The 131,106-nt window shown below is 42.2% G+C and overlaps 1 protein-coding gene across 3 annotated transcripts; it reads left to right on the top strand.

Annotated features, from left to right (window-relative positions):
* The first annotated feature begins 28,508 nt into the window (after positions 1–28,508).
* Positions 28,509–130,868, top strand: COLEC12 (collectin subfamily member 12). 3 transcript variants are annotated; one of them, XM_030012168.2, is made up of 12 exons: positions 28,509–28,712; positions 40,669–40,719; positions 85,135–85,193; positions 85,517–85,544; positions 109,984–110,106; positions 116,937–117,035; positions 119,569–120,615; positions 122,057–122,545; positions 122,991–123,127; positions 123,913–124,022; positions 125,689–125,834; positions 127,052–130,868. In XM_030012168.2, the coding sequence occupies exons 1-12, from the start codon at positions 28,706–28,708 to the stop codon at positions 127,069–127,071; spliced, it is 2,316 nt and encodes a 771-aa protein (XP_029868028.1). In that variant the 5' UTR covers positions 28,509–28,705; the 3' UTR covers positions 127,072–130,868. The 3 variants fall into 3 exon arrangements, with proteins under 3 accessions (XP_029868028.1, XP_029868029.1, XP_029868027.1); XM_030012169.2 differs by lacking the exons at positions 85,135–85,193; positions 85,517–85,544; XM_030012167.2 differs by lacking the exons at positions 28,509–28,712; positions 40,669–40,719; positions 85,135–85,193; positions 85,517–85,544 and adding an exon at positions 54,581–54,873.
* The last annotated feature ends 238 nt before the right edge of the window (positions 130,869–131,106 follow it).

The raw sequence follows: 131,106 nt of genomic DNA, 5'->3' as shown, positions 1-131,106 counted from the left end.
CCTTTTCCTATCTGATAATGTACCAAGCCTAAACTCGAGAAATACACAGGCATTTGCTGGATTGTCTAGCTTCTTGTTAGATCCTCTTCAAGTTACCCAAAGTATTTGCAGAGCCCTGACCTGCTCCGCTTTGCCTGGAGTATTTGCCATAATACAGCAATAACTGCTTAGCATACCCAAGTTGTACTTAATTTTAGCTTCTTCCTGGTTAGTCAGGACAGGAAAACTTACAGTGCCAACTTGCCAGAAATAAAGGTATTTCTGTTCATTGTCTTGTTTTCCGTAACTACAAGTTTAAGGCCACCTGCTTCACTGCTTTTATCGTATTTTCTAAGTGTGCTTTCTTTCTATCTGTTTGGATCATGGAGGTAACATATTTTGGCTGAAAACTTTTGAGCTGCTTTTCCAAAAAGCAAAATCTCCTTTTCCATTTTTTTCAGTGTATACCTCTTTAACTAGAGCAACCTCTCAGGAAGTCATAAGGGACTTTAATCCTAATGTCTCTGTAACCCGTTGTACAGAAGGAATTATTTAGAAATGGAAAGTACCTATTCTCCAGGCTCAGGCTTGGGTTTCAATATATTGAGCAGATAACATTATCAGTCCACTGTATGGGGAATCTCCTGCTGGAGATTTCTGTGGAAATCATCTGAAACCATAGGGTTGCACAAAAGTAGCCCTGCTATAAAAGGGCTGGTGTTTGCAGAGGGGTGGCTCACTTGCTGACAGATAACCCCGTTTCTTAGGAGAAATAGTCCTCCTGCCCACTAAAAGATCCTTGAAAAATCAGAGGTGGTAAGTTCAGTCCTTGGATGGGTTGGGTGATATTTCCACTGAGGAAAGCAAAGGCAGTCCCACAGACAAGCCTTGGGGAGAAAACTTGGCCTGCAGAGTACATCCCATAGGAGCACCTAAGCCCAAGGACTGGCCTTCCAAAGAAACCTGAGATGCTGCTCTTTGGTTTGGTCACAAACTAAACAGTGTTATTTCTGGATAACTTTGCTTCCTTTTTTTTCAGTCTCTTTCTGAGAATTTTGTGAGATTTTGCTAGTTCCTTGTTATCCACTGAACATATGTCAAAACTGCTTGGTGTCTTATTAGCTTTTTATTCTGTACATGCGGACGGAAGCGAACAAGATTGCTTTGCTGCTGTCCCAAGCAGTCTTTGCAAAAACAGCCGCTGTGATGTCAAAAGAAACATTAAATCTCTGGCATAGCAAAAGAGAATCAAAATGACTTACAAAAAAATGTTAAAGCAGTGTTATTTTCCCAACACACACACTCAACAGTATTGTAGAAAATTCCTTAAGCAACAGAAACGGTAAGAGAAACAAAGTTTAACATTTCAGTGTCTTACTCAGCAAAGTTTTCTGAGGAAAACAGATCAGCTGAAATGGTACACTTTGTTAGTTTTTCCTTATTCTTTATTCAAATAAAGATATGTGAGCTACATAAGTTCCTGTTTAATTTGAAGATTTTATTCTAAATGTCTTTGATGTACATTAACTTGATATTTTTATTTAGTAGTTACTGAAAAGAGTGACACACAGGGATAATGTTGAATGTGCTCTAAGTCAGTGCAGTAATTAGTTTGTAGAGATTTAATCAGAAAAGCAAGATTTGTAGAGGGAGGAAATATCTTTTATTAGCCTAGCTGCCATAGTTGAAAAAACAGAAGGACACATATCTAAAAGCTTTGCTTATTTTTCCAATTTAGTCATTCAATCTAATAAAAAATAGTAACTTTCTTGTACCCTTAAACCACAAAAGCTACAACAACAGTATGATGATACCAAAGATTAATTTGTGCAGACATGGCCATGAAGCTATGTAACTTCATTTGCTGCATCTTCCCCTCTGCCCAGAATATAAAATACGGTTATTGCACTCACAGCTAATGATTTTGTTAGAAAAGGACAGGCTGCAGTTGATGCATTTCATGAGGGAAATGAGCTTCATCAGATAAGACTAGCCTGTCAGCCTCATGTAGCAGGCAGGAGGATGGTGCGTGCAGGACAGCTGAAGTATAGCACAGCACATATGACTAGGAGCGAACTCTCCATCTCAAACCCTGAGCACTCACAAAAAAAAAAAGCCCAGCTCAGTGATCCTTAGTTAAGTATTGCTGAGGCTCATGAAAAGATGCAGGATTGAGTTTGAGTGACAAGTTTAGCCTCCTCTTAGGGCAAAGGTTTGAAATTCCTTTACCGAATGAGTAATTGTATCATACCACCCCCACTGAGTTGCTAATAGCAAATGAGAGACCTTTTGGGACAGAAGGGAACTAGGAGTTCTTTCTAATTAAGTGTGCCCCTCTCCGAGTCTCTAGATAAATTCCACAATCTTTTTAGCCCATAATTGCATACCACACCTTTTTCTTCCTTCACTGCTTTTCCTGCATGCTCTATCCACTGCTCTTGCAGGCAGAGAATTCCACTTGAATTCCTTTTGTGTCTGGTCATTCCATAGATTAAGTCAGAGCCCCTTGGTTTATTATTAGGAATGCAATCATCTCTGCTATTGACATGTCTCTGGATCCTTGCTATTTCTATTTCCACCCTTAAGGTTCCTTTGAGTCTTTTATTTTACAAAGTCAAAAGCCCTATTTCTTTAATCTTCTTAAACTACAATCTGTGAATTTATGCATCACCTGGTTTCTGTCCAGTGCTTTGTCTATGCCAAGAAATACACAGAATGGCATGAAGTGTGCTCAGTTCTGCTCTCGATGTATCACACCTTCTCTCAGTCTTCAGCCAGACATGTAAGGTCACGCTAAGCCCAGCAGCCCTGCAATGGCTAAGGTGCTCTGTCAGGGCTGGAAGTGGCTTATCACAGACCTGCATCCCGTAGTCTCTATGCCTGTTGGTGAATCATCCCGTTTCTTCTTTTCATGAACATGCCATTCTGCCCCATGCCTTCAGTTCCTCTCATGTCCCCCATGCTTCTCACCATTGCAATACGGATAACCCCCTCAACTGTCCTTCAGTGGCCCTAAATCTTCTGGGCAGCACAAGCTGTGGCTGGCTGGGACGTGCCTGCATGCCAGCCGGCCAGCTAATGTGCATGAGGGGATGAGCCGGGTGGCCACTTTCAGACTGAACAAAGGCTGAGCTCTGCATTCCCTTGCGGAACAGATGCTCCTCTGGCTCTTGTTTCTCTGTGTGGACAAATGGTTCAATCAAATGTTTGAGAACTGAACAACTTTGAGCCCTGTGCCCTTCTGCAGAATCTGATTGAAACTGGTGAATTACATTGCAAAGTTCTTAAGAAAAGAGTGACAGAAGACACACAGATTGTTGTACAAACAGGCTGCAAAAATCATGTAGGAATCATTTTCTTAAGAAATAAGGCTAAAAACCTAATAGCCTGGGTGGAGAATGACATCAGGGAAGCTGGATTTGGCTTCCTGATTCTGAGACTCAGCCTGTGCCTTGCCATAAATAACGTTGCTGACAGGCAGTTTTAAATTGCACAACAAATGGACCAGGGCAGGGCTACTCAATGGAGCAGAGCAAAACACATCCCCTGTTCTTTCCTGCTTTTCTGCTCCTTGCTGCCAGATGCCTCCTCCTCCCCCTTCCTTTGCACAACCAAGTGTAAAGAAGAGTATCTGCACTAGCAGCCTTCTCCTGTCCTGAAGGGAAAATAAGTCCTGATGGTTATTGTACCCCCAGGTCTCCTTGTGCAAAATATAGCCGACTTGTACGAGTGAATCTCAGGCAGGTTGCAGCAGTGCTGACCCTACCTCGTCTACAGCCAGCTGTGGTGCTGGTCTGATTCTAGTTCTTGTGTGTGATTTAGTTCTGGTGCACCTAAAACTTCACATGCTCGAGGTGGTGTAAATCCCTGTGGTACACAACAGCTACTTGTGAATTTTTAAAGCACAGATACTAAAGTAGTGAAGGCACAAATTGAATGAATGGGTAAGACTAGCAAGAGAGTATGCTTTTGAAGCAAATTTCATAGTGTATGAGCCCTTTACAACAATTTGAACAGAAACTAGTAATTTTCTGGGGTCTTTGTTAGATTCCGTCTTCCTGGCACCTCCTCCATGATGTGAAATGGAGCTGTTTTGGCATTGCCATTTTGTCACTCTTCAGATATTCTAATTATCTGCCCTAACAGGAGCCTGGTTTCCTAGTTCACTGTTTCTTTTTCCTCCCTTGAGACTATTTCTGGCATCTGTTTCCACATCATTATGTGAACAGTGAGTGCAAAAATGTCTTTAATGTTTTAGCAAGACTCCGCCTAGCTTATCAAGTAAATATGAATCTGTAAATCTGTAAGAAAATCTACTGTCTTTTTCACTGACCCTGTTTCCCTTTAGGACAAGCTTGAAAAGTGGCTTGTAACATGTATGAAAAACTTCTGATTTCCTCTCCCTTTTTTACCTCCTTACCTGACATACCTGATGTGAAGCATTGCTGGCCGATACTTCATTTATCTGCTCTCGTCCATTTAAAGCCTAGTCCTCACTGATGGTTATGGGTGTAGTAAAGGAGGGATTGTGGTACCTCACAGAATTCATGTCTAAGAGGTAAACCAGAAATACTGAAGACATCTTGAAGTCAGATTTTAAGTCTCAGGCAAATTTTGAAAAGACCAAGTTAAACTCATTGGGATATTGTAAACAGGCTTCAGAGATTTCAAGGACTATTTTTAATTAAGCTGAAAAATAGTGGCAACTCCCAGAATATTGCTTATATTTGCAGCCTCTCATACAATGGGTACAGACTCTTTATTGGGCAGAGAAAATTAAAGAATGGTGGTATGGGTAGATAGGCAACATACTAGTTAAATGTAATTTAAAACATTTTCTTTCGTGACCTTCCCTTTCAAACTTTGCATCCCTGTAAGATTATCTATGTGTCACATCCCCCCCCCCCCCCGACTCATACAGACATTTACTACCTGCACCTTTAGCTGTTTCTTGCAAATACATGGTGCCAAGCAGAGGTGCTGAGGACTTTGCAAGGCTGCCACAAGAGAGGCCAGGGACAGTCCCAAAGAGAGGGCAGGAGGAGCAGGGCTGGCGTGGGGAGCAGGGGGATGGCAGAGCAGCTGCTCCTGTGCAACCAGAGGTGGGCAGGGGCAGGGGTCTCGCCGGGGCTCCCTGGGAGGACTGTCCCTGCCAAAACTGCCGCCTTAGAGGCTGTAGCAGAAGCAGCAGAGAGTCTGTTTGTCCTGAGCTGTGGCCCAGATGAGGGAGGCACCCAGGTCGCGGTCATTTTGCCGTGCAGATGCTCTGCCCCAGCAGCTCTCCACTTTGCCGCCTGCTGCTTTCCCTGGCACAGGCAAAGAGCTGCTCCACATCTGCTTTGCCCTCGCTCTGTCGAGTTGCGCTAAACCAAAAGCCAGCCCCTCAATGTGTGCATTAAAGATGCCCAAACACCCATTTTTGAACTCCCAAGTGGGCTTTGTAGCTTCTCTGCTGTCCCTGCCCTGCTTTAAAAGTATGTGCTGAACTACACTGTGTTCACAAAGAGAAGCATGCCAATTTAGTAAAGAAGATAAATTAAGAATTTACTGAAAACATACACCAGGAAGAATGTCTACTTAAACACTGCCTCCCTGCATGTAAGTACGGGCTCTACCTTTTGCTTTCAGCTCAGGAACGAGTGAACCACGCATCAAGGATTTACAAGGAATGCTTATTAAGAAACAGCAGTTTCAAAGAAGAGTCTGAACTGCAGCATGCAGAAATATGAATGGCATCATGAAGCGGATCGAAGCTGCAAACAGACTAACTGCCTTTTTGTGTTCAGAAATTTCACTCCTGGCAGCTGCTACTAGCTGATTCCCTGTTCTGCCCTGCCCAAGAGGTGTGTATGTGTATATGTATACATATGTCAAAGGAAAAAAAAAGAATGGAGAATACTTTGTTCTTAATGGAAAAATGTCCATCTCACAAGGTTTAAAATGGAGAAATCACTATTTGCTTTTTCCTTACAAAACAGAAACCCTTTAAAATGTAGAGACGTGTAAAACAGGCGCCCCCAAAAAACTTTAAAGAACAAATTAGTTAGTTCTGTGGCATCTCACCAGGCTGTGGAATTTATGAAAACCACATTCCTTGGATTCTAAAACACTGGCCATCCCGCTGCTCTTTCAAATAATGTTGATTTTGCTGACTAGTCTCTCTGAGAGCCAGCACAGTTGTCTAATTGTAAGTAAATAATCTTGGAACAAATCTATGTTTGACATACTGTCATACTAACATTTACTGTTTTGCAAAAGGGATTTACTTCAAGGATATTGAAAAATTCCATTGGTGTTTAAGAGGAGTAGCAACTGTGACCCTCTACAAATTAAAATGCTTGACCCTGCTATATGATATAGATGATCTGAAGTATTTCACATGTTCAGATCAGTAAAAGCAGAAAACAAACTTCCTTATGAAGGTGTGGTATTATGTTCACACAAACATCTGCAAGGGCTATGAAGGTTTACAACAGTTTTAAAGCTGAGACTCTTCAGCTCACATGTAGCCCTAATAGCTTCTTTGGGAATGTATAAGGTTGATTATAAAGGTTTACCCTTGCAGATCATATTGCTAGGAGAGGACATGTGGGCTACATTCAGAGCTGCTATTAAAATAGTGCTTAAGAAGGACACCAGTGCCACTATGATGTCAAAGTTCAAGAGCTTCATGAGCCCTTTGGACCACCTACAACCTGAGGCTGCCAAATCCTAGCATCCTATATATTCAAGGGAAGAAAGAATCATGAAACCTAGGCTAAAAGCCTGGTGTGGACAGCCTGAGTGTGGCCCACCACTCCCCTTCTGAGACCCTTGCAGGGCAGGCTGGGATCATATAGGGCCTCAAGGTCCAGCAGCCCCACTGCTCTTGAACATAATGCCATAGTAGTGGCGGTGCCTAAGGCAAGTGCCTGTAGCAAAGGGTTTGCTTAGCCGAGATGTCACAACTCTCTTTCTCTGTCAATGTAAACCAAGACCTGGCAATCTGGCATACCAGCAAGCTCTGAAGAGCTCATCATGCTCTTGAATGAGGACACCATGGTAGCAACATAGGCACAGCAGTCTACATGGCCCATGGTGCCTGGGACCCCTAACCCTGCAAACCTCTGAGCCTTGCAGAGGACCTGCTAACATCCAGGACAAGGCAGATGATGTGGTGTATCTGAAGTGCAGCTCACCTCCAAGGATTACAAACCCATGCACATACACTGAATATCATGGCCAGTAATAGGAATGGTGTTGAACTGGGGAATGAGGGTACCCAAATTCCCACCTCTCATTCTTTGAATGAATGTAAAAAGCTACCTTGTGTGTTGTTTTTTTCCATCACCAGCATGAAGATACAGATCCATACCTCCCTTTGTGAAACTCTTTAAGAGCTGACGTTTATGAAGTCATCATTGTAGTTGCTGTTTCATTTCCATCAGCACTGCTTACCATAACTCTTTTTTAACATAGCCAGGGAAAGAATACATCCTTTTCTAGCACAGCTGCTGTAATATCACGGTCACTGTATGACCTCCTTGAAAAGGGTTGCAGAGCTTATACAAGTTCCAGTGTTGCAAAAGGCAAACCTGTGAGCAGAGTTACCCCAGCAAGATGCTCCATTAAACCAGTTCACCTTATTCAGGCACAGACCAAATTCTGAGCATGACGCGAAATTCCCAAAGATGTGTGCTTTGGCTTGTTAGATGTAGGCTGAAGTTTCAGGGGGTTTAAGAAGAAAGCCTGCTAGTTTCTCTCAGCCTCAGTCCCAGTGCTGAATCCAATGTGCCTCATACCACTAAGTGCAAGGCTGCAAAAAGGTGACAGAATTTCGCTACTGACTTCAGACCAAGAACAATTTAGGATATAAGTTTTCACATCATATTTGTACATGGCTGAATACTTTTTTCTTTTTACTGTGCGTTTACTGTACATAGATGGGAGAGCTTTTGCCTGTGGCGTATTTTAGTTCTAATCCCTTTAATATTCCCATTGTAAAGAAGTGGCAAAAATGGCTTATTGTGAACAAATTTAATAGAAATACTGCAATAATTAAAAGAGTTCCTATATCAAATAACAAAGCCCTTTTTTTGACAGTGGAATGTGTAATGTTTGTAGATTTTCCTCTCCAGTAAGCTGTCAACATTTTCAAATGAAAACAGGAAGACGTCTAGTGGGGAGATCACAAGGTAGGGAGTCAGGAGGTCTAGGTCTATTCCTGGCCCTGTCACCATCGCACTACCTGATGCACGGCTCCTCTCTGCTTCGTTTTCATCATCTGCCACCCAACAGTGCTGTTCATTACGGACTTTGTCTGGGCTGTGCTCTGTGCTCATCGGGAAAGCGCTGACAGCAGGAGATATTCACAGTCATCCAGAGCTCCTGGGCACCTCCAGCAGTGTGAATTTTCAGAAAGCATCAACTGCCTCTGAAAAAAACTGTACAGTTTTTTGCATCTCTGAAAAGTTCAGCTGCTTTGCAGGGAATATTAACCACTTTCCCATGAATGCATGTACTAGCCACGAAGGTGCCATTATAATAGTTGTCATTTAATCCAATGTTTGTCTTAAGCAATAAATTTTCAGCAACAATCCAATAATATTTCCTTGGGTTCCCAAATGGCTTCTTTTTTTTTTCTTTTCTTTTTTGAGGGTGAATTAACAGTTACGTAATATAAGGAGGTTTTTTTCTTTTGCTTCATAAATGATTTTTTGTTAGGCACAGTGGAAAATGAACACCATATAACAATTCAAAATGAAGCCATCTGGCTTTGTGTCCATCTAACAATGTTAACAAATATCCCACATATAAAAGAAATATGAAGCACTATTTCTGTGGTGTGTTCATTTATTTTTCTTTGAAGGAGTGTAGGACATACATAGATATTTTAAATGAAGCACATATTTCTTCATTTTTTCCATGGCATTTCATTGCTGCTTTGCCTGTGTTTCAGCGATCTTGCCCTCTGCTGTGGTGAGCCTTAAAAAATCAGAAACAAATTCTAACAGCCACGACCTTACTGTTCAGTACCTTGGTATGGGCTCCTACCTTGCAGCCAGCAGAAGGCAGGTTACCCAGTCGTAACTGCAGGTAAACTTCACATGAAGGGAAGATGGAAGGGAACTGCAGTTATCACCAGGATGCAGCTATGCTGTAAGTTCATCCCCTTAGTTTATTTCAAAGTAACTTATTGGCTTGTCCTGTACCCTGATGGGTTTACGCTTCCAGCATGTGAGCACATTGGATGATTCAGGATAAATACGCTCCCATGCAAAAAAGGTCTGTCTGTTGGCATTTTAATACTGCTTGTGGGAAGAGAAAGAAAAGAGCAGAAGGGATTTCAAGCTTAAATTCATGCTACTAGGAAAGTCTTACAATTAGTCTACACCCACTGTTCCTTGATGTGTGGTCTCCAAGACATCAGAAGGGAGACTGTGAGACAATTGCGAAAAAATTAAAAAAAATAGGCATGCACACATATTCCCACAGATGCAAACAAGCAAGCAGGCTAAAGGGGAGAAAATAAAATTAATCAATGTGTTTTTGAAGCCTAGCCTTAGTATTTGGTTGTAGTGAAAACTGCGTTGGCAATACTGTGCAAGGTGATCCTTGGACTTCTTTTTTTCCCCCAACACATTAGGTGGTACTTCAGTAAGGAGGACCAATAAACAGCAGCAAACACCTTTAGTGGAGACACAACTTTCACCAATAAATGGAGGTTTGTGCTCACACAGTAAAAGGACTTCACAGAATAACATCCCAAATACACACAGAGTTTGTGGGGATAAATCTGTCAGTTTGGGAGTGCTTATTTTTATGCTCCTTTCTGATAAGACATGGACCAACAGAACTTCACAGAATGACTCTGGCCTTCCACCATGAGGAGGTAGGCCACCTTTGATGAAAAAGCTCTGCTAGGAAGTGAAGATGTGCATCTCTGTAGCTGCAACTGTATTTTGGTTTGGAGGGACTTGCATCCCTCTTGGATTCTCCTCCAGCAGTTAGTACCTGCCTGGTGTATTATGCAGTGAACAGCCCCTCATGTGAGCACAGAAGAGACAGGCAATGTCCAAGGACTTGTGCTGCTGCAGCTCCCTCCATCCCTTCTCTCCCACCTCTGAAGGAAACTGCAGGTGCTGGATAGTAGGAAATACAAAAGAGCTTCTGAAGGGCAGCTATCTTGCTCTCTGCACCTCTTCAGGCCCAGGACAGACACAGCTGAGCAAGCAGAAGTCGGTAGGACAGCCAAGCTTTAAGTCAAATAAATAAATTAATGAAATGTTTATATATCCAACTCCTAATTTATATATAGCACCTACTTACAGAAACACTTCTGAAAATTATCATTTGAGCCACTCAAAGGATGAGAACTGTTTGGCATATACATTAGCAATCACAATTTGTTGTCCCTGTTTATGAAAAAAGAAGAAAGAGTCCAAGGAGCCTCCTGCCTTCAAAGGTGGGGGCCAGGGGCAGCCACTGGCAGTGGTGGGACTCCAGCAGATGTGAATGGGCTCTTACCAGGCTACAGGCTCCTGTTCTGGGGATCCCGATGTTTGCATGCACACGCACACATGCTTAGCTGATGCAACTCTGCTGTTACTATCAACAGCTTTTCTTCTTCTTTTTCATGACCATTTGCAATTTTGACTCACTTATTCCAAAACTGTGCAGCTAACTCTGCCCAGCTATCCAAAATTAAAGATCTTAGCTGGCCTTTTCTTCTCTTTTTTTTTTTCTTTCTTTACTGTGGTTTCATTAAATTCTGTCCTCCTTTCTGCCCTTGTGACTGAAAGGAGCTCATGCAGGTGTCTTAAGACAGGGGAGAAGAGCCCAGAAATCCTGTATGGTGTCGTCTCCATGTAGGCTAATGTGTCTGAGAGGGCATTGAAATCTTCTGTGTCTCTGCCTGAGACTTACTCTTTTCTTCAATTGCAGTGACACAAGTGTTTTCTTTGCCATTAGCTCACCATGTGGGAATCAGTGGCTTAGCATGCATAACAGTGCAGCAAAAGTTTAGAATATGCTACGAAGCTTAATGACAAAAATATGTGTAGAATCAAATAAATCAAAATCTTACTTTTGGACTGGTTTTTGTGGGTGGAAGGTTGTTCTTGCATTTCATTTTAAAGCCTTCATTCATTCCTGCAATAGAAAGCTATACTTTTTGTTTCTGATTTGGTCAACTTCACACAGTTCTTAACATGCAACAGTCTATAAAGGCAAAAACTACACTAAACATTAGACAATAGATTTCAGATACCTCTTTGCTATCTTGTTGCTTTATCTGACATCTTTTTTAAAAGTATGTGATGTTTACAGTTTGACAGAAAGTAATGTCTTTTACTCATCTTAGAGGGTTTAGTACCAGGGGGCCCCATCAAATGCGTTTCTCTTAATCACACAGCCAAACAGTTAAGCTGAAAAAGATGATTCTTTTTAACATAAACTTACAAAAATATGTCTTGTTGAGGACTCCCAACATGATGTAATACAAAATATATATATAAACATAGGAATTATTTAGTGAAGTTTTGCAGTCTTGACAAACTACCCATTTTAAGATGGATCTTTTTCCTGAGAGGAAAAGTTAGTCTTAGCATCAGGACAGAGCCACTTTCAAAGTAAATTAAGTGAAAAGGGGACTGTATTTGTTCACAAGTAACTCAAATTTGTATAGACCTTGAAAAAGTTGCAAACAAAGTCTGTTGAATCTTGCATCCACATGCAGAAAACTGCAGCAGAAACACGAAGACTGGTATGAATGGAGCAGGAGTGGGAAGGTCGGGGTGGGCAACCACCTGAAGAAGCAGCAGGGGAAGGTTTATGAGTGCATCAGCTGCTGATGGTGCCTGGATTAGCAGCCCATGAAGACCCCAGCTGATCTGTGTGCGGCTTCCCAGAACACCCAGACTGGGAGACTCAGAGGTGGGCCAGGCTGAAGAAACTAACGACTCTCAACTTCTAGATGGTACGAAAGGAGCAGATACAAAATCAGGTCACTGTCACCAATCTAAGAAGAAACCAGGAGATGTGGGGAGGACTTCATATAGGTGGCATCCCTTGTCTTAACTGCAAAGGAGTCTTAATCAGACCGCCTGGGAACTCACATCTGGATGCCTGAATGCATTGATTTGGGTATATACCCTTCCTGGTGCTTGTCATCATCAGTGTATGCGCACAAGAGCGTGAGTATGAGTGAAATTTGTTCCGTTTTTTGAATAAAATCACTTTCCCCTCTATATAGCTTTGCCTTGATCTTTGCTAGATCATTGCTAGTGTTGCAACATTATTTCCTACAGAGGTATGGGAAATTCTGGCTTTCAAACAACTTTCTGTATTGTTATGAATCAGTGATCACTCTGCCGCCAGCTTGCAATGAGCACAGGCAGGTTCCAGCACAATTTGCCTCTAATACAAAGAGGAGTTACACATCCAAACCCATCATATGTTTGTTTAACTGTATTGGATTTGCACTGCTTTCCTTTCTGCCAATAAAATACAAAAAAAAGGTAATCCTTTGAACATGCAGTGAAATCCTGGCTCCGCTGAAACCAGTGGCGGATAACCCACTGACTTCAGAAGGGGCCAAGATTTCAGTGATGGCTTCTGGTCTTCCAGGCTGTTGCATGTGAAAGTTTAAAGCAAAGGATGTCTGTAAAGATGCTGCCTTACCAGGCTCTCTAGAGCTAGCACCATCAGAAAGAGCAAAAGCAGTAAAACTGCTCTAAAAAGAGCATCTTCAAAGAGTAGTTGAAGTTCAAGCAGATATTTAATAGCTTTTGAAGAACTAAACAATACCCACTCCTATAAGAGATGAAAAGTACATAGGATCTTTTCCGTTGACTTTAATGGTAGCTTGGTCCGCCTCTCAGGAAATAAGCAGCAATATCAACATCTACATCTGCATATGTCCTTGAAATGTGTTCATTTCCTTCATACACAGGTTTTAATAAACTGCCATCCTGTCTTAGAACAGTACCTAAAATACTGGCTAACTTTTCCATCAAAATACTTTCCAATGCAATAGTGCTCTTTTCATCAAAATTGAAACATTTTAAAATATGTTGATACCAATGAACTCCACCCCCAAAGGCTTTCAGCACAAACATTGACTATTTCAAGAAAATAAAATTCATCATACATTATGAAATGTTATTTCAGCATTCTGAAATTATGTTCCTATTTGTCTTAAAATCATTTCTATGACTTACAGCATGTTATACACTACTGCAGTTGGCATATGACAACATAGCATAATGTAATACAAATTAACATCATAGCTAAAATATTTTATTCCCTTCCTGGGTGGTACTATCTTTTAAAATAATTACTGTGCGCTGCTTTCTATCACTGAATGAAACCTCTTTCCTTGATCACAGTGCCTCCTGTTTTTTGCAAAGAACTGGTATGTCACTCTTGTCCAAGTATTTCCTGTTTGTATTGGAACTGAACAGTCTGATAAACTGTTTCAGCCCAAGAGAAACAGGGGACAGTTACATCTGGAAGATGAAATGCTTTCTTGAGTAGTACACAGAAGCCAACCTTAATGATTTTTTTAAGTAATAGAATAAAATATAGTCCCACTGAAGTCATAAACTAATTTCAAAATACTAAAACCAGCATAAAGTAATATCAATATAAAAATGGGAAAACATAAAACAAGAAATACAACAAACATTTAAAAATTTTAAACCAAAATTTCAAACTCCAAAACAAAATTTACAATTTTCTAAATAGATAGTCTTTTTTTAAATTTCTGTACCATGGGGCATAGGGAAAATGGGTTTCAAATATAATTTCTCTTTTGATTAAGAATAAAAACAGATTTTCAATGGCAAAATTTACTGAACACATAAATTCCATGTTTTAATCAGGACTGGTATTTACACAAACAAGTTAGAAGAAAACTTCTTTTTCCAAAATATGCTACATGGCTATAAAACAGCATGATTCCGAGCAAGCATTTAATCAAAATTGTTTAAATTCAGAATGGTATTAATAAACCATGAAGGAATTCAGCCATTGTTCCAATATCAGTTCATATATCATCACCATTTACAGTGTAAGATTATATATAGATGTCTTAATAGCCAAAAATGCTGCCCATCAGCATAATCAGGAAGCACAAGTCAAAGTAAAGCCGTATAATTATATACAAACAATTTCAGTTCACTGTTGCCAAGAAAAACATTAACAAAATTATTGGCTGCATGACCAATTAATTCCTGCAGAAGGCTTAGTGCATCGGACTGTGAACAAGGCTCTTCACCTGCGATCCCCAAGCTCCCCAGCCCTGCGCTGGCTGCACATCTGTCTAGGCTTGGGTGTAAATGAGATAAGACATCAGTTGCTGACAGTTTATAGGACAGTTAAAGATGTTCAGTTACCAGAAAACCCACAATGACAGACTATCAGCAAGCTCAGGAGGAAGGAGTATCTCTGAAGTCATTCAGCTGATTCTGTATCGCCAGGGTCTACAACTGAGGGAATACACCTGAATATATCAGTTGTAAGGGTGCTTTGCATGGCCAGCATAAAGTTGCCATAAAACTAGCAAGAACAGAGACTTTAATGTATAATTTAAAACGTCACAAAATGATCCACTCAATAGGGTTCACCTGAACACATACAGGTTATGAACTTTCAGCTTTCATGTTCATTCTTTGCAGTTATTGGTTGCAGTCTTGTTTTCACAAGACTCTTCAGATTCAGAGTCACCTTTTGGTAAGAGCAACCCATTACAAGAACTGCCACCACCTTGAAAAAAGCTTCCAGTGGTATAAAATGCTGCAGACTACTTGGTTAGCAGAGCAGATCATATCCTAGTGCTGTATTCTTCATATTTCGACCCCAGCATATAAGAAATCCATTTCAAGATTTCTTGTCTGGTGATTAGATGCCCACATAGCTATGTCAGTGGATGAATTCATCCCCTGCATTATCACCTCCTACAGCAGTTGTGTTTCTGGGGCAACTACCAAAGTCAGCAAAGATCCAAAGTACAGAAAATGCAGGGCTCACAGGAGCAGTCTGCTTCTAGTTCAATGGAAGAAGCTGGATCATGGCCATGCCACATAACACAGGACTATGTATTGCACCTGGTATCAGTGCAGAGAGGATTTTCATGTTTCATGGATTTAAAGTTGAATTGGGACTGGAATCCATTCTGGGAAGACATAAAAAGGATTACAGACTCCGTATTTTTCCAAATAACTTATGCAAAACTCATGTTTGTGATTTAGCTTAGCTCCAACAGTTCCTCACAGGCAACTAGTATGCACAGCAAATGCACTGCAATCAGTGGAAACTGGGCTGTCACTGACTTCAGTAGGACCAAGATGATATTAGTGCTCTCCCATCTTCCTAAATGCATAACTCTCCTCACCCAAATGGATACCTCAAACACTACAAGAAGATCATTTATTTTGAATAAATAGAAAAGTGGGGCTTTACTGTAATTATTTCCTTTTTTTTAAAGCTTGGAGCTAGGATATTAAGGAATTGGGTTCATGGCAAGCCCAGATAAGCACCCAACTGTACAGCTAAAAAGGCTGGCATTAGGGTCCCCTTGTCTTGGGACATTTGTCAAGTACCACTCTCTGAATGCTTATACATGTTTAGAGCCTGGCCGTCCATCAATTCATGACAGTTGTCACTTCTTCTGGAAGATGTTGAACAGTTTTTCTGAAATTGGAGGTTGCACTTCCATGTCCCTTTTCTCCACTCCAAGGCTGTGAAAAGGTCCAAGGCATCACTAAGGGTTACCAGAAAGCCTTGTTAGTCAGAAGGAGCTCACTCCCTGCAGGAGGGCGAAATGAGAGGTGGCTGCAGTTATGGCCAAGGCTCTGCTAGCTGACTCTATTTGCTGGCAGCAGCTCAGTTCCTCTCAGGCAAGGTAATGTTTATTCCTGTAGCCAGCAAATACAGCCAGTTCTCACCCTCGTCCCAGGGGGCACCAAGCTGCTGCTGAATCAGGGTTACACAAAGACGAAGGAGCCAAATGGGAAGGGGCAGGGAAGTGGAAACAGCTCACACTCATAAAATGAGAAATACAGAGTTAGAAGAATTACAGAAATGATAAAATCCATCTGCATTTTGGAAGGTCCTTCTATCAGCAGAGCCTGGGAAGTCCTTTCCCCCCAGTAATTCCTCTTCTATATCATCCAAACCTCAAATTCCTCTCTGGAAATGAATGTGAATGGGGCTGTATTTCCCTGGTTATTGCTGAGTGACCCAAAACTTCTCCCTCCCTTTTCCTGTGGGACCAAGGGGCTACATCAACCACCAGCAAAATTTTGCATTCTGTGTTTTAGTTCTGTGAAAGAAGTAGCATCTGGGCCAATAGGACATGAAAATGGCTTACAACTTTCAGCTTTCTTTAATTGCAAACACAAATACTATCAGTATGTAAAATACAGTACAATAACATAAATTTAAGGTCTTTGGCTGGGTTGAGGGAGGCTTGCAGGGGTAAACAGAAAGTGTATGGCTCCATAGCAGATTCACTCAGATGTCATGCCTTTACTACAATGTATACAATTGCTTCTATGAGCTGGGCCAAAGCAAACTGCCTGTCCTGGGTTCAGTTGGGATAGGGTTAATTTTCACTGCCTCAAAGCATCCTTGCTGTATTGCCACAAACACCCCACACCTAATGTACATTAACTTGGGCATCTATCCAGCAGGTTCTTCTCAGGACTTGTCTGGTAAGGTCAAGGGAGAGAAGACCACTGTCAGGAGCACCACGTAGTCTCCAACCTGGACCCACTGCTGAATGTAGCAGTGCCAGCAAATGCAGGGCTGAGCAAAGCTTCTTTGCCTTGGTCTTCACCAACAGGGTCTCTCAGGCCTTTGTGCCTAGCAGTAATGGTCAGGAAGAAGGGAAACTCAAAAAAGGGACAAAGAATTGAGTCAGTGGTTTCTTGGGAAACCTTGATGTATACAAGTCCATGGATCTAGATAGGGTTTGTCCAAGGGTCCCAAAAGAGCTAGTTTATTTCATTGTAATATGTCATTGCAAGTCACCTTTATCATCTCTGAAAGGTCATGGGGATTGGGGGAGGTTGCCAATGACTGGAGAAAGACAACTGTTGCACCTATCTTCAAAAAGGGCAAGAAGGACAATCCAGGAAACTACAGGCTAGTAAGCCTCATTTTGGTCTCTAGGAAAATCCTTGATCAAGTCTCATTGACTTCTGGGCAGATGAAGGAGAAGGTGGTGAGTGGGGACCAAGGGTAAATCGTGCCTGACCAACCTCAGTGCCTTGTGATGAAATGACTGGACCTAAGGATGAGGGAATAGCAGTGAATGCCACCTCAATTTTAGGAATGATTTTGATGCAGTCTCCCACAGCGTATTTGTATCCAAGATGGGGTGTTATGGTCGAGATGGGTGGACTGTTAGATGGATGAAAAACTGGCTGGATGATCAGGCTCAAAGGGTAGTGGTTAATGGTACCCCTTCCCTTGTCCAGACACTAGTTACAAGTGAGGTCTATCCTATTTTATCCTTTATTACTAATCCGAAGGAGGTGATGGGGTATGCTTTCATTAAGTCTGCAGATGAAACCAAACTTGGGAGTGTAGTCACTGTGCTTGAGGGCAGTGCTGGGACCTAGGCAGGCTGGAGGAGTAGGCCAACAGAAATGTTTTGAAATTCATGAACAAGTACAATTTTCTGCTCTTGGGATGGACTAACCTACTGCAAAGGGACAGGCTGGGTACTGGGTGCCTGGGGAGCAGCTCTGCAGGAAGGGCTGCGGGGGCTGTGGAGGCCAGCAAGATGAACAGGAGCCAGCAGTGCACCCCAGCGGTCTGGCAGGTGATAGCAGCTTCCTACTGGGAGGTTAGGGAGAACATGGAGCTGGGCTCTTCACAGTGGTCCATGGTGGGAGAATGAGAGACAACAGGCATGAGTTGAAGCAAGAGAAGTTCAGACAGGATATACGGAGAAACTTTTTCAGCCTGAGTACATCCAGGCAGGGACACAGGTTGCACAGGGAGGCTGCGCAGTCTCCCTTCTTGGAGGTTTTCAAGACCCAGCTGGGCAAAGCACTGAGCAACCTAGTCTGATCTCACAGCTGACCCTACTTGGAACAGGAGGCTAGACCAGAGGCCTCCTGAGGTTCCCTCCAACATAAATGACTCCTATAATTTTGCTATCCAAGTGATTTTTGTTCTCTGATACTTCTACATATATTTGGATATTTGTTTGACAACATCCATTTAACAAATAGAAAAATGGAACTTTATTACACAGGCAAGTATCTCAAGGGGAAAAAAAAGAACATTATGAGCAGACCAGCTGCCTGTTACCAATTTTAAAGTATACTTTTTAAGGTCTAATGCAATACAAAACTAATAACTCTCCTAAACTCAGAAAATTAAATGGCAACAGAAGAACCAAACCCCTCCTCATTTAAACCTATAAACAGTCCCCAGGAACAGTGGTCAGGTGGTGCCTCTGGTGCCTTGTCTTGTTTCCTTTCCCCTGGGAAATGTTTCTTGCTTGCATTGTGTATGGCACATGGGCTGAACACAGTGTCTACTGCTGCTCTGTGCTTCACACTCCTCCCTGCTCTTGTGGTTCTCCATTGCTCAAGAAGCCCCAGAAATCTCCAGATCATAAGGGAAAAGTTTGAATGAACAGGTGTTCACATACTTGTTCTGCAGTTCATGCTGATTTTGGCATGTTTTGACCAAAAATTGCTCTGTCAACAAGCATACCTGGTCTCTTTCCGTGAAGGAAACGGTATTACAAATGACAGCATGAAAACTTTGCACTTCAAAGTTTTACTTTATAAATACGTAGCAGAATCCTTACCTCTCCATCCCAACTGTCCCTGCAGCAACAACAGAGCCTGTGAGCAGTATGGAGCTTTGCTCTTGGTCTATGTGCTTTTGCCTCTCTGGAAGGCAGAGAGCTGGCAGTCTCGCTGAGCTCTGTTAGCAGCAGCAGATGTGTTGTTGCCAGAGCATGAGGGAGTTTTTCCAATCCCAATACTCCACTGTAGCACCTGCATTGAAATGGGCTAGTAACAGCGCTTGTTTGCTGAACTTTAAACTGAAATGCCTAGAATATCCTTTACACAAGACTTTGCAAGCCAGCTGCATGCTGAGCAGTCATCTTCCAAGTAGAGAAAAAGATTCTCTATGTTCTGCCTGGGGAGGTCTGAGTGGCTAATGCTGAGTCTGGAAGCACCAGCTGAAGACTGTAACTCATTGCTCAGGTAGACTTGTAGGTAATTTTATGTGGATCTCAGAAAGATATGGATGCACATACCTCATTTCTCATAAATTTCTCAGGTAGACAAAACTGACTTTTCTATTGGGAAGAAGCTTTGTGGGGCTTTTAGAAGACCTGACAGCCCAGAGTTACAAAAGAAAGGTCAAAATCAGCTTGTTCCCTTGTGTCCTCTCTGCAGATATCTCCAAACACATTTTGGGTTATATCTTCCCTTTACAGGGTTGCATGATAGATGTAAGATTAAAATCACTGGCCACCATGGTCATTCTTTCTTCATTCCTCAACTGGTTTTGGCTTTTTACTAAAGTTTCCCAATACTTTCCATTATAAGGACCTTACAGCTTTGCCAAAGTTCAGTCATTCTAGCTGTAATTTCTCCTGCTGGCTGGATGCCTCTGGCTGATTTTGTTTGGACTTCTTTTGACAATTTTTTTGGAAAATTTTCAGTCATTTCCAAGAAAGAACCTAGTGGAAAACGTATATATTGTTGTCTATGTCAAAACTTGTAGACTTTTTCTTTTAAAAACTCCCATTTCCCAGGCTTTGGAGCGCAGTCCTGAAATCTGGTGGGTAGATGAGCTTTGCGCCTGGAATAGCCTTTTCTCTTTCCCAGTGGAAATCTGCACAGTGTAGAAGCAAGATGTCAACCACAGATTTGTATAGTGAAGAACACTTTAAGTCTTTTAAGAGTTCTGCCTCACTTGTTGTAAAGGTCAGAGAAGAAGCAGGGGGGAAAAAAAATTCTTATTTTCAAAGCTGGTGGCTTCAGTGCTAGAGAATAAGACTCTGTCTCTGCCAGGCAGTGCCTATGTGATGTGAGCAACCACGCTGGGTCTGGTTGTGGTGGAGTTCATTTTCTTCACAGTGGCCCATACGGTACTATGTTTTAGATTTGTGACCAAAACAGTGTTGATAACACACCAATACTTTTGGTATCACTGAGCAATGCTTGCACAGCATCGTGACCTTCTCTGTTTCTCACTCTGCTGCCCCAGTGAGCAGGCTGGGAGTAGGCAAGAGATTGGGAGGGGACAGCTGACCCAAACCAACCAAAGAGATATTCCACACCATAACATCATACTCAGCAATAAAACGGGGACTTTTTTTCCAAAGTAGCTGCTGCTTGGAGACTGGCTGGGCATTGTTCTGCTGGTGGGAGGTGATGAGTGATTGCCTTTGCCTCAGTTGGGATTTTTTTTCTTTTTTTTCCCCCATTCACTTATTAAACGGCCTTCATCTCAAGCCATGAGTTTTTCTCACTTTTGCCCTTCCAATTCTCTCCCCGTCCGTCTGGGCGAAAGCGAGCAAGCAACTGGATGGGGGCTGAGCTGCCACCAGCTGGCCTCAACCCACCCCAGCAACTCACCAACATCCAGCTCATCCTCGTTTATCACTGCCCATGTTTTTCTCAACAGTCCCAACAGGAACCCTATGGTATCACTTGCAGAAGGGCTGAGTACTCACCCCTGCCATGGAAGTCAATGGGATCTAGCCTTCAAGTGTGCAAATTACTGTGCATGACTGTAGCTAGAACGCAGGGTTTGTGCTATGAATCAGCAGCACACCTAATGTCCTGATCTCTCAATCATCCACATGCGGGATTTGGCTCAGAGTATGCCAGGGTTGCTCTTTGCAGGTTTCACACAGGGGAAAGCAGGGAGAGGAGGGGCAGAGGCAGCATCATGAGTACCTCAATCTTGTGGGGCTGTGACTAGGACTTTTAGCCAGGCTTGCAAAGTGGAAAGTGGAAGGTGCCCTTGGGTGTGTAGTGTTAACATTGACTGTAACACTGGGTACCCTGAGAAATCACAGCACTTCAAGTGATTCACTTCTTATGAGAGGATAACATTTAACTTTAATCTTACTGTGGCTCAGTCCTATAAGATGGAGGTAATAATACTCCTTATCACTTGCAACATTTAATTAACATTTGTGAAATATATAAATGCTACCCTTATGACAGGCATAGAGGAAATCAATAATTCTATCTTCAGAGCAGAGCGTGAATGTTGCAGTGAATGGAACCCAGAGGAACAATGAAGAGAAGATAAAATATTGAATGGGTGCTCACTAAATGAGTCCAGTCCCTTCTCTGTACCAAATAAATGGAGTTACTGGAGAAAAGTTAATACATTATTATAAACTAACATCCATATCAATACTTTTTATCAGAAGGAATAAATATGTCTTGTCAATAATTCCAAACATATGCAGGTAAGTTAAGGTCCCATGGGAAATCTTTCTCTTGGCATTTCCTAGCTTGTAAGTGCTTGATTTCACCACCTCAGTAATGTTCTTTGACAACTATTTGTGTGTGGTATTTATGAAGTCTGACAAAATGAAAAAGACATGGGATGTCTCCAAAGCTTTCATTAATATTTTCAGTAAATATCTAATGCTCTGTAATCTACCTGACAGAAGACAGAAATACTTCATCAGAAGCAACTGCTCATAATAAGATCTCAGAAGCAATATAGAAGGGACTGTTTATCACTCCCTATTTTTTGTTCCATTTGTTCCTTTTGAAGTCCATTTACTCTAAAAAGCAAGACCAATTTAAACCTGGTAAATACAGCTAAAAATGCTTATTAAAGTCGCTTTCTTTTACTGTCATTATGCCCCAACAAGCAAAACTTCAAAGGTTCAACATTCTCCATAATAGTAATTTACATAAATTACAGATGTGTTCTACATAGAGAGCAAAATACTTTACAATTGCAATCATGATGCTCCCTGATTTTCAAAGGTTTTTTTCTGTACTTTTTGGGCCAAATTGAGAGCTGAGGAGTTGTAATTTGATATTCCCCTGGACCTACTTACACCCACTTGTTGAAGCGTCAGGGAGTCTTGGTGGGTGTAACTCACAGGCTGAAGAGCCAAAATACATTGCAATAATGTTTAACTTAATGTAGGGAGGATTCACTGTCTTTTTATTTGCTTTTCTTGCTCTGCTCCTCTCCTGTGGCCAAGCAGTATACAAGCCATACTCACTTAGCCTCTGTTTGACTCTGAGGTCTGCACTGCAAGGCAAGAGGCCAGGAAGACCATATATGATGCATTTGGACTTGTCATGTGGATCTATATGGACATAACCAGCAAATTTGGTGAGCAGACACACCTGAACCAAGCCGTGTCAGTGTCTGTAAGTAGATTACACTGGCTTTCACTCCCTCTACTGCCAGGTGGCCGTACGGAGACATCTTGGTGCATCACCTTACCTCTGGGAGAAATCGCGCAGCCAGACAGCAGCGTGCAGAGCACACCCAGCTGCCCCTGAACCCCAGATGAAATGTGTGGTATGTAATGACAGCAGAAGGATGCTTCTCTGGGCTGACAGAGACCAATTCTGGGTTCCTGCTTGCTGGCTCCCGCTGAAGATAATTAGAAACTGAATGTCATTGGCATTTGGACAGTCTCAAAACATGGCAAGATCTTTACCTCCTTCCATCAACATGAACCAAACCCTGGCCTGTATCATTTTGATATACTCCAGCCGAAGAGCTGACCCAGTTAGACCTCGAGCAATAGGAAACTGTTTCTGAGGAAACCAGAATTATTTTACTGTGTGTGTTGAAAGAAACACACACTATGAACAAACAAAATGTTATTATTAATGTATAAAAATCTACTTCTGCAAATATTGTGATAAAATTTGGCACTAATTATTTGGTCTTGGTTTTGCTGTCTTCAACATTTAAGCACTCTAGCAGTAATGGGATTACTTTTCATTGTGAAATTTTGGACCAGAAAAGTAAAATATTTTATTGATTTAAATTTTTAGCAGACACAACGGCTACAATTGTTTTCGGCAATTTTGACAAAATGCTGTGCAAGGAAATTGGTCTATAAATTGCCAGAATAAAATTTCCCAAACTTTCTGAACTGGAAATAATCACTCTTCATTCAAATTATGAATAAAACCCATAATGATGCATTTAATGAAATATCAAAAACATGCAACAGTGGTCCCTAAATATCATCTGCAGGTAATCGTAATAGCTCTACTTTTAATTGCATTCCAGCATTTTGCTTTTCTTTAAATTTAGGGCAATGTGACTGCCCAGCTTATTCTAGAGCTGTCTTGTGTTTTCCTTCCAAGAAATCCAGTTCCTAAAAGAAAAAGGTCACAGACAAGACAAGAGAACCGGCACATGGGCCTTTGCATGATCAACACCCAAACCATATCTAGAACAAGTCTGTATCTCTGAGTAACTCTGGCATACTGAAAAGATAGCCAGGTGATTTGCTGCTTTCAGGATCTCCTTCAGTTTCCCAGTTAATCAAAAAATAGGAAAGGAAAAACAAAAACCAACCTCACTTGTCAGAGGCAAGTCTACATAACTAAATACTTTCAAATTATGATGATAAGTACCCAGATTAAGAAAAGGCTCATCTGCAGATTTAACAAAATTATTAGTAAATAACTTCACCATTTGTTCAGGATCATTTACAAACTCATTACCCAGATGCAAGGATAATGTCTTGACTCTGGGCACAGGTCCAAAATGGTCATTAACAACAATATGAAATTGTTGTGGAGAAAAAGATTTATCATTAAAATATGTTATAATACTCAACTTTTACTTTTCAAATGCACATTCTGTATTGAACCCAAATGGTGCTTACTTCAGACAAATGATCTTCCACATATGGTTCCCGTGTCACATGCAGTTCTCCTCAATGACTCATGCAATTCTTTTTCAGATTTTTTTATTTAATTATTGCTCTTTGTATTGCATGTGGGCTCAGACAATGAGAAGGCTGCCAGTCAAAAGAGAATGCCACACATACCTCTATGTGCATGGACCAAGGCTTCCAGCATCTCCAAGACTCACCAAATAGCCAAAGGGCTTGTGGTTGGAGAAGAGAGAAGTGATGCTGAAAAAATTTTGTAGGTTTGGCTGTGGGAAAGAGCCAGGTTATGGTAATGGTCCATTGTGAAGTGGAATCAAAGTGAAGAGGAACTGAGCACATTTTCTCTGGTTATAGATCACTTCAGCAAAATCTGCACAATTTATTCTAAAGCACATACAGGGAGATTGAATTTGCATCTTTTTCTTTTGGATTACTGCAGAATTTGAACACATTGTGCAGAGTAAAAGCGAGTATGAACCATTATAAATGAACTTCCTTGATATTCAAGAGAAGACTGTAGCAAGGAAAAAATGAACAACACACATGTGGTTGGTAAGTGCTTAAAGTCATGCTATGCCACAGCAACTGCAAAGACCTCACTTGGGTACCTTATTTCAGTGTTTGATGAATAAATTGTAATAGTTCCATATAAACAAGCCACATTAGGCCAATATGTACACATTTCTAAACAGGGATGATTTGTTTAGAGCCTCTAGACCTTCTCTGAGTCTGGATCTGGCTGCAACATGGGATCACTTTGTAACAGGCAGCCTGTTGCAATAGTAAGCTGTTGTTATATTATTATTATTGGATGAAAAAACAGGCCTCATCATTTATGTCCTGAACTAGAGTAACAAAAAAGTCCCTAAAATGAAGTATTTCTGTGAAATTAGATTTCCCTAGAACACAGCCTAAAGTTTCCTAAAAAGAAAAGAATATGAAAAGATGCTTGAAACTTTTTCTGAGAAGATCAGTGGTTTTAACCGGAGAAGCAGTGTAATTGTGTTTGGCAAATTTCACCATAGCTTTAAATGAAACTTGAAAAACATAAAAGAGTGTATAAAAAGTTCAAGCTTGTGAAGGCCCAGGACCGACACTGTATTATGTACTGTATTACACCCTGTATCATATACTGTATTGCACCCTAAATATGTATGTATTCAGTGGTTTACCTAGCTAGTAGGAATATCTCTTGATCCCCATGTAATGAGAAATGGAGATAAAGTTTAAAGTCTGGGAGGTCCAACTTCATGGGGAGCTCACAACTAGGCAGAAATAAGAGGGAGAGTCTGAAAGTATCACCTGATTTGGTTGTTCAGGGTCAGCATCTGTCTGAAACCCAGGCAGCGGAGGGATGCTGGAGAGAGGCTGCTCTTGTTACCTGAAATCAAGTATGCTGGGGTATCTGCACGGTAGCTAGGGATGAAATCTGGGAGAACTGAGCTTAGTTTCTTTTCAGGCCACAGGTTGTGTCTCTGGGTGATTTCCAGTGTCCTTGTGCCTGAGTGTCCTTGTGGGCAGAGCTCACAGGGCACAGGAAGAGAAAGGGAGAGATGCTCAAACCACAGGACAGCCACACCTTCTAGCTCTGAGCAACCCCAGTAAAGTGATCCAGTTTCACCCAGAACAAGAAACAGTTTAAACTTTGGGACCTGTGATGCCACTTCCAGCAAAATATTCTCGGCAGGTTGGCTGGAAGAAGAGCCATGGGGACTGCCCTGTCTCTGTCAGCATTGCCTGCTGCCGCACCGTCCCTCCGTACCTTCACCATAGCCTGCCCCAAGGGGACACCAGCAGACCTACAAAAGGCTGCACCCCACAAAGCACCTCCTGCAGGTAGGATGGGGTGTTGGAAGCCAGGCTAAACATAAGGCAAGTCTCCTCTGGACATAGTGGCTCAGACCATCATTTTCAGAGTGGTCATTCAACATGACCTGGAAATTTGGGGAGCTGTTCATACAGGCAACTGAAACAGAGACAATGGAGGGGAGACTGGACAGCTGAATCCATTTATGGATGGAAAGGGACATGCTCTCACTGATTTTTAAAGCCAGTATTTCTAAACTATGCCACTCAGTGGTTGGGGTGGGGGTTTTGGGGATCTAGAATTCTCCCGTTTAATCAAACTTGTTTTGATGAAGACAGTATATGCTCCAGAATATCAATAATCTACTGATATTCAGCTCATTAAATACACTTGCTCAATTACCCCCTCCCCATGAACTGTCAACAATCTGCCTTCCTATTCATTAATCCCAGGGTTGATAAGGGTGGTGATAGTGTCTAACAGCTATACCTTCCTCTTGTGGACAGAGATGGGTCAGTTGGAAGAAAAAAGGAACGCTTACTTCAGAGCCCAAAACATAGAAAACTTGGTTTTAGAGGAAAGATTTGACACATGAAACAGTTCACGAGTTTCCTGAATGTCTTTACTAACACGAGATTTAAATATATAATGTATTGATAAGAAATCCAATGTGGAATACAACTTACACAATTAAAAGAGAATATAGAAGCTTACTTTAGAAATATGAAGTGTCCCACTATGTCCACAAATCAATAAATATTTTAAAGTCATAAGAATGGAGGTAGATCTCAGGCCTAATGAATCAACCATAAACTCTATATGAATTCAAAATACTTATTATTTTTCTTTCAATTAGGAAGGAAGATGTGTTCGTCAGACACAGCACTTCACTCAGCAGTCTGCAATTTTTGGTTGCTATCCTTCAGTTCACTAAGGTTACTGTGTGAAGAATTGGAAAAGTGTTATCAGTTACTGCTTTTGAGGAATTTTCTAAATTCCTGCACACTCCTGCTCCTTGCACATTCCCTGATGACACAGGTTTAAAGTCATGTTCTTCTTTCTTCTTCTTTTTCTAAAGCATTCCTTCAGTGCTGTGTTTTCAAACAGAAGTACTTTTTCTTTGGAGAAATGGAGTTTCACTATTGGTTCCATCCAGTCTATGAGAATTAATTGAAAGATTTCTTCTCGGAAACATGGGCTTTGGATCAGAGTCTAGATAGTTTTTAGTTTGGGAAACTGAATGACATTGATTCTTCAAAACAGAAACTGTGAGTTAATTTAGGATTCAAAATAAATCACACAACTGACCAAGCATTAATCAGTTTTATAAACACTGCAAGAGCTGTTGTCCTAATCCAACACAGCACTACAGGACATTCATAATTACCTGATTACTGTATTCAGATTTAAGCGTTTTACTCACGACTTGTACCAAAAATAGATATTCCAGTCAACTACCAGAGCATAAACTATCAACTACCAGAGCGTAAACTAAAATCTAAGTCAAGTCTCTTTGATATCCAAGCCCTGCTTTAAAGCAGCAAATGGCTACTGCAGCTGGTGTTCAAGTATTTTCGGCAATCCCAGACTGAAGGTACTGCCTCTGAGTTAGCAAAACGCACTCAAGCGGATGTCAACTCCAGTCATCAGACCAGCTGAAGGAATTAAAATTTCTGTTCTTTAATTTTTGCTCTATGATGATTACTTTTTGTGGATTTAATCCTTCATTTCTTGCTCAGGCAAGATCATACCTGACAGGTTTCCAATGCTTTTTGACCTGGTGTTAAACTAATGCTGTGATACTGCACCATGACCTCCCTGGTACGCTGTGATCCTTATGGGAGCCATGGGCCCCCTGAAAAGACCACGTAGCATTATCATTTCTTTGGGCATCCCCTCATTCAACAGACTGCAATACCAATAATTGCAAAGGCAAAATTGTGTGCATCTTCTCTCTGTGATGGGAAACACTCTCGGGAGCCTCTGCTACTCTGCCCCCAGAACAAACTGGTGGCTGTTGCAGTAGCTCTGCTTCATCAGCACTGATGTTAATAGTCAAAACTGGATCATCTTATCACCATCTTCAATAGCCTAAATATGGGTAGGTTTGCAGAAAATCAAAGCGCACCTTTCAGGAAAATGAGAGCCTGGAAATGATCCATTATTCCTGGCAACATCCAGAACCAGAGAAATAAAAGACAACTGGCCTGTATCTCCCTAATCCCACAAATATTTACACATGTTCTTTAGCGCGTGCACTGCGCGCAATCCCGTGGAATCCAACGGGACTATTCACGACGCTTCGTTCAGCACCAGGGTGAACTTCGCACGTCCTGCAGCCTCTTCCTGGCCGACGGATACACACCCACAGCTCCGGGATGTCTCTCTTGCTGGCGTGGCAAGCCAGGGTGGTGTGATGCTCGTGAAGACGGCTTTAGCCGAAAACCTCCGGGTGCCTGCCACGTGCGTGGGGAAGACAGGGAGAGGACCGTTCTCCCTCCCGGCGACACCACGTCCCACTCAAGCTCCCCGGTCACCGGTGGGTGCCCTGTGACTCCTGTCCCGGGCCGCTCCCCACAGGCAGACCCTCCTGCCCACGGCCCTGCACCTCAGGAACCCCACGGTCCCGCGGGGCGCGGCGGGGCGGCGTGCGACGCCCCCCCCCTTTTCCCCCCCAGCTCCACCGCTGGCGGGGCCCCGAGCCCGCCCCCGCCGTCCGGCCCCGGCCGCGGCCCCTTCCCCGGGGCGGAGGGAGGGAGGCGGGGCCGGGCCGCGGTTCCGCGGGGCCGGGCCGGGCCGCGCGGGGCTGGCGGCGAGAGCGCGGTGCCGCCGGCAGCCGAGGAGCGACGGCGAGCGGCGGCGGCAGCGGCGGCGGCGGCGGCGGCAGGGGCAGCGGCAGCGGCCGGGGGTGCGCAGCAGGGCCCGCGGCGGGGTTGCGCCCGGCCCCCGGCATGGCCGGGCAGTAGGCAGGGAGCGCCGCCCGCCCGCCGCTCCCGGCGGCAGCCCCCGCCGCGCCCCGTCCGTCCTATGTGACCCGCCCCGGCGCCAAGATGAAAGGTAGGGACGGGAGCGGGGCGCCCGCTCCGCCGCCCGCACACGTGCGCCGCCGGCACCGGGCACCGGACACCGGCAGGGCAGGGTGCGGGCGGGACGGGCAGGGTGCGGACAAGCAGCGTGCGGGATGGGTGTGCAGGCAGGGTGCAGGAAGGCAGCAGGCGGCGGACAGGGTGCAGGCAGGATCGGTAGGGTGCGGGCAGGGTGCAGGTAGGGGAGATTTCGGGCAGGGTGCGGGCAGGGCAGTATGCGGGTAGGGTGCAAGCGGGGTGCTGGCCGGGCACCGTGCAGGCAGTTTGCAGGCAGGGCAAGCCGGCTGCGGGCAGAACACTGGCAGGACGCGGGCAGCCGGTGCCGGCAGAGGCAGAGCGTGGGACTCCCCGCGACCCCGGGGCGCACACGGGGCAGCCCCGGCCCCGCGCATGGGGCTCTGCGCCGCCCCTTCGTTTTGGCTTATGTCGGTCAGTGCCGGTCCGGGGAGCGGGGTGTCCTTCTGTCCGTGTGTCCGTCCGTCCCGTCCCCCGTCCCCCCCCCCCCGTCATAGGTGCTCACCCCAGCACGTTTTCTCTCGGCACCCAACTTTTATCGCCCCCCTCCCCGGCGTCCCGAGGACAAGGCTTTTATTTCTCCCTAATTTAGTTTATTTTTTGCCAGCGTTTTGCGATGTTCTTGGTGTTGCTTCTAAACATCTGGCAGTGATTAGGTGCCAGTAGAGGCTTAACTGGCTTGTGAAATGTATTTGGCGTATTTCTCCTCAACATCCACCGACTGGAAAATATTTGGTCTTTGCTTTGCATCTGTTAAAGCTGAAACTTCGTTTCTTTTCCTTTTTTCTCCCTTTTTCCCCTTCCCTCTCCTTTTGTTTTAAATGGGTGAAACATGCCACTTCTACTGGTTGACTCCGTCCCACAAAGATGTGACTGAGAGGTATTAGATAATAGACTTTTAAAATCAAATAAAGCAGCAGATTGCCAAATTGCTACACTGTAACCCAGTAAAGATGTATTAGGGGGGTTGCAAGAAAGCCTTCTGTTTATGAAAATTGATAGCCTTACAGCAGAAGGCAGAGAATCTACATGCTGGGGAATAGTTACAATGAAAACATCAAAGGACATTATAGAAAGTTTAGGAAGTAGTTGGGAGTTTGTGAAAGTTGAATCTAGTTTTTCTTCAGAGGCAAAAATAAACTTGAAGGGTGGGAAGGAAAAAAAACATACACACAAGAAAATTGCTTTTGGGCACCAGTGTGCCTGTGCTTGGATTGCAGGGTTTGATTCCAGATGCCAGGAGGCCAGTAAACATCATGATAGTTACACTTAGTTTCCAGAGTCTGGGACACCAAACGATGTGATTATTTATTCACTTGCCAGAGTAGCTGCCCGAAGGGAGGAGAAGCTTTTGGGGGGGGGGGGTATTTTTGCAAGCCCACACATGCTATTTAAGTTACTTCTGGCACTGTGACATGGTGTCTCTACAGGGCTGTGCAACATATTAAAAATAATGTATTTACAATGTTCTTTATTTATAGGGTACTCATGCCAAAAGTTTTGTCATCAGCTTGTCATTATCAGCGTAAGTGTAATGGCAGGAACAAACCAAAACAAAGGGAATCCAGTAATATAAACCCATGTCCGTTATCACTGAAAGCCTTATGCTCTATTTTTGTTGGGGCTGAGACTGCGCCAGTTTTGGGGGGAGGCAGGATGCAAAGGACCGAGAACAGCAATAACATTTTTGGGTAGCCGCATACTGTGATGAGACTGGGAACCAGATTTTGAACGCACTGAAGCCAGCAAGCATTTTTGCTGTAGTTTGAAGTGGGTATAGGACGTGGCCTGGTATAATGCGACTTGCGTGTGCTTTGTTCTGCCTCTGTCACTCTTCTTTGCAAAGTGGAGCAGTGGCATTTGGAGGGAAGATGTTACTCCTGCTGGAAGCACATGTTGGTGCCCCACACTCCAGCAAGAGAGAGATGTTTCACTTTGGTTGCTAGTCCTTACCATTCGGTTTTGCTAAGAGCAATCACAGCCATCTTATTTCTTTCCCCCACAGAGTTAGGAAATCGGTAATAAAACATGCAAAGAAGAAACCTTAAATAACTGTGCTAATAACAGGAGAAAAGAGAGACTTCAAACAAATCATCACACCAAGTGCCATTGCCAGTGTTATGGAAGTCAGAGAGCCAAACCAAATTTTGACTCTGTGATTTCCTTTTCTGGGTACAGACTTGGTTTTTCATATTTTCTCTTCCAACTTGATGGTGGTGAGAATTGTAGGACTGTCGAACTTGGTGTAGTTACACATTTTTCTCAATAACAACAAAATGATCTGTTGATTGCAGCTGTCTCTGTATCTACCCTCTCTGGAGAATGGAGGAATATCTGAATAATTACATCACTAAATATCTGTAAGGAATAAATTATATTTTCCATTGCTGGTATTCGTAATGTGTTATGTTTTAAATCAGTAAAACAAATTGAAGTTTATGTTTAATATGCTGGCAGTTTTATTTCCAGCAAACTACACTGACCTCACAAACTTTTTGAGATGCTTTTTAGTAATAATTCATGTGATTTATAAAGGGACTTGACTGATTTAGGGTCAGATGTATCTTTATCAAATGATACGTCTAAGTTGTAGTTATTTATTGGGGTATGAAGGAGTATTTGTTGCCTGGGAAACAAATGAAAACAGCTTCATCATAGTCAAGCACCACCACATGTTCAAAAACATTGGCCCTAATTTAAGACAGGGACAAGCGTTGTTAAAACTGAGAACTTCTTCCTATATATCTGTGATATATTTTGTAATTATTACTTTAAACTGTATCTGTAATCACTACCGTCATGGTGGTTCTGGTGGTAAGTATTTTCGTCTGAAATGTGAATAGTGTTTGGATAACAACTTAATACTAATGCCAAAAGTCGGGCAATGACAAAGTCAAGGTGGTCATTTTGGGACTCTTGCTCCAGGATGACAGAGGAGCTCTTCATTACAAAACCCAAGATAGCTCAGCTGCTTCTTTCTTCACTGGTCCTCCTCCTCCTCCTCCTTCCTTTCTGCCATCACAGGCACCTCGCCATGTACCGCTTGTATAGCGATGGTGCTGGAGGATGAAACGGCTGTTGTCTTGTGCTTGCGAACTGGAATGTGACCAAATACCCTGTCCTGTGCAATTTCTCTCATTTAAAAAAAAAAAGATGCATGGAGTGAAACGACAGGACAGGTTCATCCTTGGTTGTGCTCCACTGAAATCAGTGAAGCCAGCACTGCCTCAGGAATGGTATAGTCTGAACGCCCAGCTTTCTTGGTGTCGACCAGTTTGCCTCAAAGGCAGCTCTATGTGCTTCATGCACAGAGTTTTCAGTACGTAGATTACATTGAGCTTTCATGGGATATGCCAGCTCAGTTTACCTTAAGTTTCCCTTATACGGTGCACACTTTAACAGACAATTAATGACGTATCAGCCCATATTGCTAAAATCATCCCTTCTATGTTTTAACTTGGAGCCTGGGTGTAATCTGCAGGTAAAGCCTCCATTTGCAAAAGCTTAGTGTGCGTGCAAATTCAGTTGCTCTTTCTTGGCTGCCTTGAAAACTCTTAAGTAATCTATTTATATGAGCTCTACCTTCTTGACAGGTTTCATCTTTCTCTCTAACTATTTTGAGGCCACCACTATTTTTAAAGAATAAAGGAATAAAGCTAATTTTCTAATACTGGAGAAGAGTATATCTCTCTCTCTCTCTCTAATCTCCTTGTGCACAAAATCAAATGAGCAGTCATCTACAAATAGGTCTTTCCTGGCTAGAAACTTCAAACTGCGCATTTAAAAAAAAATCCAGTCCAGAGCATTTTGCAGAAGCCAGAAAGCATCTGAAAACCAAGGATTAGAAGTGGAGTGATCCAGTAACCTTTACTTAGTCCAGTTATAACAACGCTTATATGAATATAGTGACATAAACATGAAACATATGCAGGAGCTCTGAGTAGTGTGTGTTGGACATGTCACAGGACCCTACTGCAGAAGTTCAAAGGCATAAGCAGTTATAATAAACGTGTGACACAATGCAGAACAAATCCCGAGCAATGCTACTATACAGTCAGCATGTATCCTGAATGGGTTGGTAGCACAGAGGATTTTAAACATATCGATCAGAAGGATGATCATGCATGCATGTGTCAAAGGATATTCTTATTAATGATATAGAGGAAAGCAGAGTGTTAGAAGCTGTGAAAATACAAGAGAAATCTGTTATTGCACAGGTAGAAATATTACTGTACAGCTGTAGTGGATATTGAGCAGAATTAGCATATAAGCTATTTATGATAGGAGTATTTTTGTAAGAAATTGTAATTATTCATCTTCGCTTTCAATCTTCGACTTTTCCCAGCCACGTAGGACTAAGAATAGCACCGGCGAGCCCATCCCTGTGAAGAAGTGAGTTGTTTAAAATCTCTTGTGGCTCTTTCTTCTCCTACTTTGGATAACATAAATTTATTCTAGACTGATTTTTCTACAGCTGAGAGCTGAACAGAGCCCTTTTTTGTCACAACCGCTGAACAGTTTGCTTAGACCCACATCAAAGACCATTGTGCCCAGAGGTTCAAACACCTTTGCCTGCTAGGATAAGGAGGGAAGGGTAATCTTGCAGAGAGAGCGAGCTGATCAGGCCTTGCAGAGCAAAACCAGAGTAAAATAAAGAAAGAGAGCTGGAAGAAATGTCAAGGATGAAAGCGATTCAGTGCTGCAAAGGATGCGTGCCCAGTTATCTTCAGCTTCACAAAACATTCCTTATCCTGAGGTTCTGTGTGTCAGAACAGAGATTCCCCCCTTCCAGCCCTCCCCCTTGGAAAGCAGAATAAAGATGCTTTTTACCAGGCACTGAAAGTGAACCTGATCCTCCTAATAATGTGAGCATGGTCTGTATGAATGAGGGATCTACCTAAGATGAATTGTCTTTGGAGTTTGACTGCTTCCACCTAAAACTGCAATGCCTTTCGGTGCATAAATTTGAAGTGAAGACTGGGACATCACTGGGGAGCAAAGTGGATGAGTTATGGGAGGTAATAGAAATGTGTTGTTAGGAATGTATATGCCATTTTAATGGTGGTGTTAATTGCCTCCTCTAACATACAGACAGGGAGGCACGATTTTTCAGTGCACTAATGAGAACAGATCTGTTTGCTGTTAAATCATTACACTGAAATACGATATGATTTAAACTTTTAACTTGTAAGGTTGACCCCTCTGCACCATGCAGCTGGTCCAGACCCCCGTACTGTAGCAATGCTCTGCGGCACTTATGGGCTAACAAGTTTTGTCCAAGAAACACCCCTATTTACTGTCTTCATTTTGTGACTAAAAAGCAAAACTAGAGCCATCATTCTTATGCCTCTGAACTTCTTAATCATCTGTCTTTTCTTTGCATTCTTAGTGTGAGTGTTCACATTTTTCGGGCATAGCAGTGGGGGAGTAGATTGAGACCAGAATATTAAAATGCACCCATTTGCCATGATTCTTTGTTTTGTTTGTTTTATGCATGTGTTAGGTGATGAGAGACACAACCCGAGTCTTAGGTTATGTGTCAAGAGAGGATCTCTGGTCTGGGACCTTGCCTCTTGCTTTCTTGTGATACTGAAAGCCAATAAATTCCCAGATCAGCAGCCTGAAGGACAGAGGTGGGGAAAAGCCTCAGTCTCATTGTCAGAATCCAGGCTCAAACAACATCCCAAAGGATGGGGCTCTCGTCTAGGACTGCCTCAGCTGAACCTCTGCCACAGCTCCCCTGAGGTAGTCTGCAAATGAAGAATCCAGGTAATCCCGTCCGAAGGAGCTTACTGCATGAGAGTTGGACAAAGGACCGGGTGGAAAACATGGGCATAACACACACAGCCAACAACAGTAACATTGTCAGCTTGGGAGCTCGTCAATAGGGAAGAGTTTTAAGTGTGGGGTAGGTTTTTTTGAGGGAGGGCATATCAAAATAGAAGCAGAGAGAAAGACCTGAATATGAAAAGGGGCTATAAGGAAAAAGTAGTGGAGAAACGCAGAAGAGGGCAAGTGAAATGAAGCATCTGTGAAGAGAGAGGGGAATGAGCAGCCTGTTAGCACAAGCAGGAGACTGTCCAGAATAAAAGCTATGAAAACCAGTGGAAACCAATTAGACTGATGAAGTCATCAACATCTGAAGGCCGCAGCTGCTTGCTGTGCTTCTGCTGGCTCCATTTCACCTCTAGGTCAGCACTTTGAATGTAGACCCAGTTAATAGTGACCAGAAATGCATATAAATCTGGTGGCAGCTCAAAAAGCTTTTGAAATGTGATATGAGAAACATATTGGTGTTCACTGTTCTCATCTGTCTGAACAGTTGTTAATATTACAGAAACCTCACAAGTGGACAAGTTTTGCCTTTCCATGAGAGGGCTGAGCTGGAGAGAGCAGGCAGAAGTAGCTTTTTGACACTGCAAGCAGTCCCTCGTGAAGGAGATGCACTTGTTACACAGTTCTGAGCAGAGTTCTGCATCCACACTGGTTTATGGGTTAAAGAGAGGAATATCATCATTTTCAACTAATGGGCACAGTGTCTTTCCAAAGGGTACAAAAAAAATCTGGTCTTGATAACATTAAAATGAATTTTACGGAGTTGCACTGGGATGTAACTATATTGTTCCCATTAAGTCAGTGGGAAAGGCAGGGCCCTAACTATTAAAGCTCTTTGAGAGAGAGATTTATTTTAAAGGAAACGCTTACACTTGATGTCATTGTTACTACAAATTAGTCTTATAGTCCTGAGTTCCCAGTGAGGTACTTAGGGGTAAGGTCTAATGTACTGTAAATCCAGTTTTCAGGGGGATTATAAAGTAGCTTCTAAAATCTGAGTTGAAACTTGGCATGACGATATTCAGCCCAGATGCCTCATTCTCTCCTGAAATATATTTCCCTGGATTTTGAAATGCAGTGTAGAATATTGGTGTCTTTTCTTAATTCAAGACTTCAAACAAAGTCTTTAAACAAAGACTTTGAACCCATGTTTACAGCACACAAAAGTTCTAGAAATGATTGGATACCAATGTGTCTGCAGCCACTATACGACCCAGCATCTCTAATGGTTCTGAGATCTAGTTTGCTTCATTAGTGAATTATGTTTAAATGGCTGAGCAGGGTGTACTGTTAAAAGGTGACAGCTGGACATGTACATCGGTAGCGTTCTCTAACACCTTCCGTATGCCAACAATGACACCCACAAAAGGAAGGGGATAATACGGAAACAATTTCCCTAAAATCACCTTGCACCAAAGGCTCCTCAGATCTGGTGCTGTTCCAGCGAAGGGACCGAGTGGTGCAGTGGTTATAGGCCCTATATAGTCCTGGGGCAGATTTGGCATCCTTTTTGGCTCCAGGCCAGCTCTTTCTTACTTGACCTCGGAGTGACTTATAAGTGGTCCATGATTAATTTATTTAAGATTTAAGAACAAGAACTAGAAATTATACAGTTCTACTCCACAGATTTTTGCTTTGCCTCTAGCAAATTAATCAAATGAGAGTCTAATTTGTTTTAGATTAAATGAATTCCCTCTGTTCGCTGTGTTAATCCCCAGCTGAACTGCCTTTTTATAATTTCCACTCCCTTGAAGCATTGTACTGTAACTTATTTAACTCTACAACTGTATTTATTAGAGGTGTTGCAGTAACAATTTATAACTGGAGGGCAAGCAGAATTTGGCATTGGTACTCGGTGGGGTGTGGATATTGCCAAAATATCTCAAAGCTTTTTTTTTGGACCAGAGCTCTTGCTTTGTACTGACTCCCTAAAATATTTGATGTACTGCTGTTCAGCTACAGTGAGCCACTCATTTTTAGCAGTTTGCTGTAAGCTCCACATGACAATCTGCTGTAGCCTTCAAGGAGACTCTTGTAAACCTGATGAAACAGGAGATCTCCGGTGGTCCTTCTCCTACATGGTTAAATACAATTGGTTGCTCACATGTGTTTCTGTTCTGCCCAAAGTTCACCTTTTTTATGGACCTTCCCACTGCCAGAGCTCAGTAGAAGTCAGTGGAAAGAAGAAATCACATATTAACCAGCTTTTCATGTTTCTTCATCTTTCTTATTCTGGATTCCCTATCTTTTGGCTCACAGCTGAGAGCTCGGTAGAGCAGCTTATAACTAAATTATGGCTGGTCTTCCCAGCACTAAAGAGTTAATTCTTCCAGCCTCTGGGACATAACAACAGATTCCGCTTTATTGTCTGCTTCAAGGAGGAGTCTGCCCTTCATATTTTTCACCCACGAAAATAAGCTTTGCCTGTATATAAATGTATATGTATGTAACGGAAATATTGCATTCATTCCAGTCCTCTTTGTAACTGAGAAGGGTTGGATTTAAACTGAAGAAAAATATTTCTAACTTATGGCTTTCACCATGTCAGACAAAACCCTCTTACCCCAGCTGCAGCCCCACTCAAGTGTATGGGCACCACTGGTGTAAAAACACAACATTTCCTTCTGCAATACCAGCCACTGGTGCTCAAAACTCATTAATTTCTTCCACTCCAATTCTGATACTGCCTTTAAAAGCATAAGGCATAAAAACATGCTGGAGGTTTTCTTACTATTTGCTTTCCTACTTGGTGTGTATTTTCTTAACCTCTGTAATTCACCACAGATGACATTTTCGTAGTTTTCCCTAGAAAAGCTGTTCCCTTTTCAAAGAAAACTTAGGTTCTCTTGTATCTCCCTGATTCAAAGGTATCATGAAGCTTTGAGATTTTTTTAAAACTTGTGACAAAACTTTAATATTTTCAGCACTGGAACAGGGAGCTGAGGGCCAAGTTTCTGCTGCCTCCAGTGAGCACAATACTGCCCGAAAGGCATGGGAGGAGCAGGCTGGGGCACATGGCTTTGCCTCAGGACTTAAATTTATGGGCTTGTTTGTTAACTTCATTTTTAATATTTCAAACACAGATTTCTTTTGAAGTAGGACTTTCAACCTATCCTAGTCTCTTTTTCCAAAGGATGCAATGCTGTTCATTTCTGAACATTTAGTCTAATCTTATTTTATTCATTTCCTCTTCCCATCTTTATTTTCCTTAAACTTGTTACATTGCAGTTAATATTGTAAAGTATTATATTTGCACATGCTTTGAGCAAAGTACCTAAGAGGCAGTTGTGACTGAAAGGCTGCTGAGCTTAGTCTGTTAAATAATTTAAATAGACTTCCCCTAAAATACATTGCTGTCTGTTGCTAGATCAACTCATAGGGATTAAAAAAGGGTTTATCTGACGTTTTAGATTTTAGTGAGCAGGGAGCCAGGTCAACAGTTGACAAAACTGTCCTTGCCCATCTCCACTTCTTTGTTTCAAATGCCACAAGCGCTCTTCAAAATTAGGAGATTAATGAATAATTATAAAGTATTCAAAGCTTAAAAAAAAAAAAAATCATCCCTAGCAAGCACAGCATGCAGTGTTGCAAATATTAAAAAGTATATATATATATTTTAAAGTATATAAGTGTGTATATAAATATATGCAATATATATATAATATATGTATATAAAACATATATATATATATATAGCAAATATAAAAATGTCCAAAGAAACAAAAATATTATAAATGCATGGCCAGGGGGCAATGCCATTGGGCTAAGTGTGAAAAACTAAACGACTAGGGAAGAGGCTAGCAGCCCGGGAGGAAGGTCTTGGAGATGTGGTGTAGGATGAAGCCGCAAGATTTAAACATGGCCTGGCTGCATACATCAGATATGGATCAGATAAGCCAGGTTACACTGCTGAGAAACAAAGGAGGCGATTGTGTTACAGCCCCGATAGCAGGAGAGGGCAGGAAGCTAAGGGCTCTGGAGCTCATACCTTTTTTTGTGTGGTGCTCTTTATCTTTTGTGCAAGAGGGAAGATTTTTCCGGAGTAGTTCACTGCTGAGATGAGAAGCTACGTTGTTGACAGTTTATGGTTTATTAGTATGTCATGTTTTGTTGGGTGACCTTGTCTTCAGATAACATTTGGTACAATTGTGAGGGTTAGTTGGGTTTTGTTTTTTTAAAGGTTTCTTTCTGCCTTCAAAACCAGGATGTGTTTGTTTTGCCTAAGGAGTGTCCACTGGTTCTTCCATTTCTTTATATGCACCTTTGAACTGGGGGGTCTAGCTTAAGATACGGACAGGAACGCCTCTGGCAGTGAGCAAACTTTGTGTTATCTGGAGAAGAACATGAGTTCTGAGCTGTTTTTATCAAAAGTGCTGTCTGAGTAAAGGGTGAAGTTCTGCAGAATGATGCATTTCAGAGACTCCTCTGCTGCTTCAGGCAACGTCTCCCTCAGACTTCAGTGCAGGGCACCTTGCAGGTCAGAAGGAGGTGCAGGTCAGATTTGTTGCTGGACATACACGCAAATGATTTATACTTTGCTGAGCCTGGATGAGGACCATCTCTTTACTTCACCTTTGAATTCATCCCCCCAAAGCTCTGTTGTGGCCTGAGTTAGCTGCGGCACCAGTTAGCCCAGTCTCATGAGGCAGAGAAGCCTGTTCATGTGCAGTAAGTCTCTGGACAGCAAAAGTCTAACTGAGCACAGACCTCTCGCTCCATCACATCTGTTTGAGCTTGCTTTTCCACTGCCGCGCATTAAATGTTCCCTTCTGGTGAATCCCTTGACTGGCCTTTGAGCTTCTGTTTCCTTCTCCCCTCGTGTCGGGGAAAGGTCTGGATGGAGAGGTTGCAAGTGTGTGAGCTTCCTCAGCATCCCATGCTGGAAGGGTGGCACAAGGTGGCGAGCAGGCGCTGAAGCTCCCCGGGGTGCTGAGTCTGCCTCCCCGGCACTGCAATGCAAACAAAAGCCCAGGAGTACCCAGGTTTTGGAGAGCAGGGATTGCCGTCAGTCCCCAGCAGTGGTGTTCACAGCGTGGAAGCAGGCTTGCCTGCGCGCTTCTGCTTGGAAATGCGGCAAAGGCAATGTGGTTCCCCAGCACAGTGGTGGGCTGTGAACCACCAGCCACCGCTTGGGAAGCCATGTCCTAGGTCCTGTTTAAAGACAGCCCTGCGGAGTCTTCCCCCCACGTGAAATGGTGCTTGTGGGAGGGGGAATGGGTCTACTGTGCTCCCCCCTGGGAAACAGGGAAGCAGGAGATGAGCAGCCTGGGCTGTGCTGCCCTCCCTGGCAGTCGCTTGGTGCAAAGCCTGGTGCTGGTGATAAGGCAGGGTTCTTGCCTTCCTGACTCAGCAGAAAGAGGGGTTGTGTTGGTAGGAGGATGAACACATGAACACAAACATATTCTTTTTTTTTTTAAAGAAGTCATGGGTGTATTTCTTCTGCTGATGCCAGCCTTTTCCATTGCTGCTGGAAGGAAGTGGAGAGAAATTAAGCTTCTGACAAAATAAAATTGTGATTATTAGCATTTTACTGCTGGCTAGCTGGTGAAGATGAGAACAAAAGGGCTTAAATGGTTTTTATTTTTCTCATCTGTTTGAGTTTGTCAGTTCTGTTTCCCATTTTTTATTGGATCTTGCCTCTTGAGGCCAAGCTAGTACTCATGGGAGGTGGTGGATGGACGGACAGCCATCCTTTCTGACTCCTCTCTTGTTACTTGGCATAGGAGTGCCATGGTCCGGCCACAATTGTGGCCGTCATCATGATGAAGGGACGTGTCTGCTCTGGTCTATACTTAGGTGGCCAAGCAGGCCTCAGGATAGCTGCCAGCTGATAAACCATTTGTAGTCTGGATTTCTGCTGGGGATACTGGTTGGGGGAAAGGCTCTGAAATGCCTTTTCTACCTGGGGACAGAGGTGGGATATGAGCAATGGAGGAGAAGATCAGTAACATGCCTTACAAATCTATTGAACGTTCAAGTACATTAATTTATGAATGTGCACCTGTAAAAACCTCTTCCCATCTTTTTCCAGTGGTAGTAGTAATACTCTGTTGCTCTGTCTTTCTTTCTTTCTCCAGACGATTTTGCAGAGGAGGAGGAGGTGCAGTCCTTTGGCTACAAGAGGTTTGGTAAGTGGCAGCAGGTCTTTCAGCTCACTGTTGCGTAGTGCTTAGGGTAAGTCAAGTCAAACACTTGCTATGAAAACCTCCCTTGCTGGCAACATCCAAACACACAGGTACAGTCCCATTATCCACTTCAGTAATATCTGCCTAGAGGAAAGTGTGATTTTTAGACTTGGTTTATTTTCTTGGCACTCGCAACACTTCAGAAATAGCCCTGATCAGAAACAAGAAGTTGGTTTCATTATTTGATCATTAGCATTATGAAAATGAAGCCCACACCTGAACAGAAATTAATGTGCTGGCTGTAAAAAAGAGGTTCCAACTTCTTACATGTCCTCTGCCCAGCTGGGCTTTCCTTCGGCCCACAGGCTGATGTGCAGCAGGGTTTGTAGGTGTTCCCAAGTGGTGGCATGGGACCTCCTGTAGACTCACAGAAGTTGTACCGCCAGCTGAGCCAGGACATATGCTGTGCACTCCTCTCAAAAAAGAAGTAAAAGTATATGGTATGAATGCATTCTGATGTCAAAAATTATTAAAACGAGGTCAGTCACTTTCTTTCCTTTTTCCACTTTCTTTCCTTTTTTTGAAGTTTATTCACTGAAAATGGCCTTCTTGTGTGAAGAAGGCAGTGCTACGCATCTCTGCGCATGTGTCAGCAGCCTTCAAGGCTCCTCTTTTCAAGGCTCTAGTGCTGCCTTTCCCTCGGGGAAACATTTCAGTCTCTGCAGCTGATAGCTTCACCTGGGGCAGGCTGACTCCTGTCCCTTCAGCCACAGGGAGGTGACACAGTGGCCTCTGAGCTCCCACAGCGCCAGGTCTGTTTTGGAGCAGCCAAAGGGGCTCATCATCCAAGCTGCTAGCTGCCTTTTCAACTGTAAGCCATCAGGATAAAAGTTCACCTTATTTTTTCTATCCTGGGAAAGTGGCTGCAACAAGAGTCACTTTCAACAACCCCACTTGGCAAACGGATAGGAAAGGCAGGCTGAAAATAAAAAACAAGTCAACAGTTCGCTCCATCCCAAAAGGAGCAGGGGGAGCCAGCATAAGGAGATGGGGCGTTCAGGAGATGGGGCGTTCAGGAGGTGGGGATCACATTCGCATGACCTCTTCTACCCCCTGAACTGCTCCACCGCTCCCTGCTGTTGAGCTTTATTTTGGATAGGTCAGCCAACCACAGAGCCAGCATCTGTGGCTTGGAAAGTCCTGCCATAAGGCTGCACACAGGGTTTTTTCCTACTGTTTTTTTTTTTTTTTTGTGTGTGTGTGTGTGGATTAGGCCCTGGAATAGCAAAAAAGAAAAAAAATCTTCAGAAATGGGAAGAAATGTTAACTGTTCATTTCTGTCACCTCCAGCTGAGTAAAAAATATTAGGATTCATTAACACCTATAAAAAGAGCTTCCCTCTGTGTTGCCCACTACCTAGCTATCCCTGGTCAGCATGCTTTTGCAATGAACCGCAAAAGATTTTAGCAAGGAGCGGGTACCCCACTATCCTTACTACCCCAATAGTAAGTGAACTGTTGTGACATGATGGTATTTTTGCACGTTAACTCGCTTTCATTTCTTTCTTTCTCCTGGGTAATGTGGTGCTACCAATGTGAGTTATTTCTCCCCTTAGAAATGCAAGGTTTGTCTGAGCATTTCCAGAAATGCTTGTGCTGTTGTGCTTGGTGGGGCAGTGGGGAGGGAGGAGAGGGCCAGCAGTCTGGCAGTGGCAGGAAGAGGAGATTTCACCACAAAAGGAGGAGACAGGGTAGTTCCACCCTTAGGAAACAACCATAACCCCCTTCTTCTTCATGAAAACAACATCACTGTGGTCAGGGAGGTGTCCCAGATGTCTACAGCACAAAAGAAGAGCCTCGACTAAAGGGGGAATGGGGTCATGAAGCCATATCATTGGCACTGGTGAGTTGTGTAATTCAGTAGTGTCCTGATCCAAGAAGCCTTCTTTGTCTACACTATTTTTGAGCCCAAACTTCCTCCCATACCCGCTTCCTTATCTTTCCCAGCATTGTGGGGCAGCACAGAGAGGAGCTAGGCTGACCTGGTTTCCATACATCCCTGCACCAGCACGCGTGCTGTTTGCCTGCGAGTGCTCATGCTTTTGTGACCCCTAAAGGGGTTATTTCCCCTCCCTCAGAAAACCCAACTCAGTAAGTTCCCATTTCTACAGTCCCTGCTGCTTTTCCAGGCAGCTTCTGAGCAACCTCTGGAGGGAGTGGGAGCCGTGTGCCTTCAGCAGCACTGGCTGCTTCACCTGGCACCAGACTCATCCATTCAGGAAGGTGACATGCACATCTTTTAAAAACTCCAAATTCACTGGCCGCCTGGGTCGGCATTTCCAGTGAAGCACCAGAGGTTGCTCCTGGGGCCAAAATGCAGCCGAGTAGTTTGAGCTCCTGTCTGACCAGTAGGAAATGTTATCCCTGCTGTCCCAACTGGTGTCCCCTCTTGGCCCTGTGTCCTCACTGGTAAGAGAAGGCAGTATGGGGGAAGCCCAAGGCAAGAACCAAGTTTTGTTATACAAACCCTTGATAAAAGGTATTTTTTAAAGGAGTCTTGTCCTGTCTGCTGGCTGGCACTGTAGAAATCCTAGCACTGTTCATGTACAGCCTGCTGGACTGAGCAGTGATAAAAGCAGCAGTGGGTTGTTTTTTTCTCAGGAGCCATGGTGTAAGAGCAGTTATGTTAATATATTGTTACTGGAGCAGTACCTGTATGCCCCGTTGACATGAGGCATGGTAAGAGGACCATGACTCAAGTGCCTTTGACTCCGTTTGGAAGTGTGAGGCTTTGTCTGGAGCAAAACGTGCTTTGAGGGGGAGATGGCTAAAGCATGACTGGTTTGTAAAAAACATGGCTTGCAGGGAGTCACTTCTGGCAGCTGGGAACATGTGTTGGTCAGCACTTGGCAGGCAAAGCCTTGACCAAACTGCTTTCCTGGAGTTTAGCTGAAGAGTTTATTATTAGCTGCCTTGTTGCTGGAGCCTGTAGTTTGGTTCAAGGAAGGAAGAGATCTGCAGAGGCAGGGAGGGAGAGAGGCATTCTCCAACAATTCTCCTGCACTGCTTCCCCTTTTTCTGAATCTTTCTGTCCTTCCTCCTCAGATAAGCTAATTTCAGAGAACTTATCATGCTACTTTATTTTTTAGTTGGCAGAAAATTAACTGGTCATATTAAGCCAAACACACTAAGCAAAACACACTAACATATTAAATAACAATGAATATAGATGCAGACAACTCCAAGATGCTAGGAAAATACACACCAGCATTTTTTCTCTTTTGAGCTCAGGACAAATCTGCTGCTGGGGGTCAGGGAGGTTAAGGAAAGCGCTCTTTCCAGCTGACTGATGCTGTTTACTTCTTCTCAATGGATGCTACAGATGTGCAGGGATGCTGCCAGAAGTGCGAAGCTCAGCTGCAACGCCTCCAGATTGCTGCAGTGAGAAAGCACGTGAGGAAGCATGTTTCTTATCACTGTTACTTCATCATCAGTCGCTGTTCAGGCTGCTTTGAAGTTATCTGCTCCAGATAACAAGCTATGCCTCTCCACTGGTTTTCCTCTACCAGATTGCCACTGATGTTAACTCTTTCGTCAATCAGTGTCATTGGTTTGCACCACCCCATGCACTCCCCACTTTGGGAGTGAATGAGGAAAGGGTGAAACTTGCTTTTCAATATTACACACTTTTGGGATGCTAAATGTCAGGCTTGAGAGCTCAGACCAGTTTCTAGATGGTAGATACAGGATGAGATCTCTTTACAGCAGGATTTTGACTCTTTCCTCTGAGATTTGGGCTCTGGGTGTAGCTGCAGGCAATGGAGTTAAAGGGAACTAATGGACTCTGAGGTGGCAGATCTGATCTTCCTAACTTGTGGCATTCCCAGGTAATAGATACAGAGATCATTGTGAATTTTGTTACTTTATGTTAATGTTTCAGAACTTAAAACATGCACTTTACTGAATAGAGTATTCAATGTAGAAATTTCTGTGTGAAATTATTCAATGCATAGTTTAAAGCTACGGTATGATATCGACCAGCTGAAAGCAAAGGTCATGGTCTTTGAACTGTCAAAGGGGATGGTCTTTGAACTCTTGTGAAGCACATTTGTAATGTTTTAGAAAACAGGCTTTGAAGAAACTGGCTGAAAGCCCTGCTGATGAAGAGAAACCTCCCAAGGAATCAGAAGATAGGGCCGGTGTAGTACACTATAGATAAGTAGGAGACTAAACAACTTGTGTAAGATAATTACTCTTTGCCCTTGGCAAACACAGCCAGAATTGGAGGCTATAAGCCTGTCCTCCATAGTAGGATGCACCTCGGTCACCCTTATGCTCTTGACCGTGAGTCAGGATCCTCCCTGCCTTCACCTTCCCGCTCCCCTGCCATGGGGCTGAGCCATCGGTAGGGGACAGTCCCTTGTGTGCCCAGTTATCTCCGGTGCGCTAAGGCACTGGTCCTCCGGTCTTCCCCACATCCTGTTGGTCAACAGCTGATGGGAAAGGAGGGATAAAAATTACTTGGGGCCCCCCTCAAGTAAGGTAACTTTTTTAGGTATCTTCCATAGGGTATGCAAGAGATGACTGGGTCAGGATGTCCCTTCTGTGCGGTTATGACGATCTAGCTCCTGAGCATCATTCCAGGTGTAAGAATTAAATCTAGGAATTTCTGGACCAGAAATGGATGAATCATCCTGCCATGTGGTAATAAAAACTGCTATACTAAAAAGAGGTGAGGGGAACTCCCCCAGTTTAAAAACATATTTGGAAAATATGATTTTTTTCCCTGATGAGTGGCTTGGGAGCAGCTGAACTAGATCCATTTAATAACTGTTTTCTCACTACATATTGTTTATAGTATTTATACAGTGAGAAGCTATATATTATTTCTCCACCTTTGATAGGATACAACTGGGGAGTTTTAGGAGTGTAACAATTGATAAAAGCCTTGTGAATGGTTTACAGTGAAAAATGAAAACTTTGAGATAGAAAACTTATTCAGAAAAGTGTTTAAAAAATACAATTCTTTTCTGCCTATAAATAACAGTTTAAACATGATCATGGTAAGCCAAACTCATGGCTTGGAATTTTGTGATAGTTCAGGAATAGCATTTATTCATTAACACTGCACAGACTGAATAATTTTAGTCCTTATCTCTGGATAAATCCAAGCCATTGTTCACATCTATAATAACATGCACAAAAAAAATGTCTGGCATCAGTCTGGTGGTGTGCTATATCCACACAAACCTTAAGCCCCTAACAAAAAAAAAAATTCTGAGCTTTAGGAATTTGTCAACTTTTCTTTATGGTTTGTAAATGACCAGTGAGGGATTTCAGGTGCCACAAGCCACATCCCTCCCTGGGCATTCTTTCACATGTATGCCTGCAGTGTGTGATCATATGGCTTAATAAAAAGCCACAGGGTCATCGGTACTCACAAAGCCAGAGGAAAGTCGGGCATGTTGCTTCCAGTTCACTGATCTGGCCATATTTATCAGATGAGGATTTTGTGTCCAGGGGTAATTAAATCCTCAGTGAATGGCAGGGCCCATGTGGCTGTTCATTTTAGGCTGAGAAATTTCATTTGGAGAGAACTTTTTAATTGCCATGGCCAGTAAGGTGGAAGAGGGCCGAGCCTGCCCTCTCCTGGGGTGAGCCCTGAGCAGCAGAGAGAGCCCAGCGCCCTCGTCCAGGGTTTGTGTGGGGGCTTCAGCCCCATGCATCACGGGCTGCATCCAGAGGGGCCACCTGTGTAAGCGTTTCTTTGTCATTCTTTTCTTTTCCAGTACATACTCAGAGTACTGGGACAGTTGGCAGGGAACTGAAGTCTCCATAAATAAATAAATGCTGACGTGTGTGCAGTATTGCCATTGCAGAGGAACGTCAAGGTGCTCACGAGCCGTCAAGGTGCCTGTGTGCCGCCAGCGTGTCCCTCTTCTGTCAGTAGCTTCTGTCTCTTGTGATGTAGAAGGCATGGGTGAAAATGGATTATTGCTGATATATCCAAACCATGAATTTAAAACCGCCAGTCTTCCTAAAGATGGTAAATTGTTGGCGCACCCTGACAAATCTGTCAGTGTCAGGCAGTAATAGTGTGATCCAAACGTTATCAGATCTGTGTGTCCTGTGCTAACTTACTGAGGAGCTGTAGGAGCTGTTCAGCTCTATGAGTTTGGAGTTGCACCTCTCCAACCTGTCCTGCTGTGCCTGGCTAAAGGCACTTCTCCTTCTAATCCAAACCCATAAAGAGGCCTCTTAGCAGTGCTGTGGGGACTAAAGTCATTCCAGCTGTGTGCTCTTATGTAGGCAATCTATTTTCTCTTAGTTATGGGTATTTCCTATCTAGTACAATTAAAATTCTTGACATGTTTCTTCATATATTGCATTTGCATGCTTGGAGCAATACCTGTTTGATCAATCTCTGTCTTTTACAGAGGTGCGTTGAAAGGTGGTGTGGTCACCATAATGTGTGAATTTTCCTCTCTATTATTCATTAGAGCTATAAAATAGGTGTGTGGGCTGAACAGCCCATTGTATTTACAAATGGAATGAAAAACATCGGCTGTACTGTAAGCAGCACCTGGGGATTTTGTATTTATTTGCCTGTAAGCTAGCTGGACAAATAATGATGTTTAGTAACATCAGCTTGCTGCCGAAACACCTAGGCTGCATTATGGGCTGTTCAACTTCATAACAAAATTACCTGTGAGATTAATGTCTTGGAAGGAAACTAAGCATTGTATTTGCAGCACTTGGTACCATTATGTTTCCATGCAAAGGAGTAACACAGGAAAACTGTGGGAGAAATGAAAATTTCTGATAAGAAGCCTTCACAAGAAGGAAGAAAAAATGATTAGAAATACCTGTAAGTGGACTCTCCCAGCGCTGCTGTGGGATTGTAGCACACACCAGCATTACTCCTGAGTTCCTCTTAAGCTTCATTCAAAATACAAGACTGCATCTGTAGCCAGCTGCTACTATACTCTGCTCTTTACTGCATGCTGTTAACTATAAGGTTACAAGTGCTCAAATGTGTCTATTGATCTTTGGCTTTTCTGTACCTGCTTCAGAGTTATTCCCCATCAGAAAGCTGCTGTGCTGTGCTTACTACCAGCGACACAGACACACTGGTGTCTCATGAGAAAGGGAGTGCTATTTTCACTTGAGAATATGTTGTTAGATATATCTAACAACATGCACAAGTAAAACACATACCTGTCAGGTGCTGCTTACATTGGTATCCTAGATTCCTTTTATTTCTTGGGAAGTTTCTCAAAACGTCCTGGAGCGCTAACACCGTCATTAAGTGAGTTGGCAGAAGTGACATCCCCGCACCTGATTCTACAGGGTGCTGAGCGCTTTGCAAATGCTGCTCAGCATCCCATTGAGTCAGGCCCCTGAACGTGCAGTCTGCATGAAGTGGTGCTGCTGGTATTACTTTGTCAGCTATTTATGAACAAGTATGCTAACAGCAAAGAGCTGTGTGTTTTAATTAGCAGCTACCAAGAGAAATAGTTGATACAAGTCAGTTTGACAGACGAGTTGATTGACATATGCACTGTCTCATATAGTAAGCCCCTAACTGTCAGATTAGGAAGCCTCTCTGCCTTAGGCTGCCTTGCTCAAAAGCCCCTGTAGTGATTCCTGCTTGCTGCAGGTAAAGGAGCAGTCATGTCTCCTGCTGTCCACTTCAGCAGCGTCCCAGGGAAGGGGAAAGATCAGATTAAATTGTTAGTATGGCATTTTCTCTGCTGCACTCTCAGAAGCATTGGAACGAAAGTGCCATGATGTTTTGACATAAGATGTTGTTTAATATTACATCAATCTTCCCTGCCTCTGCATGGCTACTGCCTGGTTTCCCATGCTCCTGGGGGCGCCACTGTGAGGAAGGTGTGAAACGTCACCAGCTTGGCTCAGACCTGAACCCAGACCTGGACCTAGACCTGGACCCAGACCCAGCAGTCTCTGCTGTCCCCCACCGTCACACTCAGCAGCCCTGAGCTTGACCAGTGTCCTGGGACAGGTGACACCATGAATGCGGTACATCACGTTGTTGTGCTTGGCAAATTTCTTGATGATCTTCAGAGAGAAAATTTTACATCTGCAGATTGACTTCCATGTGAAATCTGAATATAGGGCTTAGGGTGGGAGTCATTTCACCTACTTTTAGGGAGCCTAGACATCTACGTCTTTAAAGACACCTGTCCTTAAAATGGCGGTAGCAAGGAGAGGCTAATGCTGCGTGAAGGGACTTCCATGCTGAGCAAGAGCATCAGGCTCCTGGTCATTTTGAGTTACTACATAGAGATCTTCAACTCCAGATCTGGGTCTTATGTCCTATATAAATGCTGGGGAAAGCATGTAAATGCCTAAAGAAGCCTGTGAGAGAGAAAGGGAATGGGCATAGCGCAAATAAAGAATCTATAAGTATTCTAGGCTGGTTTTGCCTGTTGCAGACACTAACAAGGAACAGTATGTTGCTTTGCTAAGTCAAAACCAATTCAAACTCCGCTGTGCTGCAGTACAACAGATTAGCCAAAGGAAAGCTGGAATAAAATTTTATCCAGTCTCGATTAACCTTCTGCATATGGGTAAACCTAAGTGAAGCAGCCAAAAGCCAAGAAATTTCCATTTGTCCTGTTTCAGCCTGGGTTAAGTGAGTGGGCTGAGATTCCAGAAAGCAGAAAGGGGTCAGGAGGGAGGCGTGAGCGGGAAAGGAGTCTTGCTCAGTGCCCAGAGCCGGAATGGACAAGTGTTGCGCAATGGGTGCATGGAGTGGTTTGTGTCCTGCAGATAATCTTCAGCTTGGTCAGGAATGCACCTGGAAAATCTACCCAGCCAGAGAGAGAGATCAATGCCTTAAATAAAACGTGAATGTGTTTTTTCGTGGTTCAGCCTGTGACTCCTAATGGAGGCAGCTGGAGTTTTTGTAGGAGATGGAGTGCAAGACACAAGCATCCACTTCTCTTCAGCGCAGCTAAGGCTCGTAAGGAGATTGTGTGTTAAAAGTCTTGTGCAGACATTCAGGCCTAGCATAACAGGACTTCATAGCATCTTTTCTGACAGCCATTTCCTAATGCCACGAAGATGCAGGGCACATCGGTTTTCTTTTAAGGATGTCTGGGCACTAGGGTCTGTTTAACAGGGTTTCACTGCATATCTTTCAAAAAGTGAAATTTTGAAAGTTTGGAAAATGCTTATTGATTTGCTTTAAGTAACATGTATCTGTATGCTTGTTACCAAGGTCTTGGCCAGGAACGTGGAAAATTCTACCAAGTTTTAGATTTTGAATTAGCCCAGGAATGGGCATGAATGCTTTTACTTGCCAGGCTTGTTAAAGTCAATATACCCTACATTCAGTAGTGCTCAATGGCAGAAAAAGTACTTGCCTTTTATATTTTGCTAAGAGGTTAAGGTATGATTTCAGACCATCTGTGTATGTAGTGACAACTGGTAACTGAAAGATTCCTTACATACATTTCTGCTTTATCATATAATGGAGGACAATCTGGTTACAAAAAATAATAATGCATAGAGCCAAGGGATATTTTTCTTCCTTCCTCCCTTCTCCCTGGAAGTTAATTGCTTCAGGTGGAAATATGACATATAATGCTCCACGTAACTGATGATTTCATTTTAAATCTGACCTGTAAGACTCAAGTTTGGAGTGGGAGAGCTCTTGTCCTTAATTAACATTTTGAACAGTCTGAAGCCAGAATAATGCGAACACCCACTGTCAAAGTTTCCACATAACATCTGTGCACAGCTAAATTCACCTGTCCCCAGAAGTTATCGCATGTCACTGCTTGTGTGCACAGATGTTTATATTTAATCCTATGTGCTCCGTTTCGTGTGAATTCATCCAAACTGGATTTGGGTCAGTGTGTTGGACTACCTAACAGCATGACTTCAAATGTACAAAAACCAGACCCGTGGACTAGATTGCATGTAGGTTCCATCTGGAAATTTGTGCTCCAAACATGTTCCTGGGGGTATTGCTCTCCAGGTCTGCAAAGCCAAAAATCAGAGAGATGGTTCTTGTCCTCACCCTGTTCAAAGTCCCCAGTCACAAGTCCTCTTGCTACCTCAAACAGGCCAACTAATCATTGCTCCATAACTTACTTGTCTCCTTAAGAACACAGGTTTCTGCTTGATTAATGATACTACATGTTTAACCTCTTTTACAAATTTGTAAAAATGACCATATGCATATTTCAGTGTTATGCGGAATTTCTTTACTAAGTGCCTTGCAGAAAGCAGCAGAGGCAAGGACTGGAGAATATGCAGCGTGGCTCACTTTTAAGGGGGAGCAAACAAACGAACATCTGGTTCTTCTGCTCATTGCAGAGGAGCGGAAAAAGCTTTCCAAAATATTGAAAACTTTAAAACTGGTCCCTCTTTAAATAGTTGGTCAAGGTTAGCTAAAATTAGGAGAAAACTTTGTCGTGTCAAATTAGTAAGTTTGCTGTGTGTGAGGGTCTGAATCAGCTGAAATACTGCAGGAGGAGGAGGAGTAGACATGTCTTCGTTGTGTGTCTCTCGGGTCATCAAACAGAACTGAAGTAAAGATCATTTTTCAGAGACCCGTAATTCAACCCCTCTTTGCTCCATCCCTGCTTGTCCCAGATCAGACACATCCTTTCTGCAGGATGTGTCTGTTCAAAACAGTGCATGAAGCCACATCCATGGAAGATCCCTGTGCTTTGTGTAGTGTTTGCAGTCCAAGTTTTAGATCATTGAGGTGCAGAAAACAACGTACTTTGCGGAGATGCTGGTCTGTGGTGCCGTAAGGGAACCCCATGTTCTGCTTTTTCTTTTCAAGAGGTAGCAGGAGCAAAGCAGAGGTGGCTCCTGTCCTTTTTCTGTTTAGCTGGAAGTCTGTCTCTTATTCCCCACATTCCCTCTGCCCATACGGGTTAGGTATGGAGTAGTCCAGCAGGAGGTAAAAAGCACGTCTCAGCCTCAGAATCAGTACTGAGCCCACCAAGAGGACGCAGCAGGGAAATATGATAGCTGCCTTCCGTTGTCAGAGGGTGATCAGCACCCCGTAAACCCTGTAAACTTCACAGCTTGCCTCTTGCTTCAGTAAACCTTGGCTCTGGGCCAGGAAGAGTTGAAGAGACGGCATAAGTTTTAACCCCTTTGCCCAGTGTGTTACCACCATGCATGCTGACACACATGGGATGGGAGGGTGTTAGCTGGGTCCCACCTTTGCAGCAATAGCCACATCTACTCCTCTGCTGCAGCTCAGTATCCCGACTCCTGAGAAACTCATATTCTTGGCAAGCTGCTTTGTGAAATACAGCATGGTGGAGCTGTTTTTATTCTCGGTCATTTATGCAAGAGGTTACTGTGAATAGTTCTGTGCTTTAATAAAGAGAAATGGAGCTGTGTTCTCCACAGCAAGCCCTTTTTATTACACTTGGTTTGAATAGCAATTGAGCCTGTAATCATGTCTCCAATGGAAAGAAGACCCTTTGTGAAGGCCTTTCATTTACTGCAGAGAATGAATTTTCACATGCATGAAACCAGATTACCAAAAAAACCTCACAAAATAACCAAAATAGCCACCAAGGATATGTATATGTCCAGTGGGTGTTCAAGGTGGCCTAGAAGAGATTAAGTGGAAGTGTCTTTGTAAAAGGAAGCAAAAGAGCTGAACATGAAATTAAAAAGCATCTTATGTCAAGGCAGTACTTAATGTCACTGTAGTCCTCTTCATTTTGAGCTTGCTGATTGCACTGATGTGGCACTATAATAATTTTATTTTCTTTTTCTCCCTTCTGGGAGGTTTCTAAAGCAGTATTTTAGAAAGAAAAATAAATAATGTCTAATGTCTTTTCAGTTGTTCTTCTGGGAATACTTGTGGTGAGTAAAAAGAAAATACTCAGTGAAGCTGTGAATGGGAGACATTTCCAGGTTGGGTGTGTTTTGAGGTTTGTTTGGGTTTTTATAATACTCTACTCCTATGTCTTATTTTTTTTTTAATAGTTTTCATATGCTTTTAATACAGTGGAAACTGAATTAAGAAACTCCTCGTTATTCCACCAGTTACGGGAGCTTTGCAGGGTGATGTGTTATAGGACTATCACCACCTTTGCAGATGCACCCTTCAGACAGTTCTGCTGGAAGGAAGCCATGATCCCGCTGTAGTCCTCCAGGCTTCACTTGGGCAAATTCCCAGCAAGGACTTTTTGGCAGGCACTTGTCTCTCCTTTTGCTATCGGATTTGTATATGAAATGGGTTTGTAACCTCTAAGTGACCATGTTTCACCTTTTGAGATTGCTATTTCCAGAACGTCAGAGCTCCCAGCAGGGACCAAGGATAGTGCTGTGCTCATTATGGTCTCGTGAGGAATGTCCTCTTTTCCCCAAACACCTTCAGTTTGCAGATCATGTGGCTTGCTCCCCTTTTCCCCCATGCTGAGCAACACTTCACGTCACAGGTAGGACTTGTTCCTAAAGCATTCTGCTACAAAGTGAGAAACCAACACCTAAAAGCAAATCAGTAGCACCACAAAGCAAATCAGTACTTGGGGGAGTCGGTGATGTGTTTACACAACTTACTTTGAGCTATTTTAAATGAAATACTCACAGTCCTGCAGAGCTGATCTGTTTTATGAAAGACATCCCCTCTCTGATGGATCCATTGCATTAACGCAGCTGCCAAAATTAAGCAGTTGAGGGCACAACTGGTTTTTTTGGCACTGGAGTTAATAAAGCTGCATGAGGTCAGCTGGGGTTTTCCTACTGCCCCGTGCTGGAAGCGCAGTGCTGAGAGCAGCAAAAAATGGAGAGCCAGGCTGCAAGGTGACGGAGACGCTCTGCTGCTGCGGGGAGGCTCGGGCCCTGGCGACAAAACCATGCAGAGCCGGTAGGCAACAGCGGGGAGAGGGTCATCCCAAAGCTCAGCCGAGGGACTCCATCGTAACAGTTTGTTTACTATTATTTGGACCCCGTTCAGCACGGTTCATATTTCTGAGACCATTCATAGAAAGTGATGTAAAACCCTTTGGACTGCTCCGACTGGTGTCTGTTGGGGCCGTTCCTGCACTGCCTTGAATTGCTTTTATTTTATGTACCAGGCTCAAATTCATCAGAGTGGAGCATGCCGCACGGGTGCATTTCAGGACAGGGTTAAAACCATCTGCAGTCTGGAAACCGGCAGGCTCCCTGGAGAGGGTGTTAAACCCAGAGAGTGCTGATCTGTTTCCTGCCTTTGTTATGATTTCTGCCTTGTAACCCAATCTTGCCTGCGAACCAGCCCGAGCCTGGCCCAGCTGTGTCAGCAGGGCATGGACCGCCACTGCTGCCTCGGCACGGCCAGCCTCCAAAATCCTGGCAGAGAGTTTAGTAATTTGCAGGTTAAGCCATGCTGGGTCTGCCCCGAAATTGGTGGGCGCTCGCTGTCTTTGCCTGTGTGCTCAGGAAAGCAGAGCAGAGAGGAGGAGAGTGGGTGGTGAATTGGGTGCTTACTGGTCAGCTGCAGTTGTGTGCCTGTCTAGAAGGGATATAAAGGGCTATAAACATAACTCTTTGCTTTTTATATGGGTCTCAACATGGCCCTTTAGGAAAATCCCGTAGAAAATAAGTATGGCATTTAAGACTCTGGGGACTCTTTCTCCGTGTTCACCTCCAAGGCTTGTAGAAGGCTTCGTGTTCTTAAAGGAAAAAGAGTGTTATCTGCATGCTTTTGCACATTTTTAGCACAGCACAGTCCATGTAGTCTCGCAAATATAAACGAATAAAATGGCATGTGCTGTGGCAAGAGCAGAGAGGGCGAGCTGTGCCGTGACCAGGTGGTGCTCACGCTCGGTGCAGCCCCACGGTGTTTCACCTCCCACCCTCAGAGACAGCCAGATGCTACATGTACATCAGTTACTCACCTGCGAGAAGGGCCGCCATCACCCTGAACCCTATCACTCTTTGATAGTCAAGGTAAACCAGTGCCCAGGCTTGCTTCCCTTCCCCAGGAGTGGCAGCCCAGCAAGGAGGAGCGCTGCGAGGAAAAGCCCAGCTGCTGTCAAAATAAAGTCTGCTGAATCAATTTGGGGAGAGGGATGGGGTGGAGGTGGATGGTGCAGTCCCCCTCGCTCTGCAGGTCCAGGCCGCATGGCAGAGCTGCTGCAATGTGCCCAGGAGCCCTCGCATGCAGGTGGGTAGTGTGGGGTGATGCATGGCAAGAAAAACTCATCTTCTCTGTTTGTTTGTTTTCTCCTCTTTCTTGCGAGACTTGATGTGAGCTGGCCCTGCCATCTGATCCGCTTTTGATCTTTTTCTAGCACGGCCTGTGTGTTTTTTAAAGCATTTTGCTGCCAGAGCTGACCACTACTAAGAGAGAGAAAAAGCAGTCAGCAAACTTCCCCATTTAAAAATACACTGGTTTAAATCTTTGCAGATTACGTTGCTTGTTTTTCAACCAACTCATAAGGACATTGCCAGCAGGTTTCCAGTAAACTAGACATTTAAGTCAAAGTGGCTTCTTTGAAATATTTGAACAGTGGCGTGAGGAAGGTTTCGGTGAATGATGGGGCAGAGGGGAGGACAATCCGTATTTTTTCGGCAGCTCTGCCTAGTGCAGATGAGATACCCACAGCAGACTGTCGTTCTCTTCAGGTTACGGTTTGTTATGAGGATTTGGGATTTTCCATGCTGATTTCCCAGGCTTTAAAATACTGATTATTCATTTCAGCTGTAGTACAGTAGGCAAAGAAATGTTTTTTTCTGGAATTTCTTGCTTCAGGCTCTTTTTGAAATTCACAGGAGCTGTCTATAACATCATTTTCTCATAATAATTTTAAATGGCTTTTAGAAATCTGAGGAGAGTAGAGAATATTCTGACTATTTCTCACAAATTACATTCCTAGATCACAGACAAATGTGCTGTAAATAGGTACAACTCCACTGATTAAAGCAGCGTTGTCCCTGCCAGTGTTGAAGTGTGAAATGACTTGACTAGATTTGTGTCATCCCACTGTTGGAAGGCAGGGCGTTAAATGATACTTGTGCAGCCAGCTGAAAGGCCTAAATAAGTACGTTGCTTTAAATCACAGTAAGACTCATCATTTATTTTCATTGTATTTAGTGAATTAGAGTCCTGTTCTTGGTGAACAGAACTACTTTCCTCTGTAATTGCACGCACTGTGCCATCCATTAACACTTGTCAGAGGAGCTTGAGGTGCTTCCTGCAGAAACTAAGACATAAAAGTATGTTTTAAGATCTTAAATACTTTTGTGGGTCTGTACCTGCACATTTTAATTTTGCAACCTTGTATTTTTTTCTACATATTGTAAAAATGAGGATAGTTTACATTATTATGATAGTATATCTAGTAAGTCACACAGAGTCCTCTCTCCCTACCCTCTAGTTCAAGAACATTATATAAATTCATAAGCAAGAGTTTGCTAAAACCTGAATAGCATCAAAGTATTATTGCATCTCACTGTGAATGTTTTAAAGTTTTGCAATAGTAAAGTTAATCCTGCCATGGAATTTTGCATCAGGTCAGTATGGGATTTATAAAAATAAATAACATTTTGTTCGGTATTGGATCTTCTTGACAAGCAATAATATTAAGAGTCTGTTTCCCTTTACTTACCTAATCAGTTGGTATTCACTGCAAGCTGATTTGAGATGGATATTCCTACATTCTCATTGTTGTATTATTCATTTTTAATGAATAAAAGAGATGTTGAATGTAGTCCTAGATGACTGGGTGATAAAATGGCTAACAGTTAAACTTGGGTTTATGATATTTTATGTTTCAAAACTATATCCATCTCCATCTATACTTGATAATATATATTAACCCACTCTGTATGTTTCTGATATTTTCTTAGCTTTTATTGGGGGAAAGGTTATAAGAAACCAGCCAGATAACTCAGAGTTTGCCACCATGCAGCTCTGTTCTTCATCTATCTTTTTCTCGCTGTGTATCAAGGAACCACGTTAGTTACTTCTTGTTATGCCCCAACTGACTTGCAAATATATACCAAAGGAGAAATAGCAAGGAGCGGGCTTATCTTACTTCCTCTATTTTGCTCAAAAAAGCATCAGTATTCACTCAGCTCCCTTGAGGCAGTCCTCTGTCCTCATCTTGATTTTAGAAAAATGTTTGTTGCTGCTTTTATATAACTGGCCCGCTGGGCCATGTGCACATCCCTGCTCAGCAGATGAGCTGCTGCAGCCGCGTTCATGCTCCCATCTGAGTGGTAGCACCCCTCTCGCTCTGCAAGGGTGGGCTGTGAGCACAACATGGCGGACCTTGGGTTTCATTCGTAAGATTACTTGGAGCGCAGCCCAAAAATACATAGGCAAAAAATGGAGAGTTGAGCAAAACAGGAAGGCTAAGCCTTGCTTTAACACAAAATGTGGTCCTGAGTATTACCAGTCTTTGTGAATCGTGAGCTCATACCCATTCCCTCCATGGCATTTCCATTGCAAGCAGAGCGAGTGTGCTGTGAAGAGACAAAGCACCTGCTTTGTCCCCTGTGCTGCTCATTGCAGGATCACTGTGGTCTGCGCTAATCAGAACTGACAGCAATTAAGAATAATTGAGGTAGTCCTTCTAGCTGAGTGATTTCCCTGTTGCTTTCAATAAGGAGAAATCAGAAGGAAAAACAAATGCTGTTGTTCACTAAGCTCTCACGAGCCGTTTTCTGATTTTCTTGGGATTCAACAACTCATTAGATGGAGAATTGGCAGCGCTTGGTTTGAGTAACACCAGTTTTCTGCATGTCTGTGTGATGACATTTTTATTTACGTTCTTTAAACATGTGGAATGTTAATATTTCAGTATTTTTTTTGGTCTTGGTATGGGGTTCTTGGGTTATTTTGAGCCTGAGCTTGTTTTCCTCTATTATGTAAGAAGTCAAGATAATAGGAAGTGTGATGTACTTTTCCTCTCGTGATACTGCAATTAAAGGAACTGCGAAGGCAGGACTGGCCAAACAGGATCCTTGTCACAGACTTCTGGTCACAATAAATCACTGGCTTTCGAAAACATATTGATAATATGATTTTGTTTGTTTTATAATATTGTCTGTGTTTAGCATGATGAGGACAAATAAGTACCAAATAGATTGCAAAAGTGAAACATGTTTGTGGTGGTGACAGCCCTGGCTGAACAGCTGCCTCATCTGCAGCCTGTGTGCTGGGCAGTCTCTGCTGGGACCATGTCTGACATACCAAACCTGTAAGCAGTGTCCGGTGGCTGCCAATGAAAAGAAAAAATGTCTAGAGAAATTTTTCTCTCTTATACCTCTGTCCCAAACTGTGGGGTTTTTTTTTTTCCCATTTGTTTTGGCCTAAATTCAGGACCCCAGAGCAAGAATTGCAAATGGTTGGTGTGAGGGGGGAAAGAGGGATCTGTGTCAACTGCTCATCCTGCTGCTCTCCTGCAGATTGCTCCTCATGCCCACTGGTCTGAGGATGCTCTTGCCACAGCATACCTGTGGGAAGAGCTTCATATTCATGCATACCTACAAACTGGGGTCTTCAGTAGCCTCTATTAATAAAGTGCAACTAAAATGGTGAATCCTCTACCAAGTTCTCCTCTTAAATGCCAAACATTTTTTACAATCAAGCCATTCGAGCATAACTTGGGGTCAGTGATGAACTGTGGTAGAGAGCACTGTAACAAAGGGGAAAATTGTTGGGAAAATTGTACTAGTAAATGCATAAGCTTTTCAGGTACAAGAAGGAGGCAGCTGCTAATAAATTCTTCTAGTTTACCACAGCTTCCCCTAGAAGATTTGCATTTTTCACTTTCTTGACATCAGGGCTTCACAAATAAAGGCTTATAGGCTGGCATCTTCATCAGGTACCCATCAGGCAACTCAGGTATTGTTTTGGAGGGTCCGTATACTCTCGGTCTATCTGTAAACAAAATATATATGTATTTGCCACATGTCCTAGAGAAAGCGAACAGAATCAAAGGTCTTCACCTCTGATTAGCTACTACTTTGAAAATACTTTCTCAAAATGCAGTTTTCATGTTTAAATAATAAACTGTCATGTTCTTCCTTCTTATGCGCCACCTGCCTCACCCAGATGTTGATGTGCATTATTCCTGTCATCCGTGCAGTAACCCTCATCTTTGTGAACACGTTCATTACAGGCTCTAAGTTTGATTTTTCCAAAGCTTAATTAAATCAGCACTGTGGCTCCCTGTAAAACAGGAAAAATCAGAGATTCTCCTTGGCTGTCATATCAAATACATGAGGAAGCTTTAACTGGACAGTAATTGATGGTTCAAAGCAAGTCTGTGCCCAAAAGCTAAGCCTGTAGCCATGATGGCACAGAAAATCCAAGTAACGGAAGCCACACTGGATTCCCACTCTCTCAGTGCTTGGGTACCTTTTTGGGTATCTCGAATCATAGAAACACAGAATCACAGAATGGTTTGGGTTGGAAGGGATCTTTAAAGATTATCTAGTCCAACCCCTCTGCCACAGGCAGGGACATCTTTCACTAGATCAGGTTGCTCAAAGCCCCATCCAACCTGACTTTGAACACTTCCAATAATGAGAAACACACAACTTCTCTGGGCAGCCTGTCCCAGTGTCTCACCACCCTTATCATAAAAAATTTCTTCCTTATGTCCAATCTAAATCTACCCTCTTTCAGTTTAAAACCATTGCCCCTTGTCCTGTCACTACAGGCCCTGGTAAAAAGTCTCTCTCCATCTTTCTTATAAGCCCCCTTTAAGTGTTGAAAGGCCACAATAAGGTCTCCCTGGAGCCTTTTGTTCTCTAGGCTCAACAACCCCAACTCTCTCAGCCTTTCTTTATAGGAGAGGTGTTCCAGCCCTCTGACCATTTTTGTGGCCCTCCTCTGGACTCACCCTAACACATCCATGTCTTTTTTGTACTGTGGGCACTGGGTGGACATCCAGAACTGGATGCAGTGTTCCAGATGGGGTCTCATGAGAGCACAGTAGATGAGGTGAATTAACTCTCTCCATCTGCTAGCCATGCTTCTTTTGATGCAGCCCAGGATATGGGTGGCTTTCTGGGCTGCAACGCACATTGTGGGCTCACGTCCAATTTGTCATCCACCAGTACTTGCAAGTCCTTCTCTGCAGAGCTGCTCTCAATCCCTTCATCCCCCAGCCTGTATTGATACCAGGGGTTGCCCCAACCCAGTGCAGGACCTTGCCCTTGGCCTTGCTGAACTTCATGAGGTTCACATGGGCCCACTCCTTAAGCCTGTCAAGGTCCCTCTGGATGGCATCCCTTCCCTCAGGCATATCAACTGCACCACTCAGCTTGGTGTCATCTGCAAACTTGCTGAGGGTGCACTCAATCCCACTATGTCATTGATGAAGATATTAAATAGTATTGGTCCCAGTACAGATCCTTGAGGGACACCACTGTCCTAGTTTCAGCTGGGATAGAGTTAACTGTCTTCCTAGTAGCTGGTACCGTGCTATGTTTTGAGTTCAGTATGTGAAGAATGTTGATAACACTGATGTTTTCAGCTGTTGCTAAGTAGTGTTTAGACTAATGTCAAGGATTTTTCAGCTTCTCATGCCCAGCCAGCGAGAAGGCTGAGGGGCACAAGAAGTTGGCACAGGACACAGCCAGGGCAGCTGACCCAAAGTGGCCAACAGGGTATTCCATACCACGTGACGTCCCATCTAGTATAGGAACTGGGAAGTGGGGGCAGGGAATCGCTGCTCAGGGACTAGCTGGGTGTGGGTTGGTGGGTGGTGAGCAATTGCACTGTGCATCATTTGTACATTCCAATCCTTTCATTATTGCTGTTGTCATTTTATTAGTGTTATCATTATCATTATTAGTTTCTTCTTTTCTGTTCTATTAAACTGTTCTTATCTCAACCCGTGGGTTTTACTTCTTTTCCCGATTTTTTCCCCCATCCCACTGGGTGGGGGGGGAGTGAGTGAGCGGCTGCGTGGTGCTTAGTTGCTGGCTGGGGTTAAACCACGACAACCACTCATTGCTGGTTTCCACTTGAACATTGAGCAGTTGACTGTAATTCTTTGAACACGGCCATCCAGCCAATTCCTTATCCATCTAACAGTCCATCCTTGAAACCTGTATCTCTCCAATTTAGCAGCAAGAATGTTGTGGAGTACTGTATCAAAGGCTTTACAGAAGTCCAGGTAGATGATATCAGTAGCTCTTCCCTTGTCCACTTATGCAGTAACTCCACTGTAGAAGGCCACTAGGTTGGTCGGGCATGATTTGCCATTGGTGAAGACATGTTGGCCATCTCTAATCAATTCCCTGTCTTCAGTATGTTTGAATATAACTTCCAGGATGATCTGCTCCATGATCTTACCAGGCATGGAGGTGAGGCTGACTGATTGGTAGTTCTCAGGGTCCTCCTTATTACGCTTTATAAAATTGGGTGCAATATTCCCTTTTTCTAGTCACTGAGGACTTCACCTGGCTGCCATGACTTTTCAAATATGATGGAGAGTGGCTTAGTGACTACATCAGACAATTCCCTCAGGACCCTGGAATGCATCTTGTTGGTCTCGTGGACTTGTGTACGTTCAGGTTCCTCAGGTGGTCTTGAACCTGATCTTCTTTTATGATGGGACAGACTTCGTTCCCCCAGTCCCTCCCTTGAGGTTCAGGGACCTGAGAGATGTGGGAAGAGTAGTTACCATTGAAAACTGAGGCAAAATAATTGTTGAGTACCTCATCCATCTCCATGTGTGTTGTCACTAGTTCTGTCTTATTTACTTGGGGAGGATACATTTTCTTCTACACTTCTTTCATGTCAGTGCACAAAGTGCTGACATGTAGGCTTCACTCTGTGGGTGCTGCTCCCCTTGTTCAGGTCAGTGCAAGAAAACCAAAGCCTTTCCATCTAGGGCAGTATCCTTTCACTGAGTGCCTCTGTCACCAAGTGACCAAGTGTGACAAAGTATAAGATACTTTGCATTGGTGAAACATGAAATAACTTGCCCCTTCTCTGGGCTGCTGTGACTTAGATATTGGGCTCAATGCAAAAGGATGAAGATCCAGAGTCTCACACTGGTTGGTACAAGTAGGTGCTTCATCTGTAGACTTTTTTTTTGGTACATCATCACTTTTAGCAGTGAATTCAGAAACTTAATGAAAGACTGAGTGGAAAAGGTATTGTTTCAGTCTATTTTCATCATGATTAATGGCCCATATATTTGTGATACGGAAGTTTCTAAGCACCAGATACTTCTATCATTTAGACCTCATTTGGGGGATTCCATACTGCAAATATGACTCCATTGCACAGGGCTGAATACTCCAAGTATATTAGTTTGTTTTTATACAGAAATACTGCTGTTCAAAGGGAATGCAATGCTGATGTATTGCTCTAATATTAGAGCTTGTCAAAAACTTTTGACTGTTTTGTCCCAGAGTTAAAACCCTCTGGTGTTTTAACTTTTTGTTTTGTTGCTCTGAATAAAGACATGTGATTTGCCCCCCACTTCCCCCCCCAACAAGGGGCTGTTGTAGAAAGGATCATCTTGGAAAAGCCTAGACTGCTTTATTTTGAGGTCTTCAGCTGAAGTGCAATTTCAGAATTTCTGAACGACTGAGCTATTCCACTTTATTCTGGTTTAACTTTAAATGTTGTTTCTTTGTTTCATGGGAAAAACAGATTAGATAAATTATGTCTCAGTTTTCACTAGGAGGCTGGGCTTCCTAGCCAGAGATGCATGGGGTGTCACAGTGATTTATTTAGAAATACTGTCCAGTTGTTTCTTCTTTTTGTTACCTCAAAATAAATACATTTCAATTGAGTAATGCAATTTTTCAGTTTTACAGAATGTTTTGATGCTTGTTCATTACAATTTGTCCAGAATCTAAACATTATCCACAGCTTATTTTAGCTTTTCTTAAAGAAAAATCTGAAAATGTTTGTAAAACTAAATCTTTCAAATGGAACTACCTTATTCCATAGACACAATATTCTAGTGAAAATTTCCACTGGGTTTAATTTCCCCCCAAAAATGTCACATTCTTCACTATGGTTTAATCAGCAGCGCCCTCTAAAAAATATTACAGACTGCCCATCCATTTATAGAAACTATATATTTCATATGTGCAGAAAATCTGAGCAGTGACTAAAATGTTTCATGCTTGCAGTGAACAACTTTCCATTTCCAGTGCCTAAATGGTGGGCTGTTGCTGTTACTCATGGTGCTTATTTCAGTAGCATCTGCTGCTAACCAAAATTCAGGCTAAGAACCATGCAGGTACCAAAGGGCTTGTGGTCTCAGCACTTGAGATGAGCAAAGAGTGGGTAATAACGTGCAAGCCAAGGGAAGGATGTGATAGCAGCAATTAGCACATCTGCTCTGCTGGCTCCTAGGCTTGAGATCTGAACAGAGTAGAAATAAAAGACAGTAGAGCTCAGTGAAAGTTGAGGTGGCATTTTAGGAGCATCCATGGTTCCAGGAGAGCCTCCCCACTGAATGACCGAGTCCTCAAGTCTTTATGAGCAATAAATAAATTAGTTCTTCTGCTAGCTGTCATATAAAAACATGTTTTCATCTATATTGCTTTCCAAAAAAATTATTGTGAACAGGCAATTGCTTCTAGGCCTGTTTGTAAACAGCTAGTAAACAGGAGGTTGAAGTATTATCCAAGCAAATTCATAAATGCTTTTTTTACTTGTTTGGGTTGTTTCACCTAACACATCTAGGTCTGTTGGTACAGGCCAAGGAAGGTCTTTATGTGTTGATCATCTTCATCTCATTTAAACTTCATAATCTGGAACCAACACAGGGACATTTTACTAAGAGGTTTCTAGTTACTTTTTTTTTTGTTCTTCCAGTTTGAGTATCAGAATACAATGTGAGTTTATCATGCACAGTCAAAAAATCACCAAGAGAATATGTAGTAGAGCTCAAAGTATGGTTTCTAGATGCATCCAAAATATGCCTTGGAGAATAAAAACCTCTCTAAAACTTAAAGAACAGGGCATGAGGACAGAGGATCAGGAGGGATGTAGCATTCCCATTTCTTCTGAACAGTTCAGCAAAGGTTTAGCATCAAGTGATGTGGTTGTGGCTACAAAACTGCTCAGCTTCCCACACAAATCAGGGCTGTGTTTGCCTGGAGCACTGTATGCTGGAAAAGAACTTGTTGACAGACTCCTTGCTGCAGCAGCATCATGGAAGGTATTACAGCTAATTCAGCATGTCTCTGGCAGCGGTTAGACAAGCTTGAGACTTCTGTGGTGTCATTGTGCTTCCACATCAGCGTTTGTGAGAGCTAACTCAGCTCTTTATAAGCAAATATATACAAACCAGTTCAGGTTGTACAAATTCCAGGGGTGGTACCAGCGCTCACAGCTGTGGCAAAGCAGGAGTGTGACCTGTCTAGAACAGAGGGATAGTATTTCTCCTGAAAGGCTCTAAAGGTAGAGAAGATGGAACCTGCTGAAAACACATTTTTACTCTGATGAAAAAACTACTGTGAAGTTACTGCATTTTCTGATATTTAATTTATTCTGTTCATCATCTGAAATGATGTCACAGGCCCCTTTTTATTACTGTAGTATGTGTTCACATCAAAGAACTGGTTTCATGTGGTTAGGCTGTTTTCAGCAGAAATAAACAAACTGAAATTTATTATGAATGAAGAGCAGCAAGTGAGATCTGACCCTCATGCAGTTCCTCCTGACAGAAATCCATGATATTCAATTATATCTTTGTTCTGCAACTGTGGAGACAGGCAAGGTGTCCGCTGAACCTGGTGAAAGTCTTCCCTTGGATTATTCAGCCAGCTGAGTCCATCAGCTCTGCCTGTTTTTTTGTCTGAATTAGGTTGATTGTGATGAAGCCAGGTGTAGTAAAGCAAGCTGGACAGATCATGCTTCTGTATGATGCGTAGTTTATTATACTGATATTCTGGTTTTTGGAGAATTGCAGCCCATCCTGCTGGATGTCTGCAGGTGGAGGTGGATGCTGACTGCGTTTGCTTTCTCGGAGAGGCAGCTGTGAGAGCTTCAGCTCCGCAGAGGGAGCTCAGCATTGAGGGGCTCCTGTGGCACATTACAGAGCGGTCCAGGAATCAGCTGCAAATTTCAGTAAGCTGTAGCATTATGGCTGAGGTGTTGTGCGCCCCAGCTCCCAAAATGTGTAACGTGAACAGGATGAGTATTTTTCTTTTTCTGGTGAAGTCTGGAAGGAGTCTGGCTGACCTGTTGTGTTCCTCTCCAAAAGCTTTTGGATGACTTCTAAGCTAGGGAATCGCCAGGGAGGTCAGGGATTAAGTTGTGAGGAAGGTTTTTAGAGTCGATTTACGGTGTGCTCACTGCTGAGGTCTAATGAAGTGTAGCTGTCCTTGGTTATGCGTGTGGTAGTAAAGGAGGGGCTGATTCACCCTTGGATAACTTGGGGGGATGCAGCTCTTCAGGAAAGCTACTCTGGGGTGATGGTGCTGCTTGAGTCTTTGCACCCTGGTTTCTGCCAGCAAATGTGCCAGTGCGTAAGAAATCTCCCTACCCAGTGTGAGCACTTGCAGCTTGCTCTGGCCTGGGGGCTTGCTCCTCTCACTCTCTTCCATCTCTTCCCCAAGCCACAACAGGCTTTTTCACAGAAACTCGGTTTCTGGCTCCTGTGGCTGGCAGAGTGCTCCTCGGGTGACCCTGTTCCTGTGATGGCTCCCTCTTTTTTTGGAGAGATAACACTGAATTATTTAGCCCATGGGCCACTTCCATGTAAATTAAACCCTTGTTGCCTCCCCATTGGGTCGGGGCAGGGTGGGAGGGGGTGTCGCGGTTTGGCGTGCACCATTTCCTTTTCTATTCAGAGCACTTCTGGAGTTGTAGCACTTCTGAGACTTGCACAGTATATACCCCAGGCAGCGTTCAGTGCGTGGACCTCTCCTTTGGTCCGCCATCTCCAGCTCTGGACGATGTGCTGACAGGGTGGGTGGCAGATTGACTGCCTCCAGCTCGACCCCAGGCCTGCAGTCAGTGGCAGGGGTGCTGGAGCCACGCTTCTGGGTCTGTCCCCACGTTTGACCCCTAACCCTGTCAAACTGGGGAATTTTCACTTGATCCATCTCACCAGGCTAACTTGTCCAGCATCAGGCTCTTATGCCTATTGATGACTTTTATCATGGCTAACTGAACTAAGGAGGTATTGATGAGAGAGATTTTTGTGTCCTGGATCCTCCATTAATTATTACTTACGGATGACTGTGAGCTCCAGACTTTCTCCACTTTTCCCCAGTTTTCACAAGGATATCTCCATGATGAGATTAAATAACCTTCCTCAGGATGCGGGAAATGGGGTGAAGGAAACACTCATTTGGAAGAAGGATAAAGTAGCTTGGAAAGTTATGTTAACCTGGGCACTGAAAGAAACTCTGGATTCTTGAAAATGTTTTGCAGGGGCTATCCCAAAGCCCATATAGCCTCAGTAATCCATGATCTCTTCCAGCTGTTAGCATGAGCACCACAGCACAATAATCACCTCCGTGTGCATTACTCATTCTCCATTTTATGGTATGTCTCTCTACTTATTAAATCATTGACAGAGGGAACAAGCCATCCGTTGAAGGAGACCTGGATGTAATTATGCATAGTTCAACTGGATCCTATTAGTGTTAAACAACAAAAGATGTTACACGTAATCCGAGTTAGTAAGCTACATGGAGGGGTATGGCAGAGTCAGGAAAACAAGAACTGATGCTCAGCAGAGAATGCTGCTTGCGGACATACAGTCTTGATGACATATTAACCATGATGCATGTTAGCCATGGGTTGTTAATTTTGGCTTAACATTCTAGGTATGAGAGAAACACTGAGATTACACAGGAGTTGACTAATGACAAAACCTGGCCTGGCACAGTCGAATGGGAGACTTTTGTTGTCTATAGTGAGCACATGCCCAAAATAAGAGAAGACCAAAAATATTTCAGGCTGGTGCTTTTGCTTTGTCACAGGAATGGGTGTGAAGGTCCTGGGGAATCCTCTGGCCCTGTGTAATAAAGCAGTAGGAGCCAGCCAGACCACTATCAGCAGACCCCAACAGGGACTCCTCATCATGCAGTTCGTTAGCACTGCACTCACAAGCCTGCTTCTGTAACTGCGGCGCAATGCAGAGATGCACAAACACATGTTCATTAGTACCAACAGCGTCCGGGGTAGTGCTGCTCAGTTTCTGCAGTAGTGTCCAAGGCAGGCTGGTTAACCCCCAACCCTACCAAGCACCGAGCCCATTTTCTGGCTGACTTGCATCCAATGTGCAGTTTGCACCCAGGCTCAGATTGCTAATAAATTTAGTCTGCTGAAGTGTTCTTGTAAGGGATCAGTTTTAGGCTCTAGCTAGATGCATGTCTTGCCAGTGTAACTGTGCTTAAGTACTTAATTTTGCACAGATTTCCTCTTAGCACTTGGAGACCTATAAATGTGTAAGTTGAAAGGTTAGGGGAGAAAATCCCTCGAAAGTGAAGCACTTGATTTGCCACTTAATGTTCTTGATATCAGTACAATACTGTGGGCCAACTGTAGCTGTTTTATTCCACCATAAAAAGGATACAATTTTCAGTCAATTGTAGAAGCTTTCCTTGTCAATACAGTTGTTAAAAGAAGCTTCCTGATTTTTGAATAAACAAGAAACAAAATAGCTGTGGAGTTTAGTTTATACCTCACATGTTCCAACACAGTGAAACAACATAGGAGTTAGGGCCAACAGGTACAAGTACTGAATGCAATGGTGATGAAAATAATACTAGTAGAATTAGGGAAATATCCTGATTATTATTATTTTTGTTATTATTGTTTCATCAGAGGCCATTAGCCTGCATTTTTCTTTCAGAACCAGATTTCGAAATTGATGAAGTGATTTTCTTTACCCAGCCATATTTCAGAAAATGCCATTCTCACAGCATATTCTTACAGAGGAAGATGTTCAGTTACATTTTGCACATCCGTTTGACTTATTAAAGAATCCAAGGCCAAAGAAAATTTTTGCTAGCCACTCTTCTTTTTTATTAGAAAAAGAGAAATCACTCTGTCTTCAGTATGAATCTTTTGGTTTCTCGTGTGTCATGTCATTGAAAAACTGCATATTCATCAACAAGGTGAGGAGAGATGAAGAGTTTTTATGAAAATCTTTTCCTCAACAACAGTAGGAATTCACTGGTCATCTCAGAGTGATCATGGATCTTTTCAATAAGGGAAATATGTGTCATCATCCTTTTGGTACAGGAGAGGAGACTGAAACCGAGGCAAGGAATTTGCTTGCAGTCATGGCAGATCAGTGTTTCTGAGGAACCTGTGGAGCAATCAGCAATTAATCTGAGCTCTGATATGGGGCAGGAGGAGAGTCAGGACATCCTGATGGTCTTCTAGCTCTAGTGGGAATGCCTATGTTGTGTTGAGAAATTCACTTAATGTCCATCTGAAAAGGTAAGGAGGAGAAAACACGCTTTACAGCATTTATGTGGTTCTCTGCCTCTGAGAACAGCAGACCACAGAGCTCAGGAGAAAGTAAGGGAGCTGCAGACAAAGGCTGGTGGAGGGCATCTAGTTAACTTTACCCAAATATATCTCAGATCCACAATCCCAGCATGGAAATAAAACACAAAACACACTGATAAAGTAGTTTGTAACCCAAGAGATAAGTACCAGAAGTTTTGGTACACTTACTAAAAGTTTAGTGTTACTGTGGGAGGTTCTTAAATTGCAGCAATGATGGGGAACGGCACTGTTAGAGAAATTTATAGCTATTTCTAAAGCTTGTAAAATCCTTGGATGAAAAGTAGTATAGCAGTGCAAATTATCTTTCGTGTTCATTATCTTTCAAAATGTAGTTACAAGAAATAAGTAACTGTATGGCCAGCTTGTGCTGTGGCTAAGAAACTTTACAGGACTAAACATATCGTACAGGTCTTTCCAGTGTATAATCCTTAGTAAGACTCCCCAAAAGGTCCTAGGCCCCAGAGCAGAGTTTCTTGGTTGTACTTTAATTATACCATGCAGAACAATATATTTTAATTAAATATATAACAGCTTCTCTGGAATACATCCTTTAGGAATTCTTCCTTCTTCACCATATTGTATTTAATCCATAAATTCAGCCCCATGTCTCAGCTGATGGCACATTCAGAAGGAGCAGCTGCCAGTTGTACCAGTGCTAGAGATGAGTTGCATCCAGCCAGAACCTGTGGGAACCCAAGCTCCACTGTGTTTCAGGAAGGAAAGATCAGAGCCCAATTTTAGATCATATTTGACTTTGTGATCTCAGTTCTCAAGCTGTTTCATATCTGGGAGAAAGTGATAATTTCCATAAAGTTGAAACCTTAAAATGCTAATTGTTCTAGAGGGGTTTCTGCCTTATTCAAAATAAGTGATAATATTTTGTTGCATCCAAAGAAGAACCTAATTTATTTGTCAATGTACCAACTTCTCCGATCATCTCTGGTAGCTGTGTCTGTCTGAGGTGAAGGAAATTTTCGACTGAAGAAAGTAAGTGTAGTCCAGTTTTCTTTTTTTTTTTTTTTAATGAAACTGCAGAACAACTACACATTCTGTACAAACTAAAAAAGTCCGTGAAGAAATCACCTGAGAGGTGTTTGCTGTTATTTTCAGAAAATCCATAGTGCTATTTTCAGATAAGAAGTTAGACTGTAGGAAATAAGCACAAACCTCCCAAGCCCAGTGTTTGAAAGATATCATCCAGATTGTAGGCCAGTCTGTTAGAAGACAATTTGGTCTACCATGTAGACCCATAGACTTTGTCCTGTACCTGTGGTTCATGAATCGCTCCTGTTTTGTTTCAAAGCTACAGTGTAGTAGACAAGTAAGTGTTTGTGCAGACTGAGTTAGGAGCAGCTTTCAGCTGGTACCCGCTGACAGGCAGAAAATCATATTTGCAAATGTTTTATCAACAATATTTTATGCAGAACTTTTTGTAATGCTAACAGTAATTTATCTTCTTGTTTACTGCAATGCTGAGTTTTTGATACATTGCTCTCCCTCCTAACCATTGTGTGATGCAGGGATTTGGAGGGGCTGATGAGTTCACTTGGGCCAGGATGGCTTTTCTGAACCATGTTCTTACTGTAGCTATTGGTGAGGCAGAAATAATGTCTGGTAACCCACCTCCCATATTGCTAGTTTGTGCTGTTCCCCAGCCCCTTCCTGGGATCGCTGGAGCTGCCATATCCATAGGATGGGAGTAGTCTAACACATGGTCTCCAGATCAGTGGAACAACCACCCCTGACCAGGTATATACAGGACCTAGGATAGAAGAACAGTTGCTTGAGGCAGCAATGAAAGTGCAACTCTTCTGCTGCTGGCTGCTGAGAGAATAAAGAGTAAAATCTGTCTTTAGACTGGCAATGATGATATCCAAGCTCTTTGGCTCCTCTTTGGCAAAGGTAGTCCCCCTGTTTGTTAGTGTTCAAGACTCTCCTTAACCCTGGAGAAGTGAACAGAAATTTTGGAGGAGTGTTTCATCTGATGAAACACTTGCTTGCTGAGATGGCTGAGCAACATTTCTTGCTTGTTGAGCTCAAGATATATCTTAGCACTTCATGAACTGTTGAAAAAAATCCCTTACTGATGCTCAGCCAAGGTGGCCATAGAAAAGCAGCATGGCTTGCAGGGCTGTCGTAATTCCTAAAATTGTTTTAAACACCCTGTGCTACTGTGGGAGAAGTAGCTTTTCAAACAATGTGAGTCCTTCGTGGTCATGTAACCTGGGGAGTCTGTGCTGCAAGATGCTTGGGAGGCTGCACTTCTGCTGGAGAGAATCCTACGGTCTGCCAAGGCTTGGTGCTGCCATTAGCTAAATGGGAATGTCGCTGCCTGTGATTCCAACAGTTTGCCAAAGGGCTCTGTTTTCCTCTTTGAACTGAGGAACCCAGAGCAGAATTTCTTGGTTACACAATAAAATAATAAAAGTGCTAGTTTAAATTTTGAATTAGTAAAGGACTATTTTTGGCTTTCTCAGAGACAGCATCTGTAAATAATCAGGCAGAAGCCTTTGCATAAAACAACACAGAAAAACCTCAAAGACCATTTAGATTCTGCAACATTTAAACAAGATTTTTAACTCATGGGGAAGCCAACGTCAACACAATGCTTCCTGCACATAAAAGCATGGAATTTCTTAGCAGTGTGGGGGCAATAAATGACTATCACATTTCCCTCTTTTCTGAAAACTAAATATTTTTCAATGGAAGTAGTAATATTGATGGAAAAAGAAAAGAGAACCATGAGTTATGTAAGAATTGATTTAAGCACTGAACACCCATACATTGCAGACTGTAAACTAATTAAAGAAAAACTTAAGCTGTACAGTTTTTCTCTAATTGTCCTCCAAGCTCAAGAGATCAAATCTGCTAGCTGAGATCCTTCTTGTAATCATCCACATTCATGACTCAGGTTTCGAGTTCATTCCTGCTGCTCTCAGCCAGGTCCAACCATAATGCAAACAAAAGAGGTGAATGATATACTCTTAATTATGTCCTCTACAAAGATAGGAGAACATGATGACTAACAGCTATACACATATATGCTCCTAGCAACCTCTGACCACAGTGTTTGCCCACAGTGTGTGTCAAATCAGAAATTCGTCCATAACCAAGTACATATGGATGGGTTATGTGCTAAGGAAAAATGTAAACATTGTCCAGTGTAAAAAAATCAATACTTTATTCAAGATGCTGTTATCTTGGTTTCTTGGCTGTTGCAAGGGGAGTGCTGTTGGCTTAAGGGTCTGTCAAATCAGGCTCTTGTGCATTTGAGTGGAAAATTGTTTATGAACAACTGGCTACATTTCTGGTCATTAGGTTGACCTGACTGAAACCAATAGATCTCCAAGCTGTGGACAAATGAACCAGTGAATACCAAATTTGAGGGAGGATGGCCAGTGCAGGCAAACAGAACTGAGAAATGTTACCATTTAATACGGTTCCACGAGCAAGCTCTGTGGTTTCATGAACCACCCCTGGTTTGTGAACCGCTGCTAGAGAAGGGCTGAATTAAGCATTTATTTCATGTGTGTGAAACTCTGGGTAAAGAAGCAAAAATCACAGTCTTGCAATTCCTGTTTACCAGTCTGGTTAGTTTTTAGCTGTAGTTCATAAGTTGTTATTTAGAGTGACTAATTATCTAGCTTCCCACAAACGGCAGATTTGCATCTTTTCCCAGATGAGGCACAGTTATGAAAAGTTACATAGTAAAGGAGTCAAGATAATGGCATGCCAAACTGTGCCTAAATCTGTTTTTCTCTGCTAAATGATTTACTCAATTTGATATTCTGAGAGATGCCAATGCAATTTCCCCAAAAACTAGTGTTTGCTTCATCGGCAGCTTTCAGAGAAAACAAAATGTTGTGGTTCAGACATAGGAAAAGATTGTCACAGAAATACTGAGCTTACCAAAGTGCATCCATTGTAATGAATTCCCAGAACTCTCAGTAACGGGTCAGTCAGTGTTGGTGGGACCTGGGAGCCTGGCACAGATGTAGCTCTTAGCTGAGCCAACTCTCCTGGCCTAGCACAGCTGTAGCTCCTGGCCAAACTGTGTCTCCTGGACACCTCCTGCTTTGTGGCTGCCCGAGGCAGGTAGCACTGGAGCGCAGGCGGATAGAGCTGTGCCCCTTCCCAGACCGTGTGTGATCTCTCTGGAGCTCAGTGCTGACATTTCCAAAGGGACAAAGGACATCTAAGCTAGTTTGCACCTTTGAAAATCCTGGTTGGGTCTACCACCCCACGAAAATGCTTTGATGAAAGTAAAACATGAATGAAGAGAGACTCCATCTTCTGGGCCTGGAAAAGTTTTGCTCCGTCCTACAGTAAGAATTTCTTTCTTTTTTTTTTTTTAAACTCTGTCAAGCTTGGGAGCACCACAGATTGGCACACTTCGATCATGGCACCATGTGGAAACTAAAAGTTTGTGCTGTACTTGCCGTCTCAGTGTAGCTTTCTTTTCAAATCAATCTAAGCTGCCATCAGAAGAACAAAAAGCTGGTGTGAAGTTTGTTATCACAAGACAGATGTGCAGTGATGAAAGTGTGTGTCATCCCCTATGTGTTGTCCGCACATTAGTTTGTTTACTTGTTAATGTGACTTGTGGCTTTTAATATTTTTCTTGGACTATAGCACTTACAATTTAAGAAAGATACACTGTAAGATTCTGTTAAGAAAGATACCCTTAAGAAAGATTCCCCTGTAAGCTGGAAGGATGCTGAGCAGAGGAGACAACTGTCAAAGTAGGGCAATCCTGCAACTCTTCAAAGTAGAGTAAGAAAGTGTCACTTAGCAGTAATATGGTTGATGGAAAAGTTTATTAACTTGGTTAACACGTTATGTTCAATATACAGTTTTTGAGGTAGTGTAAGCTGGTGACAATTGATATTTAGTACTTAAACTGAAGACATAAAAAGGAGGCATATTTCCCTAAGTTACTTGACTGTACTTGTCTTATGCTGCTGCATTTTCATAGAGGTACTCCAACTTTTCACATTAAAAGCAGTGCCCGTGCAAGTCACAACTTCTCATGGTACTTTTCATGAGTACAGAAAGTCAAGGTAGGAACAGGGTTGAGGTAGTCTCGTAGATCAAAAAACAATGAATGAGATCATGCTGTTCAGGTATTATGAAACATTTTTCCATCATCTGAATTCAATAGGTAATAATCAACACAGAAGTAATAGTATACAATATGGTTGTGCATTTTTTGTTCATATCTTACCCATTCATTCTCCTTATACCATGTGGGTTGCAAACAGATGTATTACATTATACTACATTAAATCCTGTGGAGGCAATAGTCTTAAGTGCTGCGTCAAATATTTATAATGTGGAATTATTTTAGGACAGGAGCCAAGTGCAATATGGCATCCTTCATAGCATCTGTCTTGTTTTTGTAAGAAGCGGAAGCTCAGCTACTGCCTTACAATTATGCTTGTTCTCTAACCTTCAACATCCCTTTTCATTTGTCACCATCTGAATGTTTTAATTATTGTCATATATTAGAGTCTCTGTTGCTTTCTTTATTAGCTTTCTTATTTAAGCTGGGAAGGGCCATGTTTTCAAGAGCCCCTTTCTAGCCCTACTGCTCATCTGGGTAGGCAAGACCCCACTCTCTTGTGCCCATGAGGTGCCGCACACGCGTGGGGAGCGTATGTACCAACTCTGTGCCCTCCAGCAAACCCATGGCTATGCACCAGGTGCTGGGAGCAGCTGGCCTGTAAGTCATCAGTGCGGGTTGGGTGCAAGGCAATGCCATAGCCCTGGCCATGACAGGGGTCCCGGGACTCAGCTTATTAGTGCTTCTGGCCCATGGGTGAGGGTGTGGGGTGGGGGGCCCAGGGGATATGGGTCAGGGCAAATAAGCCTGGCACATCCTGCCAGCTGTTTTACACTTTGTGCATTGTGGGTCAGGGCAAATAAGCCTGGCACATCCTGCCAGATGTTTTACACTTTGTGCATTGCAGGGAGGTTATGCTTTTCAAGACTATATTCTCTGTGGTGCACAAGACACTAATAATTTCAATAGCAAGAGGAATTTCCACTCTTAAATCTGCTTTATGTGCATAATGCTGTGTTTCTAGGCAATGTCTTGCTTTTCTTTTACTTTGCAAAAATGAAGACCCTAACCATAGCAGCCAGTCCTGAAAACATCTAAAATATCTGCAGCTATTTTGTCTTTAGAAAATCGGCACGTTAAAGGAATTTGTTGTTCATCTACAGCCACGTGTCTTCTATTTATGAGTCTGTTTAAATGCCAAACTTTTGCATGCTTCTTTTACTTCCTTTGACTTCCAAGCTTATCCAAATCACTTTTTTTATGGAAATAATTTACAGGTCAAGTTAGTCATTAGAAATTCTCTACTCAGAAATATTGGCAATATTTTTACTCTTTATTCAGAAATATTTCTCTCTGAACGTGTTCATTACTCAACCAGCTGTATGAGTGACTTCATAATTGAATTGTTGAATTCTTTTGATTGTTTTAATAATTTACCCACACATGCAGGATCCCAGCTTCACAGTTTGACATTCAACAGGAGAATGTCCTTTTGTTTGTAGACAATTTTCTGTAGACTTAGAATGTTGTTTTTTTCATGTAGATGAAAGTTTTGGAGCATCATCTTTGCCTACAGTAATTCATAGGGTTTGAGTTTGGTTGAGGTCAGAGCCCATTGCAGTGTCTCAGTTTGTGGAGCCAGCTAGATGCTGACCAATGCACTCCAGCACAGTCGTCACGTAGAGCCTACAAGCCACCCACAGACTGCCCATGGGGGTGCGCAAGTTCAGCCTGCCTTATTCATGCCCATTTTTCTTTGCTGTAAAGGTGAAGTCTTGAATAACCTAAGTGTGGTTTGTCATCCTCTTATTCCTCTTTGTGGTTATGCGTTTCAATATTTAACAAGTTGGCAGATGCATGGGAGCTTGTGGGTCAGAACTTCCAGAATAAGAACATTCCTCTTCATAGTGTGCTGCCTTGAGCCTGATGGAGAGATTGATCCTTCCCTGTGTGCATGGCTAATGTAGCATGGACGATGCCCAGACATTTCCACAGGGTTGTAGTGAACCACCTCAGTCTCATGCAGGGACACATAAATAGGACTGTTGGCTATCACTCTATCACTTGAAGTAAGACTTTACATAGATCAGCATTAGTATGTCTGTAGTTGAAATACAAGGAATGATGAGATGAGATGAGGTGAGACGAGACGAGACGAGATGAGATGGAAAGAGTGCAGAGCTGACTGATGAGATATGGCTTTATTTTGTACGACAAATGTGTGTCCTCTGCCAGCCATTTTCTGAGCGGTGCCTGTCCTTACCTCAGCAGAAGAGGGCATGCATTCATTTCAGTGCTATCACTCTGTGGAAAATTTTTCTCCACATTTAGGAATTTGGAGAATCTATTCAACTACATCTTGGAATTTTATCAATATTTGCTTGCCTTAGAGCTGATTTCCAAACTAAAATCAACAGCTTCTTTATTCTTATCATTATTGCAGTATGAAGGGGGGGCGGCTATGAACAGTGTGTAGCAGGGAAAATGAGGACAGCCTACAAGTTTCTCTGTAAGGGCCTTCTTTCAATACTTCCAATCCCAAATCCTAATGTGAAAGTACCATAACTCCTATCATAGTATCTTGACAACCGTAATCCTCTCTGTTGGCACAGGCTATAACTCACTCTTCAGACCCTTTCTCCTGTTTGAAAGTGGCTTCAAGGAAAATGGAAACTACTTTCTGCTGTTACTTTAAAAAGGCAATTGAAACATAAATATCTTGGCACAGAAGTCAAAGCCAATCTATATTTTAGTTTCTCAAATTCAGTGCGGCATTTTCTCATTCCATAAGAAAGGAACACTGTCTGAGGTTTCCAGCTCCTCTGGGTGGGCTCATGAGCCAGTGAAACAGAGGGTTGGTTTCTACCAAACTTGGCTCAGGTCTTGTGTAGCAGCTCATAAACACCATGATTTGCATAACCTCTCCAGCATCTGAGGGAAAGACACTGTCAGTCAACACTTCTGGCATGTCAGGGTCATTCTTAACACATTTGATCTGAAAGGGCACCAACAGGGTGAACTTAATCTCCTTCCACTGATGTGACCCACATACCATCCAAGACGGGGAATGATGGTTTCAATCAGGTCAAAATGAAGATGACTACAAGTTGATACCATGCAGTCTATAAGCCTTTTATCGATCAAACTTCATATGTGATATTCCTGAAACTATCTAAATTTGCAGGTCTCACTGAGATATAAAATACCCAGACTGTCAGTCTGGTTTTCATTTGCACTCCTTCCAGCTCTGCTGTAATTGACAGCAGGCCTCATACAGTCTATCTATAGCTTCCATATACCTCTTCTAGGCTGGTGCGCTTCCTGGTTTCATACAGGGTCCATTAGAACAGCAATGAGAAACAACTTGGGGAAAAAAATAGAAACTGTACAGAATATGTTTTGCTTTGACAGACGACTAGATGATTCTGAAGAAATTTTGTGTTTTTAATTCGTGCTTGATTTCAATGTCACAAAGTGATGTTTTTTGCTTGTCTTTTAATGCTGCTTTGATTTCAGCAGGACTTAGTTAAGGCACTTTTTAAAGTCACAGAAGGTTTGCATCTGCATCTTCAGATGATACAGTGCTTTTAAGAGGCTGTGCCTGCATGACTTGCTCTGAGGCCCAGTAGAACCCAATGGAAGGACATTGTCCATTCCAAGCCAACATCCTGGCTCCTGGGCTGCTTTTCCTTGGCTGTACCAAGGAAAATGTGTGAGGCACAAGAGGGCAATGGGGAAAATTTAAATTAAACTATTCACAAAAAAAATTAATGAGGCAAATGACTTTGTGAAAATTGTCACATCTGGGTCTGAATCCTTCCTTAAGCTACCTGGCATTTCTTAGGGCACTTAAGAGCCGTTGCAGTCCCTGACTAACTGGAACTCCTGCTTTCATGCTGAGCGTGTTGTTAACTGCTATCCTTCTCCTCCTCCCAGCAGGATTGAAGGAGGGAATTCTTTGTTAGGCCTTCTGAGGGTTTATTCACTGCCCTATTCAATGCCTGTTATGGCAAACAAATCAGCTTCATTCTTTACATATTCCCTCACCATTTGCCTGTCTTTGGTTGTTAGGGTGTTTTTCTAGTTCACTTTAGACATAATGAATTGTTGGATGCTCTGGTATATCTTGGTATATGTTATTCCTGAAGTCCATTTAGTGCCTAGTATTTTTCCAAAGTGTTTATTTTCAAAAGCATTCAGACTCTGCCTATGTCTTTGATAGATTTCCATCTTTCATATCCACATATGATGACAAAAGTAATATCTGAGTTGGAGATTTGTACTTTTGTCTTTTAGCAATGGATGTTTGCTGACCATATATTGTTTAAAGTCATAAATGCAGCTGTTGTCCTGCCAATTTGTGGCCTCATCTCCTTTTCTGCATCTCCAGGGGGACAGTATGTTTTTTCCAAGGTATGGAAATGATTTAATTTCTGGTATTCATTCTTATTTCCAAGTAATATTTGTACTAAGATGTCACCAAAGTTCTCATTAGATTTGTTTTATAACAAACTATTAATACTTTGGTTTTGTGATGTGGAATGCTACTTAGATATTTGTGTGTTGGCTGGGCTGTCACTTAGAAGAGCAGGACTATCAGCAAAACTGAGCTTACTGTTGATAAACTTTGTGATAACTGTATTATAAACTGCCATACTTCTCTTTCCCCAAGAATGAAGTGCAAGTCAACTAATGGAGATGGCTATGGGGATGTTGCTCTGGAAAGGCCCAAGGTGCTGGGCTTGGGAAGGCTAGGGAGGGTGTGCACCCTCAGGGGAGTGCCTTGTGCTCCCACACAAGTTTGTCATGGCTTTACTGGGGAAACACTGTCACCCCAAAACATTTAGTATGATTCATAGCAAACGTTGGATCAGATGTAAGGAGAAGAATGTGCTTGTGAAATTAAAGACAGATCTAACTTTGGATCAGTCTATGGTAATGCCTGCCTTTAGCAGACCTGACTGTATTAATTTAAAAAGAGACTGAAACGCCATGATGATGCACATCATTTGGAGAGAAACAGTTAAAGTAGAAGGGAGTTCAAATGCACATCCTTCCTCTTCTTCATTTTGAAGTACTTATTTTGAATAAGGTCCAAATGACAAAATCAGATTAGTTTTCTGGTGCTTTTTGTCAATTGATTTTACCTCTTTTTGACAGCTGCATCCCCATGCAAATGTAAAATCTGAGCTCCCCACTGAGCCCTGACTTCAGAATAACTCATACCTCATCTGAAACTCTTTTTCCAAGCTTCAGTACTGCCATTCTTTGTATATATATGAAGTGCAAGCCTTTTTGTTACATGAAAATGATTGAAAGAAAATTTTTCTTAACTGAAGACCAGTTGAGTAATGTTTAATGTAGTTAATTCCAAACAATCAGTTCCATGTGTGATTATAAAATGCTTTGCTTTGCAAAAAAGTGGGCATGTCATTATTACAGCTTTATAATGCCACTACATCTGTCTCTCTCCTAAGTCTTGAAGGCTATATGCAGCTAGTAAGACTACTAAAAAAGGTCAATGTATACAATGTGTGTGTGTGTTTCTGCATACATACACATAAAACATACATAAGTGTTACACATATCTATGTTAAGTAGTATCCTATAGAGTTCTAGGTACATTGTTTGCCACAATTAAGTTGTTTAAGGTGATGATAGGTTTCCAATCATATTCTGCATATGTCACACTGAGAAACAATGAGAGCTTTCCAAAATAGTTTAGATGCCATATAATTATTTTAGCAGCTGTGGTTTCAGTTACCTTTAATTAGTTCCCCCTGCAGCTCTAAATAAAGAGAGGCTTCTGTTAAATGCAGTTATTTTCTTCTGCAGATGGCATGGTAAAGTGTGGCTACTCATAAAAGGAGGCTGCTGAACACTACATGGCAAACTTGGGGCTCTAACGACATGTGATTATTAATTAAGGACAGTTTCTCCATGGATTATTCATGATTTCCAGTCACTATGATTTTATATCAGAATGGTCAACCCTAGATTTTATGCCAGCTGACATTACTAAAACAGTTGGCTTAGATGCTTGAGAGCTGGTGAGATAACCCTCCACCATGGAAGCAAATGGTATTTTGACATTGCCCTGTATTTTTCCTAAATCAATTACTTGGTTCAGTGACCCCAGCACTCATAGAGAGTGTGGCTCGATCTCTATGAAGATGTGTTAAGCAGACGAAAAAGTCTCCTAAAGAGTATTTCTTTCTCTTACATATAGGACAAATTCTCAGACCCCATTCAGGCCAATATGGTTTTAAAACATTTCAGATAGATAGAAACTGGAGGGCTGCATTCTGTTTCCATGGGATTCAATGATACGTGCCTACTGCCATCCATAGGAGCAAACATAGGCACTACTTCTTTCCAATAAAGATTTCATATCATCATTTCTACAGAATCCTTCAGATATTTCAAGTCTATCAACTTTGTGACTCTTCAGTGGTATAAACAAAAGCCACATGAAGCAAAATAAGGGTTCGCAACAACACAACTTGAGTTTTAAGGGTTAATTTTTTTTTAAAGGTAAAAAAAAATATACATAAATAAATAAGTCTGACTTGTATTGCTGCTGACTGACAAGGAGGGATGGTATCAGAGTCATGACTTTATTCCCTGAGAGTGAGCTTCAGCCTGGGAGGCACTGTAAGATGTAGTGCAGCAGATCTCAGTGGGCTGGAGAGCTCTGCTGGCTTCGTTCTGCAACTTCTGGATCATTTAATTAATTAAAGAATTGTTTCTGTTGCAACCACAAATGTTCCAGTTTGCACTGTTACCCAAGGTCAGAGCTCGCCTGAACTCCCTGGCAGAGGAAGAGAAGAGTAAGGAAATAGGAAAAAAGAGAGTAAGCAAATCACTTCAAGGAAGCCTTGTTTCCCTTACCCCCAAACCCAGCAGAGCAGAAAAGGCTGAATTGAAAGGGAAAAGGGCTAAGACTGAGATTGATTAAGAGAGGTCCAGCCTGCAGAAAAGGCAAAGAATGAAACAAGTAAGACAGAGAAAAATAAACTACATTAAGAGTGAGCTCAGATGAGAGAGTCGGCCGCCGGCCAGGAGGGAGCAGCTGCGGCAGGAAGGCCCGGATCCCATTGAAACAGAAAAGGGGCCATCTCTCTGCTGGAATGAAAGGGAAACAAAAAAATAATTCACCTTTAAAGGCACAGAAATGGGATTCGATGCTAGGGGAAGGGCAGAGAAGAATGAGAATTTGTGAATGAGACGAGTTATTTTTTTCTGAGGGCAAAGTGATGGCTATTAAAATCCTCCCAGAGAGCTCTGTGATGGTGCAGATAAATCAGACTGGCCAGAGTGGGTAAGACGCTCCAAGCAGCTTCATGTTGCGTTAGGAATCTTGAATGAATGCTGAGCATCAAGCAAATTTCCTCATTTTTACCAGGGGAGATGAGGCAGATGACATGCTATACTGATGACATCATGCCTCGCTCCAGATGTGAACAAGGAGGGAAGAAAGTGTAAGATAGATATTTCACCACAAGTCAGAGTAATCCTCAATACTGAGGGGGAACATGAGGTTGCAAATCTCAACACACTGAGGTTCAACAAAATAAAGGACAAAAAGAAACAAAGCAAAACCCTGGGCAATTCTGAGCGGAAACTTCAGTTTCAGGCAACAGAGAACGGACATCTTGACTTAAATATTCGTGCCTTCTAGAAAAACTGTGCACAATAAGTGAATGTCATCAGTGTCACAACAAAATGTTATACTGCACTGTGTAAATCTGGTAATTTAGGCATAGGCTGGAGAAGAAGCAAAGGCTGTAGAGAGAGCATTTCACCTCAAAGTGTCCACAAGGAGGTTAGTTAGAAAGCTCCTGTGGTTTTGGATGTGTCAGTGCACTTAGCTGCTGTTAAAACAAAGAAGGCTGTTGATGTCCCACTTCAAGAACTGTTTTAGTCTCATGGTACCAGAACTGTAGGTTTTAGGGCCCTGCATTGGAAGGCAAGGAAAATTTTCAAGTGTATGTATCTAATGAATATAGAAACAAAATATTGTCTTTAAAAGTCTGCTGGACTGCAGCTCCTAACTATCATAGAGCTCTTCAAACTCCCCCTTCCTGAACTTTCCCATTGATTCTTACTAAATAAGATGGCAGACCTTTGCTTCTTCAGGTGAACTGCACTATCTCCAACCAGACTATGAGAAGGTTGAGACTCTTTAGCTTGATTTATCAGTAAGATTGACAAATCCTGGAAAAAGGGACAATTTTGGAATATATATACTAAAGTATGGGAAATATAGCATATAAACTCAGCTCAGGACATCTTCAGAAAGCCCATTTGAGTCTGGGAAAAAAAAGGAAATAAGTAATACTGCTGTAAATCCTTCAGTGATGCAAATACTATGTGGGGACATAACAGGAGGGTGGTGCCACCTCCTTTTCTTTTTCTTGATCTCAGAACTTCTTACAGATTTTTTTCATGATGGTAGAAGTTAGTAGTGAACTTGTTTGAATCTCTTGGTAGTGTTTCCATCATCTTTGAATAGGTGGTATATCTTGTGTGCCTGATACTGCAAGAGCTCACAAATGTACCAGAAATAGCTGTTTGTCAGCACTGCATAATTATCCCCAGATTTATACTGACAAACTATGCAAAGAAATTCTGGAGTTTTGCAATATTGTAATGCATGTTAAAGCCCTCCTATAAACTATAAACATTAGGTTAAAGAATGACCGTCATTTTTGCTATTTGAATCTTTTGCAGCATTTTCCCAAACTCCCAAGTACTGTTGTAAACAAACAAACAAAGCCACAGGAATGACTACAATTAGGCAGTATAAACAGGCTGCCTCCTGATCAAAACAAGGGCTAGCTAAATTCAAACGGTTATGGTTGCATTCTTATGCAAAAGAGGTTGGTTTGTAGTCTGAAAGACCCTATCCCTGCTTAGTTATGCCAGGCTATCCATTATGGTGTTTACTGTTAGGAGCTGCACTTAGGTGAACTGGAGGTTAGAGTACAGCCCTGAGAAGCTGTGCCTCAGCTTTGGCTCTCTGCTGTCCAGCATGACACCTCCCAGATAACCACCGCCTGGTACAGACCTTCAACCTTTTCAGGTGGTAACACAATCACGCCTGCATCCCTGCTCAGCCCAGTGCCTTCTCTGAGTCATATCCTGATTTCCCAAGGTGAGCAACGTACATGCAGCCTGAGTTACAGATCACTGGCTCCTGCTCAGTCCAACGAGGCACAACACCGAGCAGAGAGCAGCGTAGGTAGCTGGCTCTGCAGGGACATTTCATCCTTGTGTGGCAGGGGCCCAGCAAGGAGAGACGGTGGGGAGGCAGAGGGGCACCAGAGAAGCCTGCCGATGAGGTCTATGGAGAGGGCACAAGCAGGTGAGATGCTGCCTAAGCTTCATGTGGATAGAGCCTTTGGTTTTCCAACCTCAGCAAGCTAACATAAAGATACCAGCTTCCCTGCATCTCAGCTAGCCTAGATTAATGCAACTTTGAACATGAGAGATGCGCATCTGTAGAGTGTGGTGAAAGAGTTGTGACGTCGCCTGTGGTGAGCAATTCCTAGCAAGTGGGAAGCCACAGTGCGTGGCAGCTGTTGCCTCTGAGTGATCTTCAGGGGTAGCTCCAAGCTTGAGTGCATTGCAGTAATTACATATTGAAGAAAAACTAAATGGAAGTGGAAACCTTCAGTTAACTGTGGCAGGACCTGGGCCTGAAGTAAAGGTTGTAAAGCCTTCAGTGAAGCAAATACTATGTGGGGACCTAATCAGTAGGGTGGTGCCACTTCCAAATCATGAGCTTCTTGCATGAGAGGAGAATAACAGTCCTCAACAGCAGCAGAAACAACCCCTTCCAGTCCATCACTAGCTTTCCCTCCTGTATGTCAGTGATGTACACCGCCAGCATTTCATCCCAGGTCAAGCTTCAGCAAAAAGTATCAGTCCAGTCCAAGTCCCTGTGCAGCCAGAAACTGGAGAAATGAAGAAAACTGTCCTGTACTGCTTTAATGAAGGCAGACTTAAAATACACATTTTGCCTGTGAGTAATGTGGCAGCCCCATAGCACTTACTGAACTGGACCAGTGGCACTAGGATGTGCAAAATAAATTGCATACACATTTTTAATTTCTAATTTGATTCCTTCAAAGTCTATTCTGTCAAACCACTGCGGAATGTTAACTAAACTTTTAATATCTATTTACATGACAGAATAGATATTTTGTATATATACTTATTGCCTCTAGACTTTTTTTCCAGTGTCACATTGCAATGCAGTTGAAGCATTTTTTTTAATCCAACCCCAAGTTTCCATGGTTTTCTCAAGATAAAGCCAGAAATGTTAACTGTAGTCAAATTCTATACTAGTTTGGTAATAGGAACATGAGAATTGAGGCACAGTTAAGTTAAACTTAGCTTTGGTTTTGACCTATCTGTACTCACATGCTTTCTCTTTAAGCTTTTCCAGTTCTCTATGTTATTAAAGAACATAACGCTTGTGAATGGCTATGTAAACATCCCCCCCCCAGTGTGAAACGAGGCGGTATGCAGAACGTGTGGTTGAAGTTGTCAGCTACAGATACTTCTCCACATGAAGAAATGGAAATCTCAGTGACATTCAGCTGTTTTCAATCTGCTGAAGTATTTTGGTTTAGTTTTTCTTTTTTAATTCTTTTGGGGTTTTGGTTAAGTTAAAAAGATGACAGACACCTTATAACTTCTCTGTAGAATTTATAGTAGATGTTTCTGTCTGTAATTGGTACATCACACAGATATGCTGTGTAAGTAGCTTCAGATGAGTTTTCATATGCATACTGTAAGACTCAGAGTCTGGCATTGTAGGTCCCTTCTCTGTATGTCCCCTCACAGAGACGTTCCCTGAATGCAGTGACAGCTGCAACACCTCCATCTGATGCTGTTACCTTTTCAAAATATTCTTTAGCAAAACAAGACAGGGAGGCAGTTTTGGGATTCTTGATGCTTCTTGAAGTCTCACAGAGGCTTTAAAAGAACTTTTTAACTTGTTGAAACAGTTTTAGGTAAAAAAGCTAGAGATGGATCACTGCTGAAAGTATTCATTGGAAAGCCAAAAAAAATAGGGCTCTGTTTTGACTCAAGATCATGAAAAATTAAACGTAGGGCTAGCCTTGCACAGATTTTCAAGAAGGTTGAGAAGAACAATGTGAAGAGATTTCATTTCCCCTCTTTGCGCAAGGAGAAACCAATATCCTTAGCCTTTTGCTCCGGAATGGCAAAGATCTGGATTTGATACTGGGAATTTTCTCTTTGGTATAGTAAGGAGCAGTTGCAAGCTGGATACTGGATGTAAGATCAGACCTTTAAATGGCTTTCCTGAACATCAAAAATACTGAGCAAAGCTGCTGTCTCAGCACAGTTATCACATGGCCTGAGCTGGACCTGAGGCTCTGAACTTCAGTGGAAGCTTAGTCCTGCATCAAACTTCATGTCCCACAAAAAGTAGGCTCTTTGAGCATCCTGTAGTGATGTAGTTGTTTATCCTTGTGCTAAGAGGAATACAGGGCTCGTCTGGTCATCTTAAGCAGAAAGGCTCTGGAGGAATTCGTGTGCAGTGTTTTGTGAAAAGCAGACTTTGGTCTCAGGAGGACATATCATCCTTCCACATTACTAATCAATCAGCTTTTTTCATTTTTAGATGTGAAGGCATTTGCTCAAGACCATTGGCATCTCTTCCTAGCCCCTCATTGCTTTTCATGACACATTACAATTGTAAAATGGTGTAGCTTTGAAGTCATCTATGCAGGGAAGTGAAAGCCTTTTTATTCTCCTGAACAAGAGTAACCACATGAGGGCTTAAGTTGCTTTAATTCACATGCGATGTGCTTCATATGCCTAATTGATTTATCTTAGCTTTCCCACATGTCCTCACACAGGCATGCCTCAATGCAGCTTGAAAGGAGGGAGTGCAGCCTTATGGCTGAAAAAGCTGATGGTAAGTAATTAAACCTAGCAGCAGCGAGAACCCCTGAGACAAAATCTTTGGCAGTTTTCTACACCATGTAGTGAGCTTGGGTCACCAAGGGCCTGTAAATAGCATCATAATGACTGGTTCCTCAGCAGGGATAAACATGTGCTTTGAGTTTTCTAAACGATTCAGAGGCGTGCTGTGAGATACCTACTGATAACAAGCAGATGTGAAGTTTGCTTTTCAAGACAAGGAGACTGAGGGGGAAAGTCAAGTAGGTTTTGGCTTATGGTCCTCTCAGATAAGCCTGATATTTGAAGATCATTAAAGTGTCTTTTTTTTTTTTGTAGGGGAGGAACTCAGTTGTATTTGATGAAGGTAATGCTGTTTTAAACCAGTGCTTGTGAGGGCTAGTGAGATACTGTAGACAAAACTCCCTGTGAGTTTGAACCTGAAGACAAAATTGGTATGTTATTTTACAAGATTAGGAATATTGTATAATTTCAAAATCCATTTTACATTATGCCAGTGTCTTTGCAAAAGCTTTCTCAAAACTTGCATATGCGTAAGTCCTTTTGTATTTAAATGGTGCCTAAGTGTTGAAGGATGCATTTCATCATACCAGACAGTAAGACACAAAACAGAGGTGCTGAGCTAATGTGCCCATACTGGTGCAGCAGTGCTGCTCAGCAGCATAGCTCCAGTAATGCTCTGGTGCTGTGAGTCCAGGGATGGGGTCAGTGTTAACTTGGGGCTCTCAGCACTGTGTTTCACATTAGCAAGATAGATACACAAGCAGTCCTGTAGGATGATGCGTTTGCAAGGTCTCAAAGGAAATCTGTTAGTCTCCCAGGTCAAAGGCTCTTACCAACAGGTCACCCGTTCTATCTTAGGGAGTTTTGGAGTTTCGCTAATACTGTACAAGTGGAGTAAAAGAGATTATTTAAAAAGCCGAAGAACATGTCAATATTTTTCTCAATTACAAGAGCTCCCAGCAAACTGAAAGGCAAGGTGAAAGCTGTTTCGGTGTTCAAGGAGTGAACTGTTTAGTAAGAAAAGTGACTGCAGACATCACTTATACACAGTGACTCCTCTGAAACATGGAATAGGTGTGAGGATGGACTTTTTTAAAAAGCAATTTCTCTGTATGTTGTTTAGGAGTTCCCTTTTAAATGGCTTACCCTGAAGCCTCACAATACTTTAAAAAACCTTTTTGCTAAAACAGCAAAGGAAGAGGAGAAGTTCCTCCCTGCTCTTTTCTGAGGGGCCAGAGGGGGAGAGAAATGAAAAAACATCACCAAACCATATCGGGGTTCATCAGTTGCCATATGTGTCTGGTGCCTCTTCAATTTCTGCTTTGTCCCAGATTTTCCAACAGAAATGCACTGATTCCCTCTGAGCAATGCCTGGCAGTCTGTACTGTGACATTAGCTCCCTATTCAAAGGCTGAACCTCCAAGTGCAGTGGTGATACACACTGCCAAAGCAGGAGCTCACCCCTGGTTTGAGGGTGGAGGAAGCCAGCCAGGTCTTCAGGCTGGGAGGCTCCAGCACAGTGGGGCCCTGGCGACACTCGAGTCCTGCATGCCCAGCCAGTCTGATGTGACTGGCCTGACCCACCTGGCTTTGCAAACACGAGTCCCAACCCAAGGGCAGTTACTAAATGTGAGAAAGATGTAGCCAGGGTGACTACTGGTGCAACAGAAAGACTGAGTTCAGATAAAAATCTCTTCAAATGCACAAAGGGAACAAGCATGATATTTTATTAATGTTTTCCTTTCTGATCTCCTTCAACCCAAAGAAGAACCCAACATGGCTCAGGCAGCTTCTGTGCCCTCGGGGAGTCTTTTGCACAGGCATCCATGTGGTATCTATATGTTTGCTTTTGCAGTTGAGTCCGTTTCCTATAAGCATAGCAGCTGGTTACTAGCTGTTGTGAGATACCCTCTTCAGCCTCTCCATCTAGAGAGCGACTCATTTTTATAATCATATAGTTCAGTGCAATTAACTGTTTTCAAGAGCTTAGAGTGCTTTAAAAATGCATAGGCTCATAACTTTACATGATCATGCAACCTGACCTTTTGCATAATACAAGACAGAGTTATTGCTGAATGATGCCCATAAATTTTTTTCTGGCGTGAAGGCATATCTTTCAAAAAGACATCCACTCTTAGTTTTAAAACTTCATGTGACAGACAGAATCCATTAAATGTCTTTTCCACTGTTGCCCATTGTTAATCATCTTCTCTGATAACAATCGTCAGCTTGTGTCTACTAGGAATATGTTTAACTTCGATGTCCACTACACTGGCTCTTATCATGACTTTGTTTACTAGAAAGCCCTGTATTATCAGAAAGGGTTTAACTTATGAACAAAACATGAATGAGTCAGCTTAGCCTCATCTTTGATAAACTCAGTAAAATGAGGTTCTTTAGCCCATCATTTTAAGGTAGGCTTTTATCATCCTTTCATCTCTACTATCCAAGCCATTGCTGCATTTCAGTTTTTCAATGAGTGAATGCAAAAATGACATACATTATTCCATAGCATCACCAGACACAGCTATGCCACGTCTCTAATCTTGCTTATACACCCAGCCATTGCATTTGCTCTCTCCTCAGTTACAGGGTTTCCTACTGTCAAGTTCTGGTGGTTACCCGCACTGCCTTCACCGCTTGCTGAAACACAGTCACCTATCCCTCCTACATGATGAGGCTCTTGGGTTTTATATTTAGTTAGCAATATTTTAAAAAAAGACAATACTGGCTGAGTTAAGTCAATTGCCTCACAATCGAGCTGCTTTGTAGATCTGTATTTTCCAAAGTTTGTGTCCTCTGGTGAGGTTTTCAGCCACGACCCACAGACTGTGGTGAACCCTGCTGAGTACCCACCGCAGTTGCCACATATTTTATGTTGTACAGACGAATTCTCCTTATCCTCATGTATCCTGTTGGAGATTATATTGCCATTTGAAAGGATGTGGTGCTGAATACAGATTTCACATCAGGCTGTTTCTGGCTCGGTGCCTCTTTGATGTGTCCTCTTTCAACAGCCAGGTGGGCTTTAGGTCAGTACAAAAGCCCTTCTGACAACTGCAGCCTTCAGATAACAAGTTTATCAGGGCGGTGGTAACTGTCTTTTGATATATCATCAACATCTGTTTCTGCTGCAGCCTCTTTACATGGCATGATGTGATTTGGGGAAAGCAGATATTCTTCTGAGCCTTTGTTGAAGTGTGGTTGCCATGGAAACAGGTGAATTTCTTTGTCTTCTGCTCTTTCGGGGACTGGGGGGGGTTGTTAGAGGGTTCAGGGTTGGTTTTTAACAAATTTTGTTCTGTAGCATTTCAAAAGCCCTCACTGTCAAGACTCCAGGCGGAGTAGCTGTAGTACTATATTCACCAAGTCATTTATAACACACTTTAGGTTGCAACGTCCAAACTGCAACATATTCAGTAGAGTCCATGCCCCGAATTGCTTCCAGGTTAAGGACAGGGACATACATGAGCAGGCCCAGAAGGCAGCGCACGTGTGCGCAATGCAACTGCTGCATCTTAAGGGCACCAGGGACTTCTGCAGGAGAGGAGCGGGCAGGAGGAGGTGATGGAGCAGGGCTGGGGCTCTGTGCACAAAGACTGGGTGCTGCTCTGCTCATGGGAGATGGAGAGCAGACCCAGCTTCCTGCTGCTTGTCTGGAGTTTTACAAGTTAAAGCAGGAGGGAAAGGCCAGGGTGTGAGAAGAGAGGCTTTAGGAGTGAGAGTCTGGCTAGGAATGGACCTCTGGAGCGACCAGCAGGCCCATGTGTGTGTTGCAGAGATGGAGAAGGGTGATGTGGCAGAGGGATACAGGAAAGACGACGGAGTCGGATGGAGGAAAGGGAGGTAGCAGCTGCCTCAGAAGTCTTCTGGAGGAGGTCAGAAAGAAATGTAAGGAATCCAGTGGCAAGGGGTTTTTAATCATTGAGTCCAGGGGTGGGCAACCTAGGGTCCAAAATCCTAGCAGAAAGAATGTGGAAAAAGCTCATTGTAGAAATTTTTAAAGAAAGAACCTGTATGACTTAATGACAGCTTCAGCCTGAGCTAAAAATCTGAGATTTATTCATAAACCAGCAAGGGATGATCCATTGATATGCACCCCTTTGAAACAACATGGAAAATTAACACATTGTTGTAAATACCTAGAGGAAGGCTTTCTGGCAGTTTTAATCTCACATTGCACAAGGCTTTAGCTCTCACAGGGAGAGCTGGAATTGCTGAGCAGGTGAGAAATATCCTGCACAGACAGGCGGGATACCAACAGAAGCAGTATGTAATATCTAGCTATATATATATGTATATATATGTTCATACACGGGAAATGAGCTGTGTGATAGGTACTGTCATTAAAGTGTTAGAGACCTGAAGAGCTCTCAGGGTGTTTATGAGGGGGAAGATAGGGATGTGTGAAGAAGACTGAAGATAACTGAATAGTGAGTTATTGCACCACATGAGTCACTCAATTTTTACTTCATCTGGCTAAAATTCAAAGTCTGGTTTCAGATGGCTTATTTATCCCAGCCTGGTTCCTATTTCTCTGGTATCTACTGAAGTTACTAGCTAAATTAGAAGAGAGACCTGGGACTAGAGTAACAGGGAAGCTAGGTCAGGATGGAGGCATGCGAGCTGGGATCACATTATTCTTCAACCTCACACTTTCATAAGTATTCACTTGGCTAAATGATGTGCTGTTAATTATGAGGTGTTCTGAATGCAGATAGCTTGCTAAAACTGTTAAGTGAGCCTTTAGATTTTTCTCATGTACAACTTGCATAAAGGAGGAAGATAATTTAGGTACAGGAGGCATTGCAACTGTGCATGGCGATCTTGCAGAGAGACTACTTTGAATTCATTTCTCCTAATGATATTATTCCCTACAGCCCAGACTTTATATTACATATTTTCCGAGTCCCCAGTTCATGGAAGCAGTGCCTTGACAGGGAACCAGGAGGGACTACAGAAAGATTTGGTCCTGGGAAGATATAAGCTGATTTTGAACATTATTTTTGTTCTGAATTGATGACCCCTCTTTTGAAGTCCTTTTGGATATCCCAGAAAATATCTTAAAAGAACAAGGCCAGAGCTTTTGGACATGGCTTCCACAATTTATTTCAACAAGCAATATCTTAAATACTTCATGCTGTTCTGTTTTCACTTGTACCAATTTAAATCTAGAGTTAATACCCTGGAGTTATCCTGGATTTGCATTGGTGTAGGAGTTAAGAATGCAGTTCAGAATTAAAAATTTGCTCAGAAAGGCAGCAAATTCCATGGAAAACTTGGGATTATGACTTTGCTTGGTGCATCTTAGCAGTAGAGGGACCAGATATTTCAAAATACTACCTTCTGGGAGTAAATTTTTGTTCCTGTGCTATTTAAGGTGGACAGCATGACTGGCAGTCTGTATTTAAAGGACAAAGGTGTAAATACAGAGAAGCATAGTCAAAATTTCTCCAACAAATGTAACATAATGCTGTAGATCTGGTGAATTTGGTATATTTTAGGTTTGAAAATTGGGTTATGCTAAAAATTAAATTTGAGGCAAAATTTTTGTGACTGAAGTAAAGACTCTTCTGTTGGAAAAATGTCAAAATTATAGAAAAAAAATTTCTTCTGTTTTCTGTTCTGTGGCTGCTGAATCATAGATTTTTTTCTCATGAATTCATGTAGGTTTCTTTTTCTAGAGCTTTTGTTTCACTCTGCTTGGCCAAAATCAGGAACTCCAGTCACTCTTTGATTGACAAAAGTAAGTAAGGAAGTGGGATTAGTCCAGTCTTCAAAACAGGGACCTTGGCTATAGAGGCACTTGCTAAATAGTAATAATAGACCAAATTTCAAAAGAGCTGAACCACCAGCAACTTCACTTAACCTCCTACTCATGTATTTAATGTTAAACTGTTTCTTTGATGAATGGTCCCAATTTCAATAGGAGTTGCCAGGTAATTTTGAAATGTAGGCTGTTTATTTGGTAACTCCCCTGAACCTGGAAGTGCTTTACATTCTTGTGGCACAAGAGCATCTCTTTTTCATATTCCATGTAGAGCCGAACGGTGTGTCAATACTGAAGAAATGTTTGCTCTGCTGACCAGCATGTCAGAGGCAGAGGAAGATATATTTGAAAAACTGCAGTGAGGGCAAAACTAGAAAACCCCACTAATTTCCACTTTCTCCTCATTTTTACCAGCAGTGGTGTTTTGTGCTAGATATCCTGAAACTCTGTATTATAAAACATCTTTAAATAGTCTGTTCACTTGAAAGTCATAATACATTAATTGTGTCATCAAACAGTTGCAGATTTAGGGACAAATTCTGCCAATTTTCTAGTGCCTACAGCTGCAAGTGAGTTGGCACATCTGCAAGGCCGTATGAATACCAGACTTGATTTATGAGGTGAATTTACACTACAGAAAATTATCTTAATTCATGGTAATAATCTTTTAGAGCTGAGTTTCAGTCTATAATAGCTGCTAAGCAAATTCAATCTGTTTAAATAAACATACATTCACCAAAGAAAGTCTTGATCAAGGAAAGTAAAAATATACATTTTAGAAGCATTATCTTTGTTAGCATTCTTCGTCCCGCACAACTGAAGGATGGGCTGCCCTCTTTTTCTTTGAAAAAGAATTGAAAAGCAGGGAATGGGCAACAGCCAGCATACCAAATTTTGGTCCAGGTTTTATCTGTGTGATGACATTAACTCTGTGAGTCTCCACTGGAGCATGTACAAGGATAATTTGGCCTCGCTACTGTAAGAAAGTAAAATAGATTAATCTGCAATTTATCTTGAAGACAGAGTGAGCCAATGGGAACTGGCACTGAACTTGAACACTGAGCCTTAATGAAAATTCAAGGCAATGTTTTTCACTTTGTAAGATTGCCAGGTATTATTCAGCTGTGTTAAGGAGACACAGGCCCTCAGTCTTTCTTTTTGCAACATATTAAGCATGCTTGCTGAAATGCAACACTGTTAATTTAACACACCCTCAGTACTACAATGGCATTTTATCTGTTAATAGGTGTCAGACTGGATTACATAGTATGTCTGGTCACTCAGCTTTCCACGTTCTGCTGCCTACTACATGAAAAAGTTGAAAAAACCAGTAATAGACCTACAGGCTGCAGTAAAACTCAGCATGAATGTGAACATCTCTCGAGCGTGTCACCCTGAAGCAGAGGTGGCCACACGCTTTCTGCAGTGACTGTTCCCCTTTGATGGCGGAGTCACTGCGTGCTGCGGATTCCCAAAAGTGCCCTTACCCCTACTCCCGGCACAGCAGAGTCATGGCTGGAAGCAGAGCACAGCCGCCCCCAGCTGTGACTAACCTGGTGAATGATTCAAGTTACAGCTCACAGGGAGGCAGGTTTCTTGGCTGTAAAAGATCGATGTGTTGATTACCCATTATGCCATGAAAAGCTGACAAAAAAAAACCGATTTTCTCTCTGTTCTCTTGCAAGTTGTGGGAACCATCCGAACAGATGCAGATAAAGGAAGTTTGCAAGAAAACAGGTTTTAATGCTTAAGCCTAGATGCACGGTTGTCCAGTACTTCTAGCAATCTTCCAGTATTTAATTTATTAAATCACTCATTATACTTTTTTGGTTGAAATCAAATCATCCTGAAATGCAGCATTTAATTTTATTGCCATAAGTAAGGGGTGCAAATACAGCAGAAAGTATGCTCAGAATAGGGACTGTAGGGACGGGTTGGATCTCAGTAGTTTTCTGTGAATATCAAGTGAGCTCTGCCTTAAAAAGTACTTAAGTAAATAGCTTCTACAAGCCTGTCAAAGTTAGCATTTTCCAGTGTCCTAAAGAATGCTCCTGTTTCACATCCTGGTCCTAAATCTTCACTCTCCATACTGTGCCTTTTAGTAGTCACTAGCATTGTCATCAATTTTTATTGATTTGTGTAGTCGTGATACATGAGGTTTAGTACTATTACCTTTTCCCAATCTGTATTAATTGACTGAAACATTGTTCTTCCCTCACACTTTTCCATATGCTTAGTCTACACTTCAAGGAAAAAGTTGCACTTTGACAAAAAGACCTTACCTCCAGAATTTGGTGAGCAGCTCTAAAGAAGGTCCTCCTTTAGGACTTTGATTCAGTACGTTTATTTAAAGGAAAAAAAAAGAGAAGGGCCAAGATGAGAAATGTGTCCTTTCTCCCCTAGGTAAGAGACATATGCTTGCCTTGGTGGTTGTCTCTCCAGATGGATACCTGAATGACAGGACACCCTGGCTGAGGATGGCCAGGTCGCACACTGGAGATTGTGCCCGCTCTCAGGAAAAGCAACAGAGGGATTTCTCAGTGGTAGCGTTTAATAAACAGGACTGAAAATAACTCACCAAAGCTCTTAGCATTTTCTGGCAGTATTGCAGGGCCCTGATACAACATAATGGACTGTTCCTGAGCAGTTTCTTCCATTGTATTGCTAGAAACAGGCTTTTAATTAGCCTCCAGCCTTTATTCCTTTTGATTCACTCTATTTTGTTTCTTGAACAAACCAACTTACTACATGTTTTATAAGAAAAACAAAATCTCTGGTGTTCCAGCATACAGAGCTATGCTGGCTGTTATCATCTGCTGTCCCCATCCAGTGCCATAAAACATCTGGGAGGGTTATCTGCTCACTCCCTGTCTTAATTCTGAGCTCAGCTGGATCCAAAAGGCATGTCCCCCTCAGGGCAATAAGGCGCCTTGTCATCACCTTTAATTTCCCCTAAAGACATATATTTTCTGTGCAGCAGGCCAGAGTGGAGACACACCTATTTCCATTTGTGGGGTTTAGAGCCAAAACACTTAACTACTCTGACCTCTTGTGTATGATAGGCTGTACAATTATATCCAGTTACTCCTGTACGAAGTCCAATGACTTTGTTTTTGGCTAAAGCATATCTTTTAAATGAGGAGTCAGGCTAGATATGAAGACATTAAAATACAGGGAATCCCCTGTGATGGTAATTTGTTCCAGTTGTAATCACCCCCACTGCTTGAATTTTTGCTTCATTTCCAAGAGTCATCTTTCTACCTCCAACACGTAGCCAGGGGTGTATGTTACTCTTTCTGCCTCTTAATAGAAGTGGCCTTTAGTGCCAGTGCTCCATTAAACCAGCTAGGCTCTGCAGCCAAGTCTTCTGTTTTTCTTTTTTTTTTATGTTTTCTTCCAAGTAAGAAAAGCATTTGGTTCAATTTAAGCCTTTCACTCTAAACCTCAGTCCCCTGGTAAGACTCGTAGTGAGGAAGCACCTGGTAAGACTTGCAGCCTCCCCCCTACAGATGTGAGGAGCTCAACAGCAGCTCCCTCCCGTATTTGCTCCCTTGCAGCCGGTGGCCCGCCAAGCTTCTGACCCCACCAGGAGCTGCCCTCGGTCACCAGCCCCAGGAAACCTTTTCTCTTGACCTTTGCATGACGAGCCTGGCCCTGAGCCACTGAGCTTGTCCAAGGTTGTCCAGGTTCCAGGTGCTGTCTCCAGCATGAGAAGGCTGGAGAGCCACCGCAGTGAGTTGGGCTTTTGAGGTCCCTGTGTCGAGCTGGGTGCCCATCAGCGCTGTGACGCCCAAGACCTGACCAACTGCCAGCTCACTGCAGCAAGACAGGAAGCTGGATCTGCCCTTTTTGCCCTAACTTCTACTCTGTGGTAGCTTTCTTGTCATCTCACTCCTGTTATCCTTTTTTGAGCCACTGCTCTCCAAGCACAGCACACAGGGTTTATGCTTTTGGTTCCCACCATACTCTTAGGTACATTGACATTCACTTTCTAAGTGGTTCCAGCTTACCCTGTGATCAGCTTGCTTGAATGGCTGCTCTGTACTCATCACTAGCTATGCATTAAGTTTTGTGTTCCTTTGGAAACCTTACATTTGTGTCCACAGCTGAGAGAGGCCGAAGAAAGATCTCCCACAAAGCTGGATGCCATTTTCAGACAGTACAAAATATTATGGAGCAGCTAAGAAGTTTAGTAACTAATGGAATAACGATTAAAAATGAAGTGCTCTTCTGTCCTCTGGCTTCTGTCCATGTACAGCAAAATTTTGACCTGAGTTCGCTCATGCACCTTGGCAGAACACTTGGAGGAAATTTCTGTAAGTGCCTTTAACTTTTCTTTAACAAAGCTCTCGAGAAAACAAGGAGTGGAAGAGAGAAGAACCTGCATAAGAAATTGGACTACCCTTACAATCTCTACAGGAGTGTAACACTGTTGCTGGGCATATCCTCTCTCATCTTTTGATAAAGAGCTACCAGGACATTTATCAAGCAGTTTACTCTATTTTAGGGTTGCATTTGTATCAGGTGCACAATTGTGCAACATCTTCTAAAATTGTACAGGTGTTGATCTTGCCATTAAAAAATAGTATTCATGTAATAGGATATGAAGGACCTGAATCCACTCATTCACCTTAAAAACATTTTTTAGAGCTTTTGTTTTTGCAGTATTAAAGAAAGTCTTATCTAAGCTATTTAAATAGAGTAATGTATCATTCAAATGAGCAAACAGGACACCACTTTTCTTGTGGATCAGGCCAGAAGTCCAGAACAAAAAGACCATGGAAAGTAGTGAAAAAATTAGTCTCCTACATGCAAAGGCTACATCTTATGTGCCCAAACATTTCTTCCTTGCGGAGGCTTGAGGAAGATTCAGTTAGAGTATCAGGAGGTGACGTATGAAGTATGCTTAGCAAACAAAATACATCTTTCATTAAAAAAGAAGGTTCTGCTCAAACTGAAAGCTCTGCTTTTCATGGTCCTGTTTGTGATGTGTGTCTTTAGCTATAGTTTATGGTTTTCAACATTTCCAACTCTGCTCTTCAGGAGTATATAGTTCAGCCATGGAAAAATTCACCCTGGACTGAAATTTGGCATATAAGGAACCAGCCAAGAAATAAATGTTCTAAGTCAAATAAAACTGCTGAGAAACAGACATTTTAGGAAAATATTTTTACTTTTAATACATAAAAATTATTTTTCAGCCTATTATTTATAAGTCCTAGAGCAGTACAGGGACTCAGTGCCTGTGGACTCTGAAGACGCAAGGAAGAGTTATTTTGAAGTTTATTGGATTTTGCTTAAATAGGCTATAGTGCTATATGTTAATTTTTTAAATCTGAAGTTTCTACTGAGCTGCCACTTTGGCTGCTTCACCTGCTCTTCTGTTCTATGCTTTTAGCTTGACGTGGAAGAAAAGACATTTTCCAGCTCCCTGATTGAGTGATACACCTACACCGATATAAAATGCATGTAACACTGTGGAAGCCAGAGAGGTTACACTTGTGCAGCTGAAATTGTGATAAGGAACAAGAGTGTTTGGTGCAGTTTAGTGCTGAAAACATTTGACACTTGTGTTGAGCAAATAAATTATAGTGTCTCCACACTTAGGCTGAAAGACTGTGGGTCAAGGGTGTGATGTATTTCTCTGTTGGAGTTCAAAAGAGCAGCTGCAGAGTATGGCAGCCAATATTGACTTCTCTGGGAGTGAAAAAGTAAGATGTGTTGACCCTGAAGTTAAATATTGACCCCAGATTTGCTTCAGTCATTTTTTTGCTTCAAGGACCAATAAATCTTGGTATTTGGCAAAAAATAGGCATTGAGAAGCAAATTCAGGGTTGACACAAATGTGTGCAATTTTATTAACTTTCTAAGTGTTTGCCACCTTTTACAATAAGTACAGAAAGGGATCATTTTCTTTGTATTTTTAGTGGTATATCATATCAAAATAGGGAAACCTGATTATTACAGCCATTATTCGAGGACTTCAACATTCTTAAAAAAGTTAAAGGTATGATAAAGTTACAAGTCTAGAAGAACATTGGAAACCAATGAAGAAGTTGTAAGGCAGATATTTAGGTTTGTAGTCTGAAAGTATTTGGCATTAAATTCAGGAAGAATAATTTTTCAAAATAAAAAAAATTTACACATCTCGCCTGTCTGACTTCACTCAGTTCCCTTCTTCCTTCTTTCCTGAACCGTTGCCCTCCAAAGAAGTAAACATTATTTTCAGTTACCTTGGGACTGCTTTCACTGAAACACAAGCTAAGTTTTTGTTTAGGGTTTTTTTATTACATAGGATTGTACCTCTCTCAAGAACTTTTAATAATATATTTACACATCAATTAGGGGAAGAAACCACAGGTCTCCCTTACAACTTCTCCTCTGAAATAAAATTTACAAATTCCCAATTGTAGCTATAGATTTATATAATGCCTTCTGCCTCTTAATTAAAATGTCCTTCAGTATCTGGGTTTTTCTCTCCATCAAAGCACATAAAGTTTGTTGTGAAAACTTCTAATTTTTTAATTTAGTCTTCTGGATAAGAATAGCAATTCAATTTAAGCCTCCCACTGTAAACCTCAATGCCCTGATAAGACTTGTAGCAATGAGCCTGAAATGCCTGGTAAGACTTGAGTCCTCCATCTGCAGATGTGGGATCACAGGAGCCCCTGGCCTCATGGAAGCTCCCTCCCCTACATGCTGCTCTGGAGCTGGACACCCTAAAACTCCATGGCTTCATTAAAAAATATTTTGCAAATACTTAGTTTTCCATGATTTTGTAAGCTATCAAGAAAAGGATTATAACCAGGAGTATATGTTTCGGGAAGATCATTATTATTATTATTGCAGTATTATTATTACTATTATTATTGTAACTGTAGCAACATGTTTAACGCTGTGTTAGGGGCGGTCTAATAAATTTCCCAGGATATTAAAAAATGGCAGGTTGTGACAAGGCATACGTACACCCTACAGATTCAGTAGGTTAATGCTTTTAATGGATTTGTCAACCTCTGTATTTCCGTGATTGCAATAGAGTTTTCACCTACTTAACAGGTGATTGCACTGACATTAGGAAGACAGTGGGTAGGTGCTATGTAGGTAGCTAGGTAGTTTGTTTGCTTTACTCTTGGCTAGTTGCTCTGGATGCCCTTCTGCATAGCTTTTCCTCACTTGTAACAAGCAGATTCAACTCAGCAGTTTCCCGTGTTTATCAAGACAGTATAAATTTGCTTATTGCTTTGTTAGGACGGAAAACACAAATCGCCTTCATCAACCACACTTCCACCTCTGTACAGGAAACTTCTTCTAGTAATTTATGGAATAAAAATTTCCTCTCTAGGTACAGATGAATATTAAGCAGGGAAAAATCACAGAAATTGTGATGGTATTAGGTTGAAAAAATCCATTTATCAGGGCTGTTCGCTCCTTATATTGTACAGCCATTGCACAGCCATTGCACATTGGCACAACCATGTGAAAAATGTTTTGATTGCCTGAGGAATTCATTCTAAGTCTGCTTTTTATCCAGGAAATTGGATGCTAGCGAGGTGTGTATGAGCCGGGGTATGGGGAGAGCTCAGGAGCTGGAGATACTGCAGAACACAGAGAAGACAGGAGAGAGGGAAAAGGGGAGAACAGAACGAGAAAACTAAAAGATGGTAGCTGCGTTGGATCGCAGTCCTTCATCTTAGCCTAGAGATCCAGCTTCACAGAGGAAAACATCCATTTTGAAGAGATAAGATTCAGGAAAAGGAGGCAGAGACTGAGGTGGGTTGGGGGAAGTTGGTTAGGCTGGAGGGTGGAAATTGGATTTATTGTCTCTGCCATCAAGCCTGCAATATTTCTGAGGAAAAAGCTCTACCTTTAGAAAGGAGTTTTAGAAGGGCAGTGAGGTGAAAAATAAATCCTAGCCCTGCCAGCCCCTCTCCTTTGGAGGTGATTTAATGCCATGTCTCGATTTGGCCGAGGGGACTAAGGCAGCACACTTCCAGAGGAGCAGTGTTCATACCTGGACATAATTTCTCTCCTGTAGTTGAACATGTAGCCTCAGGAGATTAGGAATTAATTTACAGCCAGTGGATTTTTGACCGTGAGCTACGTTCAATGCAGTGCCTGCAAGGATCCTTTCTTCTCTGTTCAGTGTTGGTATCTCAGCCAGACATTCTTGATATCATCATGCAAAAGGCTAGTCAGAAGTGGCAATTTGCACTCACAGCCATAATCAAATGCGTAGAGCAGGCTTCCGTATCCATACTGTGTTTTCTGCACTCACTTTCTTCTGTGAGGTCCTACTGTATTCTTCTTCATGGCCCTCTTCATTTTTGGGGTCACGTTCCAAATAAGGGGCCTAAGTAACTGCTAAGTACCCAGCACGAATAGAAACACCTTCACCTCTTCTTTTATGTGCACATAAGTCTTTTAAATTCCAAATAATGTCCTCAGATAGACTTTTCAGCTGGAAAAGGGGCAACTTTTATATTAGAATGCTTCTTAATGAAGGCAATGGAAGCCTTACCACTAAATCCAGCAAAGGGCGGATAAAGGCCTATATATTAATTTGAGGGATCGAATCGTCATTAAGTTTTTTCAGCTCTATTAATGTCAGCACTTCATTGCAGCATTCCAGCTGGAACATGTGACAAAGCCTGCAGGTATTGATGCATCTGCATTTTAATGCTTACAAATCACAGTCTTTATAATTTTCTCAGAGTTTTGCTTTTTGGCATGAAGTTGGGCATACTTGTTCATAGCCTGCAGGCAATCATTTTCTCCTGCTGAAAGTCTCATCAAAAGTAGCTCTGTATTTTTCCCTAACAGAAAAAGATAAATACAATTTTTATGCCATCAAATACGGTCTAAACATTATTTTGTTCCGCTCCACTAGGTAATAGAGGAGAGAAAAAAACCTGATGAGTGAGAAGGGCACACAGTGTGCTTCCAACTACCTAGTGAAAATCGGTTTAGATTCATATGAGTTATAAGAGTTTAAAAGCACACTTTGCAGAGACACATGGGATTTTATAATGGTCTTAAACAAATGACCTGCCTCGACCACGTTAGTGTTGCATGTGTGCACATAGGTATCCACACAGAAACTTCTGCGGAACAGATGGTTGCTGAGTATTCCCATTTAACTTGTACAGGCACATAAAAAAGTTTAATTTCTGTAGATAGCTGGAATAGCATTTGTGGTAGCATCGGTGAACACAGAAATGTAGCCTCATTGTCCATCGCTGGAGTCTTCATTTGGCGAGGGTGAGCTTTTCTTGTTTTGTTAAATAGTGATCCAACATTTTTAGCACTGTCCTTAACATAATGTTAAAAGGTGTAGAAGTTAGTAAAACAAAGGGTGAAAGCTTCCCATAAAGAGAAAGGTTTTTCCGCCTGTGCTCTGGATGACTTCACCGTGTTCCTGGTGAGTCGCTCTGCAGCACAGGTGTCACTGCTGGTGATATCAGCACCTACCATGCTCACAGCCCCAGGCAAGATCATGTTGCCCTCTTAAACAAACGTATCTCAAAAGCCACAAAGCATGGAGTTATTATTTTTTCTACTTACCAGTTAATGTAACACCATTACTAAGGTCGTTTACACCTAAATACTGTGTTATAAAAATAGAGAATGTTACAGGAAATCCACACTTTCAGTGTGTTACCTTTTTTCCTCCTTTCAGTCAAATGTAGTTTGAATTAAGACTAAAAATCATGTACATTAATCATCAAATTATACCATCTTAATTAGGAGCTATGGTTCATTAGGAAGCTTGTTTATTTCAGAACAGAGGGCCCAGACTTAGACAGAAATGGCATTACTTTGCCATCTGGCATAACTCTGAAGGACAGATCCCTTCTGTGACTTTGCAAATGCTTTGTTCAGTCTAGTTTTAATTAACTCATTGGATGGCATATCCTCAGGTTGTCTTAGGAGGCTGTGGCACAAACCAAAGGTCTGGCTTTGATCTCATTATAGATCTGGCTATATGTCTTCTTGCAAGGCAGTCTAAATTCTTCTCTTTTGGGATACAGTTTGAGAGGCTCTTTGCTGTGATGTATCGTGGCTGTCTTGCCTGCCATTGAACAAGTCTTCAGTTCATACATAATTTTCATCTTCTTTTAACTGTTCTAGTTTTTCTCTCATCTTCTGAACAACCTAATTAGATTTTGGGGTTTAGTTCCAGAGACGTGCACTGAGTGATTCATTGCTTGATTTTCAGTAACTGAGGATAGACACATAAAAGCACCAGCACTTACTGGATTTTGTTCTGGTTTGAGTTAAGTTCTAGACATGTCTTTAAATCTAATACTCTATGGGATGTTAGACCATCTGGTGGTGTGATATTTGTAACGCATTGCTATGGCTGGACCTTAAACTGTTGCAAATCCATTATTTTTCTTAAAATTTACCATGCTGGTCCTTCAGTTCTGCTCATAATATTTGCCTAACATACAGTTCAGATACTCAGCAGTCTTTGCTTAGCCTGTGTTGTGGTCAGGCTTTTTGTATCCTTTCAATTAAGATATTTAGTGTTTAATCACAGTAGGACATTGTTTGGTAATACTATATAATTAAATGGTGATGGTCATTGAAGTGTATAATTAGGATTTCTGACAATTCATTGTGAATCTCTGGTCTACTGTGAAGAACAAAGCCAGAGAGAAAATGCTAGCTGGGTTATATAAATAGGTGAGAGATGATGGTCAGGCTGAAAATGAGGGTTCTCCCCTCCTTTAATGAAAGGGTTTGTGTACATTACATAGAATAAAGTATTTCTTAGGCCAAAAGCTTTCCAGAGATAATAGTGTTGGCCCTCTGAGGCTCTTTATTATGTCAGATGTGGGATTTGGATTTACAGGAAGCAGCCACTGCCTCCAACAGACTCAGTCTGGTGGAGGAGAATTTGCCCGGCCTCCCCTGCATGCAGAGCTTTGGGCTGCAACCTGCGGATCATCAAGGGTGGGGTTTTTCCAAGGTGTCCCAGAGAAGGAAGCCCCCCATTTCCACTGAAATACCCTGGGCTCCTGGGACAAAGTGCCCCCCTCCAGCTTCAGGGGATGAGGGACATAGTGAGCCCTGGCAGCCCCAGCCCCAGCATTGCCCCCTCAGTGGTGACAGTGGCTCTTTAGGGGCAGGATTATGAAAAATCCTGTAAATGGTGGATTCTTCTATTGTCTTAAGCCCTAAGGAACAACTCCTCCCTGCTTTTTTAACGGTCTAGGATATGCTGTTGTCCTGAAAGCTGAAAGTCTCATAATTATATAGCTGCAAGAATCATAGAATAGTTTGGGTTGGAAGGGACCTTTCAAGGTCATCTAGTCCAACCCCCCTGCAATGAGCAGGGACATCTTCAACTAGATCAGGTTGCTCAGAGCCCTGACCAACCTGGCCTTGAATGTTCCCAGGGATGGGGCATCTACCACCTCTCTGGGCAACCTGTTCCAGTGTTTCACCACCCTCATCATAGAAAATGTCTTCCTTCTATCTAGGCTAAATCTACCCTCTTTTACGTTAAAACCATTACCCCTTGTCCTATCGCAACAGGCCCTACTAAAAAGTCTGTCCCCATCTTTCTTGTAAGCCACCTTTAAGTACTGGAAGGCTGCAGTAAGGTCTCCCCGGAGCCTTCTCTTCTCCGGGCTGAACAACCCCAGCTCTCTCAGCCTGTCCTCACAGGAGAGGTGTTCCATCCCTCTGATCATTTTTGTGGTCCTCCTCTGGACCCGCTCCAAGAGGCCCATGTCTTCCCTGTGCTGAGGACCCCAGAGCTGGAGGCAGCACTCCAGGTGGGGTCTCACCAGAGCGGAGCAGAGGGGCAGAATCCCCTCCCTCAACCCGCTGGCCACGCTGCTCTGGATGCAGCCCAGGGTACGGCTGGCTTTCTGGGCTGCAAGCGCACGTTGCTGGCTCATGTCCAGCTTTTCATCCACCAGTACCCCCAAGTCCTTCTCCACAGGGCTGCTCTCAATCCCTTCATCCCCCAGCCCGTATTGATACTGGGGGTTGCCCCAACCAGGTGCAGGACCTTGCACTTGGAAAGAAAGGGGCACCAGGGTGAAAAAGAAATCCCACAGTGTGAAGCTTAGGATAAAATCACAAGCACTGGCACCACTGGCCCTGGCAGGAGTCGCGCAGCTCTTTTGAGGCATAAATTCTCAGAACAGGCTTTTGAGGTGTGTTTTTTCCTCTCCAGAGGTTATTCATACAAGCAAGCCATCAGCTATGTAACAGGCTGATCGGGTTATGCAAGACACTGTAGAAACCTGTGAGGATGGAGTGATTTGGGGTTGGTCCATTTATTTATTAATTTATGAAGAAAGAAGCTCTGTGTCTCGCAGTATTTATTTGAAATACAGAGTGGCTGTTCCATCCTCTGTCTTGCTGCCATGTTTCATGATTTTCCACCTGGCATAGGAAAACTGGCACAAGTTAGGTAAGTACATACCCACCGCTTAGATTTCAAGTTTCACTGCTTTAATTGCCTCCTAGTAAATGACCAGAAACCTTTTCAAAATAAGCATAGCTTGCATTTATCCCTATTTGATTACAAAACCAGAAGCAAAACTAGTAAATTCCAGAACAAATGACAGCATGTTTGTGCTAAATATTTTTTCCAATGGCATTGTAAAAATCTGAGAATGAAGTTAAGCAGGCTGTTGCAATCCACCTGCCCACAAGGCAGCACTGCACCACCTGGGCAAGCAGGACCATTGCCATTGCAGAGCCAGGGCTTGCAAAGACTGTGGATGTGGGAGGAAGGCTGGCACTCATGTTCCCCCTAGGGCCGAGTGGAAAGGATATCATGGCAAGAGACTGAGCGAGAAGTGAAGAAGGGGGTGGCAGCAGACACAATTCAGTAGTATCACCCCTGTTTTATAATGTACAATAAAGGCCCTTAGTTTGCCTGGTCAAGAGCTCTTCCCCACAAAGCCCTGGGGATGGATGTGCATACGTGAGGGAGCTGTGGTGTGAGGAATGGCTCGGCGTGCCACTGAAGGCAGGAGCATGGCTCTGCCAAACCAGGAGCTTCACAACTGCAACCTAAGTGCTCAGTGCTTTCCTGCAGACCAGTCGTGCAATAACCATGACGTTTGCTCTTTTAGCCACACTTACCCTCAGGAAGGGTTGTCCAGCAGCATTTAGGTCACAGAGCTGGAGAGGGGCTGGGGCACCGTGCAGCAGCTCGAGGGGCAGCTGCTCAGAGAAGCCCTAGTATATGCTATGCTTCCCATGGCTGCAGCCTCATGCTGAATGCCCATCCAATAACTTGGGGATGGGCATAGACCTTTACACATTGGCTAGGAAAAATGTAGGGTATCTATTTACACTTAGCTCAAGTTATAGCCTTTATAATGTAAGAATATACTCTAAACTGAAGGAAGGAGACTTATCTCAAAATAATAATTTAAAAAAGCATGAACCAGTCTCAGTTTTTGCCATTTATAACCATTATAAAGAACGATTGCTTTCTGAGGTAGGTTAGTCATATGGAGCCGTTGAATCATCAGTTTTGCTGACTGCAATGAAACCATTCATGGAGAATCACAGGAATTGTTTTCATGAAGGGTAGGTTAATAACCTGTAACACCACACAGAAGAGAAGACAAAAATCTCACTTTTGATTTTGTGGCTGGCTGGATCCAGTAATCTCAAAGCTATACAAAGTTTATTGTTGGCAAAGATGTGTCTGCTTTTGATTTGAGTGTGCTAATGTAATATGGAAAAGCTTCTCTGTAAAAAACATATACACACATATATTTTTTTCTATGTATTTGAACATAAGTATGTGTGTGTGTGAGTGTGTGTATATATGTACACACTTATATGCCTGAATTTTAAAATCCTCTCTGTCCTAAGAGACAGACTTACTTTCCTAATGGCTAGTCATGCATATTAGTAAAAAACTACCATTTTACACGTGGGTGCCTGAATTTAAGCACTTACAGCCAGTTTTTTCAAGGCATTTAGTTATTTACACCTAGAGGTGGGTTCCTCATGGGATCATCTACTTTTGCTAGTGAGATAGGCACCCACTGGGAGCTTGTTACAACTCTGCATGGTTACCTCTCAGTATCGGATTCCTACCTACATGTTGAATCACAGAATCATAGAATGGTTTGGGTTGGAAGGGACCTTAAAGATCATTTAGTTCCAACGGCCCTGCCATGGGCAGTGATACCTTCCCATGGCAGGGGGGTTGGAACCAGATGGACATAGTTTGCTTAGGCCCTTTTAAATATAAATATTAGATCTACTGTTCATCAGTTTTGCAAACATTAGCTTTGAGAAATTTATCATTTGATGGCTGCAAACTAGGCTTGCAGTCTTCCTTCCAAAATTCAACATAGGTTATCTCTCTTCAATGAATTACACTGGGGAAAAACCCTCCTAACTAATGTATGTTTTTTCATTTCCTGCACTACATTTCTTCAATCATCTTATCAGTACATTTTTTTGTCATGGTTATGAAGGGAACCTTGCATCTTTGTCGAAACTGATCTGCTAGCAGAAAGATTATGAGGCCACCTAAGATCCTGCAGCAAGCACCAAGAAAAGGACACAGAAGCAAATGCTTTTAAAAAAATTATTCGGCAAAAAAAAATATCATATTTGAGTGTTCAAAGATGTGCTCCTGAAGTGTAACATAGTTGAGGAGTCAGGCATTTTGTAAGGTGGTTACTCCATGTCAAAGAGCAAATATATTTAGTCTCCCATTAAAAAACATGGAACAACAAAAAAACCCCAACCAAAAACACAAGCTCCTCTCCCAGAAAAACCTCTGCTTATCTGGAGCCCAAAAGGAATCTGCAGATGTATACCCCCTGCATGAGAACAAAGTCTTCAGTCACTGGAATGCAATGCTATAAAAACAAATACTACAAAGCCTGGTAACAGGGGGATGTCTCACTTGCATATTTTTTTGTGACCATCTTGGTTTGCAGAGAAGGGGCTCCCCAAAGCATGTGAGCCAGCAGGATCTCTTTGTACTAGGTCGCTGTCTGTTTGGCCAGATGTCTTCCCAACAGTGAGATAGAAAAACCAGAGCTCTTATTAAAATAAGTTGGGAAAAGGAATGGAAAAAAGCATGTGTCCAGAGAAACGAGGCACATTTTGTCCCATCTGATATTTATTAAACGTTGATCAAATCAGCAGTGAGAAATGCACATCATGCGGAAGTGACCCTGGTTCCCTGGATTTGGAAGTTAGTGACAAATGTCTGGGAGCAGACCAACATTGAAAACACGTGTACAGGACACAGAGAGGAGTGTGCTGCACTAGAAGCAACAATAACAAAGGGAGAAGAGCTTGACTTCAGCTGAGAACCCCCTTTTGCAGGTTTTACATATGTTCTATCAATGGAATGGGCGCGTATGGTCTTTCACTGTACATTTACTCTACAGCTTTCTAGATGAGACGTTACACATCTCCTGGAAGAACACTGCATTTTATGTAAGCCATGAAAGCAAGCAGTTGAGTGGGTAAAATTGGGGAGGTTTTGTCAAATTAAAGGCCAAGCAAGGGGTCCTTCAAGCCTTGACTCTCAGCTTTTTTGATAAACCTGTATGATTTTATGCCAACCTGCTCAGTTTTGTGTAATCACAACAAGCATTTGAAATCATCTCCCATCTGTTGTTGCTTAACGTTTTGGCTATCGCGTCTTGTCAGAGCAACCCTTCAATAAAAATGTGTCCTCACAGTGCAGACTAAATGCATCTCCTGTGTCAGAACAATCTTATTTGGGCTTGGTCCTTAAACAGGGTAGTGGGGAAGAGCAACAGGGCGAGTTGAAGCCAAGGTATGTACTTGGGGAGGTTGTGGAGCCCTGGTTACACTGTAATTCATCCCTATAGAGAGGGTTGCATTCCTGGCTTTTACCTTTGCTCATAGCCTGGATTATTTAACTGCACAGAAAGACATCAGAATGAGTCTTCCAAATCTTTTCTTCAAGGTACCTCTATCTTTAGTAATTTTTATAAGTTTAGTAAACTAGAAAGTGGGCTGTTAATAGCAGCAGAGTTAAGAGCTATGTATTTGCAATAAAGAATAAATTTAATAGCTCTGAAAGACTTTACCATGCCTATCTCCAGGTAAAGGAAAACAAAAGAGCCTGTTAGAGCTCCCTGGCTTTTTACTCCAGCCCTGGACCTGGGACATGTTAGATGAGGGTAGTGGGGGTGCAATGGCAGTCAGATGCAGTTTTAAGCTGACAGGCAGAAAGCGCCAGCAGACAATGCAATACATAGTTCCAGCCCAGCTTAGTTAATGGAATCACTCTAGCCTGTATGATCACTTCAGGATGCTGTGTTTATATTACTGATACCAACAGCACTGGGCTGTTAAAGGATGAAAAGGTCTGGCTTTTGTTGGGGCGCTGTTCTGATGTCAGTTTGAAATACGCTGAAAGTAAAAGTTCCAAAAAGCCAAAGTGCTGTTTTATTGAACCAGCAATAGAGAGGACTGAGACAAGTGAAACAAGATCCTTATGAAGCACTGGAACATACATGATGCTAGATGCTGAACTACAATACATCCAGTGACATCAGTGAAGTTTCAGTTCATTACACTACACAGGAAGCCAGAGTATGGTGACAGAAAGCAGGTCATGTCATAAAATGAGTAATCTTAATATGAGACTGTAATCAAGTGAAACTTTTCTATGTGCAGTTGCTGTCAAAGGTTTTGTTTTTATTTCTGCCTTTCGCTGTGCTTTGTACCTCTGCAGTCTATCAGTCTTCCCGGTTATGGATCTGGTCCTGCTTCCATTAACATTAAAATAGGGAGGATCAAGCTTTCTATTATCTGTATACTTAGAAGGTGAATGTGATGTGCTTTTTGCCCCAAGTTTCTCATGGTTTTTGATATGTGGGATGTTCAAAGACTTAAAGGATTGGAATCTGAATTTTAAACCCTTCGGAGGAGGAACCATTCAACGCTCAGGGGTTCAATGAGCCCATTGGTACCAGTTAACAGCAGCAAAATGGTGCTCCATACACCACAAGTTCCTACTGTGAAATAATTTCAGTCTCTGAATACCTACTGCAAACCCTTAGAAAACTGTACTTTCCCTCTCCAGCTTTTTCAGTATGCAGTTTCCCCACTAGCAAACTCCTTGAGATTGTCAACCAAAGACAACCAGCCCACACATCAGGATCCATAAGCAAACTTGGCTATTGAATTATGGACACTTCACCTTTTCTTTCGTGGTGCAGGAGTTATCAGCCTTCCAAATCCAAGTCACCAATAAATGGGCTAGGCAACTGCCTGTCTCTGTGCCAGCTCCCTTCCCTCCCACCTACCCAGGCAGGAAAGAAGCCTTTCCACTCTGGAGTTTCTGTTCTTGGGTGTATGCTTACAAGTCTTTGTCTCATTTTCCCCTGATGCTCCTGTTCCTGAAAAAAGAACCAGATGTTCCCAACTGGTCTTATGCCTAAACACCAAGGAACCCAAATCTATTACATATTGGTTTCATCACATGGCAGCAGAAAGTCATGTCACAGCTGAACAGTTTAGAAAAAACATTAGATGACATAACGCAGAAGGTGGGCTGACCTGTGAGAGATGCATTTCTGCCTTAGCCATGGCTAGTATTTGTGCAGAGGGAATTGAGGAAAATGCCTTGTCAAATAAACTTTGTATAAATCCTCTTCCTGAGTTGTTCCAATATGGTAATCCCTCCTTCAAGTACCCTGGGCTCAAGGAATTCACTGGAAACTGCTGTTCTTTGAGAGAGAAATACAGTTGACTTAACTTGATATGTTGGTCACCTGTCCTCCGTGAACCCGGGGAAGTGGCCCGTGCTTTTCTCTTAAAAAATGAAAAATAAAAAACCACTCTGCAAAAGGTCATGAGTTGGGAAAAGTAAAATCATCTGTGGGTAGGCCTCGGGGGAAATATAAGTTACTCATAAAAAGCTACGGAGCAAGTTTTGCTTAGTTAAGTAATCTGGTACATAGAATTTATTAGAGCTTAAAGCTTTCCTGTGGGACTCCCCTAATAGTACACAAATAGAGTAAAATATCAAAGAAATGCATTTTCTGACAGACACAGAAAGCTACATTAATCCTGGCCTGCTTAACACACATCAGAAGGAGGGATAAATCCCACCCATTAATTCCAGCACAGTGGTCCAGTATTCATGTTTTTACACATTTGTGTTTCTGACAAATTTCTTGGTGACTTAATCAATGCCTCCAACACTCTCAAGCTGTTCCCGATGAGCATGTAGAGAAAAGAGGAATATTGCTTCCCTAATAGATTCAAAGATATCAAACCATTCTGCAAACAGTGCAAATATAAAATAATAAAGGCCTGTGTTCTCTCAACTTGAGGCCCTTTTTCTTAAACTTGTCCACAAGGGGAAATTCACCAGCATTTTTCTGTTGGTATAGATGTACCGCTAGCTTTACCAGTATAGCAATCCTTCTTTTCTGTGGAAATAATATTCTCCAACGCCCCCCCCCAAAATAAGGAAAAAAGTCTCTCTCATTATGGAAAAAAAGTGTTCACATGGTAACTATTTGTGGTAATGGTTACAAAGCAGGACCAGTACTCCTATTGGGTTTTCACAATGCTATTTTATTTCTGTATTTTCCTTCTGCCGGAGCATTTACTGTCTCTTATTGCCTCTGTAGGGAGACTGAATGCTAAGAAAGAGCTGCTACAGTGTGATGCCTGACAGAGGAGATGCTAATAACCATTTGACTTCCAAAGCTCACCATAGTCTTGTTAGCACAATTTGAAAATAGCCCTGTCTCTCAGGAAAACCACAGGTTTTCCAGTGAAGCAGAACCTACTTCTCTTTCACATGCTAAGATCCCAAAATGATTGTATCACTAAGCTGATGCTTTAACCACTGTGGAGGCTATCCTGGCAGAATAGGCAGATAGGCACCTATACATCATCTGCTTACATAAATAATTTGTTCTTTAGAGAATGGAGGAGAGGAAATGGGGAGATAAAACCAGCAATGTGTTCTTTGCCATTGTTTTAAAATTCTTAAAATCTTCTTTTGCAGGTATTCAGGAGGGGACTCAATGTACCAAATGTAAAAATAACTGGGCACTGAAGTTTTCCATCATCTTATTATATATTTTATGTGCCCTGTTAACAATCACAGTAGCCATTCTGGGATACAAAGGTATGTATGCATCAAGCCCAACATTTCACTTTCAGCTAGGCATCCAAGAGCATTTCCATATATTAGATAGACAGGCAGTTTATCACATTTCACCTTAAATATCGATACCTTGGCAATGTTGGCTTTTTGTACACACATAACAACAAACTGCAACCTTAGATTTTCACTTCCAAACAATTATGAAGTTTTGAAACTTGATTAGACATTTGAAAGAAAAGAAAAAAGTTAGAACAAAATGATCATTCTTCCACACGAAGTACTAACTGGAAGACTTAAAGCTCAGTAACATGTGCTATACCTTGATTTCATTGAGCTTTTTTACATATATTGCACCTTTCCAGAATAAATATCCTTCTTAATGGGAGAGCCAGGAATAGTCTTACTAATATAATATTTATCACAGGAACAAAGTGTAGGATCAATATTACTTTGAAATATCTGGAAGAAAGATTGAACCAGGAGGTGCCATTGTTTTGAGTTATCTACAATTGTTTTGATGAACAAAGATGCTTAGATGCTTTTGACAGTAATTGCAAAGATTCTGGTAGTTGGGCAACCCAGTAATGGAGAAAATTTCATTTGTGCAAGTCATTGGTAGGGCACATTGGAAAGCACGACTTAAAATTCCCATATGTCCTCAGCACTAATTAACTGTAGCTACTTAGGCATTCTTATGAATGTTTTGATGTAAATGTCTGCATGTTGTGCAGTCACATCTGTAAGTTAAATAAATAAGACATGAGTTTCTGGTAAGAAAAAGAAAATGAGTAACATCTTTGTGAGTATTATAACAGGACATCACAGCATGTTGCGGAGAAAACCAAGCTAGCTTTAAACTAGCTGCTTGAGTATGGCTCTGAGAGTAGCTTCAAAACCCCTCCAAGAAGCTGGGTAAATATTCTTGTGATTAGCATGCAGTGTGTCCTGTGCCACCAACAGCTGCACTTGTAGAAGAGCTGACATCACCTCTGTCCTTTGCCAGTGAAAGAAAATGAAATTGTAGAAATAGAAAGGGATAAATACTTATTTAGGAGGATTTGGTACAGTTTTGAGTGGGAAGAAAATTAAAACTGATTGGTTTAGGTGGAAGATTTAGCCGGGGAGATGACAGAATGTGAAGGACAGATAGAGACACGTAGGTATTCCTTTTTCATGATCAAACAGACAGAATGTGGCAAATTAAAATCAAATGTAAAGAAATGCAGTACATATATAATTGGTCATACATTCTCCTGAAGAATGTGTAACTCGTCTCTGGAAGTCAGATTCTGAGGAAAAAAAAAAACTTTCCAGGATTCAAAACCTTGTTCTTGATCTATAAAGATAAGATCATTTGGTTATATGGACTAGGGGAAGACAAACTTAGGCCTTTTCCAGGTACAAATCTGCAGAGATCTGTTTACAGCAGATGAGGATGGAATCCTTCTGGGCTATAACCCAGCCAGTAAACGCCTGGGATTTAGCAGAATTTTCCTCAACAGTTTTATACAAGGCTGTCAGTTCTGGGGCTCACCAAAAGACTCAGACCTCACTTGGCATCAGAAACAGCCTATCAAGTTGGAGGAACCATTGCTCTGTATCTTGCTTTGGCAAATGTTTTTTTGTGCAATAGCAATAAGGAAACTGTCCAAAAGATCTCTTTGGGAGAGGGAGTTTCTCTTCCTCGTTTCAATCCACAGTTTTCAAGCTTCTTTCTCCATGGGGGCCTCTAGCACTGTCTTTTCCCCAGGCTTTGCTCTCATCTTGAGGCCCCATCTTTGCTACACTAATTTCTAAACCTCCCTTTTGTACTGAGTAGTCATTGACGCCTGACCAGGGACTAGTCTTTCTGTCATAGCAGTATCAGGGCAAGGACAAAAGAATTTTCTCTCCCACAAAAAAATGGGAAAAAGATTATAGGAAGGTGGATAATGCACATCTTGCTCACAGACCTTAAGACATCTTGGTGACCACTGCTCCACCACTCACCAACTTGGTGACTGCTCCACCTGAATGCCAAGGGAAAGAAGCATATGCTGGAGAAAAGTCCTGTTTAGTCCAAGGTATCCTTTCTGTAATGCCAAGCAGCAAATTGTCATACGTCAGGCATTAATTTTGCCTTTTGTAACTGCAGCTTAAGAGCTTCATCTCCACAGTGCCTAAGCACTAATTTGCAGGGAAAACATGAGTTAGACAAAACCCCAGCTGACAGTACATATTCAAAGGAATTATTGCAATATTTTTGATCGTTGGGAAGGAATTAGGCCTTAAAGGAAGAACAAAACTCATAATAAAATTTTATAGAGCTCTTGAACTCTCCTCTCTGCATTAGAGTTTTGCTTGTCTTTCTTATTGCAATATTACACTGAAAGAAGGAATTCTGCTGGCATCAGGGATTCTTTCAGTCTCTTAGCTAAGTTTCCATTAAATTTGCCTCCCACACTTATGTTTATAAAGCCCAAAACTACTTTTAAAACTTTCATTTCCTACATGGTATTTAGATATCCTTTGTGATTTAAAATGTTAAAACTACTAATCAGTGGATTAAATATGGCAGGCAAAAAAATAACTCAATGGGAGGTGAAGTCAACACAGAACAAACCTCCAAACTGGTGGTAAAAATTACATAGTAAGTTGGAGAAACCTGAAACCAAAACATGGATTAAACATCAAGGTCATGAAGGAATAACAAGCTGAGTTTACTATTAGTTTGCTTTGAGAAGACATATTAAATTATTGTTAAAAGCATTAATAAAGCAATCTGTAGTTTTTTATGCATACTTTCTTAAATTAAATGCAAAATACAAAGTTACAATTTTTCTGGCACCAGCCAGTGTCTGATTAGCCTATTGAAGGTGAATGATCTTCCTGTGACTCACTCCAGTGAGGGAAGCTGGCATGGTCTCAGCTTGAATTTCTGGTAGTTCTCATTCTTTGGTCAGTCCTTGTTTTGAAGTTTCTTGCCCTGCGTGACTTTCATCTACTTCTACGAGTTTGCCTGCCATTACCTAGGGCCAACACATCCTGGTGAGATGGCACATTTTGTCCCTGCTTCCAAATAGTGGCTCAGATGCACGAGGTCCTCACTGTTCTGGTCAGCAACTACTTCAAATTTTGGCTTCGGAGGGTCTTTACCACATTTTCCACAGTGACCTTGTCAGAAAGTGAGATGACAATGTAGAGAGATCTGACCAAGCTTAAGTCTCTAAGCTTAAGGCATAGATAGACTTCGCATTTTTGAGAGCAGCAGACTGTTGGGAGCAGCAGAGTAGCCTTCATAAGGGATATTATGGCTGGTCTGCCTGTTTTGCCTTTGCCTTTTTCTGGAGAAGATGGGAGATGGCTGTTCGAACCCAGGGCACTCCCCAGAGGTTTACTTCCACTCCTGAGAGTGCTCCACATGCTCACCTACCACCGAAGGCTCCATCCAGAGATGGTGGTGGGAGCTACTGCCAGGGAAGCAAAGGCATTCCCAATAATAGGACATCCATTCATATGACGCCTTTTCACAGCAACAGCAACAAAACCTGCTTTGGCCATGGCACTCTACTCGTTCTCCCCAGAGTTCATCCTTTCCACTTGCAGGCCAGTAGCAAGAAAGTACATAAGCTACAACTTGCTTGGGTAAGGAGTTTGGGCAGGAGATCAAGTCCCCCAGGCCCACAATTTGTTTGACCGTGGAGGCTAAGATTCTGCCCCTGTGTAAAGCAAATATATGCATTGGTTTGTCTATGGGCTGACAAAATTCAGCTTAGCCTGCATCACTGGGAATCCTTGAGCTAACCCTACAGTTCACGTTTGCAGAGACCTCCACTGTTTCTGCTGCTGGAGCTGAGTGATTTGAACTTGGCTCTGGCCTCTCTCCTCTACACTTCACGACAGGGGAAACAATTAAAATAAAGGAAATGGTTTGCCTGATATAGCTAATTCTCCACTTCGCATCGGTTAATCTGGGTAAGTCATCACCAGTTTAGTGTCAAATAGACAAAAATCAATACCTTGTGTGTTTGAAAGTGGCCTTGTCTTTCCAGACTCTCTAAACCAGCATCTTCCAGCTAAGTGTCATGTCAGCCCACCCAATCCAGGGCTGCTGTCTTGCGCCGAGTTACATGCTAGAATTAAGAGCTATTACTTTCTGTAGGTGGCAAGCTGCTGGAGACTGAAAGACCTTTTAACAGTGCTCATTAGTGATCCTTCAGACACAGTTCAGGCGCAGTCTTCCCCACATATCACAGCCAATTGTCAATAATACCAGTAAGGCTTCTGATTAAAGTCCTGCTTCAACAAATTTTTGGGGTGTTCCACACAAAGAATGTCCATAGCTACAGACCAGCTCAGTCTTTAAAGTGGGGTGTTTGGGTTTTTTTTTTACTTTTGGCAATGAAAATACCATACGCTGTTGTATCTTTAATTCCATCAAATCTCATTGAACTGCCAGTACAAGCTACTACGTATTGATAGGATTTCTACTATTTTCATTTCCTTTGGACTCTTCAGGGGAATATTTTAACCCAAGTTTCCAGTGTTAGATTTCATTCAACCATGAAAACATTCTTGTTGTTACAGGACAGTGTAAAATCTCAGTTTTACAAACTTCAGATCTGAAGTACAAACTGGCATTCATTTGTACGGCAAAAGGAAGAAACTACATTTTCCTTTCATTATTGATAATATATATCAATTTGCCAACTCCAAGTGTATTGCTGGAGAAACCAGGTGAATATTACACTAAATCTGAATTAACAAGACCCATTGGTGATGTGACATTGCTAGTCAAGGCACAGGTCCAGCAGAAACACTTGGAGTAGGCCTGCTTTTTAAATCCAGATGCTGTCACAAGGTCCTCTTTAAGTGCCCAGAGTGAACCATGTCATTCACAGTGACTATCCATAAGCAAAGCAGAACACAACAGACTGAACAAGGAGCTGGCTAGAGCTAGCCAGAAGGAAAAACCAAGTATGCTCCCCACACTCACTGCATGTGATGCGTAGGTGTAAACATGCATCAGTAGAGTGTCAGAAGTAACTGAAGGACCTTTGCTGATCTGGGCTCCAGCCTGGAAGACAGTTTGGCAGGACAAACAGAGTATCAGCTCTGGGTTCATTTAGGAAAAATGACATACAGCATTTTGACAAGTAACTTTAATGAGCAGAAGAACCAGTGAAAAATTAGTGCTGTATTGGGGGAAAAAATGCTTTCTAAAGCAGAAGGTATTGAGTGATGATCCCCCTGAAAAAATAAAGCCATTATTGTAGCCTGGATCTGGTGCTTAGCAAGCAATCTGCCATCATCTCAAATACAGAAAGCCACACTCTGACTCATATCTTTGCACACACAGCAGAGTCTCTGTTTTCCTGGCTTGTAAGCAGTATAGAAAGGAGCAGACAGGTAATTCGCTAAAGGGTGTCTGGTCTCTCTGAAAACCTTGAGACTTTTTCTCTGTTGTAACTCCATTCACCTGAGTGCAGTTGCACCAGAGATAATCTTGGTGTGCTTTTTCTCCTGTTGGTTTTGGGGAAGCAATAAAAGCCTGCTGTGTAACTGTGGTACTCAGAGTCAGAAAAACAAGGGCAAAAATTAATAAAAAAGCAGTACTTGGTGGACTACACTTTAAAGGTCTGGGATTCTTGTGGTTGATCATGAGCAGTAAAAGATCCCCTAAATTTCCACTTCTAGTAAAAAACCAAGTCCTTACATAGCAACAACTTCTGTGAAGCTATTTGCTAGCTGCAGATTATCTCCCACACAGAAAGAGTTAGCTGTACCCCCTACACCACAGAGGTTTACAGAATTGGCTTCACTATCTCAAGATGTGGGAAGCACCTTATTTCTTCTGTTTGAAAGAGGGAGCTGGCACAATAACTTGTGTAGCCTCTCCCAGGGTTGGTTCAGATCCATTCAGTTCCCAGTGTAGCAAAAGGGCTAAATAATCTTGTGATGAGAAGAAATTTCTGTCCCTGGTTGCTGCTCGAATGCAAAAGCCTATTAGACAAGGTTTGGTGTGGAAGTTGAAGGCTGCCTCTAAGCTTGCAAGCATTTCACATTTTTGCCACTGGAAGCCACCCCAGGCTCTTTATTTGTTGCTCTGCTTTTTCCATTGCCATATCGATTCCATCAAATAATCAGATTGTCTTAGTGACAAGAAAATGAGTCAGACATTACAGAATAAAGAGCACATCAGCCATAAATATGCACTTGCTGAATGACCATCCTTTCAATCTTAATGAGGCAGAATGGTTTCAAGACCATTTTGTGTGATCTGTACCATTATCAAGATGTTTAAGAGTTGATCCCCAATGTATTTAGTAATTGCATCTTCAAACTGCTATCTCAGTCCAAAGTTTGCTATCCAGGTGGCAATTTTTAATGATTAAAAGGCACAGGAAAAAAAAGAAATGTACTTTTTAAGGAGAAATGGCTCATAGCAAAATAAAAGGAAGTCTTCTCTCATGTGTCTGAGCCTTTAGCAATCAGTCTGCCTTTGCCACACAGCACTGCGCTTGGAGCATGAAAATACTGTTAAAAGAAAAGGACTTGGTTCATGAGGAAAGCCCACAAAAAGGGATTTCCTCATTCAGGAGAGAGATTGCTGATGAGCAAAGAAATGTTTGGGGACTGTTGGCAGACTGAAGAACTGGAAGAATGCTGGGTCCCACCAGCAGATAGGAGCTCATCCTTCCAACATTTTACAGAGCAACTACAGAGTGTAGTGGCAAGCAAGGCAATTTTAAGGTGGTTCCTTTTTTTCTTTGATAGTAGTGGTGGTTTTTATGGTTTGCTTTATTGTTTACTAGACTTTTTTCATAATTTCACTTTTCTTCTTTCCATAACATACTGTTCTTTTTCCCTAGTTGTAGAAAAGATGGACAATGTGACAGGTGGCCTGGAAACGTCCCACAGAAGATATACAGAAAAGCTCACCGAGGTAGAGAGTGATCTGAAGAAATTAGGTAATCTACACAAGCAAAACCCCTTTGTATTATGGCTTTGGGATGTTCTCCTGGCAGATAGTGGCAGGAAATTTGTCTGAAAAAATTTCTGGCTATGACAAGATACAGCACGTCTATTCCAATTTCGCAAGTACTTGGGAAAGCACTTAAAAATAGTTAAGATCAGCTCTACTTAAGACAGCATTTTAAGCATACTTCAATATTTACAGTTCCCACTGAAGTCACTCTGAAATCTTTTATACTAAAATAAACAGACACTTAAAGGTTGTCCTCAGGAGAGGGTCTTCTCTGAGGTAGAGGTGTAAAACATAGCAGAAGCTGTTCCACAGCACAAGAAATTCTACATAAAATGAAAATCTGTCACCCAGTCATCTTGATGCTGTTTTAGCAATTAAGATTCAAAACTGAAGGCCATTTTAAGGAGTGCACAAATAATCTGTTGTTCAAAACTCTTACGTCTGAGGCAAGTTGATTACTTCCATAAAATGTTTCTTAATCATCTCAGGGAATATAGGACACAAGGTTGTTATGAGTCCATGTCTCCCAAGTGCTATCACAGTTCTCAGTTTGCAGTAAGATGGAAAAAGATCATGGATAAGGATTCTACTCACTAAGTGTACATTTCTACCTTTCTTCCTTGTCTGGAAAGGAAGCAGAGCTGTTTATTATCAATTTATATATACATAGACTTATAGTTTATTTAATTAGTTTTTATATGAATACTAATATACACATACATGCATGCACTTCTTGAAATAAATTTTGTTTAGCTTCATAAACCGTATATTGAGACACATATTTCTAAGAAAAATGAATTGCTTGCAGCTTGATCATAAATTTTTACAACTTTTTCCCCTCAAAAAATAGCTGGATTCTGAAGTATTTCCACACTGCATTTAGTTCAAAGACATGGGGTAATTCAGTGGCGTGTATTTTTACTTATGCATGTACAGAAATAATTGTTACACTTTAAAGCACATGCAACCTTTTGGGTTATATTTGGGTTATTATACTATGCTGATTAAATTTTCACAACTTGGAGCACCTTTGATTCATTCACACCCACACATTTTTACATGCTGCTGGATGGATGGCCACTGAGATGCTCAGGACCATCAGTTCCCATTTAAATGGACTTGCCATAAAGGAAGTTGAAAAAGTTATGGGGCAATGTGTGTGGGAGGCATAAAGGTAAGAAAGAGAACTGCTGTAGGGCCAGTAGGATAACAGCATGCAGTAAATGAAAGACAGGCCTTTGGGGATTAGCTGTATGTGGACCTGGCAGTTGTCAGAGTTGTGTGAGGAACACAATATAATTTGAGCTATAATCAAGAGGTAAACATAGAGTCAGAGCTGAGAAGATCCTGGAGTGCGGCAAGTGGGAGGGAGAGGAACCGTGCTTGGGCAGATGTCCATCCACAACAGACTGCATAAACACTTCAGACTGAAGTCTGACAAGCCAGCATTTGATGCTTGCCATCATGAGTCACTCAAACACACCAGAAGAAAGCTTCATACACAGCTGTATTCACTGTAGTTTATGAAAACCATCCTGCTCTCTCTTGGAGTCATCTGAAATGATGGACTTCAGACCGCATAATTCATAAATATAGCTACACTTAGATGAGGACAAAAATATATGGACTGCATGTAGGAGAGGGAAGTGATTGAGGTCAAGAAAGGGAACTTTCCCTGAAAGTGAGTGTTGACTGCTTATTTCCTTGGTTTGTGTGTCCTGGCTGATGAGCTGTGGAGCCTCAAAAGCTTAATCATACATAGACAAGCTTCCAGAAGTATTTTGTAGGGCAGTGTAAGCAGGAGCAGAGATGTTCCTCAAAGATTAAAGGTTTTGCCTTCCTCAAACTCAGAACATAAGGAAACAATAACAGCAAAATAAATGTCATTAAAAGCAATAGTAAAATATTAGAGAGAAAAACAGGAATACATCATATCCTGTCATATCTGGAGTAGCCTGCTGGCAAAGCTTTTGTCTCTAACCTAGATTGTTTTAAAATAGGTATTAGAACTTTTTTAAAACTAAACCCAAGATTTTAAAAAATGGAACTATATGTACTAAATCACAATGAAGATACTCCACCTGCCAGGAAAAGGAGGAAGAAAATATCAGCAGCTAAAATTTACTTCTAAGCTTTCAGCGAAATCCAGTTGTAACTTCAAAACATATTGATACCTCTTTAATATTTGAAATTCTGTTTATCATTCAGAATACAGCACTACTTGACTGCGTATACTTATAAGTTTCTAATGGTAGTTTTTCCCATATATAATGACAGAATCACCATTTTGTTCTCCTCAGCAAGACACAAGGTCTTCACTGATTCTTCTTTGATTTTTTCTCTGTCTAGTGGCAGACCTTTGCTTAGTGGTTTCTCTTTTCTGGAAAAGATAGCATAAAAGTTCTATTGACAGACCATTTTGACAACCTGACTATACTTAAAATACACTATGTTTTTTTAGAGTGTGTTTTAAAAAACTCATCCTAAAGCCTTTCAATTTTTTTCCTGTACAATAGATGACCAAGCTGGACAAAAAGCCATGAATACTAACACTGAACTGTCTAGCTTCAGATCTGACATTCTGGCTCTTCGTCAGCAGCTTCATGACATTGCAGAGAAAACTACCAGAAACAAAGATACACTGGAGAAGCTGCAGGAATCTGGAAATGTATTAAATGATAGACAGAGCCAAATGAGAAGTGCCTTAGATAGTAACTCTTTCATGATCATCAGTGTCAATAAGACTCTTCAGGCATATACCGGCTATATCAACAATCTTCAACAAGACACAAGTAATATCCAAACAAACTTGCAAAACCAAGTGCATTCTCATAATGTGGTCATCATGAACCTGAACAACTTAAACCTGACACAAATACAGCAAAGAAATCTTATCAGTGTCCTGCAGAAGTCAATGGAAGATACAAGCTTGGCTATTCTAAGAATCAAGAATGACTTTCAAAATCTGCAGCAGGTTGTCCTTCAAGCCCGGAAGGACACTGACTGGCTTAAGGAGAAAGTACAAAATTTACAGACTTTGGCCGCCAACAACTCAGCATTGGCAAAAGCTAACAATGATACACTTGAAGACATGAACAATCAGCTCAGCTCCTTCAGTGGGCAAATGGAGAACATCACCACAATTGCCCAAGCCAACGAACAAAATCTAAAGGATCTCCAGGAACAGCATAAAGAATATGAAAACAGAACTTCTGCCAAATTCAACCAGCTAGAAGAGAGGTTCCAGGTCTTTGAAACTGATATAGTCAATATCATTAGCAACATCAGCTACACTGCTCATCACCTACGGACACTGACTAGCAATCTCAATGAGGTCAGGACAACTTGTACAGACACCTTAAGTAAACATTCAGATGAGTTGATTTTTATGAACAGCACACTAGCCAATATTCGCTTAGACTCTGCATCTCTCAAGATGCAACAGGATTTGATGAGGTCAAGGTTAGATGTTGAAGTTGCCAATTTGTCGGTAATCATGGAAGAAATGAAGCTGGTAGATTCCAAACATGGCCAGCTCATCAAGAACTTCACTATCCTACAAGGTATGCAGCTTCCCTAATGATGCCTATAATCGTCTATGCCAAATTCCTGCTTGCATTACTACTTTAGTTCTGTGGAAGTTAGTGCATGCTGGTACAGAGTCCTGGGGTTTTCCGTTATCTAATCCTAAACTTTGGAAATGTAAATGTAGCTGGAATTTTCCTTACTAATTTTCCTGTGCATTCTTTACATAGCTAGAATGGGGATGTTACGAAAGAAGGTTCTGACTTAGCAAAGTTTTATTCTGTCTGACTGATTGGGTCAGCTTTTGATTTAGTTTCTAAAATAAGCTAGTGAAGGTGTGGATCCTCAAGAAACCAATCCCTGCTAAGGAGGAAATGGCTAAGAAATATACGTTGGACTATTCCCAGAAAGGTCCACCCTTACTGAAAAACAAGTTGCTATTTCACTTTAAGCCAGTTGTTAGACTGCCAGAAAACATCCTACTTCGCTTAGTTTTTAATCCTGGGATATTTTATTTTCTCCAGAAGTAAATAGCATCAAGTTTAGGAGGTTTCTTCCAGCCAAATATTATCCCAAATGAAAAGAACATTCATATTTCCAACCTGATATGAACCAGTCAGGCCTAAAACTCTAATCACAAATATAAATCCATTGCTCCAAATAAACTAAGGCTGAATTAGAGCCAAGATTACATGTCAGTAACCTTAACCTTCCTCATTTCAACCAGGCCTAAATGACTCCATCTTAGGAATTTATCTCTGGAAGAGTTGAAATGATGTAGATTGACGGCGGGGGGGGGGGGGGGGAGGGAGGGTATTGACAAGGCATTTGCTCATCCATGATCAGAATCCAAAATTATTTTGTTTATTGCTGTCACAATATTGCCATTTCTTATCATGGGTATTGTTCTCTTTCTTGTTAATAGCCAGCTAGTTTGCAACTACTACTTCCAGTCTTTCCCACAGTTGGCCTATTGCTCACTATCCATCATTTTGTCTCTTTTTGACAACCCATTATTGACAGAGCAGCAGACAGGGTCATTGCAGGAGCAAGAGTCCAGTAGTCTAAGAGCAGAGAGATGGGGATGGAAGGAAAAGGGAGCGTAGCAGAGTGAGGGAACGGGAGCATCAACACACAGGACCACTTGCATCGACAGCACGGAATGTGTCTTGCAGGGACTGGCACCTCGGCTGGTCACCTGGGGCATGGTGTCACTGTCCAGTTCACAGGATGAGGTGCATCAGATTATTTTCTTCTGTATCCTGTATTTCATGGAGGCTAAGGAAAGAGCAATGGTATGTAGCACCTGAGAAGCAGACGTACTTTTACAAGCACTGCTCGAAGTAGCTGCTAGCCCAGTTTTCACAGTGCCGAATATCCAGTGTTGCTGGCCTGAGATAAGTTAAACAAGGACCTCACGTGGGCTTTTTGTTTTGTTTTCTGTCCATATCCCCACTTCACATGCTTACATTGTTTCAGGCCCTCCTGGTCCAAGGGGACCTAAAGGTGACAGAGGGCCTCCAGGTCCTCTTGGCCCCGCTGGCCTAAAAGGACAAAAAGGAGAGAAAGGAGAGCCTGGACCACCGGGACCTGCAGGTGAGAAGGGACCACCTGGGCCAACTGGGCCACCAGGAGAAAAAGGAGGGAAAGGTTCAAGAGGATCGCCTGGCTCCAAAGGTCAGAGAGGTTCTCCCGGCAAGACGGGTCTGCCTGGACCAAGCGGAGACCCAGGGCCACCAGGTCCGCAAGGCAAAGATGGTCCACCTGGGCCACAAGGCCCACCAGGATTTCAAGGCCTGCAAGGAACTGTGGGAGAGCCAGGGGTACCAGGACCTCGAGGACTACCTGGGCTACCTGGAGTCCCTGGGCTGCCTGGTCCAAAGGGCCCACCTGGCCCACCAGGGCCGCCAGGTCCAGGGCTGCCAATGGCACTACAAAGTGAACCGACATCAGTGCCCGAGGCTAATGGTAAGCTATCAACATACCGCATACATCTTTGAATGAGATACCAATATATGTAGTGGAGGGTGCTCACCACTAGTTACTGGTTCACATAACCTCTGCTACCTTAGACTAAATCTCTGGGATTTATCACAAAGAGCTCTGTTAAGTGAAGCCATACCTGTTGGTCTTCCTTCTGATGACCTGAAACTGACTGAAGTTAATGTTTACAGCTAAAGAAAAGGCAGCAGTAGTATGAGTAATAAATAATCCCCTTGATCACACAGTTTAGCCTTGATTTCACAGAGTCAGTATCCTAATAAGTAAATTCCTAAACTGTATGTAAGTGCTTTAGGTGGCAGCATGCTGTAGATGGGTATGGGATCCTCCACTTACTGGCCCTGTGCAGAAATTTACCGCTGGCCTGTTGAGTTAACAGTAACTGGTGTAACACAAAAAATTCACATCACAGGTTGTTCTCCTCACTGGAAGAACTATACAGAAAAGTGCTACTACTTTTCAATTGAAAGAGAAATTTTTGAAGAGGCAAAGTTATTCTGTGAAGAGAAGGCATCACGCTTGGTTATCATAAACAACAAAGAGGAGCAGGTAATTACCTTCTCTTTCTGTTTTTCAAGGAGAAAGTTTGAGGTTATTTAACATGTGGAAGCCACAAGGCAAGTGGGAAGCTAAGAGCATCATGAATTCATGTAATGAAGTAGACACAGTGATTGACTCCAGTTAGCATTTTGTCCACCCTCTGCCTGCTCAGCAGCTTCTCCATGTGCAGAAGGGCAGTGTGAGCAGAGCTGGTGCTGACCCTGAAGGTGGTGGGCACAGAGCAGCCACAAAGGCTGGCAAGAATTGTAGGAGTTTTGAATCTTTAAAGATGGAGTCCATTATGCCTTGCATATTATCCAAAATGTATTTTTTGCAGTGGTGAATATAAATTAATTTTAAATTGTCTGATTTAATACATGCAGTCTAAGACTACTATGATCCCCAAAATATTTTTAATCTAACTATAAATCTAGTTATACTTTTACTACTGTTCAACACAATTATTTGGTGGCTATATAGCAGTGGGGATGTCAAGATACAACTGCCTCTTCTTTAGGGTTTTTTTCAATTTGTATCTATAAGATGTTGGCTGTGACTTTATGTCAACCTAATTTTCATGCCTAGCTCTCTCTACCTCACATGCAAACACTGCGGTGGATTCTAGTGTGGGCAAGGCAGTCGCAAGGCCAACTCCTGAAACATATCTTCAGCTTAGAAAAATTTCTCTGGCCCTTCCTATTCTGATAACAAAGATGCTCATGAAACCAGAGTAGCTTACTGGCTCCGAAGACGGTTGTGTTTGTTTGTTATGGACTAAGACCTTTCTTCCACAGCAATGGATAAAAAGGCAGATTTTGGGGAAAGGCAGCTTCTGGATTGGACTAACGGATTCAGAGAAGGAAAATGAATGGAGATGGCTGGATGGATCCTTACCAGTTTACACGTACGTAAATAAAAAACAATGGTGTTTATGTTCTGCAGATGCTACCACTCTTGCTGACACTTCTAAAAGCAGCATCTAGAAATTATCCAATGGATCCAGAGGGTTGTAGATGCCAATGAAATAATTTGTTACTGAGGGTGCTGTTGAACTGTTTTTTTCTCTCTCTTCTCCATGCGCAAGGCTTTCTTTCCTTGCCAGGAAGAAAACTGAATGTTGAATGAAAGAATCACATAACTACACAGCGCAGTGTTTCTTGCCAAAACATTTGCTCCTGACTTTTATTACAAAGTTGAGATGGAAAGCACAGACAGTTTTGCTGTCTTGGTTTGAATTTTCCGTATTTGCATTACAACTGGCTATAAATAGAGTGCTCATTCTGATAAAAAATGACCAGCCTTTAGATAAAGCCCAAACCCAAGTGGAAAGCATTAAACGAAAGGAAAATGTATGAAATGAGGGTGTCTACGCTTTGGCCAGCTGAGAACTGAATTGGCAGCTCTCCAGGAATCCTAGAGCTACACCTAATTTGTCCTAAATGGAACAGATTTCAACCACCCAAATTTTTAATACTGAGGAGTGGACTAAAGAGTTTATAGAGCTGAACATGCTGTGCTCCAGGAAAACAGGCTACAGTCAGTCAGATGTTACGAAATGATTAGCTGTGATCTCATTGGTGTTCATTTTGATGAGAAACATGGAAAAAGTCAGATGCATTTCAAATGAGCCATAATATTTTTCCCTTTTTCTCCCTCTCTGTTTTCATCTTTCTTTCTCTTTATGGCAGCACTGCGACTGATTCCCACTTCAGCTGCTGCTTTCAATAGAATTCCACTACACCGTGGTTTTAGGTGCCCTGTTGCAACCTCAGAGTGATCAGTTACTGATTTTCAAAGTATTTCATTACTTCAGGAAAGCTGTGTGTCCTCCCAGGTGCCTGGTCAGACTCTCTGTGTCAGGCAGCATGTTTTTTAGCCGGACCATATCAGCCAGCAATCACAAGCTCTCTTCAACAACCTGTTTCTTCAGGAAAATGGAGCTTTTAAGTCCTGAGGTTGGAAGCGTTTCTTACTTGTTAAACAAAAACAGGGTGAGGAAACACTTGCTGCAAGCTTTTTACATGCTGTGTTAAGTTTCACCATCAAAGCTAACAATCTCAAAGGATAAGTGTATATATGCTTTGTACATTCCTTATAAGTCCAAAAATTCACTTCCCATCCAAGCATGGGTCCATAAAACACATAAATCTTTGCTTTTCCTCCCAAGAGGCCCGCCTCTGTGCGGTCAGAGCATTGGAAGCACCTGTGAGCCTGCCGGCTCTTCTCAGTCCCATCTGCTGGCAGGAATGCAGTGCACAGGGTTTGCAGGCTTGGAGCAATGCACATGGAGCATGGAGCACTCCCACTGTATATGCATGTATATTCAGAAACAAAAATAAAGTTCATCAGTCTAATTTTAGGTCTCTGAGTTTTGGCAGCCTGAGGCTGAATAGATTCTCTTCTCTGTAATACATCTGTTTTCCATTTTCAGCAAGAGTCATGTATTGTTTGTTTCAATGTGTATTTCCTGTTCAGAACAGATCTCATGATGTTTTTGTTAATTTCTTGCGGTGAAAAACTGTCATGTGTCCTGTGTTGTGCAATCATATCTTTTGCTTTTTTGTTGAAAGAAACTGGAAAATCGGGCAACCTGATAACTGGAGCCACGGGCATGAGCCGGGGGAAGATTGCGCAGGACTGATCTATGCTGGGCTCTGGAATGACTTCTACTGTGAAGATGTTAACAATTTCATTTGTGAAAAAGACATGGACAAAGGTAAGCAATGTGCTTGGCTTGTTTATTTCACCCTACCCATAGTCAATTTTCCACAGCTAGAGGGCAGAAGATCCAGGCTAGATGTTATGGCACTGCATTGTTGGGGAAGAGAGGGAATCACACGTGGAACACTTCTACTCAGATCCAGCCCAACGTGCACTTTTGTAATACTCTGTGTGATGCAGATGCTGGATTTATTGCACTCGGAAAGAGCAGCCTCCAAGCTGGCTGTACCCATGGCGTGCTCTGCATCTTGACCATCTCCTGTAGACTTTAAACATGCCTAAAATTTCAGATGTGATTTGGCATGTGCTGCAGACCCTAGCCACACTGGAAGCTGTTTTTATAGACTCAATGGCCACACAAGGGGGAAAGCTGGTCTCAGGATAGCTCAGGGACAAGCCTTCAAAAACCAAGACGACTCTGTTTTGAGAGTTTGTGCAACACAAGGCACTTGGTGACTGCTAAGGAGGTCTTAAAATTCCCACCGCTGCCAGGAGATGTCCTATAGGGCTGAGAGGCTGGGTCCGCAGGCCATAAGGAACTCATCTGTTGCAGTTGGAGTGAAGGACTCATAAACTGCCAATGTGACCCAGTGGTCACCCAGGTGATTGCCACAGGGCATCTCTTTCTAGTTAAACAGGCATTTCTGCAATGGCAGAGGGTAGGTGGTTCTCATGGCTGCTTAGAGCCCGGCCCTACCATCACAGAGTTAGGTGGTATTTGTGTTCATGGTGGGGCTCTGCCTAAAACATTATGTCCTCCATACAACCTGTTTAAACATTGCTTTGCCAAGTGTGCCTGGGTGCTCCAGTTGCAAACCTGTAGGCTGAATTTCAGTGAATCTCAGTGAAGGCAGATGGAAATGTCAGCTAGAGCCAAAATTACATCCCATCCACAGAACTGCCCCCATAAAACAAAACAAAACAGTGCTGAACAAGCTTTGTGTGTGTATAACTCTGGATGACCAGAGTGAAGAACCATGTGTAAGTAACAATGTAATTTGCCCTCGTTTTCCTACATACATTTATTTTAGGAAAACTTCATGGTTTACAAATATTTATCCTCCAGGACTTACAGGGTCTGAATGAGTCCACTTAAATTTTTTGCATACCTTCATCTCTAAGTGTTCTTTTTGGAAATGCATTTAATCTTCACAGGCTTTTTACGTGATTTTTTTTTTTCTCTTTGTTTTTCTTTTTTCTCTTATACTGTAGGGCAAATATTTGGAGTGTAATAGGCTGTGACTTTACAGATACCTACATATTATGGAAATTTACTTAAAGACAAAGAAAATCCTGGGAGAGAGCAGCATTGCCTACCAAAATTGGGGGAAAAAAACCAAAACAAAAACCACAAAAGCAAGCACTGAAAACTGGTTTAAATGCATAAAGGAATTCAGCATCAACTCTTCTCCAGCATCCTGTAATTATTCGAGGCCTTTCAACCCACAGCATCAGGAAATACCTTTGGACTAATTCTGTTATTGATTTTCTTCCCAACCAGTAACCACATACATAAGCAACTTGTGTCTTCTGAGAAAAGACATTCTGTCGATCTGAGTAAGACTGTTGGTCACTCATATAGAAAAACATATAAAGCAACTGTGTAAACAGTATGTTTCATTTGCTAAAATCCCAAATGTAGGAAAATTATACAGATACACAAATATATAGATTTTATATAAATATATATATATAGTCCAACTCTTATCAATAATATGGAATATACTTTTAAGAGCTTTTAAACTTTGTATTTTTGTACAAAATATTTGCTTTTTACAATTGTTCTCTTTTTTACTGACTTTTTTTACAAATATAGTGCACAGGGGCCAAAGAAAACAATAAAGGTACTAATAATTCATTAAGGTTTGCTGTCAGGCCTAGCTCAGCTATAGAGAAATATTTTTCCAGTTAGAAATATTTGTACTTTCCCAGATGATTTGTTCTGGTTAAATAACTCTAAAGCAGATTTTAGATAGTGTTTTCCTTATTATATGCAGTCTAGTCTGCGTGTGTAACAAATTAAGTTGACTAAGGACTAGATACTGATTGTAGCTCTGATCACAGCCAGTGTTCCATCGGGGTACTATGCAAAGACCATGTTAATTAATAAAAGCATTTCCTTCCTTCCTTCCTGCCTACTCGCCTGCCTGCCTTCTTGCCTGCCTGCCTTTTCTGCCTTCTTTCCTGTCTGCCTGCCTTCCAGCCTGCCTACCTTCCTTCTTTCCATCCTGCCTGCTTTCCTGCCTTCCTGCCTGCCATCCTGCCTTCCTGCCTTCCTTCTACTCATGAGAAAATGGCACAGAAGTAAATCACCAACTTCTAAGAATGATTTTGAAATGTTTTCATTTCGTCTCCTTTCTTGTGAGGAATTCTACCCCAGTATGTGCTACCCATATTGCAAGTGAAGCCCAGATGGAGGATTTTATGAAAACAGAAACAAAGGAGCTGCACACACTGAAATATGTTTCTTTTTAAGACAGATTTCAAAATTTGGTAAGAAAAACATGCCATACTCAGAAAAGTCTAATCAACTTGCACTTTTCCAAAGTGCTTTGTAAATCGATCTCTCTGTTTTCTTGGACCTGTTCTTCTCTCCCAAACAAACTAGAAAATAAAATACGCTGCAAAACAGAAAGCAGTGTGGCTAATGAGATGCTATCATCACCCAGCCAGTTTCCTCCGAGGTCCCATGAGCCGTTGTCTAGGCAGCAGTGCTGCTTATCAAGAATTTAAAAAATTAGCAACCATTTAAAGTTCATTAGCAGAAACCCTGGTTTTGGTTCCTGGTTCTTACACTCTTCACACGGCCACACACTATACCACGAAGAAAGTTGTTTTGGCTTTTTGGGAAGGAGAGTTATTTTTCCATTGCCTCCTGACGTGATGTTTACCTTGGCTGAATGCAGATAAGTTTGTTGAAATACTCCAGCTCTGTTGGAAAGAGACAAGATTTTGTACTTCAGATTTTCAAATATTGCTTCTAAGACCAACCAATTAAAGACTGCTGCTTTCCTCCATCCCACACTCCCTCCAGTGTTTATTTGGGGGTGAGGGGGGGGATCTCTTTTTAATTTTAGCTATAATTTTCCTAAAGAAAATACACAAAATGTTACATTTGGGAATCTGTCCTGTGGTACCTATTAGATACGAGACAGGAACAACATGAGAATTGCATATGTTTAATAAAAAGTGAAAGGTCTGTGTATTACAGCTGCAGAAACCATGTGTCACCATCTTGGAGGCAGGACTATTCTTCAGACAGTCTGGATCTCCTGAGACTTTTCTTTTGGCTTTTTCATCAGGTTTTGAATACAAGATGATTCTGCCATACACCCTGCCATACACCCAACCTAGGAATTGTGTGTAGATACACGCTGTAGTGTTTACATATATATTTACACAGTGTCTGTGGAGATAATGTTAAACTGCTATTTTTGGATAACATGGTACAAAACTATTACTTTGCATGCCCAGAAAGCCTCACAAACCCTGGTGAGCGGAGCTTTGCAGAGCCACACTGAATTGGAAGCATTGCTAGCTTTGTTTTAGCTTACTTAGGTGAAATAAGCCCATTCTGAGCATCTGCCACATTAAATCATGTTCTTCCTGCTTTTTACTGATGTGATAAGACTTCTGTTGACAAAAGAAGTTAATGAGCAACCTCTGTGTAAGCCCCAGCTGTACTGTTTCCTTGCCCCAATTTCATCCTTCTCTTCCTTCAGCAATAGTAGTGGTGGTATATATCGAGATGAGATGATCCAAGAGTCACCTAGTGTCCTCCAGTCCTTCTAAAGAGGTTTTCTGCGCAGTGGTGATAAACAGCTATAGTTGCACTTACGCATGCATAAGGTTACAGAAATGGCTGTTTATCAGTGATAGCTGCTTAGTTCATTGAAAACTAGCACAGCAGCTATGCTAAACTATAGGCAGTTGGATGGCCTTAGCATGGAAATAACCACTGAACTAGGACAGTTTAAGGATGCAACATGTTTATGAATTAAATACTTATTTCAAAGCAAATTTCAATGCTGGGTTGTAATTATCTATAATAATGCTTTAATTATCCACCTTTAACTGAGAAATGAAGCGTGCCTGGGCTCAAGCTCTCTGTTCACATATTTGAAGCAAAGAGTGTAGCTGTTAGGCAAAACTGGCTGGAGAGGGATGCTGCAGTTGCATGCCCGGCATGTTCAGTCATCCTTAAAATCTGGCCTGAGCAGCCAGGCGGGCTGAGACAGACCATCCTTCTGACCCAGTATTCCTGCAGGAGGGAAACGGAGGTGTCAAATGGCAACAGAGATTGAAATCACTGGGAGAACCCGGGGAGTGTTAAAACAGCTCAGGAACCTGTCAGAAAGGAGAGGTTGGCAGAGATGCAAGCAGGACACCAGAAAGGGCCAAGAAATTGTCACGAAAGTCAGAGCTGCCACATGGGGTCTGGAAAACATCCCCATTCCATCTGCTTTCTGTATGGTTTGAGCGATAACACAGGTTGTATGGAAAGTTTTAAGTGATAGGAAATGATTTTGTCCCAGCTCAAGTTTTGGCTTTCCTTCTTATGCACAAATACTGTAACTTGGCACACTGAGTACACATTTCCATCATCCTTTTTCTTGTTTTATATCAAACTAAATGCAAGTTCATATACCCTGGCAAGTACTACGACTGTTGCAAGAAGGGGAGGGGAAGGCAGAGAGGGTGCAAAGTCCTTGTGATTTACGTCCAGTGCTGGATTTCTTAATGTCATTTCTGACTCGTTTCATTAATTTCTTTGGAAACACCTTCAGCTGATTAGAGCTTATAAATCTCAAACTCTCATCCCCTTTGATGTGTATAAATAATACCTACAAATATTCCAGTAAAGAAAGCACTACTAAGCAGAGACATGGAAGTGAATGTTGTTTACTGTGTACGTGCTTGTGTAACCAAGAGAGATGTGGAGGTGAGAAACGTGAAGACAGAAGCATTCGTAGGTATTAAAAATCAAACTGATGAAAATTATTTCTATTAAAGCCTTCCTTCTCACTTACACCGTCCTAGTTCTAAGTGTGACTGTGGCTATTTTATCCCTTCATTGCAGTTTTAGTGCATTGTTCTTACAGCACCTAGGTGCTAGAAACTTGGTTTTAAAGATTTGAGCTGAACAAGACCTTTAAGAAGGTCTTAAGAAGCAAGAATTCCCTCTTGCAGTTCACTGTCCTAGCAGAAGCATGCAAAGCACCTCAGATAGGCCCTTAAGTGAAGGACGTCTTGACTCAAGTAGAGCA

The sequence above is a fragment of the Aquila chrysaetos genome, chromosome 4, assembly GCF_900496995.4.
Source record: "Aquila chrysaetos chrysaetos chromosome 4, bAquChr1.4, whole genome shotgun sequence".
In the NCBI taxonomy this organism is placed as follows: Eukaryota; Metazoa; Chordata; class Aves; order Accipitriformes; family Accipitridae; genus Aquila; species Aquila chrysaetos.
Note: the sequence above shows the minus strand (reverse complement) of the source record. Positions and strands in the feature narration are given on the sequence as shown.

What these genes read in the sequence shown, in the direction of transcription:
- COLEC12 (XM_030012168.2), top strand. An exon ending in AGCCATTCTGGGATACAAAG is followed by an intron (nt 110,107 to 116,936) that starts GTATGTATGCAT and finishes CTTTTTCCCTAG; the next exon opens with TTGTAGAAAAGATGGACAAT. An exon ending in GAACTTCACTATCCTACAAG is followed by an intron (nt 120,616 to 122,056) that starts GTATGCAGCTTC and finishes ACATTGTTTCAG; the next exon opens with GCCCTCCTGGTCCAAGGGGA.